A 144,179-nucleotide genomic window follows, 5' to 3' on the forward strand; every position below is an offset into this window, starting at 1 on the left:
CTCCCTTTAAGAGTGTGCTCCTAATCTCAGCTTGTTACCTGTATAAAAGACACCTGGGAGCCAGAAATCTTTCTGATTGAGAGGGGGGTCAAATACTTATTTCCCTCATTAAAATGCAAATCAATTTATAACATTTTTTACGTGTTTTTCTGGATATTTTTGTTGTTATTCTGTCTCTCACTGTTCAAATAAACCTACCGTTAAAATTATAGACGGATCCTTTTTTTGTCAGTGGGCAAACGTACAAAATCAGCAGGTGATCAAATACAATTTACAGTATATTAGTGCTAGTGTAGTAAGTGATACAATATGGAGGGAAAACGTAGTACTAAATAACTCATCACGTATGGGGAAAAAGTCTAAAAAGTGTTTATTGTAAGATGTTACATTTAGAATGTCTTTCTCTAGCAGCACTATTTAAATGACACAGCTATTCAAGGGCAGTTACAATAGATTTGACTTTGTTTCTTATGCAAGATGTTGTTTTGTAAACAAAGAAAAAGACAGAACATTACATCAATATGCTTACCACAGTTTCACAATTTCTAACAAAGATGTTCCATATTTAAAAAAATAAGTTAAACATTAATAAACACTGTCTTGAGTTATAAAATGTATGAAATATAGACCAGTTAAAATAAATAAAACAGAAAATGCAAATTGGATTACACAAACTTTACAATTTCAGCATTACCTGATATACCATATACTCTTTCAAAAATCTATTTTTCAATTCTGTTTACGGTGGGAGCACAGGTTCTCTGAAATATGACAAAATGTTGACCTTGTTGACAATAATTCAAAACATAGCCCCCTTATGTTCTTCTAATATGTATAACTAAAGTTTTATCTCAAATGACAAATGGAAATGTCAAGGTTTAGTGTGAAAATGAATTTTCACATGGCCCTACAACAGTGAAGTGAATAGGGAAGGTTTATAACAGGCTATTCTGTGTTTGTTTAAAAACATGAGTGCAAGAAACAACACCCTCCAACTCCAACAACGTTACTCCTTCCCTGCACGTCTAGAAATGGATGGAGGGCCATTTCAGCCTCCTGTAAATGTTGTGGCACATTCTAGCAGAGAAAGCAACTACAGGCAACAGGAAACGTTTGGCAACTTCACATGCACGCCACAGAATAAGATTAGATTTTCATGACCAAATGATATCAGGTCGAAATGTTAGCCTATAACAACCACATAAACACTGGGCTGCCTGATTCTATTTAAACCAATAGCCTGGAGTGATTTTGTCAAATTGTCATTAATACTGTCATGCTGAAAGAGGAAAATAGTGACTGACAAAATGCTTGAGGCCATTCATGGCTTCCTAAACACAACCCCTCTAATTCTGGTAGGCTCTGCACCTTTAGAAGATATCCGTCTCTGAAAGGGAGCAGCTACAATAGCACAGATCATGTCACACTTCGGGCTCTCTAAAGGGTGTGTACTACTTACTGGATCCAATTGGGAGTTTGAATGTTGGTCACGCTCTTTCTTCAATATATGAAGCGTCTAAATATTTACATAACACATGGCATATATTTGCTTTCATTACTAATCCATAGCGAGATCTTTCAAGAGCTCAGACAAAAAGAAAGACACACAACAGCTTGATAAGTTGTTACATGGAAATATACAGCAAATGTGACTTGTAGAAATCCTTATTGACTTGCCCTGGCAACACTCTGAAAAGAGATAGCTATAGCATTCACAATCATCAATGGTATCGCACAACAACCCCTCGATGCACTCGAGAGTTCAATTGAACGTTCCCAAACACGTGGTAAATGGCCTTTAGATAAGTCATACAACTGAATAGTGACCTACTGTTATGATATGGGGGCTCGTTAGTGACCTACTGTTATGATATGGGGGCTCGTTAGTGACCTACTGTTATGATATGGGGGCTCGCTAGTGACCTACTGTTATGATATGGGGGCTCGCTAGTGACCTACTGTTATGATATGGGGGCTCGCTAGTGACCTACTGTTATGATATGGGGGCTCGTTAGTGACCTACTGTTATGATATGGGGGCTCGTTAGTGACCTACTGTTATGATATGGGGGCTCGTTAGTGACCTACTGTTATGATATGGGGGCTCGTTAGTGACCTACTGTTATGATATGGGGGCTCGTTAGTGACCTACTGTTATGATATGGGGGCTCGTTAGTGACCTACTGTTATGATATGGGGGCTCGTTAGTGACCTACTGTTATGATATGGGGGCTCGTTAGTGACCTACTGTTATGATATGGGGGCTCGTTAGTGACCTACTGTTATGATATGGGGGCTCGTTAGTGACCTACTGTTATGATATGGGGGCTCGTTAGTGACCTACTGTTATGATATGGGGGCTCGTTAGTGACCTACTGTTATGATATGGGGGCTCGTTAGTGACCTACTGTTATGATATGGGGGCTCGTTAGTGACCTACTGTTATGATATGGGGGCTCGTTAGTGACCTACTGTTATGATATGGGGGCTCGTTAGTGACCTACTGTTATGATATGGGGGCTCGTTAGTGACCTACTGTTATGATATGGGGGCTCGTTAGTGACCTACTGTTATGATATGGGGGCTCGTTAGTGACCTACTGTTATGATATGGGGGCTCGTTAGTGACCTACTGTTATGATATGGGGGCTAGTTTATTCTTACAACACACTACCACTTCCACTCCCTATCCCCAGGTGGCAGCAGCAGCAACTGGGCCAGGTGCTGTGCCAAGCCTTGATAAGCACACAAGTGCGGGCAATCAGGGATCGACAATCAGTGAGAGAGAGAGATGGACAGGAGCTTCTTGGCCGGCCAGTCTGAACAACAATCTGCCTGGGCTGGACAACCAAGAAGTCAAGGATGGAGTTGGCCCTGGACCCCAGGTAAGGTTGATGTCATATACAACATGGTCCACATACTCTGACTAGTGTTACGAAACCAGCTACACTAGCTAAATCTTAAATGAGCACATTAAATCAGGTTACAGACCATTTAGTTAGGACTAGGACCCCTAGACTTAGAGAGTGTAGCAATCAGCAGGCTAGCTAGCTGGCTTCGTAACACTACCATAACCTCATTTCATGAATACTGTATGGAGAGGATTTAAAGTAACTGTCCAGTGTTTCCAGATTTCTATGAAATATGACCTATAATGGACTACAATATGATTTAAATAGTTTTCCTTCCAAAAAATGGTAATTAAATATATTAAAAAAAGCTTTTCTGTGTTGGAATGGTGTGGGCGTACCCCAACAGCAGCATGGTGTGGGCATATACCGGTCATTAAAAATATTCATACGAGTAGATTGCTGATTTGCCAGCTCATCCTCTATGAGGAAATAACAAGCATTTTTGAAACTGTCTGAGATACCTCAAACATGTGTCTTAAAAAATAAAATAAAAATGTTTCAATGTATGCTTTGGCCACAAATACGAGTCAACAACGTGGGTGGATGAGTCAACAACGTGGGTGGACGAGTCAACAACGTGGGTGGACGAGTCAACAACATTATTTGGGTATGAGTTAATAGAATATGAACTTTTAAAAGTTTGATTTTCCCTGGACAGTTACTTTAAGTCATTCAGGCAATAGATGAGAATACACTAAGAAAAGACAGATTTAAATTGTCAATATTAGTGAAATATACTAGAAGTAAAATAATCTCTAGCATTACTAATTGTCGGCATATTGCAGTACTTTAATATATACTCATACATTATTGTTAATGGCACATAACAATTATGGAGAATATAAAATATAACTTTTAATTCCTCGAGTGACCTTTAAAATAGTTGTTTTAACTCTGGATCATTGATGGTATCTACAAAAGCATCGTGAAAAGAAGGCTCTGGCATTCTAAATCAATAAATACCCTCCGATTGATGCACCAGTTGTGTACATTGAAAATAAATTCTACAATTATCTGTACAAAGTCATCCCTATCACCACAAAACAAGACACAATTGTCATGAATGCCTCTGAGGTACAATGTGTGTATGAGGGTCCTCCTTCCTACTCTTTAACTATCTGGAGTGAGAGACCGGTTTATATCTATGCCGTTCTATATCAATGACGGTTTCTCTGTCTGGTCACAGCCAGTTCCATAAAGTGAGGTAAGGGATGTATGGAAGATGTAGAAGAGCAAGGACAAAAGGGCAAAAAACCTTAGAAAACATTATGAAGAACATTAAATGGAGAAAACCTGCCACTTACAGTGAACCGAAATGCTGCCTCCAAATAGCCCATATCATGCAACTAATCTCATGATTATGGCTTGCTCTGAGTCAGAGTGCTTTTATACAGCCCTTGGGAACCTGTCCAAACTATTATTTTGCTTGCGGAGAATAGGTAACCAGTCCCAACACTCTGTATAAACATACAAAAATAAGTCAAAATTACTAGACCCATTTTTAACATGGCAGTGTGGGATCCATCTTACAGCAATTATCTGGCTTGTATATGTGACAGGCAACGAGCTGTTTTAATTAACTGTCCAGCATTGCAAACTTCTGTTTATAACAGGAGGAAGCAAGAAAGGTTTACTGAAAAATACTGTTGGCTGCAACTGTGTTAAAATGCTGTACAGTAAGTAATCTTTGGTATTTGCAAAATAATTTCTCAATGATATGAAAGTAAAGTTCCAAACGTTTCCAAAACCGCATCACAAGCAGGGATAATTCATGTTTAGACAGAGCGTCAGGACTGGTTACACATTCCCCGTTTAGACAGAGCGTCAGGACTGGTTACACATCCCCCGTTTAGACAGAGCGTCAGGACTGGTTACACATCTCCCGTTTAGACAGAGCGTCAGGACTGGTTACACATCCCCCGTTTAGACAGAGCGTCAGGACTGGTTACACATTCCCCGTTTAGAGAGCGTCAGGACTGGTTACACATTCCCCGTTTAGAGAGCGTCAGGACTGGTTACACATCCCCCGTTTAGACAGAGCGTCAGGACTGGTTACACATCCCCCGTTTAGACAGAGCGTCAGGACTGGTTACACATTCCCCGTTTAGACAGAGCGTCAGGACTGGTTACACATTCCCCGTTTAGACAGAGCGTCAGGACTGATTACACATTCCCCGTTTAGACAGAGCGTCAGGACTGGTTACACATCCCCCGTTTAGACAGAGCGTCAGGACTGGTTACACATCCCCCGTTTAGACAGAGCGTCAGGACTGGTTACACATTCCCCGTTTAGACAGAGCGTCAGGACTGATTACACATCCCCTGTGGGCAAAATAATAGTTTGGATGGGAGCCAAAAAGACTATGTTATAGACCTTTGTGACCGGGAACAAGATGTAGGCCTACAGGATCATGTTAAACTAATGGTGTTCAGTTAAGCAGACATTAAATCATCAAAATAGTACAATACCTAATTAACTAGTCTAGCAGTTAGTGCTCTGGTGGGTAAAAAAACCCCAAAGACTCTCAGTCGAGATCAGAGTCTGAATCACTGACGGACACCTGTGGTGGTAATATTTACCAATAATATTTTGGGTTGAAAATAGCCTTTGTTTCTTTGGCAATTCCTGAAAAGCCTCATCAATGTACTGCATCTTTGTAGATGAATGGATATTGGAAATCAATTGAAAGATGAGATGGGAGTGAGGTATGGATGACACTGAATAGAAGACAACATCTGTGTGGTCAATAGACAAACAGGTGGAATCTAATGCTGTTACCACATTATTTCAATATCATTTTGTCAACATGATTACACTGTAATGTGGGAAAGTAATCAACATATGCCTTATTGTGAGTGTTGGTCTTGAGACAATCTTACAGAATCATTTTAAATAGGTTTTTAATTGTTGTGGACAACACATTGGAGGCAGCATTTCTGAAGACATGGTAGATGACACTTCGCTTCATACTCTCTAAAACAGTCTCGATAAACTCAAAGGTGAAGTAAGTCAATTGTATGTCATTTGATGAGAAGACAGTACTGAGTTTGTATCCGTTTGGACAACTACACTGCCTGATTGTCAAATCTGGACGCATATAATATACCTGTGACTGAAAACTCTGTCATTGCCAATACCCCAAATCATTCTACAATTTATTTTGACAACAGAAGTAGTACTCTATACTACTGCACAAACCCAGCAAAGCAGGTTCAGTTATAGGATTTATTGTTATAGAATTTATTTCAATCAATGTTTGTGTGGCAGGGTGACCGTGAGCCACCACTAATGTCCGCTCGTCAACATAACAAATGGTTATGATGGAGTTTGAGGAAAGAGAATTATTAAACAGTTTTAGCTCTTAGAGGGGGGAAAAAAACGGAGCAATGAGCAAACGAATAAGACAGTGTTTATAGGCATGGCCCTCTGAAAGCAAGTACCCAGACTCTCTCAGTATCTCAATATAAAGCATACCCAGTGGACAACCTGTTTTCTGTTTATCCCTCAGTCATGGCTCAAGTCACCATTACGCTCTGCTTGGACAGTGATGTAGTACCACATTTAATCTTAAAAGGGAACACTGACATCACATTTCAGGTGTCTTGTTATTACTGAACATAATTATTGAGAATGTTCATTCAGCCAGTCAGTCATAATATCAGTTAAGCTCAAAGTATCATTATTCATGTGTTAAGGTTTTAATAATGTTGTGTGCAGTCACATAACGTTATATCTAATGTTTTACCATGACAACCTGGCTCTTGTACAGCGGGTTCATTGGGAAAGCCACCAAGAGGTAGATGTTTCTGTTCTTGTGATTTTAACATATTTATTAAAGTTTCTAAAATAGCCCTTCAACCTTTGCGAATGTGACTATGAAGAACCTTTGGAAACAACAGGCAGAAACTGCCTCTTGATTGTAGAAACGGTTGTACTGCAAACGACAATATGGGTTACGTACAGCAATGACGACTTTGAATGGCTTCCTGGATAAAGAGATGCTCAGGGGCCTGAAAGAAAACACTGAATGGATAATAAAGCCTCTATGGATGGAGTCTCTGACTAGTCGATCAGTCAACAGGTGTATCTTACAGAGTGAACTGTCATCTCATAACACAGCCACAGGTCTGACAACACACATTTATTTGTATTTATCAAGTGTTGTTTTTTTCATCACGAAGGCATATACTATTTTCTCTGTATATTACTTGTTATATATTTATATATAAACAAAAATAACGGTACATTTTTGCTGAATAAGATTGAAGAATACCAGCAAAGGGCAATGTAAACCATGTTCCATCAAACTTAGCTAAAAAGGTAACTTAACCTACCCTTTCCCACATTTCAACAGTAACATATTTGCATAGGCAAAATGAGATTAGCCCTTTAAACAGTGTATTTCCTGAATTCTTTATATATCTAAAAATCTTTTTCCAGTTGAACACAATTAAACAATCAAACAAAAAAGTAAACTAGGCTAATCATCCTAACGCTCAATACATATTTTCTGTGCACATTTTGTTTACAGTGTTAGGCTTCAAGTAGATCTAAAAACAAAGTGTACATTGACAACTAGATGTGAAATAAAGGAACCAATATGAGAGGTAGTGAAAACACTAATGACACTCAAAGGAGAAACAAAGCAAATAAGGCCAATGCTTATCTAATCACATCAAATATGACACTTGAGATCAAATTCTCTCTCTGTCAACAAACCTCTGCCACCTTTCAAAGCCATTCATTCTGAGTTGAAGTCAACATTTGAACAGATATGACACTATGCCTATGATACCGCCTCGTCATGAACAGTTAAATCCTTGTTGAAATGCCAGTCAAATGAACAACCATTTCCTTCCATGGAGTGAAAATAATTAGTTAATCAGAGTCAAGACAAGACAGTACACCCAGACAACACAATACTACTCTTCACCCATCGTAAAATGTTCATTTTCAATCATTCAGAACCATTTTCCTACCCCCAGAAATCTGCTATTGGCTTCTCTTGCAAGACAATTGCTCACCGTACGAATGTAAACTTGGTTTGATTGCACCATCATTTCAGTGTTTGGTTGGTCAAACATTGTGAAGTTACAGCTAAAATAACATCTAAACTGAGCAAGTCATTATTTTGTAAAATGTCAATGTGAGTTGTCATTAATAGAGCGACATAAAAAGGTATCCTCTAACCACTGTGGTGCATGCATACTGGATAACTTTTACTGTGTCATTCACTCAAAATATAACATCAATGTTCTCTGCACTGTATGCAAACACTGTTCAAATATTTCTATAAAGGTAGCTGAATGTGAACTAAATATAGGGAATGTTAGAATATAGTTGGATGTTCAAAATGGCTGATATCATTAGGCTATGCTATATGTTCATTTTTATGACTACAAAAATGGAAATACTCTACATCTGATCCAATTGCACTTCAATAACCTACAGTATATGGGCTTTATTAAAACTGGCCTTGGCACATGAACTTCAGGTAGTAAGACCTGATGGCAGAATGATGTTCTTACAAAACAGTGGTTTCCATGACACCTGAATATCTTTACCCACCAGTGGTGATAATACACACAACTCTCACAATATACCTTACTCGCTGACCTCTGCACATCAACAGGTGACAGAGGCCTCCAATAATTTGTCCATGTTAAAAATAAAAAATAAATCACAAAATTTGTATTGAAAATACAGTACCAGTCAAAAGTTTGGACACATATTCAAGGGTTTTTATTTTTAGAATAATAGTGAAGACATCAATACTATGAAATAACACACATGGAATCATGTAGTAAAAAAAAAAAAAGTGTTAAACAAATGAAAATATATTTAATATGAGATTCTTCAAAGTAGCCACCCTTTGCCTTGATGACAGCCAGGCCAGGTCATTGGATGAAGCACTCCATCACTCTCCTTCAAGGTCAAATAGGCCTTACACAGCCTGGAGGTGTGTTGGGTCATTGTCCTGTTGAAAAACAAATGATAGTCCCACTAAGCGCAAAACAGATGGGATGGCATAATCGCTGCAGAATGCTGTGGTAGCCATGCTGGTTAAGAGTGCCTCAAATTCTAAATAAATCACTGACAGTGTCACCAGCAAAGCACCCCCACACCATCACACCTCCTCCTCCATGCTTCACGGTGGGAACCACACATGCAGAGATCATCCGTTCACCTATTTTGTGTCTCACAAAGACACGGCAGTTGGAACCAAAAATCTCACATTTGGACTCATCAGACCAAAGGACAGATTTCCACCGGTCTAATGTCCATTTCTTGTGTTTCTTGGCCCAAGCAAGTCTCTTATTATTGGTGTCCTTTAGTAGTAGTTTCTTTGCAGCAATTCGACCATAAAGGCCTGATTCACGCAGTCTCCTCTGAACAGTTGATGTTGAGATGTGTCTGACTTGAACTCTGTGAAGCATTTATTTGAGCTGCAATCTGAGGTGCAGGTAACTCTAATGAACGTATCCTCTGCAGCAGAGATAACTCTGGGTCTTCCTTTCCTGTGGCGGTCCTCATGAGAGCCAGTTTCAGCATGACACTTGATGGTTTTTGTGACTGCACTTGAAGAAACTTTCAAAGTTCTGGAAATGTTCCAGATTGACTGACCTTCATGTCTTAAAGTAATGGACTGTTGTTTCTCTTTGCTTATTTGAGCTGTTCTTGCCGTAATATGGACTTGGTCTTTTACCAAATAGGGCTATCTTCTTTATACCACCCCTACCTTGTCACAACACAACTGATTGGCTCAAATGCATTAAAGAAATTCCACAAATTAACTTTTAACAAGGCACACCTGTTAATTGAAATGCATTCCAGGTGACTACCTCATGAAGCTAGTTGAGAGAATGCCAAGTGTGTGCAAAGCTGTCATCAAGGCAAAGGGTGGCTACTTTGAATAATCTCAAATAAAATATATTTTGATTTGTTTACTACATGATTGCATGTGTTATTTCATATTATTGATGTCTTCACTATTATTTTAAAAATAAAAACCCTTGAATGAGTAGGTATGTCCAAACCTTGGACTGGTACTGTATATATGGGACATTAAAGGTAGACTCAGCGATATGATGTAGACACAAGAAAGTAAACAACATAGTGGGTCAATTTCCGCAACAACTAAGAGCGTTGAAGCGCGAGGCTAAACTTCCCCTGTTAGGGCGTGAACTGAACCCGTGCACTGAACCCGTGCACATGCGCAGATACTGTGTGTGACTGTGTAGGAGAAAGTCTTGCATCTCGTTCATCGCAATATCTACGGTGGCAATGTCATTTCTCTGAGTCTACCTTCAACTATACCATATTTAAAATGTTTGATACGTGTGTATCTGGACGGCAGGTACACACATTAATGCATGATGCAATTTTAGGAAAAAGAACGAATCGTCTCCGGAATCTCTATAGACCTCCCTTGGCCATCCCTGGGAAGCAGAGAGACTGTTAAAGCATCTTACTGGCACCTCGCTAGCCAGGCTGAAATGGACAATCAGCAGTAGAAACAAAATAGCAAAGTGTTCTCCTCACCCGTTTTGTAAAAAGCTGAGGGATTGGGCTGGATAAATTTAACCACTCAAATTCAGAAACAAGAGCAATAGATGCAAGGACTGACCATGCATGATACCAACATGACAGTTTGAACCATGTTTTGAGGCTATATGAACCATGTTTGGAGGCTATAAAGTGTTTGTTTACAAACATTGGAGTTAAACAAGCTTCTATTTTGGGTGTTGATGGTGTACAACAGTTGAACTAAGCTTATGAGGCATTTATAAGTTATATTCTTCAAGAATCAATGATCATTAATTTATAAGTCCAAAAATGAATGTAGCAATTGCTGATTGCCCCTTTAAAGACAGACACGCATCTGGTGAACAGGACTGTAAACCTCCAAACCACCTCCATAGAAAACACGATTCGGCTGGGCTGTTCCTTAGCTGGCACTGACCCCCTTCAGTCTAGGACTAGCTACAGCTTTAAAACCAGAAGCCACATAGGCATACTTCATAATTCCATGTCTCTGCAATGCAGACCCCTCTTAGACCTCATGGCTATGCATCAGACATACCGCTATCACATACTTGACCTTCCGAACCAAGGCTTGATTACTACCATTTATATTATATGCAGTAGAAAAAATGAAAAAGTTAACGGTTCTCTTTCATTTGAGAGCTTGAAAGTGTTCATGATTTATTGTCTGAAACTAATTGAATGTTTGATTTATTTTTTTCTCCAGCAATGATTCCAACCTGTGCTTCTCTTAGGGTGAGATGGTGAGGGAAGGACAGGTAGGACTGTACTGTGTTTACTAAACTGTGGTTGTTGCCATAACAAGCAGCGCTTGTGCCGCATTTTTCACGTCAAGGCATTGTGATTTCCCGTGGGAAGTCATGTTCATTAGACATTTAGCTGCCCGACCACAACTCCAGGCCTTCTTCTCTTTTAGAGTTGTAAAGAAGGCAAGTGCTTGGAAATTAACACTGCTGTAAAACTTTCAACCTCCTCAAAATCAACAACTGCAAGCTAATTGGCAAATATTGATATTCCCTTCACATAACACATCAAGAGCTTGACAGGGAAATCCCCAGAACAGAAGAAAATACATCTCATATTCAAGAACCTTTGCTGTCCACTGCTAACATACCAAGCCAGTGTTGAGCAAATTCCATTACCGTGTCACATGCAAAGTCTGTGATTTTCCTGCTCACCACGGTCAACTCTACAGCTATCTTAAAAAGGGCATTGTTTTTGGACTGTAAAAAGTCTGAGGCATGGGACAAAATTTGAGAGAGAAAAATACAGACCAAGAAAGAGAGTGAAAGAGACCAAGCAAAAGGAGAACTCTGAAAAGTACAGTACAGGAACAATGGGTCTACCCTTCCTTTTGTTTGTCTTTGTAACAGTAGCCTGAGGAGCTCTTATCTGCAGTTAAACCAGGAACTAACCTTCAGGGCCGCCCGCGAGCAGACAATTCAAATTGCTTAAACTATTCATTATTTTCTGGTTTTCAAAAAAGGAAAATATCTAACCCAGTTCTGGCACCTGATTGTCTTTCTGTTTTGTTTGTTGGGGGGGTGGGTTACTTTAGGTGTCTAGGCAGGAGCTTCTCTTGCTGTCCAGAAGGTCTCTGTAAACAGAGGAGTTGAGGAAACGGGGGTAGGAGTCTCTGTGCATCAGAGTGTAGATCTGCAGCTGGGCCTCCTCGTACATCACGTTGCTGGGCTCCGCCAGGCTCAGGTTGATGCCTTCCCTCACCCGTGAATCCAGGCTCACCTGGGGACAGAGGAGCGGGAGAGAACAGTGACAATGCAATCACTCAAAGAGCTACACGGTCATGTTATCAATGGAGATAAGCTCACCTCCCACCTCCTCCTCACCCACTTTGAGATGGGGGTTTCAATATGTCTTGGAATCAGACCTGGGTCAAATACATGCATGTCAAATATAGTCAAAATGCTTGGGTGTACTTGCTTTCATTTTCCACAACGGAAGTCCCAAAAGTGCAACTCTAAAGTAACCCTGAAGCTAAATCAAGCAACAATGTGATACTGAGTAATACTAGGTACCAGTCAAACTCCTGCTTCCAACCTGATGCCTCCTACCTCTTTCGGCGATAGAATGGAGACGTAGTCCTCATAGATGATCCTTGCTTTCTCATCGATCGCTGTCGGGTCCGTCTCCTTCTTCAGCTCCTCACAGGCCAGCCAGAACAACAGGTTCTCTTCGCTGTACTCAGAGCGCAGAAATTCTCGGAAAATCTCCCTGCCTTCTGAGGAGCGCATCACCAGCTCGAAGCTACGGGCCCAGGCCACCACCTCGTCTAGAGTGGGTTGCCTAAACACAGGATACCAGGAACCCAGTGTCAGCAGTCTGGACTCTCACGATACACAGCAAAACAAACAGATTAGTGTGCTTGTCAGCAACAATGTCAGAACTGTTATTCCCAACACTTCTTTAATTACTTAACTTCTTCCCAATTACAGTGAATTCAACATGTCAATTCCTTTCACAAAGACGACGTCAATCTCTCCTCTACTTTAAGCCAGGAGAGACTGACAAGCATGTCATTGATGTTGTCTCTCTGTGTACATTTAAGGACCAGCCGTCCTGCCCTCTTCTGGGCCAATTGTAATTTGCATATGTCCCTCTATGGGGCACTTCATTTTACAACTGGGCAGTAGTCCAGGTGTGACAAAACTAGGGCCTGTTGGACTTGTTTTATTGATAGCAATATCAAGAAAGCAGAGCAGCGCTTTATTACGGACAGTCCCCTCCCCAGCTTAGCTCCAATAAGTTGACCATGACAGTTTACACTCCAGGGTTACATATTGTACTGTAAGATGATGACACACCTGCAAGTAGTCTCCACCTGAAGATTGATAGCCAGGTGGAGTTATTTGGAGAAATGCATTGCTATAGCGTGAACATTTTTAAATGGCTAGCACTTGGCAAACAGATCGGTCTAAGCAGACATGAAGGGACTGCAATACATACTTTGGTTAGCCACTGCAACCAACCAACTAACTATTCCATTTGGCTGACTTGTCCATGTACTAACAGAACACCTTAGTATGCTCCTAATTACTAGTGATGGGCTAAAACATTTAGTTGATAGTTACACCTCGCAATATTATTTTGGGATGATATTTGACTCTAAGTTTCCATATGTATTTTTATCCTATAGCTTGTTCTCCATCTTCATTTTAAATAGCAAGCCAACATGTTTCCAGCACTTTCATTTCCATGACTGGTCAAAACTCACAGTATTGAACTGCAATACATATCGTATCGGCACCTGAGTATGGTGATCATTTCATATCGTGAGGTCCCTGGGTATGGTGATCATTTCATATCGTGAGGTCCCTGGGTATGGTGATCATTTCATATCGTGAGGTCCCTGGGTATGGTGATCATTTCATATCGTGAGATCCCTGGGTATGGTGATCATTTCATATCGTGAGGTCCCTGGGTATGGTGATCATTTCATATCGTGAGGTCCCTGGGTATGGTGATCATTTCATATCGTGAGGTCCCTGGGTATGGTGATCATTTCATATCGTGAGGTCCCTGGGTATGGTGATCATTTCATATCGTGAGGTCCCTGGGTATGGTGATCATTTCACATCGTGAGGTCCCTGGGTATGGTGATCATTTCATATCGTGAGGTCCCTGGGTATGGTGATCATTTCATATCGTGAGGTCCCTGAGTATGGTGATCATTTCATATCGTGAGGTCCCTGAGTATGGTGATCATTTCATATCGTGAGGTCCCTGAGTATGGTGATCATTTCATATCGTGAGGTCCCTGGGTATGGTGATCATTTCATATCGTGAGGTCCCTGAGTATGGTGATCATTTCATATCGTGAGGTCCCTGGGTATGGTGATCATTTCATATCGTGAGGTCCCTGAGTATGGTGATCATTTCATATCGTGAGGTCCCTGGGTATGGTGATCATTTCATATCGTGAGGTCCCTGAGTATGGTGATCATTTCATATCCTGAGGTCCCTGGGTATGGTGATCATTTCATATCGTGAGGTCCCTGAGTATGGTGATCATTTCATATCGTGAGGTCCCTGGGTATGGTGATCATTTCATATCGTGAGGTCCCTGGCAGTTCCCAACCCTACTAATTACCAGTTTGAATGGGAGCATCTTTGTCAGGACTTGTTTGACCTGAGAGTCATGGCTACAGGGACCCATTGAAATGTTGTCATTAAAGGTTGCTACTTAGGAGCAATTGTGTCTTTCTGTTATTTTCATGTCTTAATCAACAAAACATTCTATTATTACAGTAGAACCAGGTGATCGGACCAGAACTCCATCTAGCTAGAACAACATGAAGAATGAGTGTTCCAAGGTAGAGCCTAAGGTTGAATCCCGTGCCATGGCCACAGCCGTGTGAGAACAGTATTTAGCTCACAATAGGTTGAATCCCGTGCCATGGCCACAGCCGTGTGAGAACAGTATTTAGCTCACAATAGTCTGAGCAGCCAGACAGGCTACATCGTGTAAATCCGGTTCAATGCTGAAATCCAACAATACTACATATCACACAAATAATAAGCACACAAAACACTGCAGAGCTGAACCCTATACTCTATATAATGGACCTGCTCCTTTGGGGTGGATGGAAATTATGTCCTCATGTGTCCTCAGTTAACAGCTGTTTCAGTCAAATAACTGAAATTGTGGGAGAGGTGGAGAGAAAATAAAACTCATGCTCTAATTGGCTAATACAGCAAACGAGTGAGCAACACACAGGAATAGATATTGACACAGCAGCAACGTAAGGAGAGAAAATTAATGGGCCAAAGCAGTAAATTGGGCAAAATAATTAGACTACAACATTACTGGCATGGATTCTGGCAAATGTTTTGCATGCAATAATAAAACAATTTCTGGCATCCTTTCTTGAGGTAACCTGTCCTAATGTAGAATGTCTATGTACAATGCCTGCAAAGACAAGGAAGAACGGACGTGACCAACGGCCATTAGCTTATGTGCCAACACGAAAACCAAACAAACTGTTTTCCTTCCCTGTCTGGCACTAACACCTTAACTTGTATTTTCCTGACTGTTTTGACTGTCTCACCAAGCTACCTTCAGTAGAATGACTGGAAATTGCTCTGGATAAGAGTGTCTGCTAAATGACCAAAAATGTGAAACGATATCAAAACAATTTGGTATTTTCTCAGAGACATCCTAAGGAAAAAGGCATAGCTGGCAACTTACTGCTCCTCCATGGCTTCAATACTATCCATTTTAGTGCATGTCCGTTCAGAACCCTCCATGTGGTCCTCATTCCTGGAACAGGAGAAGCAGAAAGAGATTAGTATTGCTTTCAAACATTTTCCATATTCAAACATACTTATTCATATGGCAGTCTAAATGTTGTATCTTTGTTGAAACTACAGCCTGAGAACAGGTGTGTATTCTTCTAAAAACCAGTGAAAGCTTGACTTGAAAACAACCTGTGTGGGGAGTGAGGCTCCCTGCTATTTACAGTTCACAAAACCTTCACAACATCCCTATACCGGAACTGTACACGTTAAACACCTGTTGGGTACACAATAACAGACTATTGTAACACAAATTGAATTGCAACACATTAACAACGCACTCCGCCGGTCTTTCCTTTCACAAAAATCTGAAAAGCTAGTTGAGGTGCATTTTTTTGTTCCTAAATACTTTACAAATGTATTGGAAAGAGGTAATCAAGTCATTTCACATGACATGCAAACGGAATGTACGCATAGCACATTTCAGGTAGGGATGTATTGGAGAAACAGCTTGTTTATATGCCACTGTGCAAATAGTGCTATGCAGATTTGACTGACTTGAGCTTGGATGTAGCCTAGTATAGGACTATTGCTTCAGCATGTGTCATACGATCATTACTTTAACACACCCCAAAAATGTGATACACAAATAGCGAAGACATCCATTTTTCCCCCGAAAAATACCTTCAGTATCCCTGATGAAGTCAGCAAGTTATTATAACTACAAGTATTTAACAAATGAATAACAAGTAAAGAAGTGAAACCCAAAATGGGATGTGTAGCCTATAAATCTACACATTTCCTGGTGTTTAGCCTTCACAGTATTGAGATCTGGGCGATAAGGCGAAAATATATCAATGCTAGGGAGGTTTTAAAAAAAAAGTAAATTCACTATTCAAATAGTATCATGAATTTTTGTTGGCTATCCGGATATTCGAAATACATGTATTTTTTTTTACTTTAACCTGAACACTGCTGCGTCAGGCAGTCTGGCTCTCTAATGCTGCCACTGTGGAGGGATGAGATTGGGAGCAAACAGACAGAGGGAGAGAGAGATGGCCAAGGCAACTTGGCTACAGCCAAGACTAGCTAACTTGTAGCAGCTACAATGTTATTTATCATCCCATATAACAGTGCTTGTCTTGACTGGAGAAGCTATAGCTATCTAGGCTAATTGTGACCCCATTCCAATAAAACAACTGCCTACCAGTTGTTGCTCGTTGTAGCCTACGCTCTCATTTCGCTAACTTTTCATTCCATCTTGCATTGCATTAGTGAACTCTCACTCCACTTGCTACACACAGAGCATATTTGTCGCTTTGATTGGCTGACATAAACAACGAGCTACACAGGAAGGCTACCGGTCTTTTTAATGGGGCGTACAGTGCACGTCATAAACACTACATTGAAAGGTTTGTTGTTTTATTAAATAAAAAAAATCTAAAATGGTATGGTATATCCTTGCACAGTGCATTCGGAAAGCATTCAGACCCCTTGACTTTTAACACATTTTGTTACATTACAGCCTTATTCTAAAATGGAGCAAATCGTTTCCCCCCCTCAATCTACACACAATACCCCTTAATGACAAAGCAAAAACAGGTTTTTAGAAATGAGCAAATAAAAAAATAAAAAACATATACAAAACTCATATCGCATTTACATAAGTATTCAGACCCTTTACATAGTACTTTGTTAAAGCACCTTTGGCAGCAATTACAGCCTCAAGTGTTCTTGGGTATGACACTACAAGCTTGGCAAACCTGTATTTGGAGAGTTTCTCCCATTTCTTCTCTGCAGATCCTCTCAAGCTCTGTCAGGTTGGATGGGGAGCATCGATGCACAGTTATTTTCAGGTCTCTCCAGAGATGTTCGATCAGGTTCAAGTCCGGGCTCTGGCTGGCACACTCAAGGACATTCAGAGACTTGTCCCGAAGCCACTCCTGCGTTGTCTTGGCTGTGTGCTTAGGGTTGTTGTCCTGTTGGAAGGTGAACCTTTGCCCCAGCCTGAGGTCCTGAGCGCTCTGAAGCAGGTTTTCATCAAGGACCTCTGTACTTTGCTTGGTCTGAGAGTCTAAGTGCCTTTTGACAAACTCCAAGCGGGCTGTAATGTGCCTTTTACTGAGGAGTGGCTTCCGTCTGGCCACTCTACCATAAAAGGCCTGATTGGTGGAGTGTTGCAGAGATGGTTGTCCTTCTGGAAGAGTTTCCCAACTCCACAGAGGAACTCCGGAGCCATATCAGTGACCATCGGGATCTTGGTCACCTCCCTGACCAAGGCCCTTCTCCCCCGATTGCTCAGTTTGGCCAGGCAGCCAGCTCTAGGAAGAGTCTTGGTGGTTCCAAACTTCTTCCATTTAAGAATGATGGAGGCTACTGTATTCTTGGGGCCCTTCATTACTGCAGAAATGTTTTGGTACCCTTCCCCAGATATGTGCCTCGACACAATCCTGGACCTTATATAGACAGGCGTGTGCACCTTTCCAAATCATGTCCAATCAATTGAATTTACCACAGGTGGGCTCCAATCAAGTTGTAGAAACATCTCAAGGATGATCAGTGGAAACAGGATGCACCTGAGCTCTATTTTGAGTCTCATAGCAAAGCGTCTGAATACATATGCAAATATGATATTTCAGTTCTAAATTTTTTATACATTTTCGCAAATGTCTAAAAACCTGTTCTCACTTCGTCATGATGGGTGTAGATTGGTGAGGAAAAACATGTATTTAATCAATTTTAGAACAAGGCTGTAATGTAACAAAATGTGGGTAAAGTCAAGAGGCCTGAATACTTTCCGTTTGCACTGTATGTAACAATTTCACAAGGAATTTTTTCATTTCATTTAGAAAAAGCCTTTCAGTGTTAAAATAGGCCTATATTATTTTTTTTGCTTTGGAAAAATGAATACTTGTGCACATCCCTAATCAGTATTTTTCTCAGCGATTTTTGAGGGTCTCCATTTGGAAAGCTTGCTTTCCAGAAGTTATTGTCTTGTTGTGTTAGCTAGCAGTTCTCAGCTGTTAGCAGTTTCTTACTGGCAATAACAACGGATGACTGCCATAACTGAATTATTTTATGTAACATATCAAACATTAAAATACCCTTAGAGAAGCTACAGTAAAAATCCACACCGGTGCGTGGATCAATACATGTTTCATACCAACTGAGCTTTCAGCTCTCATCCCCAAACAAAGCTGTACTGTATCTTTATTTCAAATGGGGGAAAATGTCATCAAATGAACTGACTGACTAGCTGGGGAGGCCACGGCTTAAACCAATAAAAAAAATGGCTCCTCTTATTAGCCTGGCTCTTCCAATCACAGCAAGCTGGGCCTGCAGAATACGATCTTGGATCCCCATCTAATATATGGGAATTCCAACAGACACTGGCTTATGGGAGGTGCTAAATCGCATAGCAGCAGGGAAGTACAAGGGTTGACACAGACACAGGGCACAGCCATAGTCAGATTGGATTGACTTCTCCATCTCTAACAGCAGATTCCTAGTGCCATGCTGCTAACTGCTCCTATAATCCTCGTGTGCTTCCGCTTCAGGCATAGCCTCTTGACACAGCAGCGTCTCTCCAAGAGCTTCAGATGACGAGTTCTTCTTCTTATGTGCTTCCGCTTCAGGGACAGCCTCTTGTAACAGCAGCGTTTCTCGAAGAGATGATGAGTTCCTCTTCTTTATCGCAATATAATTATAAAATAAACAAGTCATGGTCCAGTCAACCCTAATAAACTATATAATATTTGTTTACAAACTACAGCCTGTGCGCTTTGTGGACCTACACTACCGTTCAAAAGTTTGTGGTCAATTAGAAATGTCCTTGTTTTTGAAAGAAAAGCACATTTTTGGTCCATTAAAATAACATAAAATTGATCAGAAATACAGTGTAGACATGGTTAATGTTGTAAGAGACTAGTGTAGCTGGAAACGGCTGATTCTTAATGGAATACCTACATAGGTGTACAGAGGCCCATTATCAGCAACCATCACTCCTGTGTTCCAATAGTATGTTGTGTTAGCTAATCCAAGTTTATCATTTTAAAAGAGGCTAATTGATCCGATAGAAAACCCTTTTGCAATTATGTTAGCACAGCTGAAAACTGTTGTCCTGATTAAAGAAGCAATAAAACTGACCTTCTTTAGACTAGTTGAGTATCTGGAGCATCAGCATTTGTGGGTTCGAGTAAAGGCTGAAAATGGCCTGAAACTCATCAATCTATTCTTATTCTGAGAAATGAAGGCTATTCCATGCGAGAAATTGCCAAGAAACTGAAGATCTTGTACAACGCTGTGTACGACTCCCTTCACAGAACACCGCAAACTAGCTCTAACCAGAATATAATAGAGATAAGTACATTAGAGTGTCTAGTTTGAGAAACAGACACCTCACAAGTCCTCAACTGGCAGCTTCATTAAATAGTACCCGCAAAACACCAGTCTCAACGTCAACAGTGAAGCGGCGACTCCGGGATGCTGTCCTTCTAGGCAGAGTTGCAAAGAAAAAGCTATGGCTGGGGTCCAAACACTTAAAAAGACACACCCTCGTCCACTTACCCTTGCCTTATGCCCTTGGGCGAATCCCCATCGCCATCTTGGAGGGTGGTCCAAATGATTAGCCAAACAAGGGACGTTTGCAACGTAAGCAGCTCAGCACTCGTTTTTAGTCGGCTTGCGAGTATACTATTATGTTCACACCGGGACCTGAAACTCCCCATAATTCAATTCGCGAAGAATGTACATCCGCTAAGAAAAGTCCACGAAAACTTAAACAACATCAATGTAAAAGTCAACCTACAAGTGTAAGTAAAAATGAATGCAAATAAGTTAGAAATTGTGCTATTAATACACATGACAGCACAAACACGTCTCGTAAAAAGACAAGTTCCAGCTAGGCAGGCTAACGTTATTTAGCTAATTAATTTGCTAGCTATCATACAGTAGACGTATATTAATAATTATATATTTAATATAAGTAGACATGCAATCATAATTGACTGTAGCGCATCTAAAGCAACCACAAGCTACCGGTGGCTGAAAACACAATCATCACGGGATGAATGAGTGACAAATTTCAGGCCAAGGGTGGTCCATTTAAAAATCATTCCTTCCTCCCTCGCCCTGCAAGTGTATACTCATCAGACGTCATGATACATCAGAAGTGTCCACTTCATTTGAGGGCTGAGGGGATAGGGTGTCTTAAGTGTTTGGACCAAAGCCCATATCTCAGATTGCCCAATAAAAAGAAAAGATTAAGATGGGCAAAAGAACACAGACACTGGACAAAGGAACTCTGCCAAGAAGACCAGCATCCCGGAGTCGCCTCTTCACTGTTGACGTTGAGACTGGCGTTTTGCCGGTACTATTTAATGAAGCTGCCAAGGACATTTCTAAGTGACTCCAAACTTTTCAACAGTAGTGTATGTTATTCTGAAAGCATCTACCTGTGACAGGAAATTACCCCCCCCCAATCAATTGAATTGAGCCCTTCATGCAGCTAGGTTCCAGGTTGAGCACTAAGCATTCAGAAAACCCCTCCTAATCTTCATCTGTGCCCATATATGGCATGTCTCTTCCTACATTTGTTATCTCCCATTTAACTGCAAGTCGCACAGTGGTCAATATTAGCATCTTCATCAATGTATCCTTTGTGTTGATATAATTGAGCTCACCAGCCACAGGCTCTACACATGCTGAGCTGACTCTAAATATATATTTTCTTCACAGCTGTTTTGCATGTGATGTGAAGATAGGAATAGGCTGGCAGTTCCTAGACTAGATGAGGCCTCCATATTATTGGGGAGATTTGTGGGGGCTGCATGTTAGAAACAGGGCTTTTAAGCCGTAGTTCTGTAGACCTATATCGTGGGTTCACTGTCTAAGACTGACTTGGCTGCGGTGGAGTTCTCAAGCTTGCTTTGTTCAGCCTCCGTCTTCCGCTTACAGTAGGTTCAAAAGATTCAAACTAGTCACTACAAGTTTACTTCATAAGTTGGGCCCACTTCATATTAGGGCTGGGCGATATGGCCAAAATATCATATCAAGGTATTAAAAACAAAATTGGACGGCATGATGATATTTTATGTTTTTGAATAATAAAAGTTGTAAATTTGCTTTATGAGTAGTGAGTGACCCTATGGTGGAAACACATTTTAAGTGATTTCAATGGGTCTTTCTCCATTCTGATTGTTTTATACTGTTCAATTCAACCAAAAATAATTTTCTGCATTTTCATAATTTCTTTATTTCCTGCACTAATTTCAGATAATCTTGAGGTAGGGCTGCACGATATGGGCAAACAATCTAGGCCTTATTTTTAACGACTTGCGATTTAGATCAAAATACTTGGGTGAACAGTTAGAATAATTATATAGTTAGAATATAATAGTGGGCACTTTGAATAGTGTTGTTTGACATGACAACGAATGAAAATGCCAGGGAGGAGTTACTGTGACATGGTAGGAACCAAAGTGTTCATAAGTGTTTCCTTGGTGACCCTATAATCTTTGGCTAAATGTAATGTTTTCTCATGCTACTTCAAGTAATTAACATACTCATGCCTGTATTCCTCTTTGATTTAGAAGATACCGTTGCATTGAAATGCTGATTTAGGTCTATACCATCACTGGTATTATCAGGCTGTTTAGCTAATTACATTTGCTCTGACTCAGCTACTAATGCTAGCTAATGTACTAACACAATTTAGGCCCAACTTGCTAAGAAAAGACAAACTAGCTGTTTGCAGATGTAAGAAACACAGACTAATAGTGTAATTATACAGTAGAACGCTAGTGGATTTATTTTAAGAAGCGAAGTGAAAACAGCATCGTTGTCATCAACATTGTTGCATGTGCTGCACTGAACATGCAGACTGAATGCAAGTGTTTCGAGGAACAACAAATGCACTCCTTGAGTGACGGGGGCAGGGCTATGTCTGTGTGGAAAGCATCACGGAGACAGAGAGAGCAGAGAGAGGACTCAAGTAGAGAACTATAAAAATGGACGTTACACACAGCGTATCACATTTAACTAACCAAACATTCAAATACCTCTGTAGAAGGTAAAGTAAAAACCCAAACAGGTCCCTGCATCAATACTGTATATCGTAAAATACGGTATACCGCCCAGCCATATGTCATATTACGTGGTGCTAAAATCATTTACTTACATCATGGTAGTTTTAGAGACAGATACCATTATTACCCAATAGAAGTACAGTATTTACAGGATAACACATCCTTATAGGAGCCTATCTCCGCATTGAGTTTTTATTGAGCACCGCTTCCCATTGAAGCGTCTCAGAGTAGGTGTGCAAACCTAGGATCCTTTTGGATCATAATTATATGGACAGGAGGGACTTGTCCTGATGTGTAGAATGACAGTTTCAAAAAGATAGTGTTTCTCAAGTTGTTCTGCCTTTGCCTTTCTCAGGTCAGTAATGCAAATTAGGGACAATGTGCAATGCAACTGACTGGCAGAACTCTCAGAAGTTGTTGCAAACATCAGTTGCCTCCAAACACATGACATATTCCCTCTACAGCCAGGACATCAAAGAGTTTCTCAAAACCCCAGAGTCTTCACAATAGATCATGGATGTATCACTCCAGGCTAATGAGAACAGACTTATTCTGAGCCCTAAAATATGATATCAAATAATATATAACTGTAGTCTTAGAGCTTTGTTTATAACCTTTGATCAGTTTGTAAATATATTGAATTACTGTTTGCTCATTTTGTCATCGTAAACTTCATCCCCTTTATGTAAATGAAAAGGACGGCTTATGAATACAATAATGGGATGATGTGCAAACTACAACCAATGATGTCCAGTAATATTTACAATGTTCAATTCACATTAGCTCCACAGAAAGAGGAAGAGTATTAAGCATTAGTGATGGTAAAAAAAAAATAAATAAACGATAGTTACATATTTCAATATTATTTGTGGACAACATCTCTCGTCTCCCTGCAGCAGACACACAGTGAGCAATATGTTTGGAACAGAAATCACAATATCCAATCACAATATACAGTACCAGTCAAAAGTTGACAAACCTACTTATTCAAGGGTTTTTCTTTATTTTTACTATTTTCTACATTGTAGAATAATAGTGACGCCATGAAAACTATGAAATAACACATAACAAATCAAGTAGTAACCAAAAAAGGTTAAACAAATCAAAATATATATTTGAGATTCTTTAAAGTAGCCACCCTTTGCCTTGATGACAGCTTTGCACACTCTTGGCATTCTCTCAATCTGATTCATGAGGTAGTCACCTGGAATGCATTTCAATTAACAGGTGTGCCTTGTTAAAAGTTAATTTGTGGAATTTCTTTCCTTCTTTATGCGTTTGAGACAATCAGTTGTGTTGTGACAAGGTAAGGTTGGTATACAGAAGATAGCCCATACTATGGCAAGAACAGCTCAAATAAGCAAAAAGAAATGGCAGTTCATTACTTTAAGACATGAAGGTCAGTCAATCTGGAACATTTCAAGTGCAGTCGCAAAAACCATCAAGCGCTCTGATGAAACTGGCTCTCATGAGGACTGCCACAGGAAAGGAAGATCCAGAGTTACCTCTGCTGCAGAGGATAAGTTCATTAAAGTTACCAGCCTCAGAAATTGCAGACCAAATAAATGCTTCAGAGTTCAAGCAACAGACATCTCAACATCAACTGTTCAGAGGAGAATGCGTGCATCAGGCCTTCATGGTCGATTTTGCTGCAAAGAAACCACTACTAAAGGACATCAATAAGAAGAAGAGGCTTGCTTGGGCCAAGAAACACGAGCAATGGACATTAGACCGATGGAAATCTGTCGTTTGGTCTGATGAGTCCAAATGTGAGATTTTTGGTTCCAATCACCATGTCTTTGTGATACGCAGAGTAGCTGAACGGATGTTCTTCGCATCTGTGATTCCCACCATGAAATATGGAGGTGGTGGTGTGATGGTGCTTTGCTGGTGACACTTAACCAGCATGACTACCACAGCATTCTGCAGCGATACGCCATCCCATCTGGTTTGCGCTTAGTTGAACTATAATTTGTTTTTCAACAGGACAATGACCCAACACACCTCCAGGCTGTGTAAGGGCTTTTTGACCAAGGAGAGTGATGGAGTGCTGCATCAGATGACCTGGCCTCCACAATCAACCGACCTGAACCCAATTGAGATGGTTTGGGATGAGTTGGACTGCAGAATGAAGGAAAAGCAGCCAACAAGTGCTCAGCATATGTGGGAACTCCTTCAAGGTGGTTGGAAAAGCATTCCAGGTGAAGCTGGTTGAGAGAATGCCAAAAGTGTGCAAAGCTATGATCAAGGCAAAGGGTGGCACTTCGAAGAATCTAAAATATATGTTTTGATTTGTTTAACACTTTTTTGGTTACTATATGATTCCATATATGTTATTTCACTCTTCACTATTATTCTACAATGTAGAAAATAGTAAAAATAAAGAAAAACCCTTGAATGAGTAGGTGTGTCCAAACTTTTGACTGGTACTGTATTTAGAATCGTAAGAGTCGCAACATATAGAACCGTAAGAATCCCAACACATATATAATCGTAAGAATAACAATACATACAGTACCGTAAGAGTCGCAATAAGTACAGTATCGTATGGGCACCTTAGTAGAGCGATAATATCGTATTGTGAGGGCCCTGGCAATTCCTGGCCCGAGTAAGCAAACAGTAGTATATGGGATTGTCTTTTCTTAAACTCTTTCCCCATGCAGCAGATAATTGGTCTGATAAACAATGTTTATGCACCCATAGTACTGAAAACACTGAGGGGAAAAAGACCTACAGTATTTCAGCATTCATTACCTTGATCTCTACACAATGTGATTGGCCTAAATACTGGGTGGATAAAGGCAATAATGTAAGAATATTGGTCATTTTGACTTAAAGGGGGGACAATTCCCTCTAGTTTACACTACTCTTCCCCGACTCATATCAAAACGTTTTTAGAGTGAGGTTGAAAGGGATGTGTTCATGAAAGTAATGTTTCTTATTCAGTCTATAGCAGGGACTTCCGGTTATTTGGAGAACCATGGCCTATTGAAAATGGAGGAGACATGGGGACAGAAACCAGAAAGGGAGGTTTGACGTACCAGAGGCATTTACAACAACCACACCAGCACATGCAGCAGTTGTTGGGTCGTGGGTGGCCAGGCGCCTGGGGAGGTCCTTCAATGTGTGGCTGCTGCCGTTTTCTCATGTCAACTCCGCTTAAACTTCGGGGCTGTGGAGGAAACCAAAACACGTTGGTTAGGGACAATCCTATCTTCCTCATAGATGGATGAATATTACAACATTGGTTAGGGATAGTGATGCACTGATATCACATTTTTGGCCGATACCGATATCCGATATTTTCCTTGCCAAAAAACAAACAATACTGATAACCGATATTGAAAATTTTAGCGGCCTTTTAAGCATTCCAGTACAGTTAAATACACACACACACACACACACACACACACACACACACACACACACACACACACACACACACACACACACACACACACACACACACACACACACACACACACACACACACACACACACACACACACACACACGGTCTAAGGCACTGCATCTCAGTGCAAGAGGCGTCACTACAGTCCCTGGTTCGAATCCAGGCTGTTCACCTAAATTACACTAGGCAAGTAAGTATATCATTGTCACTACCTCCACATGCAAAGACATGACCATGAGCAAAGAATAATGTTCTGTACTTCCACAATGACAAGGAGGTGCTGTCTAGTTTACTAAGCCTATATGTGAGTAAAGGTTATATAGTCTACTTATTTGATTTTTTTTCACCTTTATTTAACCAGGTAGGCTAGTTGAGAACAAGTTCTCATTTACAACTGCGACCTGGCCAAGATAAAGCAAAACAGTGCGACAGAAACAACAACACAGAGTTACACATGGAATAAACAAGCATACAGTCAATAATACAATAGAAAAAAAAGAAAGTCTATATACAGTGTGTGCAAATGGCATGAGGTGGTAAGGCAATAAATAGGCCATAGTAGCAAAGTAATTACAATTTAGCAGAATTAACACTGGAGTGATAGATGAGCAGATGATGGTGAGCAGATGGTGTGTAAGTAGTGATACTGGTGTGCAAAAGAGCAGCTATGTAAATAAAAACAATATGGGGATGAGGTAGGCAGATTGGGTGGGCTATTTACAGATTGACTATGTACAGCTGCAGCGATCGGTTAGCTGCTCAGATAGCTGATGTTTAAAGTTAGTGAGGGAAATGTAAGTCTCCTGCTTCAGCGATTTTTGCAATTCGTTCCAGTCACTGGCAGCAGAGAACTGGAAGGCGGCCAAAGGAGGTGTTGGCTTTGGGGATGACCAGTGAGATATACCTGCTGGAGTGCGTGCTATGGGTGAGTGTTGTTATCGTGACCAGTGAGCTGAGATAAGGCGGAGCTTTACCTAGCATAGACTTGTAGATGACCTGGAGCCAGTGGGTCTGGCGACGAATATGTAGCGAGGGCCAGCCGACTAGAGCATACAGGTCGCAGTGGTGGGTGGTATAAGGCGCTTTGGTAACAAAACGGATGGCACTGTGATAGACTGCATCCAATTTGCTGAGTAGAGTATTGGAAGCTATTTTGTAGATGACATCGCTGAAGTCAAGGATCGGTAGGATAGTCAGTTTTACTAGAGTAAGTTTGGAGGCGTGAGTGAAGGAGGCTTTGTTGCGAAATAGAAAGCCGATTCTAGATTTGATTTTGGATTGGAGATGTTTGATATGAGTCTGGAAGGAGAGTTTACAGTGTAGCCAGACACCTAGGTATTTGTAGTTGTCCACGTATTCTAGGTCAGAACCGTCCAGAGTAGTGATGCAAGTCGGGCGGTCGGGTGCGGGCAGCGAACGGTTGAAAAGCATGCATTTGGTTTTGCTAGCGTTTAAGAGCAGTTGGAGGCCACAGAAGGAGTGTTGTATGGCATTGAAGCTTGTTTGGAGGTTAGCTAACACAGTGTCCAAAGAAGGGCCAGATGTATACAGAATGATGTCGTCTGCGTAGAGGTGGATCAGGGAATCACCCGCAGCAAGAGCGACATCGTTGATATATACAGAGAAAAGAGTCGGCCCAAGAATTGAACCCTGTGGTACCCCCATAGAGACTGCCAGAGGTCCAGACAACAGGCCCTCCGATTTTACACACTGAACTCCATCTGCGAAGTAGTTGGTGGACCAGGCGAGGCAGTCATTTGAGAAACCAAGGCTATTGAGTCTGCCGATAAGAATACGGTGATTGACAGAGTCGAAAGCCTTGGCCAGGTCGATGAAGATGGCTGCACAGTACTGTCTTTTATCGATGGCGGTTATGATATCGTTTAGTACCTTGAGCGTGGCTGAGGTGCACCCGTGACCAGCTAGGAAACCGGATTGCACAGCGCAGAAGGTACGGTGGGATTCAAAATGGTCAGTGATCTGTTCTCTTGAGGATACAATCCCGATAACGGGATTGGTTGGACAACAACCAGTGAGATAGCATGGCGCGATATTCAAAACAAAATAATCTCAAAATTAAAATTCAAGTATTATACGGCATTTTAAAGATACTCTACTCGTTAATCCAATCACATTGTCCAATTTCAAAAAGGCTTTACGGTGAAAGAAAAACAGATTATTTTAGCATAGCCATTTTCCAAGCACGATAGCCATCACAAAACCAGATATACAGCTAAAATTAAGCACTAACCTTTGGCAATCTTCATCAGATGACACTCCTAGGACATCATGTTAGACAATACATGCATTTTTTGTTCGATCAAGTTTATATTTATATCCAAAAACCCAATTTTTACATTGGCGCGTGACGTTCAGAAAATGTTTTCTCCCCATAACACCCGGTGAATAGGCACATTTAATTTACGGAAGAACTCATAAACGTTGAAAAAATATATAACAATTATTTAAAGAATTAGAGATAATCTACTCCTTTATGCAACCACATAGTCAGATTTCAAAATAACGTTACGGAAAAAGCACATTGTTCAATATTCTGAGCACAGAACTTAGCCTTCAATGCTAAGCTATACAGTTAGCCTACAACCATGGCGTCGACAAATCTCTAAAAATATGTTCGAAATATTTACTTACCTTTGCTAATCTTCGGCGGAATGCACTCGGATGGGCACCCACTTCCACAAGAAATGTTCATTTGTTCTGCAAAGTCCATCATTTATGTCCAAATACGTCCGTTTTGTTGACCCATCCAGAACACTTTACAATGCCATGTGGCGTGGATGCAAATCCATAGACGAAATGTTTAAAGTTCCATCACTGTTTGTAGAAACACGTCAAACGATGTTTACAATCAATCCTTTAGGGTATTTTTTAATGTAAAATTGCGATCATTTTACAACCGGGCAATAGCTATTCATCCCAGAAGAAAAATATAAAAACGATGACGTCACATGCACCATAAGACACCTCTCCTCAGACTGGCCAATGATTGACTGAGCCAAAATGATCTGCCCGGTAACAGCTGACGGTTGAAACCAGTTCCTAAAGATTGTTGACAGCCAATGGAAGTTAGGAGGTGTAACGTAAATCCTATGTCACTGTAGTTTTTCAAGGGATTCAAAACAAAAACTACATTTCTAATTTCTCCCAGTTCCTGATTCAATTTTCTCAGGTTTTTTGCCTGCCATATGAGTTCTGTTATACTCACAGACACCATTCAAACAGTTTTAGAAACTTCAGAGTGTTTTCTATTCAAATCTACTAATAATATGCATATTCTATTTTCTGGGCCAGAGTAGTAACCTGTTTAAATTAGGTACGTTTTTCATCCGGCCGTGAAAATACTGCCCCCTAGCCCCTAGAGGTTAATTAACTTGGCTTTCAAAGACTTTAGAAAGGCAGGACAGGATGGATATAGGTCTGTAACAGTTTGGGTCTAGAGTGTCACCCCCTTTGAAGAGGGTGATGACCGCGGCAGCTTTCCAATCTTTAGGGATCTCGGACGAAATGAAAGAGGTTAAACAGACTGGTAATAGGGGTTGCTACAATGGCGGCGGATAATTTTAGAAAGAGAGGGTCCAGATTGTCTAGCCCAGCTGATTTGTACGGGTCCAGGTTTTGCAGCTCTTCCAGAACTTCTGCGATCTGGATTTGGGTGAAGGAGAAGCTGGGGAGGCTCGGGCAAGTAGCTGCGAGGGGTGCGGAGCTGTTGGCCGGGGTTGGGGTAGCCAGGAGGAAAGCATGGCCAGCCGTAGAGAAATGCTTATTGAAATGTTCTATTATCATGGATTTATCAGTGGTGACCGTGTCGCCTAGCCTCAGTGCAGTGGGCAGCTGGGAGGTGCTCTTGTTCTCCATGGACTTTACAGTGTCCCAAACATTATTGGAGTTAGAGCTTCAGGATGCAAATTTCTGTTTGAAAAAGCTAGCCTTTGCTTTCCTGACTGACTGTGTGTATTGGTTCCTGACTTCCCTGAACAGTTGCATATCACGGGGACTATTCGATGCTTTTGCAGTCCACCACAGGATGTTTTTGTGCTGGTCAAGGGCAGTCAGGTCTGGAGTAAACCAAGGGCTATATCTGTTCTTAGTTCTACATTTTTTGAAAGGGGAATGCTTATTTAAGATGGTGAGGAAATTACTTTTAAAGAACGACCAGGCATCCTCGACTGACAGGGTGAGGTCAATATCCTTCCAGAATACCTGGGCCAGGTCGATTAGAAAGGCCTGCTCGCAGAAGTGTTTTAGGGAGCGTTTGACAGTGATGAGGGGTGGTCGTTTGACCGCGGACCCATAGCGGATGCAGGCAATGATCACTGAGATCCTGATTGAAAACAGCAGTGGTGTATTTGGAAGGCAAGTTGGTCAGGATAATATCTATGAGGGTGTCCATATTTACGGATTTAGGGTTGTACCTGGTGCGTTCCTTGATAATTTGTGTGAGATTGAGGGTATCTAGTTTAGATTGTAGGACTGCTGGAGTGTTAAGCATATCCCAGTATGGTCACCTAACAGAACGAACTCTGAAGATATATGGGGGGCAATCAATTCACATATGGTGGCCAGGGCACTGCTGGGAGCTGAGGGGGTCTATAACAGGCGGCAACAGTGAAAGACTTATTTCTGGAGCGATTCATTTTTTAAATTAGAAGCTGTTTGGGCATAGACCTGGAAAGTATGACAGAACTTTGCAGGCTATCTCTGCAGTAGATTGCAACTCCTCCCCCTTTGGCAGTTCTATCGTGACAGAAAATGTTGTAGTTGGGTATGGAAATCTCAGAATTTTTGTTGGCCTTCCTAAGCCAGGATTCAGACACAGCAAGGACATCAGGGTTGGCGGAGTGTGCTAAAGCAGTGAGTAAAACAAACTTAGGGAGGAGGCTTCTGATGTTAACATGCATGAAACCAAGGCTTTTTTGATTACAGAAGTCAACAAATGAGAGTGCCTGGGGACACGCAGGGCCTGGGTTAGCCTCCACATCACCGGAGGATCAGAGGAGGAGTAGGATGAGGGTATGGCTAAAGGTTATCAAAACTGGTCGTCTAGTGCGTTGGGGACAGAGAATGAAAGGAGCAGATTTCTGGGCGTGGTAGAATAGATTCAGGGCATAATGTGCAGACAGGGGTATGGTGGGGTGTGAGTACAGTGGAGGTAAGCCCAGGCACTGAGTGATGATAAGAGAGGTTGCATCTCTGGACACGCTGGTTATACTGGGTGAGGTCACAGCATGTGTGGGAGGTGGGACAAAGGAGGTATCTAAGGCATGTACAGTGGGACTAGGGGCTCCGCAGTAAACTAAAACAATGATAATTATCCTAAACAACAGTATACAAGGCATATTGACATTTGAGAGACATAAAGCGAGGCATAAAGCAATCACAGGTGTTGATTGGGAGAGCTAGCTAAGTCAACAAGGGGTAAGACAACAACAGCTAATCAGCTAAGACAACAACAGCAGGTAAAATGGCGATGAATGGGCAGAGAGGGCCGGTTAACTACACACAGGGCCTGAGTTCGGGGCTAGGGCCGACAGATAAACAAAAGGTAAACAAAGTGGAGTACCGTGATAAATGAACAGTCCAGCAGGCATCAGCTATGTAGCCAAGTGATCATAGGGTCCAGTGTACAGCAACAGATGAAACAGGGAAGCAGCTTGGTAGTCGTTACTACGCTAACACGCGGGAGACACGGCGTTTAAAGTTAGCAGTCTGGGGTAAGTAGAAGCGTCTGCTCCGTCGTCCGGTAAAGGCCGGTTGAAGGCACAGCTGATGGAATTACATCTGCGGACCAGTCGTGGTGGTACAGCGGGGCGCCATATCGACGAAGGGACCGGGCCAGATGGCAAAATAGGTATTGTACTTGTGGTAATTTCATTTGCTAGCCCGGAGATGCTCAGTGCTAGCTTCGGGGCTGGGTCACTCAGTGGCAGCTAGCTAGCTGTGATGATCAATGGTCCAGGGTTTACGGCAGGAATCTGGCGTTGTAGTGGAGAAAAACAGTCCGAGGCTGGCAGGTATTATCCAGGCTAAAAAAACGTATGGTGTCTGAGCAGAAGGTAAAGGCCGCTAGCAGTGGCTAACAATGACTAAATAGCTAGTAACTTAGCTAATTAACTGGCTACCTTCTGATGAAAGTTTTGGCTATAGGGTCTAAAAAAAATATAGCGGATCCGTGTCACATTGAGTGAGGCGGGTTACCGGAAGGTATATTTAATTTAAAAATGGAAAAAGAGATTGAAAAATAATTTGGAATATATACAAAAAAGACAAAAAGTAAACAAGAGGACCACGTCTGCACTGCTATGCCATCTTGGTCATGAGACCTATATACTAGGCCTATATGTGAGTAAAGGGTGTATAGCCTACAAGGCCTATATGTGAGTAAAGGGTGTATAGCCTACTAGGCCTACATGTGAGTCAAGGTTATATAGCCTGCTAGGCCTATGTGTGAGTAAAGGCTGTATAGCTTACTAGGCCTATATGTGACTAGAAGGTCTATAGCCTACTAGGTCTATATGTGAGTAAAGTGTTTTCAATACTTACCCTACGAAGTCCGGAGCCTACCTGATTATGAATTGCACCCACCTGGTGTCCCAGGTCTAAATCAGACCCTGATTAGAGGGGAACAATGAAAAAAATGCAGTGGAACTGGCTTCGAATTCCAAGGTGTAGTTTGAGTGCTCTATAGCCTACTAGGTCTATATGTGAGTAATGGGGAAGAAAACAAGCTAGCCTAAAAGGTTGCAGCGCAATAGCTGTGTGCAGTTGACTACAGCTCAGCGTTCAACACCATAGCGCCCACAAAGCTCATCACTAAGCTAAGGACCCTGGGACTAAACACCTCCCTCTGCAACTTGTTGCTGGACTTCCTGACGGGCTGCCCCCTGGTGGTAAGGGTACGCAACAACATCTGACACAATGGTCCTTAAGTTGGGGATAGGGGGCAGTATTTGCACGGCCGGATAAAAAACGTACCCGATTTAAACTGGTTACTACTCTTGCCCAGAAACGAGAATATGCATATAATTAGTAGATTTGGATAGAAAACGCTCTAAAGTTTCTAAAACTGTTTGAATGGTGTCTGTGAGTATAACAGAACTCATATGGCAGGCCAAAACCTGAGAAAATTCCATACAGGAAGTGCCCTGTCTGACAATTTGTTGTCCTTCTGTTGCATCTCTATCGAAAATACAGCATCTGTGCTGTAACGTGACATTTTCTAAGGCTTCCATTGGCTCTCTAAAGCCGCCAGAAAGTGAAATGGGGTGTCTGCTGTCTCTGGGCAAAGAACAGCAGCAGAGTTTGTGAGTGGTCAGCCTGGGGACAGTGAGACTGAGATGCGTGTTCACGAGACTACTCCATTTTTTTCTTTCAGCCTTTGAATGAATACAACATTGCCCGGTCGGAATATTATCGCTATTTTACGAGAAAAATTGCATAAAAATTGATTTTAAACAGCGTTTGACATGCTTCTAAGTATGGTAATGGAATATTTTGACATTTTTTGTCACGAAATGCGCTCGCGCGTCACCCTTCGGATAGTGACCTGAACGCACGAACAAAACGGAGCTATTTGAATATAACTATGGATTATTTGGAACCAAAACAACATTTGTTGTTGAAGTAGAAGTCCTGGGAGTGCATTCTGACGAAGAACAGCAAAGGTAATCCAATTTTTCTTATAGTAATTCTGAGTTTAGTGAGCCCCAAACTTGGTGGGTGTCAAAATAGCTAGCCTGTGATGGCCGAGCTATGTACTCAGAATATTGCAAAATGTGCTTTCGCCGAAAAGCTATTTTAAAATCTGACACCACGATTGCATGTAGGAGTTCTGTATCTATAATTCTTAAAATAATTGTTATGTATTTTGTCAACGTTTATCGTGAGTAATTTAGTAAATTCACCGGAAGTTTGCGGTGGGTATGCTAGTTCTGAACATCACATGCTAATGTAAAAAGCTGTTTTTTGATATAAATATGAACTTCATTGAACAAAACATGCATGTATTGTATAACATAATGTCCTAGGAGTGTCATCTGATGAAGATCATCAAAGGTTAGTGCTGCATTTAGCTGTGGTTTTGGTTTTTGTGACATATATGCTTGCTTTGAAAGTGGCTGTGTGATTATTTTTGGCAGGGCACTCTCCTGACATAATCTAATGTTTTGCTGTCGCTGTAAAGCCTTTTTGAAAAATCAGACAATGTGGTTAGATTAACGAGAGTCTTGTCTTTAAAATGGTGTAAAATAGTCATATGTTTGAGAAATTGAAGTTATAGCATTTTTGAGGTATTTGCATTTCGCGCCATGCGATTCCACTGGCTGTTGACTAGGGTGGCCCATAGAGGTTAACACTTGGGCTTAGTCCCCTCCTGTACTCCCTGTTCACCCACGACTGCATGGCCAAGCACGACTCCAACACCATCATTCAATTTGCTGACGACACAACGATGAGACCTGGCAGTGTGGTGCCAGGACAACAACCTCGCAAAACAAAAGAGCTGATCGTGGACTATAGGAAAAGGAGGGCCGAACAGGACCCCATTAACATTGACAGGGCTGTAGTGGAGCAGGTCAAGAGTTTCAAGTTCCTTGGAGTCCACATCACCAACAAACTAAGTTTGTCCAAACAAACCAAGACAGCTGTGAAGAGGGCACAACACCTTTTCCCCCTCAGGAGACTGAAAAGATTTGGCAGTCCCCATACCCTCAAAATGTTCTACAGCTGCACCATCGAGCATCCTGACCGGTTGCATCACCGCCTAGTATTGCAACTACTCAGCATCTGACCGTAAGGCACAACAGAGGGTAGTGTGTATGGCCCTGTACATCACTAGGGGCAAGCTTCCTGACATCCAGGAATATATACACTGCTCCAAAAAATAAAGGGAACACTTAAACAACACAATGTAACTCCAAGTCAATCACACTCCTGTGAAATCAAACTGTCCACTTAGGAAGCAACACTGATTGAAAATACATTTCACATGCTGTTGTGCAAATGGAATAGACAACAGGTGGAAATTATAGGCAATTAGCAAGACACCCCCAATAAAGGAGTGGTTCTGCAGGTGGTGACCACAGACCACTTCTCAGTTCCTATGCTTCCTGGCTGATGTTTTGGTCACTTTTGAATGCTGGCGGTGCTTTCACTCTAGTGGTAGCATGAGACGGAGTCTACAACCCACACAAGTGTCTCAGGTAGTGCAGCTCATCCAGGATGGCACATCAATGCGAGCTGTGGCAAGAAGGTTTGCTGTGTCTGTCAGCGTAGTGTCCGAAAGCTGTGGCATACCCTAAACCACGACACGTTGGCTAACTACTGGTGGACATTTATTTATTTGAGATTATTTATTCAAGTTTATTCAGTACATCAGGAGACGTGGAGGAGGCCGTAGGAGGGCAACAACCCAGCAGCAGGACCGCTACCTCCGCCTTTGTGCAAGGAGGAGCAGGAGGAGCACTGCCAGAGCCCTGCAAAATGACCTCCAGCAGGCCACAAATGTGCATGTGTCTGCTCAAACGGTCAGAAACAGACTCCATGAGGGTGATATGAGGGCCCGACGTCCACAGGTGGGGTTTGTGCTTACAGCCCAACACCGTGCAGGACGTTTGGCATTTGCCAGAGAACACCAAGATTGGCAAATTCGCCACTGGCGCCCTGTGCTCTTCACAGATGAAAGCAGGTTCACACTGAGCACGTGACAGACGTGACAGAGTCTGGAGACGCCGTGGAGAACGTTCTGCTGCCTGCAACATCCTCCAGCATGACCGGTTTGGCGGCAGGTCAGTCATGGTGTGGGGTGGCATTTCTTTGGGGGGCCGCACAGCCCTCCATGTGCTCGCCAGAGGTAGCCTGACTGCCATTAGGTACCGAGATGAGATCCTCAGACCCCTTTTGAGACCATATGCTGGTGCGGTTGGCCCTGGGTTCCTCCTAATGCAAGACAATGCTAGACCTCATGTGGCTGGAGTGTGTCAGCAGTTCCTGCAAGAGGAAGGCATTGATGCTATGGACTGGCCCGCCCGTTCCCCAGACCTGAATCCAATTGAGCACATCTGGGACATCATGTCTCGCTCCATCCACCAACGCCACGTTGCACCACAGACTGTCCAGGAGTTGGCGGATGCTTTAGTCCAGGTCTGGGAGGAGATCCCTCAGGAGACCATCCGCCACCTCATCAGGAGCATGCCCAGGCGTTATAGGGAGGTCATACAGGCACGTGGAGGCCACACACACTACTGAGCCTCATTTTGACTTGTTTTAAGGACATTACATCAAAGTTGGATCAGCCTGTAGTGTGGTTTTCCACTTTAATTTTGAGTGTGACTCCAAATCCAGATCTCCATGGGTTGATAAATTGGATTTCCATTGATTATTTTTGTGTGATTTTGTTGTCAGCACATTCAACTATGTAAAGAAAAAAGTATTTAATAAGATTATTTCATTCATTCAGATCTAGGATGTGTTATTTTAGTGTCCCTTTTATTTTTTTGAGCAAGGTACAAGGTGGTGTCAGAGGAAGCCCAAAAAGTTAATGACTCCAGTCCCCAAAGTCATAGACTGTTCTCTCTGCTACCTCATGGCAAGTGGTACGGGAGCACCAAGTTTGGAACCAAAAGGCCTCTTAACAGCTTCTACCCCCAAGCCATAAGACTGCTGAAAAATTAATCCACCCAGACTATTTACATTGACCCCCCCATTTGTTTTTACATTGCTGCGACTCACTGTTTATCATCTATGCATAGTCACTTTACAAATTACCTCCACTAACCTGTACCCCCACACATTGACTCGGTACCGGTACCCCCTGTATATAGCCTCGTTATTGTTATGTACATTTATTGTGTTACTTTTTGATTGATTACATACTTTTTTTTTTACATTATTTTATTTAGTAAATATTTTTTTATACTCTATTTCTTGAACTGCATTGTTGGTTAAGGGCTTTTAAGTAAGCATTTCACGGTAAGGTCTACTACACCTGTTGTATTCGGCGCATGTGACAATTACAATTTGATTTGAATATCTCCATTGTGAGAGCCAACAAAAGTAGGATACAAAGTCAAATGTTTTACTTCCTATCAAGCACATTCGGTCAATCAATCAATAAAATGAGGAGCCTATTGGGAACATCCCTAGTAAATAAGACGATCAAACGTAAAAAGATAAGAGCCAACAATGGATACATTCTGGTACAATCACCACAATTATTAACATCCTGGTGCTGAATGGTACAATAATGCCTGTTTCAAATCAATCCCAAAGAACAGATTAGAATTAGAATAATTCTAACAGGTTAATAATTACCATTGTGCATAATCTGGCTGTGGAGCACGAGCCGCAAGTAGTAATGTAGATGATATATTTAGGCTAACCTTTAAAAATAAATTTCCTCTCTGCCCTCATTTAATCTCTCCTGTGATTCTACTTCACTACTTTTAAACGTTTCTTTTGAATCCAAAAACAATTAAATAAAGGATTATCTTACCTGCAAAGTCATCATTCAACTTTTGCTCCTTATTTATGGACACTACCAATGATCAGTGAGGAGGTTTCCTGTCTCTCTTTGTAGCCTAAACTTTAACATCCATGATGATACATGGACCAATAGGCCAAATATGCAAATCCTGAGTTGACCACTTGAGCAGCCATCGGTTATTCACCTTCCACCGGTGGAAAACATGCACATTGATGCAAAACACAGTGACAAACACCTTTGTTCTAGCTGGGGACACGTACACGCCACTGAAAAGAAATGCAAATAAAAGAACTCTCCATGTGGAAACACAAATATAGGCTTAGCCAAAGAACCTCCTTTTCATTCTGCAACTCCATCACATTTTGGCCAGGATGAATTTCTTACTGTATTTCTACAGTCGAACTATAGTGAGGAGAATTTCTATTTCATTAGCCATTTGGGAAATGTACTGTCTTTGATCTTGCTATAGGACGATAAACAGAAAATTACCGACACTAACATTGCCTTCCTCTTATTTGTCTTGAGCCCTGCCGCTAATGTAAGGTAACGGTCCATTAAAATACAGATTTTTTAAAATCATTACATTGTTATCGAGCCAAATAGTAACCTTTATCACGTAACTTTTTGTCCATATCGACCAGCTTAAGCACCTCCCCCCCAAAAAATGGTATTGTAAATTATCGCTGAATTATAGTTATCGCAAAAAAAGGGTACATTTTTTGTCCATATCGCCCAGCTCTAAGTACAAAAATACAGCAGGAGGATAATATTGGACTTACTTTCCTCAATGGGCCTTGGTTTGTTGTTTCAGTGTGAAGATCTAGAAAGCATTTTGTGGCTGCCATTCCTTAATAGTGTGCTCTCAGTACTGGTCACTGAGCAGCCCAAATTATTTTGTTCAATGGCAAATATGATTATCTTTTTAAATCTAAAGCTAATTTACTCATTATTAACAGCTGGTGATCCTAGCCAGGCCTACATCTTACATGTGTGGTAATGAAGGATTAAATGGGGCTAGTAGGGTAATGTTGGCTTAATAGAGTTAGTAGGGTAATGTTGGCTTAATAGAGTTAGTAGGGTAATGTAGACTTAATAGGGTTAGTAGAGTAATGTAGAATTAATAGGGTTAATAGGGTACTGTAGGCTTAATAGGGTTAATAGGGTACTGTAGGCTTAATAGGGTTAATAGGGTACTGTAGGCTTAATAGGGTTAATAGGGTACTGTAGGGTTAGTAGGGTAATGTAGGCTTAATAGGGTTAGTAGGGTAATGTAGGCTTAATAGGGTTAGTAGGCTTAATAGGGTACTGTAGGGTTAATAGGGTTAGTAGGGTAATGTAGGGTTAATAGGGTACTGTAGGGTTAATAGGGTTAGTAGGGTACTGTAGGGTTAATAGGGTACTGTAGGGTTAATAGGGTACTGTAGGGTACTGTAGGCTTAATAGGGTACTGTAGGGTTAATAGGGTACTGTAGGGTTAATAGGGTACTGTAGGGTACTGTAGGCTTAATAGGGTTAGTAGGCTTAATAGGGTACTGTAGGGTTAATAGGGTTAGTAGGGTAATGTAGGGTTAATAGGGTACTGTAGGGTTAATAGGGTACTGTAGGGTTAATAGGGTACTGTAGGGTTAGTAGGGTAATGTAGGCTTAATAGGGTACTGTAGGGTTAATAGGGTACTGTAGGGTTAATAGGGTACTGTAGGGTAATGTAGACTTAATAGGGTTAGTAGGCTTAATAGGTTACTGTAGGGTTAATAGGGTTAGTAGGGTAATGTAGGGTTAATAGGGTACTGTAGGGTTAATAGGGTACTGTAGGGTTAATAGGGTACTGTAGGGTTAATAGGGTTAGTACGGTATTGTAGGGTTAATAGGGTACTGTAGGGTAATGTAGGCTTAACAGGGTACTGTAGGGTTAATAGGGTTAGTAGTGTACTGTAGGGTTAGTAGGGTACTGTAGGGTTAATAGGGTGCTGTAGGGTTAATAGGGTTAGTAGGGTAATGTAGGGTTAATAGGGTACTGTAGGGTTAATAGGGTTAGTAGGGTACTGTAGGGTTAATAGGGTACTGTAGGGTTAATAGGGTTAGTAGGGTACTGTAGGGTTAATAGGGTTAGTAGGGTACTGTAGGGTTAATAGGGTTAGTAGGGTACTGTAGGGTTAATAGGGTTAGTAGTGTACTGTAGGGTTAATAGGGTTAATAGGGTTAGTAGGGTACTGTAGGGTTAATAGGGTACTGTAGGGTTAATAGGGTAATGTAGGGTTAATAGGGTACTGTAGGGTTAGTAGGGTAATGTAGTCTTAATAGGGTACTGTAGGGTTAATAGGGTACTGTAGGGTTAATAGGGTACTGTAGGGTAATGTAGACTTAATAGGGTTAGTAGGCTTAATAGGGTACTGTAGGGTTAATAGGGTTAGTAGGGTAATGTAGGGTTAGTAGGGTACTGTAGGGTTAATAGGGTACTGTAGGGTTAATAGGGTACTGTAGGGTTAATAGGGTACTGTAGGGTTAATAGGGTACTGTAGGGTAATGTAGGGTTAACAGGGTACTGTAGGGTTAATAGGGTTAGTAGCGTACTGTAGGGTTAGTAGGGTACTGTAGGGTTAATAGGGTGCTGTAGGGTTAATAGGGTACTGTAGGGTTAATAGGGTTAGTAGGGTAATGTAGGGTTAATAGGGTGCTGTAGGGTTAATAGGGTACTGTAGGGTTAATAGGGTACTGTAGGGTAATGTAGGCTTAACAGGGTACTGTAGGGTTAATAGGGTTAGTAGGGTACTGTAGGGTTAATAGGGTGCTGTAGGGTTAATAGGGTACTGTAGGGTTAATAGGGTACTGTAGGGTAATGTAGGGTTAATAGGGTACTGTAGGGTTAATAGGGTTAGTAGGGTACTGTAGGGTTAATAGGGTACTGTAGGGTTAATAGGGTTAGTAGGGTACTGTAGGGTTAATAGGGTTAGTAGGGTTAGTAGGGTTAATAGGGTTAGTAGGGTTAATAGGGTTAGTAGGGTTAATAGGGTTAGTAGCGTTAATAGGGTAATGTGGGCTTAATTAATAGGGCCGATCTAAAGCAGCCACCAAGGGTCCCGGCCCTCCTGCCACTCTCCAGTTTCTACCCATACTGCAAACACTAATCCAGTGCAATTTATAAGAGTCTATCAGATGCATACAGCTGAATAGAATTTTGAGAATTTAAATAGGAGCATACTGAAGTTTCTTAAATGATGGACAGATATATATGTAGGATCAAACGTCATGAAACTTAGCAGTCACATTCACTACTATAAGGTCATGGAACTTTGCCCTAAATAACCTACCATGAGAATTAGTCAGTTGTTTCCACAGACAGACACGACAGGAGAATCATGGCGCTAAGGTAAGGGGTTGGTTGAACTTTGGTGGGTTCAGAAGTAAAGCACTAGGGTGTGTCTACAGAGTAGTATTGTTGTTCTCACCATCACTGATGGAGGGCCAGGAGGTGAGGAGGGATGAGGAGGACAGCAGTCTCCGCCCTGGGTCTCAGCAGAGCTCAGGGACTCAGTGGGTGGACCATTTGCAGTGTTGAGTGCAAGGGGAGCAAAAATATACCATCTGAGAAAAAGAACAGAGAAATACAGTGCATAGTAATATTGTACAGAGAGATAGTAGGTTAATATTAACCTTTGACCATTACGCCAGGGGTGTCAAACTCAATTCCTGGAGGACCATGTGTCTGCAGGTGATTGATTAATTAAGGTCACTGATTAGTTAGGAACTCCCTTCACCTAGTAGTCCAGGTCTTAAATTGGACAAAAATAAATGAAATAAAAAAGTGGAAACATGGCCCTCCAGGATTTGAGTTTGCCACCCCTGCATTAGGCCTACTTTTCACTCTTTGTTGATGAAGTCCACCACAAATCCTGGTCGGTCTCTTATTCAACACCTCCAAAAATGAAACGGTGCATAATGGAGGCAATAGTCTAACAGTTTTCAAAAGTGACTGTTATGGACATGCGAGTTGTGTTTCACAGTTTTAGGCTAGCTATAGCCTGGGCCTATACTGCAGAACTACTGCAAACACATGACTGCAGAGGTCTAGATGGTTATATCCATGACAACTACAGAGATCCTTTCTCAGCTGGTTCCTAACATGGCCTGGGGAGAGCCACTGACAGACCTCAGCAAGGCAGGGTACTATACAGAGGATCAGGAGGTTCACAATAAAAACACTTTATTCCATGTACTTACAAGTCAAATTTAACTGTCAGGAAAAAGTGTCTACTGGCCTAGGAATTACAATCTGTTCCACTGCTATTTCAGCACCCTCTCCTCCAATCTGGCCCACTGCTATTTCAGCACCCTCTCCTCCAATCTGGCCCACTGCTATTTCAGCACCCTCTCCTCCAATCTGGCCCACTGCTATTTCAGCACCCTCTCCTCCAATCTGGCCCACTGCTATTTCAGCTCCCTCTCCTCCAATCTGGCCCACTTCCATTTCAGCACTCTCCTCCACTCTGGCCCACTGCTATTTCAGCACCCTCTCCTCCAATCTGGCTCACTGCTATTTCAGCACCCTCTCCTCCAATCTGGCTCACTGCTATTTCAGCTCCCTCTCCTCCAATCTGGCCCACTGCTATTTCAGCACCCTCTCCTCTACTCTGGCCCACTGCTATTTCAGCACCCTCTCCTCCAATCTGGCTCACTGCTATTTCAGCTCCCTCTCCTCCAATCTGGCCCACTGCTATATCAGCACCCTCTCCTCTCTTTTTCCTCTCTACTTCAGGTCCTAGCCAAAAAAACAAAAAATGGACATAGGGTACCAGTCAAAATTTTGGACACACCTACTCATTCAAGGGTTTTTCTTTATTTTTACTATTTTCTACATTGTAGAATAATAATGAAGACATCAAAACTATTAAATAACAGTTACCATTTTTTTTTTAAATAAATCAAAATATATTTTATATTTGAGATTCTTCACAGTAGCCATTGTTTGCCTTGACAGCTTTGCATACCCTTGGCATTCTCTCAACCAGCTTCATGAGGTAGTCACCTGGAATGCTTTTCCAACATTCTTGAAGGAGTTCCCACATATGCTGAGCATTTGTTGGCTCCTTTTCCTTCACTCTGCGGTCCAACTGATCCCAAACCATCTCAATTGGGTTAAGGTCGGGTGATTGTGGAGGCCAGGTCATCTGATGCAGCACTCCATCATTCTCCTTCTTGGTAAAATAGCCTTTACACAGCCTGGAGGTGTGTTTTGGGTCATTGTCCAGTTGAAAAACAAATGATAGTGGGACTAAGTGCAAACCAGATGGGATGGTGTATCGCTGCAGAATGCTGTGGTAGCCATGCTGGTTAAGTGTGCGTTGAATTCTAAATAAATCACAGACAGTGTCACCAGCAAAGCACCCCCACACCTCTTCCTCCATGCTTCACGGTGGGAACCACGCATACGGAGATCATCCGTTCACCTAATCTGTGTCTCACAAAGACACGGCGGTTGGAACCAAAAATCTCAAATTTGGACTCAGACCAAAGGACACATTTCCACCGGTCTAATGTCCATTGCTCGTGTTTCTTGGCCCAAGCAAGACTCTTCTTCTTATTGGTGTCCTTTAGTAGTGGTTTCTTTGCAGCAATTCGACCAAGAAAGCCTGATGCACGCAGTCTCCTCTGAACAGTTGATGTTGAGATGTGTCTGTTAATTGACCTCTGTGAAGCATTTATTTGGACTGCAATCTGAGGTGCAGTTAACTCTAATGAACTTAAGGTCCGTAGCAGAGGTAACTCTGGGTCTTTCCTGTGGCAGTCCTCATGAGAGCCAGTTTTATCATAGCGCTTGATGGTTTTTGCGACTGCACTTGAAATTGTCCGGATTGACTGACCTTCATGTCTTAAAGTAATGATGGACTGTCATTTCGCTTTGCCTATTTGAGCTGTTCTTGCCATAATATGGACTTGGTCTTTTACCAAATAGGGCTATCTTCTGAATACCAACCTTACCTTGTCACAACACAACTGATTGTCTCAAACGCATAAAGAAGGAAAGAAATTCCATAAAGCACACCTGTTAATTGAAATGCATTCCAGGCGACTAGCTCATGAAGCTGGTTGAGAGAATGCCAAGAGTGTGCAAAGCGGTCATCAAGGCAAAGGGTGGCTACTTTGAAGAATCTTAAATATAAAATATATTTTAATTTGTTTAACACTTTTTTGGTTACTACATGATTCCATAAGTGTTATTTCATAGTTTTAATGTCTTCACTGTTATTCTACAATGTAGAAAATAGTACAAATAAAGAAAAACCCTGGAATGAGTAGGTGTGTCCAAACTCTTGACTGGTACTGTATGTGAAGAGTGGGACTACCCAAACGGTAGCCTAAGAAAATGTTCGACTAACAATAACATGCTGTTGCACATCCCCAGGACCTCTCCTCAGTCCCAACAGAGGACTCACGTCCCCAGGACCTCTCCTCAGTCCCAACAGAGGACTCACGTCCCCAGGACCTCTCCTCAGTCCCAACAGAGGACTCACGTCCCCAGGACCTCTCCTCAGTCCCAACAGAGGACTCACGTCCCCAGGACCTCTCCTCAGTCCCAACAGAGGACTCACGTCCCCAGGACCTCTCCTCAGTCCCAACAGAGGACTCACATCCCCAGGACCTCTCCTCAGTCCCAACAGAGGACTCACATCCCCAGGACTTCTCCTCAGTCCTAATAGAGGACCGCTCTGAATAAGAGTATCTGCTAAATGTAAAAGTAGATCCCCAAATGGGCACATTTATACATTTACGAGCAGTCTAGGTAGCCTAGGCCTACTTCTATGCATAAATCAGGTGTGTGTCCTTGCTCAACACTGACAAGAGCGCTTCAAACAAAAGACAATGAGTAAATGGAATGAAAAACTAAAACTTGTTCCTCACAAGTGTAGCATAGGTTGTGAGCAACATGTCCACTCTGACAATGAGAACAGCAAAATACTGGTATAATAATATACTGCTCAAAAAAATAAAGGGAACACTTAAACAACACAATGTAACTCCAAGTCAATCACACTTCTGTGAAATCAAACTGTCCACTTAGGAAGCAACACTAATTGACAATAAATTTCACATGCTGTTGTGCAAATGGAATAGACAACAGGTGGAAATTATAGGCAATAAGCAAGACACCCCCAATAAAGGAGTGGTTCTGCAGGTGGAGACCACAGACCACTTCTCAGTTCCTATGCTTCCTGGCTGATGTTTGGTCACTTTTGAATGCTGGTGATGCTTTCACTCTAGTGGTAGCATGAGACGGAATCTACAACCAACACAAGTGGCTCAGGTAGTGCAGCTCATCCAGGATGGTACATCAATGCGAGCTGTGGCAAGAAGGTTTGCTGTGTCTGTCAGCGTAGTGTCCAGAGCATGGAGGCGCTACCAGGAGACAGGCCAGTACATCAGGAGACGTGGAGGAGGCCGTAGGAGGGCAACAACCCAGCAGCAAGACCGCTACCTCCGCCTTTGTGCAAGGAGGAGCAGGAGGAGCACCGCCAGAGCCCTGCAAAATGACCTCCAGCAGGCCACAAATGTGCATGCGTCTGCTCAAACGGTCAGAAACAGACTCCATGAGGGTGGTATGAGGGCCCAACTTCCACGGGTGGGGGTTGTGCTTACAGCCCAACACCGTGCAGAACGGTTGGCATTTGCCAGAGAACACCAAGATTGGCAAATTCGCCACTGGTGCCCTGTGCTCTTCACAGATGAAAGCAGGTTCACACTGAACACGAGACAGAGTCTGGAGATGCCGTGGAGAACGTTCTGCTGCCTGCAACATCCTCCAGCATGACCGGTTTGGCGGTGGGTCAGTTATGGTGTGGGGTGGCATTTCTTTGGGGGGGCTGCACAGCCCTCCATGTGCTCGCCAGAGGTAGCCTGACTGCCATTAGGTACCGAGATGAGATCCTCAGACCCCTTGTGAGACCATATGTTGGTGCGGTTGGCCCTGGGTTCCTCCTAATGCAAGACAATGCTAGACCTCATGTGGCTGGAGTGTGTCAGCAGTTCCTGCAAGAGGAAGGCATTGATGCTGTGGACTGGCCCGCCCGTTCCCCAGACCTGAATCCAATTGAGCACATCATGTCTCGCTCCATCCACCAACGCCACGTTGCACCACAGACTGTCCAGGAGTTGACGGATGCTTTAGTCCAGGTCTGGGAGGAGATCCCTCAGGAGACCATCCGCCACCTCATCAGGAGCATGCCCAGGCATTGTAGGGAGGTCATACAGGCACGTGGAGGCCACACACACTACTGAGCCTCATTTTGACTTGTTTTAAGGACATTACATTAAAGTTGGATCAGCCTGTAGTGTGGTTTTCCACTTTAATTTTGAGTGTGACTCCAAATCCAGACCTCCATGGGTTGATAAATTGGATTTCCATTGATTTATTTTTGTGTGATTTTGTTGTCAGCACATTCAACTATGTAAAGAAAAAAGTATTTAATAAGATTATTTCATTCATTCAGATCTAGGATGTGTTATTTTAGTGTTCCCTTTATTTTTTTGAGCAGTGTAATTTCATCTTAACTGACTTGCCTAGTGTAATTTAGGTGAACAACTCTTTAACGAATTGACAATTGAATTAGATAGAGCACTAGCCTAATCTTTGTATCGGTGCCATTATGGCGACTGTGACTGCATGGGCAGCGACATTGAGGCTACCTCCATTTTTTTAAAGTAGTTTTGTGTGTTTGAAAAAAGCGTAAAGCTAACATTGGTGATTTACCTCCACCTGCAGTGCTGGAGACCTGAAACAAATGTTCTGTATCATTCATTTACTGTGGCCACCAGATGTTGGTAATATAGCTCAAAGCCATTTACTATCTAGGCAAACCAATTTAAAGAAGGCAATGCTATGTTCATTGACTGATCAAACCATAAGAATCCCAACACAGTTAACCACTTTCAAATTATGGCAATGTCCATGCTAAAATTGATTATATCCATCTAGAGTCCTATATATATCTCAATGGTATTGACACTCCTACAATATAGCGGCTCCGTTTCTGCGCCACGGAGGATAGAAGGTCAGAGGAGCCAAGGAGAGGACGGACTTATGCCCAATTGAGAAAAGGCCATAGGCTATCACACAAACAGCCATGATGTAAAATGCTATGCATTCATCCCAGTCTAGCTATTTAATTGACAGGTACTGTAGTGATGAAGGACTATACCATGTCAATTTCCTGGGAAAGTCAACCTGATCATGCAAAATAAAATGTATTTTAAAAACATTCATAATTATCCTTAATGTCTAAATGTTGGAGTACAGACTTTATTTGACCAGTTAAAGTATAAAAACTGCATGCATTTTGGACATTACGGAGTAGGAGGCCAAGTCTCAAATACATTTTTTCAGTCAGTCATATTTCATGGCTTGCCTGAAAGGGCTCACAGAGCTTGTTTTTCCACTCACAGCTATCCACCAGTGTTTGTTGTGAAGTTGAGATGTTAATGAAGTAGGGCTGACCTCATCTAGTCAATTGTTTGGTTGATAGGCTGTTGGTCAACATATTTAAATTTTTGTAGAGTAGAGACTTTTTTTTCATGGCACATTACATTTACATTTAAGTCATTTAGCAGACGCTCTTATCCAGAGCGACTTACAAATTGGTGCATTCACCTTATGATATCCAGTGGAACAACCACTTTACAATAGTGCATCGAGATCTTTTGGGGGGGGGGGGGTTAGAAGGATTACTTTATCCTATCCCAGGTATTCCTTAAAGAGGTGGGGTTTCAGGTGTCTCCGGAAGGTGGTGATTGACTCCGCTGTCCTGGCGTCGTGAGGGAAATGAGACCCCAGCCTTGGCGTGCCAGTCCATCACTCTAAGACTGGCATCTGCCAAGTAAGACAGTATTTGCCTTGGCACGCCAAGCAATTTGATAAAATAAGTGAAATTGCATTTGTTTCAAAATTGCATTTGTTTTCCATAAATAGCTACTGCTTTGGATATGACACCATTTGTGAGACTATTCCTTAGGCCTACAGTATGTGTGAAGATAATGTGTCTTTGAAATGTCAGGCCAAGTAGAAGATGCACAAGGTGTGTCTCTAATGCGCTCTCTCCCACCAATTCATGTGCACCAATTCAACTTACATTTTAGATATTTTTTTTGTCATTTTAGCAGACGCTCTTATCCAGAGCGACTTACACTAGTGAATGCATACATTTCATACATTTTTTTATAATTTTTCCCCCCCGTACTGGTCCCCCGTGGGAATCTAACCCACAACCCTGGCGTTGCAAACACCATGCTCTACCAACTGAGCGACACGGGACCATTGTGTGAATTGTATGCTCTTTGATTGTTAGTCTATCAATTCCTCATCACCAGTAGTACATTTACTGTTAATCCCCATCATTTCTAATCTACAATGTCTGTTTGGTTAGGGTCATTTCTGTTAATGCAGTCATTATACACTGCTCAAAAAAATAAAGGGAACACTTAAACAACACATCCTAGATCTGAATGAAATAAATAATCTTATTAAATACTTTTTTTCTTTACATAGTTGAATGTGCTGACAACAAAATCACACAAAAATAATCAATGGAAATCCAATTTATCAACCCATGGAGGTCTGGATTTGGAGTCACACTCAAAATTAAAGTGGAAAACCACACTACAGGCTGATCCAACTTTGATGTAATGTCCTTAAAACAAGTCAAAATGAGGCTCAGTAGTGTGTGTGTGGCCTCCACGTGCCTGTATGACCTCCCTACAACGCCTGGGCATGCTCCTGATGAGGTGGCGGATGGTCTCCTGAGGGATCTCCTCCCAGACCTGGACTAAAGCATCCGCCAACTCCTGGACAGTCTGTGGTGCAACGTGGCGTTGGTGGATGGAGCGAGACATGATGTCCCAGATGTGCTCAATTGGATTCAGGTCTGGGGAACGGGCGGGCCAGTCCATAGCATCAATGCCTTCCTCTTGCAGGAACTGCTGACACACTCCAGCCACATGAGGTCTAGCATTGTCTTACATTAGGAGGAACCCAGGGCCAACCGCACCAGCATATGGTCTCACAAGGGGTCTGTGGATCTCATCTCGGTACCTAATGGCAGTCAGGCTACCTCTGGCGAGCACATGGAGGGCTGTGCGGCCCCCCAAAGAAATGCCACCCCACACCATGACTGACCCACCGCCAAACCGGCCATGCTGGAGGATGTTGCAGTCAGCAGAACGTTCTCCACGGCGTCTCCAGACTCTGTCACGTCTGTCACATGTGCTAAGTGTGAACCTGCTTTCATCTGTGAAGAGCACAGGGCGCCAGTGGCGAATTTGCCAATCTTGGTGTTCTCTGGCAAATGCCAAACGTCCTTCACGGTGTTGGGCTGTAAGCACAACCCCAACCTGTGGACGTCGGGCCCTCATACCACCCTCATGGAGTCTGTTTCTGATCGTTTGAGCAGACACGTGCACATTTGTGGCCTGCTGGAGGTCATTTTGCAGGACTCTAGCAGTGCTCCTCCTGCTCCTCCTTACACAAAGGTGGAGGTAGCGGTCCTGCTGCTGGGTTGTTGCCCTCCTACGGCCTCCTCCACGTCTCCTGATGTACTGGCCTGTCTCCTGGTAGCGCCTCCATGCTCTGGACACTACACTGACAGACACAGCAAACCTTCTTGCCACAGCTCGCATTGATGTGCCATCCTGGATGAGCTGCACTACCTGAGCCACTTGTGTGGGTTGTAGACTCCGTCTCATGCTACTAGAGTGAAAGCACCGCCAGCATTCAAAAGTGACCGAAACATCAGCCAGGAAGCATAGGAACTGAGAAGTGGTCTGTGGTCACCACCTGCAGAACCACTCCTATATTGGGGGTGTCTTGCTAATTGCCTATAATTTCCACATGTTGTCTATTCCATTTGCACAACAGCATGTGAAATTTATTGTCAATCAGTGTTGCTTCCTAAGTGGACAGTTTGATTTCACAGAAATGTGATTGACTTGGAGTTACATTGTGTTGTTTAAGTGTTCCCTTTATTTTTTTGAGCAGTGTACTATTTACAATGACGGCCTACACCGGCCAAACCCGGACGACGCTGGGCCAATTGTGCGCCGCCCTATGGGACTCGCAATCACGGCCGTTGTGATACAGCCTGGAATCGGACAAGGGTGTCTATAGTGACGCCTCTAGCACTGAGATGCAGTGCCTTAGACTGCTGCGGCACTCGGGAGCTTTACAATCAACGTAAGATACACATATTATATCATCCCAAATGTGTTCGATGGTTTTCCAAAACGATCTCAACAAACAATTTCTGTATGGATCTCTCTTTGGCAGTAGAATGGCCTTACTGAAAAGCTCACCTTTGCAACAAGTCAGTCAAATTTCTGCCCTGCTAGAGCTGCCCCGGTCAACTGTAAGTGCTGTTATTGTGAAATGTCTAGGAGCAACAACGGCTCAGCTGCAAAGTAATTTCATTAAGCTCCCGAAGTGCAGTTCTTGTGCGGAGGTTACATCCCATTCTGTAAGCTTGTGTGGTTTCCATGGCTGAGCAGCCGCACACAAGCCTAAGATCACCATGCACAATGCCAAGCATCGGCAGGTGTGGTGTAAAGCTAGCTGTCATTGGACTGTGGAGCAGTGGAAACGCGTTCTCTGGATTGATCAATCACGCTTCACCATCTGGCAGTCCGTTTGATGAATCTCGGTTTGGTGGATGCCAGGAGAACGCTACCTGCCCCCAAACATAGTGCCAACTGTACAGTTTGGTGGAGGAGGAATAATGGTCTGGGGCTGTTTCTCATGGTTCGGGCCAGGCCCCTTAGTTCCAGTGAAGGGAAATCTTAACACTACAGCATACAATGACATTCTAGAGAATTCTGTGCTTCCAACATTGTGACAAAAGTTTGGGGAAGGCCCTTTCCTGTTTCAGCATGACAAAGCGAAGTCCATACATAAATGGTTTGTTGAGATTGGTGTGGATGACCATCAAACACATTTGGGATGAATTGGAAAGCCAGGCCTAATCGCCCAACATCAGCGCCCAACCTCACTAATGCTCTTGCGGCTGAATGGAAGCAAGTCCCTGCAGCAATGTTCCAACATCTAGTGGAACGCCTTCCCAGACGAGTGGAAGCTTTTATAGCAACAATTGGGGGACCAACTCCATATTAATGCACATGATTTTGGAATGAGATGTTCGAAGAGCAGGTGTCTACATACTTTTGGTCATGTAGTGTACTTTCGGATGATTTGGACATGATACATGAAAAAAATGCTAATATCGGTCCCATGAATTAAATTGGACTTGTGCCACACACTAAAATGTTAGCATGCGGAAACAGTGCCAGCTGTTTCCTCTGAGGAGAAAAGCATGTACACATTTAAAAAGTGTATACTACTTATGGTTTGTTTTATCTATAAAATGTCTAGCACACCTACGCATTTATTTTTACCACTTTAGACATGCATTTTGGCATTCCACCTCTGTAAACGTAATTTGCCTGATGATGTGCTGGTGGAGGAGTCATTTCTAATGACTTGTTCTAATGTTTCCAAGTTCCCTCTCTTCACAACCTCTCCTGCATTACCTTTGACCTTTTTCAAAATGAGCCGAGGAGAGGAAGGTGGCAAGGACGCGAGTAATCGAGGTCCAATTGAGATTCTCCCTTATATTCCATATGGAAAACGGCAGGCTGGAGCGGTAGCCTAGTTCAGCCATACCAAGTAAACTGACTCGCTGCCAATTGAAATGTATGACATAGTTAGCAGTGGTAAAATCGTACATTTTAAAGCTAGCTAACTAAATACACTTAAAAGCATATAACATGCTTGCCATAATTTGCTAAAACATGAACATCATAGCTGTCGTTGCCTGCAGCTCCTGGGGTGTTTTGCGTGGTTCTCTGTGATTCGAAGCATCTGCAGCTGTGATTCTGCACTAACTAGCTAGCTAAAACATTGCATGTAACGTTAGCTGCAAAGACAATCTGATTCTGCTTGGCAAGACACCGCATGATAATGCAAAACTAATAGAAAACTACGATAGTGCCTTATTGTCGCGTCAACAAAAATAAGAATAACCCCCAATTTCTGTATAGCTAGCTAACATTAGACCGTTCTCTCATTTTCTGTGCTGCGAAGAGGCGGCAGCTAGCTATGAGACTAGCATGGCTAGTGCTAGCTCGTGGGATATTTAACAGAAGAATATCCAGAAGCTTACCCTTTTAATTCTGGTTGTCAGTATTCTGTAGTGGTTCATTTATACGTGTTTTATGTTGATGCTTGTTAAATCGCACAGTAAAGATGCATCCTGCCTTATAATCTCCATCGGCGGTGTTTTTCTTCCATCCGCCCAACTTCAGCACCGACTCCGAGCCAGTGGACATACTGCGCAAGCGTGCTGCTGTCACTGTCAGCTCACGCTGGCCAGGGCTGCAGGGTGGGGAAACTGAGTTGCTACATAGATTTTTCAAAGATGGAGGTAGTAATATTGAATCATTTATTGTACGTTTCCTAGTGTCTTTGCCACATAGATTGCCACTGTCCCCGGTTACAAAATTGCGACTTTGTAAATGAGGACGAATGACACGTCATGTGTCATATCACATGTTTCTTGCAACATAAGTGGTTACTTAAATGCTTTATCGAGTACTGGAAAAAGTGGGCTTGGTATGTGTATGTAGGAACATGTTTTGATGCCATGCAAGATCATCATCACTCCTTCAGCACCTTTACTTTTACACAATATGTTGTTTTAGGTCATTTTAAATATATTTAACACACAGTATTCCATTATAAATATCCCAGAATTTAAGTATTCTTAATTGCCATAATAAATATAAAGAGTGGCTATTGCTGCCTACTTCTAAAGCTGCAGAGGCTTTAATTATGTCACACATTTTCTGTAATTTGCTGGTTGTTCTATTTTTTAGGGTTCTCCTTGGTACACCTTGATGTAGCCTGAAAGATAGAAGCTAATTCTGATCTTACAAATCACTAAGCATTGGCTAGTTGTAGTTCAGGGATCTGAAACAAAAACATGTGTTTGCGTATGGGATATATGCAATACTTTCTCTGAGCCAAGTTGGCCAATTGTTAAGCTGTAACAAAATATGAAGTATTCCCACCATTAAACAGAATTGCTTTGTATTTGATCTCTATTTGCAGGGGGTGTTTGTAATAATTTGGATATAAAATGGGAATGAGAGTTTGTCTACGCTGGAGATAAATAAGAGCCATGTGTGTTTTCAAGCACCTCCATTACACTTTACTGGTAGTCTAATATCTGGGTATGAGGTATCATTGCCAGTGGACATTGCAGTTTCACCTTGTGAGAGATGGGAAGTGCAACAAATGTTTGCTCTAATTCTCCACTGGGAGGCATCAAAACCATGTTGCCTTCTCATTCCGGGAAATACAACTGGTGAATCATGCCTGTTGTTGAATGGAGGGCAATTGAAATGATCTTCTAAAATGCATGGTGATACTGTATAATGTGACTCATTTAAAAAACAGCCTATTTATTTTGTGCAACTCAAAGAGGCAATTATAGAAGCATTATTATATTCTAGAATGAATTTATAAAGCCTAAAATAGACTAAACAATACAGTAGATAAGTAACAGTGAATGTTGTTTCATTATGCCCAGTGGCATAAGAACATCAAAGACTTAGCCAACCTCTCCCAAACTGAGGCAACCTTCCACAAAGAGGGTCTTAGACCAGACGATAGGCATGGTACATCAAATTAAATGAACAAAACACTATCAAAAGTAAAACAGTCCCTACCACCCATCAACCCAGCACTGCTGCCCTCCTTTTTACCAGCATGTCCTGCTCCAACGGTCCAACCCTGGGAAGTCTACAAAAAGCTACAGAAGGTGAAAACCTGTAAGGTTTAACAGAGTTTGCTATTAAAGGAGTTTGCAAATGAATTGAGCTTGGACCACTGGCTGACGTTCTTAACTTATCTCTACAAGAGGGCATCGTTCCTGACGAATGGAAAGAAGCTATAGAGGTCCCCTTACCTGAATCCAAGACATCTCACTAACTTTCTGAGCAAAGAGAGCTTTATCACTGAATGGGCTCTTACCTATATCCTACACCAGGTTGACAACCAGCAGTATAGATGTCTTGGATAGTTACATCTGTGCTGCTGACTTAGTCTGGCTTTAATTCTAGCATGTCTACAAATTAATCATTGATATGTTGGATTCACATCACCATCTCAACCAAAATCTAAGTTAAAGAATAGGACTAAATCAAATCAACACTTTATTGAAAGTGCATTTACATTTATTTAGTCTTATTTAACTCAGATTTTTGTTTTCCCATTGGAATTTGGTTGTGCTTTTAGATGATTGAAAGCATAGTGATAACACATTGGAAATTCAACTAACTTTTGGCTGTCTGTTTGAGTGGATGAATATAGGTTGTAATCTTATTGATCAAAGTCACAACCAAATATTACCCAATTATCAATGTTGAAATTACATAGTGTGCTCGGAGGGTAGTGTTCTTACAGACACTCCACGGTAAAGCACTCCATCCCACACCAGAACCCCTCTAATATCATAAGATGATCACTTGACCTACATGATGACTTGGGTGCAGACACAATAAGATCCAAGACCCAACATGACCCAGTAATAATGTGCATTGTTACCTTCAAATTATATTTCTTAATGATGGGGGAAAACAGCTAACTTCCTGCAATTCTACACATTGTGCCATGGGGCAAAGAGGAACATTTGCAGTTTTATAGCTAATCTTATGCTATTCTAAAGCTAATTAAAAGTAAAATATGGGTGTGTTGACTGTGATAAAGGCACTAGATGATGAGCTGTCTTGTTTGCTAAATGAACAAATGAAGTAGGCAGTGGCATGGTGCATATAGCCATAGAAGCACAGTGACATACAGTATGTCTCAATGCAGTCATATTCATGTCCCATTGGTGGTGGGGTTCCAGCCACCCATTCCATGAAAGTGAATGTCATTCCAGTGCACTGCTTGCTATGAATTCTATCTGATGGTGTTTGTATGTTTAGGTAAAAAGAAAAATAATGCCCAGTTTGGAACACTGACAACTACATTAAAAAATATATAAAAAAATAAACCTTGAATTTTGGCATCTATTTGACATCTTCAGAATGTAGAAGGTACTATGTTGGGCTCCCGAGTGGCGCAGCGGTCTAAGGCACTGCATCTTAGTGCAAGAGATGTCATTGCAGTCCCTGGTTTGAATCCAGGCTGCATCACATCTGGCTGTGATTGGGAGTCTGGCTGTGAATGTGCGCAATTGGTCCAGCATCATCTGGGTTTGGCTGGGGTAGGCTGCCATTGTAAATAAGAATTTGTTCTTAATTGATTTAACAAGGTAAATTAAAAAAACATGTTTTAGATTGATTCAACATGACAATGAAACTACAGCAACATAATGTTCAGTAGGCTTTGATATTTACTGTAAAGTTTGGGACCAACAGATATCTGTTTCTCGGCAATAACAATGCAATATGTAACGTCCATATAATAGTATAATATTCCAGTCCAAGACACCACTCCACACCAACACACCTCCCAGTGTTGGCACTACCTACATCTGATCAAGCTCAGGCAGCACCTGAACCACTGGCAGTGGGCCACCATTCTGTGGCTGTAGCCTATCAAACAACTCTGCCACCTCACCCCCAGGCTCAAATCAAATCAAATCAAATGTATTTATATAGCCCTTCTTACATCAGCTGATATCTCAAAGTGCTGTACAGAAACCCAGCCTAAAACCCCAAACAGCAAGTAATGCAGGTGTAGAAGCACGGTGGCTAGGAAAAACTCCCTAGAAAGGCCAAAACCTAGGAAGAAACCTAGAGAGGAACCAGGCTATGAGGGGTGGCCAGCCCTCTACTGGCTGTGCCGGGTGGAGATTATAACAGAACATGGCCAAGATGTTCAAATGTTCATAAATGACCAGCATGGTCAAATAATAATAATCACAGAAGTTGTCGAGGGTGCAACAAGTCAGCACCTCAAGAGTAAATGTCAGTTGGCTTTTCATAGCCGATCATTGAGAGTATCTCTACCGCTCCTGCTGTCTCTAGAGAGTTGAAAACAGCAGGTCTGGGACAGGTAGCACGCCCGGTGAACAGGTCAGGGTTCCATAGCTGCAGGCAGAACAGTTGAAACTGGAGCAGCAGAACGGCCAGGTGGACTGGGGACAACAAGGAGTCATCATGCCAGGTAGTCCTGAGGCATGGTCCTAGGGCTCAGGTCCTCCAAGAGAGAGAAAGAGAGAAAGAGAGAATTAGAGAGAGCATACTTAAATTCACACAGGACACCGGATAAGACAGGAGAAATACTCCAGATATAACAGACTGACCCTAGCCCCCCGACACATAAACTACTGCAGCATAAATACTGGAGGCTGAGACAGGAGGGGTCAGGAGACACTGTGGCCCCATCCGATGATCCCCCTGGACAGGGCCAAACAGGCAGGATATAACCCCACCCACTTTGCCAAAGCACAGCCCCCACACCACTAGAGGGAAACCTTCAACCACCAACTAACCATCCTGAGACAAGGCCGAGCATAGTCCACAAAGATCTCCGCCATGGCACAACCCAAGGGGGGGTGCCAACCCAGACATGAAGACCACGTCAGTGACTCAACCCACTCAAGTGACGCACCCCTCCTAGGGACGGCATGGAAGAACACCAGTAAGCCAGTGACTCAGCCCCTGTAATAGGGTTAGAGGCAGAGAATCCCAGTGGAGAGAGGGGAACCGGCCAGGCAGAGACAGCAAGGGCGGTTCGTTGCTCCAGAGCCTTTCCGTTCACCTTCACACTCCTGGGCCAGACTACACTCAATCATAGGACCTACTGAAGAGATGAGTCTTCAGTAAAGACTTAAAGGTTGAGACCGAGTCTGCATCTCTCCCATGGATAGGCAGACCATTCCATAAAAATGGAGCTCTATAGGAGAAAGCCCTGCCTCCAGCTGTTTGCTTAGAAATTCTAGGGACAATTAGGAGGCCTGCGTCTTGTGACCATAGCGTACGTGTAGGTATGTACGGCAGGACTAAATCGGAAAGATAGGTAGGAGAAAACCCATGTAATGCTTTGTAGGTTAGCAGTAAAACCTTGAAATCAGCCCTTGCCTTAACAGGAAGCCAGTGTAGGGAGGCTAGCACTGGAGTAATATGACCAAATTTTGGGGTTCTAGTCAGAATTCTAGCAGCCGTATTTAGCACTAACTGAAGTTTATTTAGTGCTTTATCCGGGTAGCCGGAAAGTAGAGCATTGTAGTAGTCCAACCTAGAAGTAACAAAAGCATGGATTCATTTTTCTGCATAATTTTTGGACTGAAAGTTTCTGATTTTTGCAATGTTACGTAGATGAAAAAAAGCTGTCCTTGAAACAGTCCTGATATGTTCTTCAAAAGAGAGATCAGGGTTCAGAGTAACGCCGAGGTCCTTCACAGTTTTATTTGAGACGACTGTACAACCATCAAGATTAATTGTCAGATTCAACAGAAGATCTCTTTGTTTCCTTGGACCTAGAACAAGCATCTCTGTTTTGTCCGAGTTTAAAAGTAGAAAGTTTGCAGGCATCCACTTCCTTATGTCTGAAACACTGTCTTCTAGCAAGGGCAATATTGGGGCTTCACCATGTTTCATTGAAATGTACAGCTGTGTGTCATCCGCATAGCAGTGAAATTTAACAATATGTTTTCGAATGACATCCCCAAGAGGTAAAATATATAGTGAAAACAATAGTGGTCCAAAAACGGAACCTTGAGGAACACCGAAATTAACAGTTGATTTGTCAGAGGACAAACCATTCACAGAGACAAACTGATATATTTCCGACAGATAAGATCTAAACCAGGCCAGAACTTGTCCGTGTAGACTCCTCCTCTTTCTATTCTGGTTAGAGCCAGTTTGCGTTGTTCTGTGAAGGGAGTAGTACATAGCGTTGTACGAGATCTTCAGTTTCTTGGGGATTTCTCTCATGGAATAGCCTTCATTTCTGAGAACAAGAATAGACTGATGAGTTTCAGAAGAAATGTCTTCCTTTCTGGCCATTTTGAGCCTGTAATCTGACCCACAAATGCTGATGCTCCAGATACTCAACTAGTCTAAAGAAGGCCAGTTTTATTGCTTCTTTAATCAGGACAACAGTTTTCAGCTGCTCTAACATAATTGCAAAAGGGTTTTCTAATGATCAGTTAGCCTTTTAAAATGATCAACTTGGATTAGCTAACACAACGTGCCATTGGAACACAGGAGTGATGGTTGCTGATAATGGGCCTCTGTACGCCTATGTAGATATTCCATATATAATCAGCCGTTTCCAGCTACAATAGTCATTTACAACATTAACCATGTCTAAACTGTATTTCTGATCAATTTGATGTTGTTTTAATGTTCAAAAAATGTGCTTTTCTTTCAAAAACAAGGACATTTCTAAGTGACCCCAAACTTTGAATGGTAGTGTAGGTCTCTGTCCAGTAAGCCCATAAAACAGATAAGGACTTCTCTTTAGTGTATGGGTCACTCAGGTGGGTGTCTAAGGTATAGGGTTGGGGACCGTTCCATCATGATAGGACAATAAATAAATAAATTAGATGTATAATTTATTTTAAAATTGAAAGCTCTCTCTCGCAAACCCTGCTCACAGACACACATTGGTTCTGGGATATGCAAACATATCCTTTCTCACTCACTTAATTCCACACTTTTCCAAACACAAAAACCCCCACCACACCTTCCATCACAATACATCCACACATACCCACATACTGTGCCTTCTATGTCTTCTGTCTGCTGTGTTTTTATCTCCACCATGTTGGTTGAGCACTTTTGTGTTCCAATTCGTTATATTTGAAGATGTATAATTTTGCTGGTTATCCTTTCTTCTAATGCCATCTTATCCATTTATAAAATACTATAAATGGTAAGTTAAATAATTATTTTCCAACAGTGTAGTTGTCGTTTATTTAACAATTGTTGAATTCTATCGCTGTTCTATCTATTTAAAAAAAACATATTATTACAATCCCTAACATAGCTAGTATTTGGTGTTCCATTATTCGACTCCTCTATGAGAACTTTGTAATTTTTAGAATAGCCATGGAGTAGTCTTTGTGTCTCGGAATATTTGGTTGTCAATATACAGTTTATGGACAACGAGAACTACACACTTCCCTTTTAATCTATTCTCCTTGAAGATTGTGTACAGAACTTTGCTCCCTTGTGCACACTGCACTTCTGCTGATTACCATATTACCAGATGTGCACAGTTCAGCCACATGACCAACAACCACAATTTAAACTGGATCTAAAACCACAGAAGATGTTGGCGCTCTGTCGGAAACCATCAGGCTTGCAAATGTAATTTAATCACCCCATGTCCCTCCTGCAAAGGTTGTCATCCACAGATCTTCTGCAAATCCATCGCCAAACCCAAGAACCAAGTCAAACCCATTCTAGACTAAGTCCATGACACTTTCAAGAAGGTGGCTGTTGTGAAGGGTCATGTCCACACCCCTAACCACATGTTCTCCAACAAATAAAAGGGACTCGCACACCCTCTCTCTCTCTCTCTCTCCCTCTCTCTCTCTGTCTGTCTCTCTCTCTCTCTCTGTCTCTCTGTCTCTGTCTCTTTCTCTCACTCTATTTCTTTCTCTTTTGTTCTCTCTCTCTCTCTGAAAGTGGAAAAATGAATAATACATAAGACAATGTGTTAATGAAACTCATATATTTGAAAAGTGGATTGGATTTGGCTAGTCAGAGAAAATCTGCAAGAAGAAATTGCATATCAGAAGAATGTTGTTGTTTAAAGCACAGAGAGTGTCCTCAATAATAAATGATGTTCTCATCATTAGGGGACATGCCCTATGATGAGAAGGATGTCTATTAATGAGGTGTAGGAAGATTCAAGGCATCATTATGTAAACAGGGGATTTATGCTAAACATTTGAATGTTTTTAAGGCAGAAAGAGTGCAAATGGGAGGCTGCAAAATGTGTTGTCATGTAGTTATATTGTCATGGTGTCATGTTGTCGTGTTGTCGTGTAGTTGTGTAGTCGTGTAATCATGCGGTCATGTTGTCATGCGGTCATGTAGGCATGTAGTCATGTTGTCATGTAGTCATGGTGCATGTAGTGATGTAGTCATGTTGTCATGTAGTCATGTAGTCATGTAGCCATGGTGCCATGTAGTCATGTTGTCATGTAGTCATGGCACATGTAGTCATGTAGCCATGTAGTTAGGGTGCCATGTAGTCATGTAGTCATGTAGTCATGTTGTTATGCAGTCATGTTGGCATGGTATCATGTAGTCATGTAGCCATGTAGTCATGTAGTCATGGTATCATGTAGTCATGTAGTCATGTAGTCATGTAGTCATGGTATCATGTAGTCATGTTGTCATGTAGTCATGGTGTTATGTAGTCATGTTGTCATGTAGTCATGTTGGCAAGGAGTCATGTAGTCATGGTTCCATGTTGGCATGTAGTCATGTAGTCATGTAGTCATGGTGCCATGTTGGCATGTAGTCATGTAGTCATGTAGTCATGTAGTCATGTTGTCATGTAGTCATGTTGGCATGTAGTCATGTTGTTATGTAGCCATGTAGGCATGTAGTCATGTAGTCATGTTGTCATGTAGTCATGGCGCATGTAGTCATGTAGTCATGTAGCCATGTAGTCAGGGTGCCATGTAGTCATGTAGTCATGTTGGCATGTAGTCATGTAGTCATGTAGTCATGGTATCATGTAGTCATGTAGTCATGTTGGCATGTAGTCATGTAGTCATGAAGTCATGGTATCATGTAGTCATGTTGTCATGTAGTCATGGTGTTATGTAGTCATGTTGTCATGTAGTCATGTAGTCATGGTGCCATGTTGGTATGTAGTCATGTAGTCATGTTGTCATGTAGTCATGTTGGCATGTAGTCATGTTGGCATGTAGTCATGTTGGCATGTTGTTATGTAACCATGTAGTCATGTAGTCATGTTGTCATGTAGTCATGTTGTCATGTAGTCATGTTGGCATGTTGGCATGTAGTCATGTAGTCATGTTGTCATGTAGTCATGTAGTCATGTTGGCATGTAGTCATGTTGTCATGTAGTCATGTTGGCATGTAGTCATGTTGTTATGTAGCCATGTAGTCATGTAGTCATGTTGGCATGTAGTCATGTTGTCATGTAGTCATGTTGGCATGTAGTCATGTTGGCATGTTGTTATGTAGCCATGTAGTCATGTAGTCATGTTGTCATGTAGTCATGTTGGCATGTTGTCATGTAGTCATGTTGTCATGTTGGCATGTTGGCATGTAGTCATGTAGTCATGTTGTCATGTAGTCATGTTGGCATGTTGGCATGTAGTCATGTAGTCATGTTGTCATGTAGTCATGTAGTCATGTTGGCATGTTGTTATGTAGTCATGTTGTTATGTAGTCATGCTGGCATGTAGTCGTGTTGTCATATTGGCATGTAGTCATATTGTTATGTAGCCATGTAGTCATGTTGTCATGTAGTCATGTAGTCATGTTGTCATGTTGTCATGTTGGCATGTAGTCATGTAGTCATGTTGTCATGTTGTCATGTTGTCATGTTGGCATGTTGTCATGTAGTCATGTTGTCATGTTGGCATGTTGGCATGTAGTCATGTAGTCATGTTGTCATGTAGTCATGTTGTCATGTTGGCATGTTGGCATGTAGGCATGTAGTCATGTAGCCATGTAGTCATGTTGGCATGTTGTTATGTAGTCATGTTGTTATGTAGTCATGTTGTCATGTTGTCATGTTGGCATGTTGGCATGTAGTCATGTTGTTATGTAGTCATGTTGGCATGTAGTCGTGTTGTCATATTGGCATGTAGTCATATTGTTATGTAGCCATGTAGTCATGTAGTCATGTTGGCATGTAGTCGTGTTGTCATGTTGGCATGTAGTCATATTGTTATGTAGCCATGTAGTCATGTTGTCATGTTGGCATGTAGTCATGTAGTCATGTTGTCATGTAGTCATGTTGTCATGTAGTCATGTAGTCATGCAGTCATGTTGGCATGTAGTCATGTTGTCATTTAGTCATGTAGTCATGCAGTCATGTAGTCATGTTGGCATGTAGTCATGTTGTTATGTAGCCATGTAGTCATGTAGTCATGTTGGCATGTAGGCATGTAGTCATGTTGTCATGTTGTCATGTTGGCATGTTGTTATGTAGTCATGTTGTTATGTAGCTATGTAGCCATGTTGTCATGTTGGCATGTTGTTATGTTGTCATGTTGTCATGTTGTCATGTTGTTATGTAGTCATGTTGTCATGTTGTCATGTAGCCATGTAGCCATGTTGTCATGTAGTCATGTTGTTATGTAGTCATGTTGTCATGTTGTCATGTTGTCATGTTGTTATGTAGTCATGTTGTTATGTAGTCATGTTGTTATGTAGCCATGTTGGCATGTTGGCATGTTGGCATGTTGTCATGTTGTCATGTAGCCATGTAGTCATGTAGTCATGTTGTCATGTTGTCATGTTGGCATGTTGTTATGTAGTCATGTTGTTATGTAGTCATGTTGTTATGTAGCCATGTAGCCATGTTGGCATGTAGTCATGTTGGCATGTAGTCATGTTGTTATGTAGCCATGTAGTCATGTTGGCATGTTGGCATGTTGGCATGTAGTCATGTAGTCATGTTGCCATGTTGTCATGTAGTCATGTAGTCATGTTGGCATGTTGTTATGTAGTCATGTTGTTATGTAGTCATGTTGTTATGTTATGTAGTCATGTTGTTATGTAGTCATGTTGTTATGTAGTCATGTTGTTATGTAGCAATGTAGCCATGTTGGCATGTTGGCATGTTGTCATGTTGTCATGTAGCCATGGTGCCATGTTGTCATGTAGTCATGTTTCTATGTAGTCATGTTGTTATGTAGCCATGTAATCATGGTGTCATGGTGTCATGTAGTCTATGGACTGAAACAGATTTGTGACTTTATCTTGTATATATCTTGTCAGCATTAGGATGTGTCGTGTGAATGTTGCTGTTCATATGTTTACTATATATCTTTATCTTTATCCTATCCGACTTGCCCCAACTGAAGTTCCTTCTGGAAAAATAAAAGTAATTCCTACATCATCATAATGATGCAAAATACATCACATGATCCAAAACACATCACCATGGTGATGTGGCTGGTGATACTTCGGTTCTTGAAATTCCTATATCTTGAAAACTTAACTGCTGATATGCAAAACATTTTGGGACTAATCACTGAAAACATCCCCCAAAATAGTTTTTGAGTGGATTTCCCCTTTAAAGTTAAGATATAAAGGTGTGATGAGCCGCTGGAAATCTGCTGCCTCTGTCAAATATATTATCCATCATGTGTTGTCATTTAATCTGCCTAAACAGCAAGTAAGACAATATCAACATTTTTGGGGAAAACTATTATTAATTTAATTTCTCTCTTTGAACACATTATCCTATATCCTCAAGGTGTAACCTTCTGAAAAATAATCCATGATGTCGTTTTATGTGCTGCATTGTACGTTTGTGAAGGTATTGCAAAGTGCAGGGATGTTGGTCTGTACAGCGGAGTGCAATTTTCTATTTCAAGTGAAGTTTGTTTTCAATAAAAATTCATTCAGTGCTATAATGGATTAACAATTATGCTTTCAATTTTATGCAGCTTAAAATGGTAATTAGTGGGCCTTAGGTGCCGGCGTTGTCAAGGTGACAGCTTCATCAGACTGAAATAAATGTGAGATGTTCATGAAGGAATAGCCAAAGCAAAACTTAGAAATCAGAGTTATCTTATATTTAATTAGAGTTGAAAGATATTGAAAATTCTGTTTGCTAACTGCATTGCTAAAAGCAATAAAGGCGACTTATGTTTTGTACTAAGCATCCTTAGTATTTCATTTTCATCGACATGAAACAAATCCATCCTTTATTCCTCTTTCATTGTGAGTACTTACCAGTTATGTGATACATTTGATGCATCAATTAATCCATATATTAATAAAGTCTTCCATACAGTGCATTCGGAAAATATTCAGACCCCTTGACTATTTCCACATTTTGTTACGTTACAGCCTTATTCTAAAATTGATTAAATTAATACAAATCTTCAGCAATCTACACACAATACCCAATAATGACAAAGTGAAAACAGGATTTAGATTTTTTTGCAAATGTATTACAAATAAAAAAACAGATATCTTCTTTACATAAGTATTCAGACCCTTTGCTATGAGACTCGAAATGGTGTTCAGGTGCATCCTTTTTCCATTCATCATCCTTGAGATGTTTATACAACTTAATTGGAGTCCACCTGTGGTATATTCAATTGATTGGACATGATCTCCTGAGTGGCGCAGCGGTCTAAGGCACTGCATCTCAGTGCAAGAGGCGTCACTACAGTCCTTGGTGCAATTCCAGGCTGTATAACATCCGGCCGTGATTGGGAGTCCCATAGGGCGGTGCACAATTGGCCCAGCATTGTCGTCGTCTGGGTTTGCTGTCGGTTGGGTAGGCTGTCATTGTAAATGAGAATTTGTTCTTAACTGACTTGCCTAGTTAAATAAATGTTAAATTTACAAATTTAAAAAATGGAAAGGCACACACCTATCTATACAAGATCCCATAGTTGACAGTGCATGTCAGAGCAAAAACCAAGCCATGAGGTCAAAGGAATTGTCTGTAGAGCTCAGAGACAAGATTGTGTCGAGGCACATATCTGGGGAAGGGTACCAAAACATTTCTGCAGCGTTGAAGGTCCCCAAGAAAACAGTGGCCTCCGTCATTCTTAAATGGAAGAAGTTTGGAACCACCAAGACTCTTCCTAGTGGTGGCCGACCAGCCAAACTGAGCAATCGGGGGATTAGGGCCTTGGTCAGGGAGGTGACCAAGAACCCGATGGCCACTCTGACAGAGCTCTGGAGTTCTTCTGTTCAGATGGGAGAACCTTCCAGAAGGACAACCATCCCTGCAGCACTCCACCAATCAGGCTTTTATGGTAGAGTGGCCTGACAGAAGCCATCCTCAATAAAAGGCACGACAGCCCGCTTGGAGTTTTCCAAAAGGCACCTAAAGACTCTCAGACCACGAGAAACAAGATTCTCTGGTCTGATGAAACCAAGATTGAACTCTTTGACCTAAATGGCAAGAGTCACGTCTGGAGGACACCTGGCACCATTCCTACTGAGAAGCATGGTGGTAGCATCATGCTGTGGGGATGTTTTTCAGTGGCAGGGACTGGGAGACTAGTCAGGATCGAGGCCAATATGAGCAAATCAAAGTACAGAGAGATCCTTGCTGCTCAGGACCTCAGACTGAGGCAAAGGTTCACTGTCCAACAAGACAACGACCCTAAATACAAGGTCAAGACAACGCAGGAGTGGCTTCGGGACAAGTCTCGGAATGTCCTTGAGTGGCCCAGCCAGAGCCCGGACTTGAACCCGATCAAACATCTCTGGAGAGACCTCAAAATAGCTGTGCAGCAATGCTTCCCATCCAACCTGACAGAGCTTTAGAGGATCTGCGGAGAATAATGGGAGAAACTCCCAAAATACAGGTTTGCCAAGCTTGTAGCTGTCACGTCACACCTGGACTCCATCACTTCACTGATAACCTCCCCTATATCTTCTTGGTCACCTCCCTGACCCTTCCCAAACTGCCACTATATGCTCTTCCCAAACTGCCACTGTTGGCCCTTCCCAAACTGCCACAATTGACCCTTCCCAAACTGCCACTATTGACCCTTCCTAAACTGCCACTATTGGCACTTCCCAAAACTGCCACTATTGGCCCTTCCCAAACCTCCACTATTGGCCCTTCCCAAACCTCCACTACTGGCCCTTACCAAACTGCCACTGTTGGCCCTTCCCAAACTGCCACTATTGGCCCTTCCCAAACTGCCACTGTTGGCACCTCCCAAACCTCCACGATTGGCCCTTCCCAAACTGCCTCTATTGGCCCTTCCCAAACCTCCACGATTGGCCCTTCCCAAACTGCCACTATTGGCCCTTCCCAAACTGCCGCTATTGGTCCCTCCCAAACTGCCACTATTGGCCCTTCCTAAATTGCCTCTATTGGCCCTTCCCAAAGTGCCACTATTGGCCCTTCCCAACTGCCACTATTGGCTCTTCCCAAATGTGAGCAGAGATGATAACCATGTATTTGTTTAACAACAAAACCAAAGCAATGAAATGCATTGCTTTATAATATACCATTCCTCTGTTGCAAATAAATATATCTCACTTTTAAATGTCCCTGTGTAAACAAAAGACTTGTCCTTAATCATAGATACTCATCATTTTCTTGTGGATATCATGTCTGGACAGTTATTCTCATCCCATTCAAGCATATAAATGGAAACCATACGGATGCATTCAAAAGCCATTGTTGTATTAACTTCTTAGCTATCAAGGGAAATGCAAAATAAGCTTCAAATTAGAAAGAAAATCCCTCCAACAAAAACAAAAACTCAGTTCTCAGCTCGAAGCACCCATGCGTTCACAAAAACTAGAAAACATTCCTGCATTTGGAATCCCATTTGGGAGAGAGAGAGAAAGGGCAACATTGACAAGTGCTCAACTTCCCCTATCGCCTCCATTCAAGAGTTACCTCACTCAGGGACTCTCTGTGAAAAGTGGCTCTGTAATTAAAAAGCCTAATTAAAAACACTGATTAAAACTCTGAAAATCCTCTTTCGATGGGGCTAAGCTGCCCCCACAGGGGGGAAGGGGGGTTGTTGAGCAGCCATGGGAAACCTGTTGACTCTAGCTGTCAGATGACTGACAAACGATGTGTGCTCCCTGGAGGCCAGATCCACTCTGGTGTGTCTGTCATCATAGCCACTTTCTCGCTTTATCAAATCCTAAAACACCAATTAGCAGTTGAAATGGAAAAGTAATTTCATGGAAAGAAGTTTGAAACATAATCAAAATAATCTCCATAATAATTTAAATGGTTGTAAAACATAACATTACTCAATCGCATCACAACATGGGCTATAGATATGAAAGGCTGGGATCAACATTATCACATTATGTAATTACCAACTTGATTGAATAGTTAATTGAGATGACAAATAGTGAAAGTACAACACACACTTATTAAGAGAGCTCTACATAATTATGTTACACAAAACAAACACGGATTAAAAACCATAACATCCCTCACTAGAGAAAATGGCTCCCCTCAGTAATTCACATTTACCGCTACCTGACACTGGCTGTTCATGTATGTGTCAATGTCAGTGTTCATGTGAGTGTATTAAGAGTGTACTGTATGTGCCAGTGTTAGTGTTAATGTGAGTGTATTAAATGTGTCAGTGTTAATGTGTTAAGAGTGTACTGTATGTGCCAGTGTTAGTGTTAATGTGAGTGTATTAAATGTGTCAGTGTTAATGTGTTAAGAGTGTACTGTATGTGTCAGTGGTAGTGTTAATGTAAGGGTATTAAGAGTGTACTGTATGTTTCAGTGGTAGTGTTAATGTAAGGGTATTAAGAGTGTACTGTATGTGTCAGTGTGAGTGTACTGTATGTGTCACGACTTCCACCAAAGGTGGCTCCTCTCCCTGTTCGGGCGGCGCTCGGCGGTCGTCGTCGCCGGTCTACTAGCTGCCACCGATCCCTTTTCCTTTTCGTTTGGTTTTGTCTGTCTTGTGTTATCACCTGTGTCGAGTTTAGGTTCGTTAGTGGGGTATTTAATCTCGCCCTACCTGTGTGGTTTTGTGCGGGATTGTTTGTGTGTACCTGTTGTTTGGTTTGGGTTGCGTTTTATTTTGTTTGCGTAGACAGGTGTATTTTTCCTGGACTGTGTTCCGGATCATTTAGTGGGCTGCTTATTTGGTCCTGTGCCTGTGCTATATGGACTCTTGAATAAACGCCTTCTCTACATTATTTTTCTCTCCTGCTCCTGACTTCACACCCACCTCTCCTAGAGAGATCTGACAGAATCCCGCACCGATTACATGGAGTCAGCAGGAGCGGACGCGCCCTCCCCGCCCATGGAGGAGCGTGTCCTCCAGCATACAGCCGTTCTCCACCGTCTGGGGATGGCTATGGATCAATTGTTGGCAAGAATGGAGAGATGGGAGAGGAGCGGGTGAACGTCTGTTTCATCTGAGGCAGGGGACGAGGAGTGCACAGGACTTCGCGCTGGAGTTCCGGACCCTGGCCGCCGGCGCGGGGTGAAACGACAGGGCCCTGATGGACCATTATAGGTGCAGCCTACGAGAGGACGTCCGCAGGGAGCTAGCTTGTCACCACCCTCACTCTAGACCAACTGATAGACATGTCCATAAGATTGGACAACTTGCTGGCTGCTTGTGGGCGTCCTGATCGGGTCCTGTTCGTTCCACCTCCCAGCACTCCTGCTCCGATGCCCATGGAGTTGGGGGGTGCTGCAGCTAGGTCGACTGGAGGATGAGCCTCCTCCTGCACCAGTTGTGGTCGGAAGGGGCACACTGCTGACCGGTGCTGGAGAAGCTCGTCTGGGAGTCGAGAGGGCAGGCAGAGCACTACTCGGACATCTCAGGTGAGTCCGCACCAGGCTCACCCAGAGCTCCCTGTTGGCCATATGTATGTGTTGGTGTCTTTTCCTGAGTTTTCCCCTGTCACGTGTATCCCCTGTCACAGGAGGAGACGGTGGCTATGGAGACATATGTCACCGAATCTCTGAGACAGGGATACATTCGGCCATCCACGTCACCCGCCTCCTCGAGTTTCTTTTTTTGTGAAGAAGAAGGAGGGAGGTCTGCGTCCATGCATTGACTATAGAGGTCTAAATTCCATCACAGTGGGGTTCAGTTACCTGCTACCTCTCATCGCTACGGCGGTGGAGTCATTTCACGGAGCACACTTCTTCACAAAACTGGATCTCAGGAGCACGTATAACCTGGTGCATATCCGAGGGGGAGATGAGTGGAAAACCGCGTTTAGTACCACATCTGGCCATTATGAGTACCTCGTCATGCCGTATGGGTTGAAGAATGCTCCAGCCATTTTTCAATCCTTTGTAGACGAGATTCTCAGGGACCTGCACGGGCAGGGTGTGGTGGTTTACATCGATGACATTCTGATCTATTCCGCTACACGCGCCGCACATGTGTCTCTGGTGCGCAGGGTACTTGGGCGACTGTTGGAGCATGACATATACGTCAAGGTGTTTTGGGCAGGTGGCTGCTCCCATTACCTCACTGCTGAAGAGGGGGCTGGTGCGTTTGCGGTGGTCGGCGGAGGCGGACAGAGCTTTTGGTCGTCTGAAGGCTCTGTTTACTGATGCTCCCATGTTGGCGCATCCGGACCCCTCTTTGCGATTCATAGTGGAGGTGGACGCGTCCGACGCTGGTGTTGGAGCCGTGCTATCACAGCACTCGGGCACACCCCTTAAGCTTCGCCCCTGCGCTTTCTTTTCAAGGAAGCTCAGTCCGGCGGAGCAAAACTATGATGTGAGGGACAGGGAGTTGCTGGCTGTGGTAAAAGCTCTGAAGGTGTGGACACATTGGCTTGAGGGGGCGCAACACTCTTTTCTCATCTGGACTGACCACCGTAATCTGGAGTACATCCGGGCGGCGAGGAGACTGAATCCTCGTCAGGCAAGGTGGGCGATGTTTTTCACCAGATTCCGTTTCACCATCTCATATAGACCAGGTTCCCGTAACGCTAAGGCCGACACACTGTCCCGTCTCTATGATACCGAGGAGCGGTCCATCGACCCCACCCCCATACTTCCGGCCTCTTGTCTGGTGGCACTGGTGGTATGGGAGGTGGACGCGGACATCGAGCGGGCGTCATGGTTAGAACTTACTCCGCCACAGTGTCCAGCTGGTCGGAGGTACGTTCCGCTTGGTGTTCGCAATAAATTGATCAGGTGGGCTCATACGCTACCCTCCTCTGGTCATCCGGGTATTGATAGGACGGTGCGGGGTCTTAGAGGGAAGTACTGGTGGCCCACGTTGGCAAGGGACATGAGGGTTTATGTCTCCTCCTGTTCGGTGTGCGCCCAGTGTAAGGCTCCTAGACACCTGCCTAGAGGGAAGTTACAGCCCCTCCCCGTTCCACAGGGCCCTTGGTCCCACCTGTCGGTGGACTTCCTCACCGATCTTCCTCTGTCACAGGGGAACACCACGATCCTGGTCGTGGTGATCGGTTTTCTAAGTCCTGCCGTCTCCTCCCTTTGCCCGGTCTTCCTACGGCCCTACAGACCGCGGAGGCCCTGTTTACGCACGTCTTCCGGCACTACGGGGTGCCTGAGGACATAGTTTCTGATAGGGATCCCCAGTTCACGTCCCGGGTTTGGAGGGCGTTCATGGAGCGTCTGGGGGTCTCGATCAGCCTGACCTCGGGTTTTCACCCCGAGAGTAATGGGCAGGTGGAGAGAGTGAATCCGGATGTGGGCAGGTTTCTGCGGTCATATTGCCAGGACCGGCCAGGAGAGTGGGCAAGGTTCGTCCCATGGGCCGAGATGGCTCAAAATTCACTCCGCCACTCCTCCACGAACCTGTCGCCGTTTCAGTGTGTGTTGGGTTACCAGCCGGTCCTGGTACCATAGCATCAGAGCCAGACCGAGGCTCCTGCGGTTGAAGAATGGGTGAAACTTTAGAGTGTTTTCTATCCAAATCTACTAATTATATGCATATCCTAGCTTCTGACTTTGAATAGGAGGCCGTTTAAAATGGGCACATATTTTTATAAAAATTCGCTGTAGCGCCCCCTATACTTAAGGAGCTATAAGAGGTTAACAAGCAGAATAATGCCTGCTTGGGGGGGGGGGCACATAAGCTCATATAACACAATATTGCTTGCTCTGATATTGCAAAAATGTCGAATACAATTAGTTGATCGTCTGCACTACATACACAAACAGCATTAGATTATTTTAAAGCATTTAGGAAATATAGATATAGTGGGAAAAATCAATATTTATGATGAACTTTACTTTTTGGTAACTGTTCAAAAATGCGTAGAGTAACAGGTTTTTAATGTTTTGTGTTGTTGTTGTAATCAGCTCTGAAGTAAGTGGGCTCAGACACTGAAAATTATACTTTTTTCAAGACAAAGGCTCCTCTGAAGATTTGAAACTTTTAGCCCTTATGCTTGCAATTACATTTTAGTAATTTAGCAGACACTCTTATCCAGAGCAACTTACAGTAGTGAATACATTTCATATTTTTTTCCATACTGGTCCCCTGTGGTAATCAAACCCACAACCCTGGTGTTGCAAACACCATGCTCTACCAACTGAGCCACACGGGACCACAGGGCCCCACCCTGGATTTGATTAGTTTAGCCCTCCCTTACCCTTGCAGTTACCTTAGTGGGCCCCCCAAGATTTGATTGTTTAGCCCTCCCTTAACCCTGAAGTTACCTTAGGGGACCCCGCTAGATTTCATATGTTTAGCCCTCCCTTACCCTTGCAGTAACCTTAGGGGGGCCCCCTAGATTTTATATGTTCAGCCCTTACCCTTGCGGTTACGTTAGAGGGTCACCCTAGATTTGATATGTTTAGCCCTTACCCTTGCGGTTACGTTAGGGGGCACCCCTAGATTTGATATGTTTAGCCCTTACCCTTGCAGTTACCTTAGGGGGCCCATTAGATGTCATATGCTTAGCCCTTACCCTTGCAGTTACGTTAGGGGGCACCCCTAGATTTGATATGCTTAGCCCTTACCCTTGCAGTTACATTACTATTTTGCTTTTAAAACCTGTTGGGGATAGGGGGCAGTATTTGCACGGCCGGATAAAAAACGTACCCAATTTAATCTGGTTACTACTCCTGCCCAGTAACTATAATATGCATATAATTGTTTGATTTGTATAGAAAACACCCTAAAGTTTCTAAAACTGTTTGAATGGTGTCTGTGAGTATAACAGAACTCATATGGCAGTCAAAACCCTGAGACAAATCCTGACAGGAAACTGAAATCTGATGTGTGGATATCACTTCAAACATTTGCCATTGAAACACACAGGGGCTTGTGAATCATTTAGCACTTACTATGGCTTCCACTAGATGTCCCCAGTCTTTAAAAAGTGGTTTGAGCCTCCTATGGTAGTAACTGAGCCAAAGAGAGGCTGTGGCACTTGGTCACAGGGGATGGGCCATTACCATTGTGACGTCGGCTCTCCCTTTTCGAAACGTTTTGAAAAACAATGCAACCGTCCCAATGGAATATTATTGAAGCCCTGGTTGAAAAAGCCCCTAAAGATTTATGTTATACAACGTTTCACATGTTTGAACGAACTTAAATATATATTTTTTGCTCATTCCTGACGACAAGTCAGACGCACACGGTACATTTTCACTAGCCTTCGGAGCGCGCTAACACTATTGGGACATAAATTATTAACTTTTTTGAACAAAACTACATTTGTTATGGACCTGGGATTCCTAGAAGTGCCTTCTGATAAAGATAATCAAAGGTAAGGTATTATTTACAATAGTATTTTTGATGGTTGATCGTTCCAAGTTGGCTCCAACATGTATAGCCTAGACTTTTTTTCTGGGCATACCACGTCGTTTATTGCAAAGTGTGATTTCCCAGTAAAGTTATTTTAAAATCTGGCAAAGCGATGGCATTCAAGACATGTTAATCTATAAGTCTTTGAATGACAATATTACATTTTAACAATGTTTTCGAATAGTAATTTTGTAAATTGTAGCGCTAATTCACCAGAAGCATTTGAGGGAAAAGATTTTCTGAACGTCATGCGCCGATGTAAAATGCTGTTTTTATATATAAATATAAACTTTATCGAACGAAAAATGCATGTATTGTATAACATGATGTCCTAGGAGTGTCATCTGATGAAGGTTGTCAAAGGTTAGTGCTGCATTTAGCTGTGTTTTTGGGTATTTGTGATGCATGCTAGTTGCTTTGAAAATGGCTGTGTGATTATTTCTGGCTGGGTACTCTGCTGACATAATCTAATGTTTTGCTTTCGCTGTAAAGCCTTTTTGAAATCGGACAACGTGGTTCGATTCAGGAGAGGTGTATCTATAAATCGGTGTAAAATAGTCATATGTTTGAGAAATTGAAGTTATAGCATTTATGAGGTTTTGCATTTAGCGCGACGCGATTCCACTGGCTGTTGATTAGGGTGGGACGCAAGCGTCCCACTGGCCCAGACAGGCTAACCATGGTGACTCATGCATTGGTCTGAGAAACTGCAGTAATCCCAACATCCCTATAAGGACATACAGTTTATTCGGAAAGTATTCAGACCCCTTGACTTTTCCCACTTTTTGTTACGTTAAAGCCTTATTCAAAAATGGATTCAATTAAAAATGTTCCTCGTCAATCTACACACAGTAATCCGTTTTGACAAAGCGAAAACAGGTTTTTAGAAATGTTGTCAAATGTATTAAAAATAAAAAGCAGAAATACCTTATTTACGTAATTATTCAGAACCTTTCCTATGAGACTCGAAATTGAGCTCAAGTGCATCCTGTTTCCATTGATCATCCTTGAGATGTTTCTACAACTTGATTGGATTCCACCTGTGGTAAATTAAATTGATTGGACATGATTTGGAAATGCACACACCTGTCTATATAAGAGTCCACAGTTGACAGTCCATGTCAGAGCAAAAACCAAACCATGAGGTCGAAGGAATTGTTCGTAGAGCTCCGATACAGGATTACATTTACATTTTATTCATTGAGCAGACGCTCTTATCCAGAGCGACTTACAGTAGTGAATGCATACATTTCATACATTTTTTTCTCCGTACTGGTCCCCCGTGGGAATCAAACCCACAACCCTGGCGTTGCAAACACCATGCTCTACCAACTGAACCACACGGGACCACGGATTGTGTTGAGGCACCGACCTGACGAAGGATACCAAAAAATGTCTGCAGCATTGAAGGTCCCCAAGAACACAGCGGCCTCCATCATTCATATATGGAAGAAGTTTGGAACCACCAAGACTCTTCCTAGAGCTGGTCACCCGGCCAAACTGAGCAATTGGGGGAGAAGGGCCTTTGTCAGGGAGATGACCAAGAACCTGATGGTCACTCTGACAGAGCTCCAGAGTTTCTCTGTTGAGATGGAAGAAACTTCCAGAAGGCCAAACATCTCTGTAGCACTCCACCAATCAGGCCTTTATGGTAGAGTGGCCAGATGGAAGCCACTCAGTAAAAGGCACATGACAGCCCGCTAGGAGTTTGCCAAAAGGCACCTAAAGACTCTCAGACCATGAGAAACAAGATGATCTGGTCTGATGAAACCAAGATTGAACTCTTTGGCCTGAATGCCAAGCATCACGTCTGAAGGAAACCTGGCACCATCCCTACGGTGAAGCATGGTGGTGTCAGCATCATGCTGTGGGGATGTTTTTCAGCGGCAATGACTGGGAGACTAGTCAGGATCGAGGCAAAGATGAACGGAGCAAAGTACAGAGAGATCCTTGATGAAAACCTGCTCCAGAGTGCTCAGGACCTCCGACTGGGGCAAAGGTACACCTTCCAACAGGATATCGACCCTAAGCACACAGCCAAGACAACGCAGGAGTGGCTTCGGGACAAGTCTCTGTATATCCTTGAGTGGCCCTGCCAGAGCTCGGACTTGAAACCAATCAAACATCTCTGAAGAGACCTGAAAATAGCTGTGCAGTGATGCTTCCCATCCAACCTGAGAGAGCTTGAGAAGATCTGCAGATAAGAATGGGAGAAACTCCCCAAATACAGGTGTGCCAAGCATGTAGTCTCATACCCAAGGAAACATGACGCTTTAATCGCTGCCTATGGTGCTTCAACAAAGTATTGAGTAAAGGGTCTGAATACTTATGTAAATGTGATTTTTCATTGTATTATTTCTTATTTTTTTGCAAATATTTCGAAAAACCAGTTTTTGCTTTGTCATTATGGGGTATTGTGTGTAAAATAACAAATAAAAAAAGATTGATAAGGGAAAAAACAATTTAATCACATTTAGAATTAGGCTGTAACATAACAAAATGTGGGAAAAGTCAAGGGGTCTGAATGCTGTCCGAATACACTGTAATTTCCCAAAAAATTGAGGAACGTAATTCCACTTTGACATTATGGGGTATTGTGTGTAGGCCAGTGACAAAAAATCTAAATTTAATCAATTGTAATTCAGGCTGTAATTCAACAACATGTGGAAACTGGTGTGTGTGCTCACGCACGGTAGGCTACTACGTTATGTGAGCTAACTTCAAGCTAGCTAGTCGCCCATCTCGCCCCGTTGTATTGGACCGTTTTCTGATCGAGAGAAAAGTGCAGTTAGAAATTGAAAATCCAGACCCAGACCATGTCTCCAAGGGGGCCAAATAAGAAGAGGGAGATAAGAAAGATGAGTCGGAGAGAGAAACGCATCGTCCTTCTATAAAACAACACTTGGTGAGTAACTGAAAGGCCTTTTATTTATTGACAGAGCGCGCCTGTCCGGTGGTGGGAACATGATTCAATCATGCTGATCTGGATCTGGATGGAACAAGAAGACGCATGCATATTGTCGGCCAGTCGGCCTACAAGTATCTTTGCAATAGAAATATAATCACTAAGATTGTGATGATAGCCAGCTCGTTTTACATCATGTGAACACAGTTGACAGTCATAGGGTAAACGCACTTGTCGATGTGGCTGCACTGTGGATATTATTAAGGTAATTTCTGACGTTGTGATAGCCATTTCATCCGAAACATTATTACCAATGCACAGTTGTCTGATTATGCACATGGTATAAATGCACTTCTTGTTGTAGTCGCATTTTGCATGTATTGTGTTGTTATTGTTGAAAGACTTCAGCGCATGGGCGCTGTCGGGAGCTGAAGTCTTTCACCTTTGCACATGAAAGACGGTTTTGTCATTGCCTTGTGGTCACTTGTATTAGGCTTTTAGCTATTTTGTTGAATATTCTTTGGCCAAATTCAATTCAACTACATGTATATCATTGTGCTGTGTGCCATATCTGCTTTTATTGAAAAAACTAGAACTTTCTTATAACTCTGAAGTCATGAAAATCAACTATTTTCTTAGCACCCTGTAAGGGAGTGCATAACTGGCGGCAGGGAAGTCAGGCGCTGGAGAGCAAAACTTGGTAATCAACGGAGCAGTTTTATTCATAAAACCACCGGTAAGCAGAACCACAAACAAATGGATACAAAACCCGTCGCGCACCAGAGAAAATGTGCACGTGCACTTACAATAAACAATTCCCCACAAAGACATGGGGGGAACAGAGGGTTAAATACACAACATGTAATGAGGGAAATTGAGACCAGGTGTGTGAGAAGACAAGACAAAACAAATGGAAAATGAAAAGTGGACCGATGATGGCTAGAAGACCGGCAATGCTGACCGCCGAGAGCCGCCCGAACAAGGAGAGGAACCGACTTCGGCGGAAGTCGTGACACACCCCCACGTATTGGTGAAGCCCCACCTTAGCCCCGGGATCGACGTGTACAACAGCGTGTTCCAGTTCCCGCCAATAGCCAGCAACTTCGCATAGTCATTGAAGAGGAATGGGACAACATTCCACAGTCCACAACCAACAGCCTAATCAACTCTATGTGATGGAGAGATGTGGCGGTCCATGAGGTGGTCACACCAGATACTGACTGGTTTTCTGATCCACGCCCCTACCTTTTTTTATATTATATGTGGGTGACATCAAATCAAAATCAAATTTATTTATATAGCCCTTCTTACATCAGCTGATATATCAAAGTGCTGTACAGAAACCCAGCCTAAAACCCCAAACAGCAAGCAACGCAGGTGTAGAAGCACGGTGGCTAGGAAAAACTCCCTAGAAAGGCCAAAACCTAGGAAGAAACCTAGAGAGGAACCAGGCTATGAGGGGTGGCCAGTCCTCTTCTGGCTGTGCCGGGTCTCCTCTACTTGGTTGGAAAATGTTTGTATGCTTTGTAAGCGGGGCGCTGTCCTCAGATAATCGCATGGTATGCTTTCGCCGTAAAGCCTATTTGAAATCTGACAAAGCGGCTGGATTAATAACAAGAGAGGTTAATCTTTAAACCGATGTATAACACTTGTATTTTTATGAATGCTTATTATGACTAGTTCTGTATTTTGAATTTGGCGCTCTGCAACTTCACCGGATGTTGTGGAGGTGGGTCGCTAGCGGAACGCCTGCGCCAGAAAGGTTAATGTGTGCCATAACCAGCCTCTCAAAGCACTCATTTACAGAAGTGAGTGCTACAAGGCGGTAGTCATTTTGGCATGAAGCCTCAGAGTTCTTTGGGACAGGAATCATGGTGGTCAATAAACATGTAGGGATTAAAGACAGGGACAAGGAGAGGTTGAAAATTACAATGAATACGCCTGCCAGGTGTTCTGTACTTGCTCTGAGAACGCGCCCTGGAATATCGTCGGGCCCTGCGGCCTTGCGGGTGTTGACCTGATTAAAGACCTTTCTCACGTCAGCCTCGAAGAGCGAGATCACCCAATCCTCTGGGTCGGTGATGGCCCTCACACCCGGCACGATGTCGCTATTGTCAAACGCGTTGAGTTTGTCTGGTAGAGAGGTATTGATGGGCAAATCACGGTTAGGTCTTTCTTTGTAATCCATAATGAACTGTAGCCCCTGCATTGGAGCCTGTGTAACATGATTCCACCTTACTCCTACTGTATATTGTCATTTTGATCATTTGATGATTCTGCGAAGGTCATAGCGAGATTTCTTGTACTTGTTCCTGTCCTCAGCCGTAGCATCAGGGTTGTCTGCGATAGCTGTGTGTGTGGTAGCCCTGTCCTTTAGTTTAGCGCCAACTTCTGTGTTAATCCAGGGATTTTGATTTTGGAAGCAGCGAACCCTCACCGTGAGGACACGTTGCCAATATATTTTCTAATGAAGCCGGTGACGGAGGTGGCTAGCTAGTCAATGTTATCGGTGGAGTCTCTAAACATATTCCAATCAGCACTAGTAAAACAGTCCTGTAGCATAATCTCTGATTACCATTTCTCAATGGAGACAGTCATGGGTACATCCTGTTTGAGTTTATGCTCATAAACAGGAAGCAGGAGAACGGAGTCATGATCGTGAAATGACGAATGGCGGACGAGGGAGGGCCTTGTATGCTTGCTTGTGGGTAGAATAACAAGACGCTTGTGGCGGTCGTAAAGGGGTCATAATAGTTTGTAGGCCAAACCGTTCGGACGCTACATACGATTTTGTGAGAAGAACGATTTTTGGGACGTCTCATGATCTGACAAACACCGCTCCAAATCTGTCACCTTTCACTGGAGAGGCGGAAGTGCAACATCGGCAAATGGGTGGATTGAGACTAGTTTAAATTGGCAGATTTTTAAGGGGAATTTGTATTATGCTAATTCGATTTCAATGGGGTGCGGAAAAAGACTATAGGGTGTTCATTTTATGTACAAAGCTAGGATATTCTCAGTGATGGGACAGTTTCTACATGCATCCAAGCCGGATAATGATGCTCTTCATCCTCAGAGTGATAGGTTCCCTGACAAATTGACAGTTTGACATTTTACAAGAGACAACTTCACCAGTCAGACTGCCTAATTGAGTGCCCGATCTGTTGAAGTGCCTGCAAGACACCAATTTTAAAGTTATTACGAGACCATCTGCTACCCATTACATGCATTTGTCGTCATAAGGATTCTTCCTAGAAAGCATGAAATACTTCATAATACTCTTCTTATTTACATTTTTAGCTGAAGTAGATGCATGTGAGTGCAATGAACCACAGTGTTGTTTCCATGGAGACAACCAGATAAAAATGGGGGCGGTTAAGTTGCTGAGTAATGTGTCATTGATTGGGAGGCTAATTTCCAAGGATATAATCCCATTTGCCAAAAATGGGCTGTATAGCATGGCTGATGTGATTGGATCCCTGTATCATTACATTCTACTAAGACTGAATCTAAAGCCTCGGCGGGCACGCTAGAGAGGCCCAAATATGGTGTGTAATCCTACACTCTTTCCCTTTTTTCCTTCTTGTTCAACAGACTGGCTTCCCCCAAATGTACTGTAATGACCTGGCTAGATCATAAAGGAACAATTGTCCAGACAGAGGATTGAGTTAACGAATTGACGATTTATTAACCCAACTTAACACAGGCTACTGTTTGGCCGCAGCCCACGCCAAATAAATGAAAGGTACCCTACAAACCAACCGTGACCTTCTCTTGTGAAGGCCAGACGTAAGAGAGAGAACAATGGCTAAACCTGGTCTTAACCTCCAATGCTCCATCCCCCTGCCCAACCCCCCTCCACGCCACTCCGCCAACCACCAGGATGCCCAGCATCAGAACATTCCAGGCATTCGGCAGATAGCAGGTTGATTGGCATGTCGGACCCCGCGAACACTGGGTACTGGTAAGTACAACACAACCAACTAATAGCCTAACACATAACACACAGCTGTCTGTGCGGGTTGCTACAGTATTCATATTATTCAGTACTGACAAAGAAAACCCAGTGCAGGCCTTAAAACTGAGAAGCTCTGAGAAGTAACAGACTGTGCCATTCGTTTGGTTTGTTTTTCCCATCTGAAATATTAGATGCAAATTTTGCTCGGATGCAAATGCTTAGTTAGTGAAACTGTCCTGATTTCTTAAGCTTCACACTTTAGGATCCTAACAGTCGCCCAGTCACTTTATTTTGGTAAACATTTATTCGAAGTGCAAATTTTTTAGGAAAACGTGATATTCTGTACATACAGTTGCAACAAATAGCAAAAAGTTTAACCTATCGAACGCACCCCAGGTGATCTTGATGGTGTATTTGCGTGTCTTCCCATTGACCTTGAAAAGGGCTTCTTGCTTGAGGCCTTGCTGAGTCATTGGAGAAATGGGAGCGTATCTGATTAGTGTGTCATCACTTTTTTCTGATTGCCTCTTTCATTTGCATTCCAGGATCCATGCCAAATACTCACTAAGCAGCCTTGGGTTTTTATTTAACCATTTAAAATCCAATAGTGCAACACAGAAAAATCCCAGAGGAGCCTACAAACTATTTCCTCTATGGAAAGATGAGAATCTCACGAACACGATGGTGTTTCCGTTTTGCTCTACGACCCCCACAAGCATCTTAGGACTTGTCTGAAGTCGGTACAGCCGATCTGCCAACTTCTGTCTGTAGCATCCAAACAGTTTTGGCTACACACTAATACGAGCCGTCTGGCACATTAGTTTGGGCTACACACTAATACGACCCCTCAGTGGAAAGGTGAGACACTCACAAATGCCCACAAGCCTCACAAGACTTGTCTGAAGGTACCCACTTAACAGTTAAAAATATGAATGGAAGTATGTATGGAGATAGTTTAGTACTAAAAATAAGGGGTTAAATACATGTAAAAAAAATATATTGTTTCCTGATCTTTCTTATATATCTTAGATATAGGGCAGACATTATATATTTTTTTTACTATCTGTTGTTCCATGTAGTGAATCTGTGAATCTAACCTTAAAACAATTACATATGTTAGCTTAGTAGAATGAATGGAGGTAAGGTCTTGCCAGAGCCCCATTGATGGGCATAGCAGTGTAGATCAGCTCCTGGCCCCTATTCAAAAATACTGATCAGTCACACACACACACACACACACACACACACACACACACACACACACACACACACACACGCACACACACACACACACACACACACACACACACACACACACACACACACACACAGAGCACTGATTATGGTGGCTATGGTGGTTAAGATTAGCCTAGTGGAACCAACCTTATCCTGTGTTCACCTTTCTATTTCACTTGCGATCAGGCTGTTTCCACCAGGCTAGGTGATGTCCTGGACATTATATGGGAACACAGCAATCAGGCTGCTTCCACCAGGCTAGGTGATGTCCTGGACATTATATGGGAACACAGCAATCAGGCTGTTTCCACCAGGCTAGGTGATGTCCTGGACATTATATGGGAACACAGCAATCAGGCTGCTTCCACCAGGCTAGGTGATGCCCTGGACATTATATGGGAACACAGCAATCAGGCTGTTTCCACCAGGCTAGGTGATGCCCTGGACATTATATGGGAACACAGCAATCAGGCTGTTTCCACCAGGCTAGGTGATGCCCTGGACATTATATGGGAACACAGCAATCAGGCTGTTTCCACCAGGCTAGGTGATGCCCTGGACATTATATGGGAACACAGCAATCAGGCTGTTTCCACCAGGCTAGGTGATGCCCTGGACATTATATGGGAACACAGCAATCAGGCTGTTTCCACCAGGCTAGGTGATGCCCTGGACATTATATGGGAACACAGCAATCAGGCTGTTTCCACCAGGCTAGGTGATGCCCTGGACATTATATGGGAACACAGCAATCAGGCTGCTTCCACCAGGCTAGGTGATGTCCTGGACATTATATGGGAACACAGCAATCAGGCTGCTTCCACCAGGCTAGGTGATGTCCTGGACATTATAGGGGAACACAGCAATCAGGCTGTTTCCACCAGGCTAGGTTATGCCCTGGACATTATATGCATCTAAGAAGTAGGAAATAAGAAAAAAATAATGTCAGTTTACATAAATTATGTTTCACAATTGGGTTATCAGATGTATCAAACTAATTAAGTGAGTTACCTTCTGTATTTGTACAAATGATAAGCCTGTGAAAGCTATTGCGGCTGAGAGGGGAAGGTTGCTGGCCAGATACTTGCCAACATGTGACTGACTGTCCCATTCATAGAAATGCTCACAGCGAGGACATGTCTGCATGATGCTGATGAGGGCCCCCTTGCTGGTCTTCTCTATGCTGCTGATCGGCTGCAAACTGGACACTTCTCAAACAACTGCAGCAGGCAATCTTATGTGGTGTTGACTGGGAGGGACATTGACTTAATTTTCTGTTAGTGCTGGAATCCAGTAGACGCCAATAACAAGTGTCAATGAGTGACATCGGCCATTATGTGACAAGTATTAAGCTTTGTTTCTATTTCTCTTGTCTTCTCGCATCTGCTACAAGACCATGGTGCTTGCCTACGGAGCTGTAAGGGGAACGGCACCTCCATACCTTCAGGCTCTGATCAGGCCCTACACCCAAACAAGGGCACTGCGTTCATCCACCTCTGGCCTGCTGGCCCCCCTACCTCTGCGGAAGCACAGTTCCCGCTCAGCCCAGTCAAAACTGTTCGCTGCCCTGGCACCCCAATGGTGGAACAAGCTCCCTCACGACGCCAGGACAGCGGAGTCAATCACCACCTTCCGTAGACACCTGAAACCCCACCTCTTTAAGGAATACCTGGGATAGGATATAGCAATCCTTCTAACCCCCCCCCCCCAAAAATATAGATGTACTATTGTAAAGTGGTTGTTCCACTGGATATCATAAGGTGAATGCACCAATTTGTAAGTCGCTCTGGATAAGAGCGTCTGCTAAATGACGTAAATGTAAAATGTAATGTCATTTACCTCAGGGATACTCCACGTTCTAACTATGTATGGGGTGGCAGCATAGCCTAGTGGTTAGAGCGTTGGACTAGTACCTGAAAGGTTGCAAGTTCAAATCCCCGAGCTGACAAGGTACAAGTCTGTTGTTTTGCCTACTGTTCCTAGGCTGTCATTGAAAATAAGAATTTGTTCTTAACTGACTTGCCTAGTTAAATAAAAATAAAAACATGTGGACACCTGCTAGTCAAACATCTCATTCCAAAATCATGGGCATTAATATGGAGTTGATCCCCCCTTTGCTGCTATAACAGCCTCCACTCTTCTGGGAAGGCTTTCCACTAGATATTGCAACATTGCTGCTGGGACTTGCTTCCATTCAGCCACAAGAGCATTAGTGAGGTTGGGCAATTAGGCCTGGTTCACAGTCAGCGTTCCAAAGGTGTTCGATGGCGTTGAGGTCAGGGCTCTGTGCAGGCCAGTCAAGTTCTTCCACAACAATCTCGACAAACCATTTCTGTATGGACCTCGCTTTGTGCATGGGGGAATTGTCATGCTGAAACAGGAAAGGGCCTTCCTGAAACTGTTGCCACAAAGTTGGAAGTACAGAATTGTCTAGAATGTCAATGTATGCAATAGCATTAAGATTTCCTTTCACTGGAACTAAGGGGCCTAGCCCAAACCATGAAAAACAGCCCCAGACCATTATTCCTGCTACACCAAACTTTACAGTTGGCACTATGCATTTGGGCAGGAAGCATTCTCCTGGCATCCGCCAAACCACGGGCGATATCACGGGCGATATCGCAGAAAACGCATTTTCAATGCTCCAGAGTCCAATGGTGGCGAGCTTTAGACCACTCCAGCCAACGCTTGGCATTACGCATGATGATCTTAGGCTTGTGTGTGGCTGCTCGGCCATGGAAAACAATTTCATGGATTTCCTGATGAACAGTTCTTGTGCTGATGTTGCTTCCAGAAGCAGTTTGGAACTCGGTAGTGAGTGTTACAACTGAGGACAGATGATTTTTACACGGTACGCACTTCAGCACTCGCCAGTCCCATTCTGTAAGCTGGTGTGGCCTACCACTTAGCGGTTGAGCCGTTGTTGCTCCTAGACTTTTCCACTTCACAATAACAGCACTTACGGTTGACCGGGGCAGGTCTCGCAGGGCAGACATTTTATCTCGTTTACAAAACTGAATTTTGACTACACTGTGCCTTTTAAGCCCTTTCTCTTCATAAATAATGTAAGAGTGCTAAGACACAGTTGTGAAGTGAAATGGGAAGGTATCTAATTGTGTTTATGATCATTTGTAATGCCAAGAATGTACAGTGGAAGTCAGAAGATGACATACACCTTAGCCAAATACATTTAAACTCAGTTTTTCACAATTCCTGACTTTTAATCCTAGTAAAAATTCCCTGTCTTAGGTCAGTTAGGATCACCACTTTATTTTAAGAATGTGAAATGTCAGAATAATAGTAGAGAAAATGATTTATTTCAGCTTTTATTTATTTCATCACATTCCCAGTGGGTCAGAAGTTTACATATACTCAATTAGTATTTGGTAGCATTGCCTTAATATTGTTTAACTTTGGTCAAACGTTTCGGGGTAGCCTTCCACAAGTTTCCCACAATAAGTCGGGTGAATTTTGGCCCATTCCTGACAGAGCTGGTGTAACTGAGTCAAGTTTGTAGGCCTCCTTGCTCGCACACGCTTTTTCAGTTCTGCCCACAAATTTTCTATAGGAGTGAGGTCAGGGCTTTGTGAAGGCCACTCCAATACCTTGACTTTGTTGTCCTTAAGCCATTTTGCCACAACTTTGGAAGCATGCTTGGAGTCATAGTCCATTTGGAAGACCCATTTGCGACCAAGCTTTAACTTCCTGACTGATGTCTTGAAATGTTGCTTCAATATATCCACATAATTTTCCTCCCTCATGATGCCATCTATTTTGTGAAGTGCACCATTCCCTCCTGCAGCAAAGCACCTCCACAACATGATGCTGCCACCTAGAGGTCGACCGATTATGATTTTCAATGCCGATACCGATAATTGGGGGGCCCGAAAAGCCGATACCGATTAATCGGCCGATTTTATATATATATATTTTTATATATATATATATATTTGTAATAATGACAATTACAACAATACTGAATGAAGACTTTCATTTTAACTTAATATAATCCATCAATAAAATCAATTTAGTTTCAAATAAATAATGAAACATGTTCAATTTGGTTTAAATAATGCAAAAACAAAGTGTTGGAGAAGAAAGTAAAAGTGCAATATTTGCCATGTAAAAAAGCTAACGTTTAAGTTCCTTGCTCAGAACATGAGAACATGAGAAAGATGGTGGTTCCTTTTAACATGAGTCTTCAATATTCACAGGTAAGAAGTTTTAGGTTGTAGTTGTTATAGGAATTGTAGGACTATTTCTCTCTATACCATTTGTATTTCATATACCTTTGACTATTGGATGTTCTTATAGGCACTATAGTATTGCCAGCCTAATCTCGGGAGTTGATAGGCTTGAAGTCATAAACAGCGCAATGCTTGAAGCACAGCGAAGTGCTGCTGGAAAATGCAGGAAAGTGCTGTTTGAATGAATGCTTACGAGCCTGCTGCTGCCTACCACCGCCCAGTCAGACTGCTCTATCAAATATCAAATCATAGACTTAATTATAATATAATAACACACAGAAATACGAGCCTTAGGTCATTAATACAGTCAAATCCGGAAAGTATCATTTCGAAAACAAAACGTTTATTCTTTCGGTGAAATACGGAACCGTTCAGTATTTTATCTAACGGGTGGCATCCCTAAGTCTAAATATTCCTGTTACATTGCTCAACCTTCAATGTTATATCATAATTATGTACAATTCTGGCAAATTAATTACGGTCTTTGTTAGGAAGAATTGGTCTTCACACAGTTCGCAACGAGCCAGGCGGCCCAAACTGCTGCATATACCCTGACTCGCAAGAGAAGTGACACAATTTCCCTAGTTAAAATAAATTCATGTTTGTAGGCAATATTAACTAAAATATGCAGGTTTAAAAATATATACTTGTGTATTGATTTTAAGAAAGCATTGATGTTTATGGTTAGGTACACATTGGTGCAACGACAGTGCTTTTTTCGCGAATGCGCTTGTTAAATCATCACCCGTTTGGCGAAGTAGGCTGTGATTCGATGATAAATTAACAAGCACCTAATCGATTATATGCAACGCAGGTCAAGCTAGATAAACTAGTAATATCATCAACCATGTGTAGTTAACTAGTGATTATGTTAAGATTGATTGTTTTTTATAAGATAAGTTTAATGCTAGCTAGCAACTTACCTTGGCTCCTTGCTGCACTCGCGTAACAGGTAGTCAGCCTGCCATGCAGTCTCCTCGTGGAGCGCAATATAATCGGGCATAATCGGTGTCCAAAAATGATGATTACCGATTATTATGAAAACTTGAAATCGGCCCTAATTAATTGGCCATTCCAATTAATCGGTCGACCTCTACTGCCACCACCGTGCTTCACAGTTGGGATGGTGTTCTTCGGCTTGCAAGCCTCCCCCTTTTTCCTCCAAACATAACGATAGTCATTATGGCCAAACAGTTCTATTTTTGTTTCATCAGACCAGAGGACATTTCTCCAAAAAGTACGATATTTGTCCCCATGTGCAGTTGCAAACTGTAGTCTGGCTTTTTTATTGCGGTTTTGGAGCAATGGCTTCTTCCTTGCTGAGCGGCCTTTCAGGTTATGTTGATATAGGACTCGTTTTACTGTGGATATAGATACTTTTGTACCTGTTTCCTCCAGCATCTTCACAAGGTCCTTTGCTGTTGTTCTGGGATTGATTTGCACTTTTCACACTAAAGTACGTTCATCTCTAGGAGACAGAATGCGTCTCCTTCCTGAGCGGTATGACGGCTGCGTGGTCCCATGGTGTTTCTACTTGCGTACTATTGTTTGTACAGATGAACATGGTACCTTCAGGCGTTTGGAAATTGCTCCCAAGGATGAACCAGACCTGTGGAGGTCTACAATTTTTTTCTGAGGTCTTGGCTGATTTCTTTTGATTTTCCCATGATGTCAAGCGAAGAGGCACTGAGTTTGAAGGTAGGCCTTGAAATACATCCACAGGTACACCTCGAATTAACTCAAACCATGACATCATTTTCTGGAATTTTCCAAGCTGTTTAAAGGCACAGTCAACTTAGTGTATGTAAACTTCTGACACACTGGAATTGTGATACAGTGAGTTATAAGTGAAATAATCAGACTGTAAACATTTGTTGGAAAAATGACTTGTGTCATGCACAAAGTAGATGTCCTAACCGACTTGCCAAAACTATAGTTTGTTAACAAGAAATTTGTGGAGTGGTTGAAAAATGAGTTTTCTATGACTCCAACCTAAGTGTATGTAAACTTCCGACTTCAACTGTATGTATGCTAAGTATTTAAAACACTTCCTGTAATATTCATGGGCTTTGGTACGACACAGGACACAGTTGTCCTCTAAAATAATGGGTGCATGATGCCCGTGTGTGTGTGTATCTGTGTGTGTGTGGGTGTGTGTGTTTCAAGGGGGACATTCAGTAATGACACATTGATTAGAGTAATGAAGATGGAGGGTATTTGTAACTCAAGTAGAGTAATGAACACATGGCCCACACGCACGCACACACACGCACACACACACACACACACACACACACACACACACACACACACACACACACACACACACACACACACACACACACACACTTTCCATTCATATGTATTCTTGATATATAGCTAACTTTTATCATCATCATTCATAAATTGCTTCTTAGCAGGGTGAACAATGTTTTACAACGGCCACCAGGAACAACATTATCATCCCTCACCTGGTTGTTGTGATAGGAAAAATGACTCACAGTATATGAGTTTAGTCTAAATTAGTTTGATTAGGTTAAATTGATTAGATTAGGTTGCCAGTTCCTTCTGATTTGCCTCTGTACTGTGGTTACTGTCCAGAATATTGCCTCCAAGGCTTTCATTCTGTGTTGCTGAATAACTTAACTCCCTGTATTACTGTAATCTTAAATAATGAATAATAATCCAAAGACTTAATTTTAATTAATATACTCTTGCCTGGGTTCAGGCAGTATCTCAAGAGAATAATTCCTATGACATTGAGTGAAAGATTGAATTAATCAGACTGAGACGCATTTAGCCATTGTGCAAGTCATGAATACATAATAGCAATACTGTAATAACTATCTATCATTAATAGTGCAATCTGCTGTTCAAACAACAACAAAGCGCCCATCCAGCCACTGTTTTGGTAAATACTGAGGGATGGGGTTGGAGAAATGTAACCACTCTGAAATTCATAGACAGAGCTATGGATGCAGGGACTGTCCATCCATTGGATCAAAATGATTGTTTCTCTAAGCAGTGCAGTGTGTGCAGTCTCTTGGAACACTGAAGTGCAGCGTCCTCTTTCCCCGGTCAGTCTGCATTACATGAGCACCACATGTAATGTTTTATCAACCAGGCAGCACAGTAGTGACAAATGAAAGCACTGAAGATTAATGCACACGGCAGGGAAAACATAGCAATTTCTCTACCATTGAAGCAGCGCATGATCCTTTACATACTAACCTGGCAATACTATACAGTAGCCTACATGTAAAGGAAGCATTCTGAAGTGCTGGTTGCCATTACTTTCCCATAATATAGTTGGGGAAGCATGACAGCATGACTTGCTTATATGAATCCAGCAATAAAAATAGCAATACAACTTTTGCAACACCATTTAGTTGGTTAAAATAGAGGAAGATTCGAGTTTAGAAACCAGGGGATTGAGGAGATTTGATGCAAAGTCATTGGGGGCCTGTTAGTCTGTTTTATGAAATGTTTGACTGTATTTAGAAAATGAACATGACATGATGTAGTTATCACACCAGATGTTCCACTAAATATTTACTTAAACAGAAAGACTTATGTCCAAGATGAGTAAACGCAGAACAGTCTGCAGATTGTTTGGAACAATGTGGAATGGAAGAATTTCAAGCTGTGATCTGAGCTCTGTCACCCTCATCATATTCACCGGGGAAACAAAAGAAAAGGCACCAAGATTATTTTAGCATCTAATTGGTCATCCAACTGCATTCACCTCAAAGGTTGTTAAAAACAGTCAGGTGACCAGCTTAATGTGGCAACAAGAACATCGTGCTCTGTTTTCTGTGAATCATGATCATGGAGACCTTGTTAGCACTAACTCATACTCCATATCCAGGACTGCTGCTCCTGCTGGACTTAACCTGTGAGTCAGCTTTGAGCACTTTGAAGAAATGAATGACTGTGGTAATAGTGAGAACCCAGGGCAGAGTATTACCAAGAAATGAATGACTGTGGTAATAGTGAGAACCCAGGGCAGAGTATTACCAAGAAATGAATGACTGTGGTAATAGTGAGAACCCAGGGCAGAGTATTACCAAGAAATGAATGACTGTGGTAATAGTGAGAACCCAGGGCAGAGTATTACCAAGAAATGAATGACTGTGGTAATAGTGAGAACCCAGGGCAGAGTCTTACCAAGAAATGAATGACTGTGGTAATAGTGAGAACCCAGGGCAGAGTATTACCAAGAAATGAATGACTGTGGTAATAGTGAGAACCCAGGGCAGAGTATTACCAAGAAATGAATGACTGTGGTAATAGTGAGAACCCAGGGCAGAATATTACCAAGAAATGAATGACTGTGGTAATAGTGAGAACCCAGGGCAGAATATTACCAAGAAATGAATGACTGTGGTAATAGTGAGAACCCAGGGCAGAATATTACCAAGAAATGAATGACTGTGGTAATAGTGAGAACCCAGGGCAGAATATTACCAAGAAATGAATGACTGTGGTAATAGTGAGAACCCAGGGCAGAGTATTACCAAGAAATGAATGACTGTGGTAATAGTGAGAACCAAGGGCAGAGTATTACCAAGAAATGAATGACTGTGGTAATAGTGAGAACCCAGGGCAGAGTATTACCAAGAAATGAATGACTGTGGTAATAGTGAGAACCCAGGGCAGAATATTACCAAGAAATGAATGACTGTGGTAATAGTGAGAACCCAGGGCAGAATATTACCAAGAAATGAATGACTGTGGTAATAGTGAGAACCCAGGGCAGAATATTACCAAGAAATGAATGACTGTGGTAATAGTGAGAACCCAGGGCAGAATATTACCAAGAAATGAATGACTGTGGTAATAGTGAGAACCCAGGGCAGAGTATTACCAAGAAATGAATGACTGTGGTAATAGTGAGAACCAAGGGCAGAGTATTACCAAGAAATGAATGACTGTGGTAATAGTGAGAACCCAGGGCAGAATATTACCAAGAAATGAATGACTGTGGTAATAGTGAGAACCCAGGGCAGAATATTACCAAGAAATGAATGACTGTGGTAATAGTGAGAACCCAGGGCAGAATATTACCAAGAAATGAATGACTGTGGTAATAGTGAGAACCCAGGGCAGAGTATTACCAAGAAATGAATGACTGTGGTAATAGTGAGAACCCAGGTCAGAATATTACCAAGAAATGAATGACTGTGGTAATAGTGAGAACCCAGGGCAGAGTATTACCAAGAAATGAATGACTGTGGTAATAGTGAGAACCCAGGGCAGAATATTACCAAGAAATGAATGACTGTGGTAATAGTGAGAACCCAGGGCAGAGTATTACCAAGAAATGAATGACTGTGGTAATAGTGAGAACCCAGGGCAGAGTATTACCAAGAAATGAATGACTGTGGTAATAGTGAGAACCCAGGGCAGAGTATTACCAAGAAATGAATGACTGTGGTAATAGTGAGAACCCAGGGCAGAATATTACCAAGAAATGAATGACTGTGGTAATAGTGAGAACCCAGGGCAGAGTATTACCAAGAAATGAATGACTGTGGTAATAGTGAGAACCCAGGGCAGAGTATTACCAAGAAATGAATGACTGTGGTAATAGTGAGAACCCAGGGCAGAGTATTACCAAGAAATGAATGACTGTGGTAATAGTGAGAACCCAGGGCAGAATATTACCAAGAAATGAATGACTGTGGTAATAGTGAGAACCCAGGGCAGAGTATTACCAAGAAATGAATGACTGTGGTAATAGTGAGAACCCAGGGCAGAATATTACCAAGAAATGAATGACTGTGGTAATAGTGAGAACCCAGGGCAGAGTATTACCAAGAAATGAATGACTGTGGTAATAGTGAGAACCCAGGGCAGAATATTACCAAGAAATGAATGACTGTGGTAATAGTGAGAACCCAGGGCAGAATATTACCAAGAAATGAATGACTGTGGTAATAGTGAGAACCCAGGGCAGAATATTACCAAAGGGGTTGTGTGACACATGGTAAAGCTATAACACAGCAGACCGACAAATTGGAGCTGTCAACCCTTGTCATTTAAAACTATAGTGTGAAGAAGAAAGAAGTAGTCACAGATAGATTGCAAATCTTGTCTACATGCTTGCTGACCAACTTTTTAAGATTGCTTTTCTCTAACTTGGGAAAAGTGATAATTGAATTTGTGGACCTTGAAAGTAGATCTGATTTATTTAAAATGGTCAGACAAAACACCTCAGTATATGTAATGAGAATAACATAAGAGAGTATCATGTGCAAAATATCTAGTAATAAAATGCTTTTTTTTATTATGGAGAGACCATGAAGATGTTGTTAGTAAAATGAATATTGTATTTCAGTCGCAGCCTAAATGGAATAAGACAATGCCGGGAACTCCATTCATGAGGATGTTCTATTGCAAAAATGAAGACATTTTGAATTTGCTGTAATGAGGTTCATTGAGTCTCCTAAATTGCTTTTCCACACAGGTTCCTTGAACTCAATTTGAACTGAGGACAACATTTGCAGCGTCTTTAAGTTCGATCTGCTGGAACAGGGGAAACTGTTGAAAGTAGTTGCCCTTCCTCTAAAACATTCCTTAAATAATTGAGCATGAGTCAGTGCTGTGCACAGAGCTTTGGTGGGGCAGGTGCTCAAAGTGAAAAAAGGACAAAACCCCCACCTCTAAAAAATGACCATAATTCCATTCATAGATTTCAACTTGTTCTGTTACAAGAGAAAAAATAGACTAAAATAGAAAGGTCATTATTGTTTTAACGCCACCAACATTTTTCATAGGAGGGCAAAAAGGCAGGTTCTCCAGCACCCCTGGGGTTAGGGTTACAAACATGCAGTGCTGTGTTCTCTAGAAGACCACCCAAAGCAACACCAAGTCAAGACCAAGACCGGAGCAAATCGAGACCAATTCAAGACCAAGACAGGAGCAAATCGAGACTGGAGGCGGGAGACAGACTCAAGACCAGAACAATGCAAGTCCAATCAAAGATCATGATGTAATTTTGTCAGATTGCTACTATAATAAGAGTGGTATTTCTGTTGTCATATTTCAGATCATATGGATTCTGTGTTCATATTTCAGATCATATGGATTCTGTGTTCATATTTCAAAACATATGGATTCTGTGTTCATATTTCAGATCATATGGATTCTGTGTTCATATTTCAGGTCATATGGATTCTGTGTTCATATTTCAGATCATATGGATTCTGTGTTCATATTTCAGATAATATGGATTCTGTGTTCATATTTCAGATCATATGGATTCTGTGTTCATATTTCAGATCATATGGATTCTGTGTTCATATTTCAAAACATATGGATTCTGTGTTCATATTTCAGATCATATGGATTCTGTGTTCATATTTCAGATCATATGGATTCTGTGTTCATATTTCAGATCATATGGATTCTGTGTTCATATTTCAGAACATATGGAGTCTGTGTTCATATTTCAGATCATGTGGATTCTGTGTTCATAATTCAGAACATATGGAGTCTGTGTTCATATTTCAGATCATGTGGATTCTGTGTTCATAATTCAGAACATATGGATTCTGTGTTTATATTTCAAAACATTTGGATTCTGTGTTCATATTTCAGAACATATGGATTCTGTGTTCATATTTCAGAACATATGGATTCTGTGTTCATAATTCAGATCATATGGATTCTGTGTTCATAATTCAGATTATATGGATTCTGTGTTCATATTTCAGATCATATGGATTCTGTGTTCAAATTTCAGAACATATGGATTCTGTGTTTATGTTTCAGAACATATGGATTCTGTGTTAATATTTCAGAACATATGGATGCTGTGTTCATATTTCAGAACATATGGATTCTGTGTTCATATTTCAGAACATATGGTTTCTGTGATCATTTTTCTGATCATATGGCTTCTGTGTGCATATTTCAGATCATATGGATTCTGTGTTCATATTTCAGAACATATGGATTTTGTGTTCATATTTCAGATAATATGGATTATGTGTTCATATTTCAGAACATATGGATTCTGTGTTCATATTTCAGATAATATGGATTCTGTGTTCATATTTCAGAACATATGGATTCTGTGTTCATTTTCAGAACATATGGATTCTGTGCTTATGTTTCAGAACATATGGATTCTGTGTTCATATTTCAGATAATATGGATTCTGTGTTCATATTCCAGAACATGTGGATTCTGTGTTCATATTTCAGAACATATGGATTCTGTGTTCATATTTCAGATAATATGGATTCTGTGTTTATGTTTCAGAACATATGGATTCTGTGTTCATATTTCAGAACATATGGATTCTGTGTTCATATTTCAGATCATATGGATTCTGTGTTCATATTTCAGATCATATGGATTCTGTGTTCATATTTCAGATCATATGGATTCTGTGTTCATATTTCAGAACATATGGAGTCTGTGTTCATATTTCAGATCATGTGGATTCTGTGTTCATAATTCAGAACATATGGATTCTGTGTTTATATTTCAAAACATATGGATTCTGTGTTCATATTTCAGAACATATGGATTCTGTGTTCATATTTCAAAACATATGGATTCTGTGTTCATATTTCAGATCATATGAATTCTGTGTTCATAATTCAGATCATATGGATTCTGTGTTCATAATTCAGATGATATGGATTCTGTGTTCATATTTCAGAACATATGGAGTCTGTGTTCATATTTCAGATCATGTGGATTCTGTGTTCATAATTCAGAACATATGGAGTCTGTGTTCATATTTCAGATCATGTGGATTCTGTGTTCATAATTCAGAACATATGGATTCTGTGTTTATATTTCAAAACATTTGGATTCTGTGTTCATATTTCAGAACATATGGATTCTGTGTTCATATTTCAGATCATATGGATTCTGTGTTCATAATTCAGATCATATGGATTCTGTGTTCATAATTCAGATTATATGGATTCTGTGTTCATATTTCAGATCATATGGATTCTGTGTTCAAATTTCAGAACATATGGATTCTGTGTTTATGTTTCAGAACATATGGATTCTGTGTTAATATTTCAGAACATATGGATTCTGTGTTCATATTTCAGAACATATGGATTCTGTGTTCATATTTCAGAACATATGGATTCTGTGTTCATATTTCAGAACATATGGTTTCTGTGATCATTTTTCTGATCATATGGCTTCTGTGTGCATATTTCAGATCATATGGATTCTGTGTTCATATTTCAGAACATATGGATTTTGTGTTCATATTTCAGATAATATGGATTATGTGTTCATATTTCAGAACATATGGATTCTGTGTTCATATTTCAGATAATATGGATTCTGTGTTCATTTTTCAGAACATATGGATTCTGTGTTCATTTTCAGAACATATGGATTCTGTGCTTATGTTTCAGAACATATGGATTCTGTGTTCATATTTCAGATAATATGGATTCTGTGTTCATATTCCAGAACATGTGGATTCTGTGTTCATATTTCAGAACATATGGATTCTGTGTTCATATTTCAGATAATATGGATTCTGTGTTTATGTTTCAGAACATATGGATTCTGTGTTCATATTTCAGAACATATGGATTCTGTGTTCATATTTCAGATCATATGGATTCTGTGTTCATATTTCAGATCATATGGATTCTGTGTTCATATTTCAGATCATATGGATTCTGTGTTCATATTTCAGAACATATGGAGTCTGTGTTCATATTTCAGATCATGTGGATTCTGTGTTCATAATTCAGAACATATGGATTCTGTGTTTATATTTCAAAACATATGGATTCTGTGTTCATATTTCAGAACATATGGATTCTGTGTTCATATTTCAAAACATATGGATTCTGTGTTCATATTTCAGATCATATGGATTCTGTGTTCATAATTCAGATCATATGGATTCTGTGTTCATAATTCAGATTATATGGATTCTGTGTTCATATTTCAGATCATATGGATTCTGTGTTCAAATTTCAGAACATATGGATTCTGTGTTTACGTTTCAGAACATATGGATTCTGTGTTAATATTTCAGAACATATGGATTCTGTGTTCATATTTCAGAACATATGGATTCTGTGTTCATATTTCAGAACATATGGTTTCTGTGATCATTTTTCTGATCATATGGCTTCTATGTGCATATTTCAGATCATATGGATTCTGTGTTCATATTTCAGAAAATATGGATTTTGTGTTCATATTTCAGATAATATGGATTATGTGTTCATATTTCAGAACATATGGATTCTGTGTTCATATTTCAGAACATATGGATTCTGTGTTCATATTTCAGAACATATGGATTCTGTGTTCATTTTCAGAACATATGGATTCTGTGTTTATGTTTCAGAACATATGGATTCTGTGTTCATATTTCAGATAATATGGATTCTGTGTTCATATTTCAGAACATGTGGATTCTGTGTTCATATTTCAGAACATATGGATTCTGTGTTCATATTTCAGAACATATGGATTCTGTGTTCATATTTCAGATAATATGGATTCTGTGTTTATGTTTCAGAACATATGGATTCTGTGTTCATATTTCAGAACATATGGATTCTGTGTTCATATTTCAGATCATATGGATTCTGTGTTCATATTTCAGATCATATGGATTCTGTGTTCATATTTCAGATCATATGGATTCTGTGTTTATGTTTCAGAACATATGGATTCTGTGTTCATATTTCAGATAATATGGATTCTGTGTTCATATTTCAGATAATATGGATTCTGTGTTCATATTTCAGAACATACGGATTCTGTGTTTATGTTTCAGATCATATGGATTCTTTAGTCATTCAGAATGATGAAAAAATGCATGACCAAAGCTGGTCTCTGAATAACAGATTTAAAAAATCTAAATATTTTACCGCCAGTCCCCCCCTTACTAATAGCGAGCGTGCGACTAATACAATTTCCCCTAGTGTCCCCTATTAGCGGTGCAAGGAAATTAAGAGGATCAAATCAAATGTAATTATAAACCCCTTTTTACATCAGCAGATGTCCCAAAGTGCTTATACAGAAACCCAGCCTAAAATCCCAAACAGCAAGCAATGCAGATGTAGATGTAGAAGAGGAGCGCACACAAGGTTTGAGGATAATCTATATGTCTCTGTAAGTGCTTCTTTAGTACACAGAGGTGAAAAACCCAGAGAGAGAGAGAGAATAGAGAGAGAGAGTTTGTTTGTGTGTGTTCATACGTGCATGTGTGCCCTTACAAATTCCACATGTGAAAGTGCATATTTGATTCTCAAATGTGAAAAGTGAAACCACAAATTTCAGATGTGAAACTGCAATTCACATGTGAGGTGAAAACCTGGTTTTCTCCTCGCATGAAAAAGTTGGTGTTAAAATGTGAACTCTAAATGTAACATGTGACATTTAGGCTCAACATGTGAAAACAGCTATTTCACATTTGAAACTGCAAATTTGACATGTTTTTTTTTCATAAGGGTGTGTGTGTGTCAAATCAAATCAAAGTCTATTGGTCGTGTACACAAAAAACTAGAAAAAGTGTGTGTGAGTGTATATATGAGAAAAGGAGTCTGTGTGTGTATGTGTGTGTGTGAACGGTGTGTGGGTGTATTAGGTGTGTGTGTGTGTATATATATATATGAGGTGTGTGTGTATGAGGTGTGTGTGTGTGTGTGTGTGTGTGTGTGTGTGTGTGTGTGTGTGTGTGTGTGTGTGTGTGTGTGTGTGTGTGTGTGTGTGTGTGTGTGTGTGTGCGTCAGAGAGAGACAGTAGAGGATCAAGAGGAAAATACACTATATTCCATGAGTACACATTCTATTATTCATGGATGACTGGAACCAGTTAGACTTTCAATCACCCCCTCATACAGGCAGTACATAGAATGAACTACATATAACTGCATCTAGAGATTGAATGCATTAAAATGTCTAATTATATTGGACTTTTTTAGCACATTCTGACTAACAGTATAAGAGCGAAAACAAAAGCAAACAGCAGAGTTGTGTTTGAAGAACTGCAGATCAAGATGTGAGAAACAGATCACTGATTTGTAATGGATCATGTTGCATTGTGTGTGAGGAGATCTGTAAGACTTTGATTTAGTGTGGATGACTAGCTACTTCTGCAAGCCTCTCTATGCCAACAACTGGTATGCAGAGTGAGCTGATAAGAGGTAGAGTTATAGTCAACAACCCACAGAATGGCAAACAAAAGGTAACAGTGTGTGGAGCTCCAAAAAATGTGGTTAACCTGTCCATTATCCTCATTCTTGCATTGAACGATCCATGATTGTGCAGGTGTAGGATCTTAATTTCATCTCCCTGTTGCAGGAGAACTGTCCTGCAGAACTGTCCTGCAATGCAGGACATTTTAAAATTGTAGTGTATTTGAGGTTTAAAAAGGCTTCTGGATTTTCCCTTATCCCTTACCGTATCAACCCCTACAAACATTTTCATGAACTATAATCAAAATAATAATTCACATTTCCTGTTGCTGCAGGACCATTTTCCTGCTGTAGCAAACTGGCTCAAATTCAGATCCTACATCTGTACTGCCACACAAAACGGGTATCTGCTCTGTTCTGTCATTACACAGAAGGAGAAAAACACTACCATTTAAAATAATTAAATGGTTTAAATGTAGGTATATACAGTGCATTCGGAAAGTATTCAGACCCCTTGACTTTTTCCACATTTTGTTACGTTACAGCCTTATTCTATAATGGAGTAAATAAAAAAAAACCTGAGCTATCACACATAATACCCACATAATGACAAAGTGAAAACAGGTTTTTAGACATTTTTGCTAATTTATATAAAATAAAAACAGAAAAACCTTATTTACATAAGTATTCAGACCCTTTGCTATGAGACACTAAATTGAGCTCAGGTGCATCCTGTTTCCATTGATCATCCTTGAGATGTTTCTACAACTTGACTGGAGTCCACCTGTAGTAAATTAAATTGATTGGATATGATTTGGAAAGGCACACACCTGTCTATATAAGATCCCATAGTTGGCAGTGCATGTCAGAGCAAAAACCAAGCCATGAGGTCGAAGGAATTGTCCGTGGAACTCTGAGACAGGATTGTGTCGAGGCACAGATCAGGGGAAGGGTACCAAAAATGTCTGCAGCATTGACGGTCCCCAAGAACACAGTGGCCTCTCTGCACCACTCCACCAATCAGGCCTTTATGGAAGAGTGGCCAGATGGAAGCCCCTCTCTGTTAAAGGCACATGACAGCCCGCTTGGAGTTTGCCAAAAGGCACCTAAAGACTTTCAGACCATGAGAAACAAGATTCTCTGGTCTGATGAAACCAAGATTGAACTCTTTGGCCTGAATACCAAGCGTCACGTCTGTAGGAAACCTGGCACCATCCCTACAGTGAAGCACGGTGGTGGCATCATGTTTTTCAGCGGCAGGGACTGGGAGACTAGTCAGGATCGAGGCAAAGATAATAGAGCAACGTACAGAGAGATACTTGGTGAAAACCTGATCCATACCACTCAGGACCTCAGACTGGGGGCGAAGGTTCTCCTTCCAACAGGACAATGACCTAATGTGGCTTTGGGACAAGACTCTGAATGTCCCAGAGCCCGGACTTGAACCAGATCAAACATCTCTGGAGAGACCTGAAAATAGCTGTGCAGCAATGCTTCCCATCTAACCTGACAGAGCTTGAGAGGATCTGTAAAGAATGGGAAAAACTCCCCAAATACAGGTGTGCCAAGCTTGCAGCATCATACCCAAGAAGACTCAAGGCTGTATTCACTGCCAAATGTGCTTCAACAAAGTACTGAGTAAATGATCTGAAAACGTATGTAAATGTGATATTTCCGTTTTTTTTTAATATAAATTAGCAAACGTTTCTAAAAAACGGTTTTTGCTTTATCATTATTGTGTGTAGATGTGTGTAGCTTGATGAGGGAAAAAGACAATTGAATAAATTTCAGAATAAGGCTGTCTGAATACTTTCCAAAGGTACTGTATTTAGCCTAGAGGTTAGAGATCCCAAATCTGGTGTGAAAAGTTTGCTAGCAATTGTATCCTACATGCCACCTACCTTAAGAAAGGCACTTATTTACAGTTTCATGACATTCTCATGTTTCCATTTATCAATTGTATGTGTTTTTGTAAAAGTTTCTAATCGATTGGGATTGGTCCACTGAGCTGTAAAAAAGTATAATAAAACCTGGATTCCAACTGCTCAGGTTGTGTGTGTGTGTGTGTGTGTGTGTGTGTGTGTGTGTGTGTGTGTGTGTGTGTGTGTGTGTGTGTTTCTCAGGGAGTTGGATTAAAAGGCCAATTGATATGTGGCTGTCTCACCTACCTTCGATGAATGCACTGACTGTAAGTCGCTCTGGATAAGAGTGTCTGGTAAATGACCAAAAGGTCAAATGGACAATACAATCTCATTTTTTATGTCTTAGCCATATTGAAAACCTAATCAAACAGCAAACCTCTTAACTGAATAAGAATACATTACTTGAAGATAATTAAATGTCAAGAGAACAATATGGTCTATATTGTTAAGGAAGACCAGGGTTCCAATCTGATGCTTGAGACATGCTTTTGAAGCTCCTAAAAGTGAATCTACATAGGAGATACTGTAATTACAATCTCAATGGATCTTCACTAATAGGGCTCTATTGGGGGCTCTACCTGGGTTCAAATAGAATATGTTCTATTTCAAATAGTTTAATTAACACTAGCCATACTGAATAAAGAGAAAACGTTATTCTCTTTAAACAGTATGCCTAACCAAACAAATACATTTCCAGGCCTGCATTGACAATAAGAATGTGTTCTTACTGTAACAGGAATAAGTGAATAGTCGAGAACCAAAATATCTGTTAACTATAAGATGCCAGCTACTTGCCTGAATTCCACACAATGTATAACCTTAATCAGATAGCAATGTAATATGGGCCAACGATCAGCCCTTTACGGTACAGTACATAACCTGTAAATAATAATACAAATGATGTTGTATTGTCATATACACTGGATAGGTGCAGTGAAATGTGTTGTTTTACACGGCCAGCCATAACAGTACAGCACCTCTGGAGCAAATTAGGACTTAGTGCCTTCCTAAGTTTGGGTTACTTACAAACCGCTTTAACTGCTAGGCTACTGTACCTGCCGCACTCTCTGAGCGACACTACTACAAAGACATGGACATATCTTGTGATGTAACTAAAAACGGTGCTTGTGATCTACAGCAGTGATATATTTTAATAATAACATCACAGAAGCAGTTTGTAAATGATTCAAAACAGAGGACTCACTGTGGCATTTGTCCTAACTTTATAAAAATGTTTTGGAGTGTCGCAACTGCAGCTGCCTTGTTCTGCAAAACATTGTTCGGCCTTCAATACATTTAACAAATGAATGTCATCCACTTAACATTTCCCAGAAACAGCAATGTAACACAGAGTTACATTATCATGATTAAAATCAATGCCTATTGGATTATAGAAGTGGGTACCAGACCTCTTTCACTTATGATGCAACACAAAACATTAAATATAAGAATACCTCAATTCATTCTACACGTGTCAAAAGGCGATTACGTGTGTAAAAGTGTTACGTGTGATCAACTGTGTAGATACAGTACGTGATCAAGCATTACACTGCACTGGGAGATAGTGAAACCTTGTCTAATGCCTTGAATGTTGGTGCATGAAGTGCACCTGTTGCTTAACATTTCTACATTTTAGTCATTTAGCAGACGCTCTTATCCAGAGCGACTTACAGTAGTGAATACATTTCTTTTTTTCTTTTTTTTTCCGTACTGGTCCCCCGTGGGAATCGAACCCACAACCCTGGCGTTGCAAACACCATGCTCTACCAACTGAGCCACATGGGACCGCCTCCTCCACCGCCCATCACCAACAACACCACCACATTTTTGTACAATTGTAGCCTATATCTTTCTGATATTGGTAGCTTGCTACTAGCCTACACTTTGAACTAGACTTTCAATTGTAGCCTATATGCCAGGGTCTACAGCTGCGCTTCAGTTTGACCTGCGGCTGGGTTTGGAGTTTGAAAAATGTATGCAGTCTACTGTAGCGCACTTAAATGAAATCATGAAAAATAATTCTATACAGACAATTACCACTTTCTAACGCCCGTGCATCAGGTCAGGTGGTTCATGGACTGACGTCATATTTTGGATAAATTGAGAAAAAGCATTAAGGGAAATTGGTAATATTAATTCATGTTCATCTTTCTTCCGTCACTCGTGTTTACGGGTACTTAACTTGGTGTGACACAAACGCGCCTTCAAACTCACACCGTGCAGCCTGGAAGGTGAGAGAATCGTTCGGAGATTTCTGGTGCTGAGCGCCTCAGCACGGACAGCTTCCGTGGATCTGCAACAAAAAGCCACACAGCAAGCCGCGCCAGTGATACACTTCAAATCAACGCATTATTATTCCGTGGACGATGGAAAGCGGTGGCAACACTTCGGACATTCCGTACCACTTCTCACATTTGGCCATGATGAACAATAGTGTTTTTTGTCGGAACTTCAGCGATAACGTGAGTATAGATGCCAAATGTGAGAGAACAGACAACCTAGCCAAAGACTCGACACCAGTGATCGTCGCGATTATAATCACGACTCTTTACTCTATCGTGTGTGTGCTTGGTCTGGTGGGGAACGTGCTCGTCATGTATGTCATTATCAGGTAAGATATCACGAACTAATCCCAGGTTTTATAGCCTACACTGCCCTGACAATTGTCCAGATGTTTGGTAAATCCTAGCCTAGTCTAGGTTAGTCTTTGTACATTTCAAAGTAATAGGAAAATCAATGGGCAGTAACCCGCCATAAAAGGGGACACCATGAGTAACTTGTTGCCTTTTATATAATGTAGAATATTATGTGGTAAATTGAAAGAAACAGGTTGTTTATAGATGAATATGGCACCCTGCTCAATAATGAATCTGAACAGAGCATGTGAAGGAATGGCACCGGGAGTGAGGCGCATGTAAATCATAATATTGACCAGCAAATTGCTACATTATTTAGCCTGTGTAATTCATTAGGGAATTCATTACAACATGTGCTGAAGGCCTTCATAAAAATAAAACATATTGCATTTTTTTTTGTCAATAGGCAGAGCATTGCACCATGTGTATTTTCATGTAGCCTAGTCAGAAAAAAATGCTGCAAGAAAATGCATTGCAATCACAAGTTAATCAGACAATTACAAGTTACAACTCCAGTTATTAAGGAATTTTGATTCGGCTAAAATGCAACGATTTCCAGACCCTCATAGTCACCATCATAACATTAGCTGCCATAGAAACCATTGATGTGGCACAGTAGAAACAATTGGCTACATAGGAGTTTAACATTATTTGTAATTATTGGTATTTAACTGTCATAAACACTTTACTTTGAGAACATATAAAGATATTTTAAGGAGCATATGCCCCACCCTCCCAAAATGCATGTCAAATTGGCCAGAAAAATGACAAGGCCTGTTATTTTTCAATAATATTAAAGCGCAAAACAGTAATTACAGGCTTAACAGGTACAATATAACAATGTGTAATTGCACTATTATTACACTGAACCTGGCTATATGTCAATATTAGTATGGCCTATACCCTTTCAATGAAAAATGATTCACTAGGGTAAAGGCTCATTAGAAATGTATTGTATGTGTAGCCCTTGATATGCCCTTGTGAGACTGAGCAGCAGTCTGGCCTGCATGGAGACATTGAGAGGATGGATTGGCTACAAGACTGCTGATAGCTTTCTGATTGACATGTGTACATGTTACTTTGTTACCGGTCCCAGCATGCCTCACACCATTTTCTATACAGACATAATATCTTTTAGTCACAGGTGTGTTGATTGAAGGGAGCTCGTGCATCTTTTAGCATGCTGTTGCCAGAGATGTGTTTTTAATTAAACAGCTTCACTAATGTCCTTCATATTATACCAAAGAGCCTAAAGCTTTGAATCAGTTGAGTATCTCCAGTCACCAGCCACAATCCCACACTGTGATTGAAAGATGCTCACGGCCAGCAGTAAATCAATGCTGTTTCTCAGAAATGTCTTCCTCCGCCGGGGTGGCCTTAGTAGGACATCAGCATTCGCCTGCTTCATTTAGTCTTTGATCAAAAGAGGAGATGACAACCAACTGATCTCTGCTGATGACATACAGTAGTCTAAGACTCCTGAGTACAGTTCAGTCTTATCCAGACATACTACTACCTGAGCTTGTCCAATAAGAACACAGATATTCATTAATCACAGCACAAGTTTCATTACGGTGTTCCCTACTGAACATGTGCCACATTGCCACACTTCACTATGACCCAGAGGCATGTAAGCTACTTTAAGCACAACCTCAAGAGAGTCAACTCCCTTGGGGAATTCAGAATGCACTCACAAAGTCCTCCATTTACCCCAATGAACACCGGGGCGGTGAACTGATTGGCATTATGATTACACTCTTTTTTTAAAGACAAGTAGCCTGAGATTGCTGTGCATAACTCGTGAAAATCTTGCATTGACGTCAATGCATGATGTACACAAAATCAAGTTAGTCATTCCTATCTCAAATTTGGATTATTTCTTAAGTGTGTACCAACGTAATAGCTCTAGTAACTGCAAAGGCCTTTTGAACCTTTATGTGTTAAAAGCAGCTACACTGTGGACAATGGTCATGCCATTAACAACAACACCTACCCCACCCTCAATCTTCCACCAGATCAGCGCTTTCATCCAGAAACTCTCACAAGCACAAACAAATGACAATCAGTGTCACCCACAGAATGATATCTGCACGCTCATGTGGAAAATCCATTCTAGTTGGCAGAAGAACTGCAGGAAACCGCAGGGAAAATAGTGCAGAGTGCTTTTTGTTGTCATGGAGACACCAAGGCTTTCTCTCCGACCATCCCTTCCCCCAGTCAGGCTTCCAGCCCATCCCTTCCCCCAGTCAGGCTTCCAGACCATCCCTTCCCCCAGTCAGCCTACCAGACCATCCCTTCCCCCAGTCAGGCTTCCAGACCATCCCTTCCCCCAGTCAGGCTACCAGACCATCCCTTCCCCCAGTCAGGCTACCAGCCCATCCCTCCCCCCAGTCAGGCTTCCAGACCATCCCTTCCCCCAGTCAGGCTACCAGCCCATCCCTCCCCCCAGTCAGGCTTCCAGACCATCCCTTCCCCCAGTCAGGCTACCAGCCCATCCCCTCCCCACAGTCAGGCTACCAGACCATCCCTCCCCACAGTCAGGCTACCAGCCCATCCCTCCCCACAGTCAGGCTACCAGACCATCCCTTCCCACAGTCAGCCTACCAGACCATCCCTTCCCCCAGTCAGGCTACCAGACCATCCCTTCCCCCAGTCAGCCTACCAGACCATCCCTTCCCCCAGTCAGCCTACTAGACCATCCCTCCCCACAGTCAGGCTACCAGACCATCCCTTCCCCCAGTCAGGCTACCAGCCCATCCCTTCCCCTAGTCAGGCTACCAGACCATCCCTTCCCCCAGTCAGGCTACCAGCCCATCCCTTCCCCCAGTCAGGCTACCAGCCCATCCCTTCCCCCAGTCAGCCTACCAGACCATCCCTTCCCCCAGTCAGGCTACCAGCCCATCCCTTCCCCCAGTCAGGCTACCAGACCATCCCTTCCCCCAGTCAGGCTACCAGACCATCCCTTCCCCCAGTCAGGCTACCAGCCCATCCCTTCCCCCAGTCAGGCTACCAGACCATCCCTCCCCACAGTCAGCCTACCAGACCATCCCTTCCCCTAGTCAGGCTACCAGCCCATCCCTTCCCCCAGTCAGGCTACCAGACCATCCCTTCCCCCAGTCAGGCTACCAGCCCATCCCTTCCCCCAGTCAGGCTACCAGACCATCCCTTCCCCCAGTCAGCCTACCAGCCCATCCCTTCCCCCAGTCAGGCTACCAGACCATCCCTTCCCCCAGTCAGCCTACCAGACCATCCCTTCCCCCAGTCAGGCTACCAGACCATCCCTTCCCCCAGTCAGGCTACCAGCCCATCCCTTCCCCCTGTCAGGCTACCAGACCATCCCTCCCCACAGTCAGGCTACCAGCCCATCCCTTCCCCCAGTCAGCCTACCAGACCATCCCTTCCCCCAGTCAGGCTTCCAGACCATCCCTTCCCCCAGTCAGGCTACCAGCCCATCCCTTCCCCCAGTCAGGCTACCAGACCATCCCTTCCCCCAGTCAGCCTACCAGCCCATCCCTTCCCCCAGTCAGGCTACCAGACCATCCCTTCCCCCAGTCAGCCTACCAGACCATCCCTTCCCCCAGTCAGGCTACCAGACCATCCCTTCCCCCAGTCAGGCTACCAGCCCATCCCTTCCCCCTGTCAGGCTACCAGACCATCCCTCCCCACAGTCAGGCTACCAGCCCATCCCTTCCCCCAGTCAGCCTACCAGACCATCCCTTCCCCCAGTCAGGCTTCCAGACCATCCCTTCCCCCAGTCAGCCTACCAGCCCATCCCTTCCCCTAGTCAGCCTCTTGCAGTACAATAAAACACCAGGTGTGATCCATTCCCTGAATTGCTGTTAACACTTACATTTTTGGGTCACAAACAATGCATTCAAAAGGGTCCTGTACGATTCATGGCCATATGTTCCTTCATGAACAAAAATGGTGGTTTATTGTTGTCAGGCTAGTGCTTGTTTTTTATCATCATTTTGAAGGGTGCAAAACATGACGAGGTAGGGAAATCAATTCAGGCTAAAATGTCCCTCTATGCACAAACAAAATGATTTTGATTAGTAAAGATTTACCATTTAAATTGTCCTCTTATCAACAGGTTGCTACAATGTATGCCAAATACGTCAGGTCCAACTCCTTTAAAGATCACACCCTTTTTTTCAATTTTCGCCTAAAATGATATACCCAAATCTAACTGCTTGTTGCTCAGGCCCTGAAGCAAGGATATCCATTTTCTTGGTGCCGTTTGAAAGGAAACACTTTGAAGTTTGTGGAAATGTGAAAGGAATGTATGAGAATATAATACATTAGATCTGGTAAAAGATAATACAAAGAAAAAAACAACTGTTTTTTTGTATTTTTTTGTACCATCATCTTTGAAATGCAAGAGAAAGGCCATAATGTATTATTCCAGCCCAGGTGCAATTTAGATTTGGGCCACTAGATGGCAGCAGTGTGTGTGCAACGTTTTAGACTGATCCAATGAACCGTTGCATTTTTGTTCCAAATTTTGTATCAAGACTGCTCAAAGGTGCCTAATTTGTTTATTAATAACTTTCCATGTTAAAAAATGTGCACTCTCCTCAAACAATAGCATGGTATTCATTCACTGTAATAGCTACTGTAAATTGTACAGTGCAGATTAACAAGAATTTAAGCTTTCCGCCAATATCAGATATGTCTATGTCCTGGGAAATCTTATTTTTACTTACAACCTCATGCTAATCGCATTAGCCTACGTTAGCTCAACCATCCCGCAGGGAACCCACCGATCCTGAAGAAGTTTTAACCTCTCTAGTGTCGGCGGGACGAAATCGTCCCACCTACGTAACAGCCAGTGGAATCCTGTGGCGCGTTATTCAAATACCTTAGGAATGCTATTACTTCAATTTCTCAAACATATGACTATTTTACAGCATTTTAAAGACAAGACTCGTTAATCTAACCACACTGTCCGATTTCAAAAAGGCTTTACAACGACAAGCCAGAAATAATCAGACACCCATTTTTCAAGCTAGCATATAATGTCACAAAAACCCAGAAGACAGCTAAATGCAGCACTAACCTTTGATGATCTTCATCAGATGACACACCTAGGACATTATGTTATACAATACATGCATGTTTTGTTCAATCAAGTTCATATTTATATCAAAAACCAGCTTTTTACATTAGCATGTGACGTTCAGAACTAGCATACCCCCCGCAAACTTCCGGTGAATTTACTAGAAATGTACTAAATTACTCACGATAAACGAAGACTACCCCATGGCAAGGCACTACAAGTCCTTACACCATGGCAACCCTGCCTCCCTACAAGCTATGGGTATTGATCATATCCCGGCCTCTATTAGAAAAGGGGACCGCCTTAAACAGTTAAACCAAATGGAAAGTTTTTGGATTTACAAACTACAGGCCACTAAATACCCGGGTTTGAATGAAGATATGGATTTCTCACCCTTCCTGTAGGGTTGTGATGGGTACATTTGCTGTCATCTAGTGGATATCTTTGCTCAATTGCCCTCAGCTATGTTTAGACTCTTGTTGTTCATGTTTTGCTGTGTTCTAGTGTACTATGGAATGTATTGCTTTCTTATTCTTGACACTTCGCCCAGACATATTTAAGGTTAGAACTACCTTTCTAAGTGTTCTGATACTTCTAGTTTGGAGTTACATTTTTATGATAACATAGCTACAGCATTTCACTTTAAAGTGTGTATACTATTGCTTACTAGGTGTGTCCAATCAATTTTAACCACTCCCCCTTCTAATTAGGGTTAATTGGAAAAGCTGTTAAACAGAGAACATTGTATTATTTCTTTGTACACCCTGATGAAGGCCATGCAGCCGAAACGCGTCGGTTTTTTAAAAACATTGTTTCTATTGAACATGCCATACTAATAAAGGCATTTTAATCAATTATATGAAGAGTGCCTTGGTCCTCCTTTCTTTTTGAAGACCAACTCAACCCTTTTACCAAAGAGCACCTTCTGTCTACCAACATTTACTATTGTGTACCTTAGTAGCGCTTCCCTTCCTCCTCTTTCTACTAGTTTAGCTTAGCACTTGGGTGGTGCTTAGAGGAAGCAGCTCCACAGTAATTTTTCTGTGTTATTGGGGACATTTTTCAACTCAAACTATGGATTTTACCCAAGAGGCTACAAGATTTTCCTATTCCCATGAAGAGGGCCAAAGCATTATTACCACTACCTCATTGCTAGATGAGATGACAGCCACAGAGAATACTGGAATGGACTTAAACAAGGCTTACAGAGACTTGCAACACCTTATGGAGAAAGAAACAAAACTTGACCTCAATTCTATTACCTTGTCTGACTATTGGAGGAAAGGCCTAATCCCCAGAGGACTCCGTATTATGAAGTTTCCAGCTACTGGAGTACAAGGTAAAATTGAATTTAGAGATAAATGGGAGGCTATTCTCAACAAGTGTTCTTTTGACCTAATGCTACTTCTAATAGAAGAATCTAAAAAGGACAGACAAGTAGTCCAAACAGAAATTGAAGAAGTTAAAAAGAAAATCACAGAACACAGTGACAATTCCAACAAAGCACAATGTGATGAGATCTTGAAAGAGAAAGTAGACACATTCACTCTGACATTGAAGCAAGATAAGTTAAGAAAATTTAGAAGAGATGAAGTAGACTATAGAGATGGCAAGGTCTTTGCCTGGAGAAAACCAACGCGCAAGAATTCAGAATTACATCTGCAGAGGAGGAAGCCTAGATCTGTCTCTTTCAACCTTACAAGCAGTGATGAGGATGATCACCCCAGACATTCAGAGGCCAGCTCCTCCCAAGATTTTTTAGATCAGGAAGAGGAGTCACGCAGGTACCTCAACAAGAGAGGGAGAGGACGCGGAAGAGACCAACACGGAGGGGGAGGAAGAAATCAAGACTACCCAACCACACGGAGCAGGACCAGCACAAGGCTGTGATCAACATTTCTGGAGAACCCCTTTCTGATGATTGCCTAAGGGTATTGTCTAAAGGACTGTCCTTTGCCCCCACATACTCAACTAATGAATTTAATACAAAGATTGACCTATTTCGTTTCTACAAGAATCTACATCTGAAGGCCTGGTATAAGCAAAACATCTCTCCAACTACAGACGCCAGTGTCTCAGGTCAGGCAGTTTCTGTTCCCTCAAAAACACCTTTTAAGCCCAAGTCCACCTTTTGTCCCATTGTCCAGAATGCCACACTAAATACATTTGCCAAGAAGGTGAATTTTGATGTGGAAAATCTGTTTAAGGGTAAAATTGACTCCAACCAATCACGACGTAACCTTTCTAAGATAGAGAGGGATGCAGTTGAATCATTGTCCAAAAATGAACGGGTTGTGGTTAAAAAAGCAGACAAAGGTGGCGCTACAGTAGTGTGGAGTAAAGACAAATATGTGACAGAAGCCTACCGTCAATTAGACAATGATGAATTCTACCAATCTCTTAGCTTCAACCCTACAGAGAACCTAAAAATTGAGTTGAAAGGGATCCTCACAGAAGCTAAGGAGAATGGCTACATTTCAGACAATGAGTTCAAATTTCTTTTCAATGGCAGTCCACGTATGGCTTCTTTTTACCTTCTTCCAAAAGTCCACAAAAATCTTGAAAATCCCCCAGGCAGGCCAGTCATTAGTGGTAATGAAAGTCTGACAGAACCCATCTCTAAGTACATTGACTACTTTATTAAGCCTTTTCTGACGTCACTCCCAGCCTATCTTCAAGATACCACAGATGTGTTGAACAAAATTAAGGAATTGAATAATATAGGTACAGCTTCCTTTTTAGTCACCATGGATGTGGAGTCTCTTTACACCACCATTGAACATGAACAAGGTTTGGCAGCTATGCACCATTTCTTGAGTACCCGACCTGAAACTGAGATGCCTCCTACAGAATTCATTGTCTCACTGACTGAATGGACTCTTAATCATAACATCTTTATCTTTCAGGACCGCATTTTTAAACAGGTCAAAGGATGTGCCATGGGAGCTTGCTATAGCCCTTCCTATGCTGGTTTGTACTTAGGTAAATGGGAAAATGACTTCATTTTGGATCCTTCTAATAACCATTTCTTTGACCGGATTATATGGTGGGGACGCTATATTGATGATGTTTGCCTTTTTTGGTCCAGCTCAGAAGATGAACTTATTTCCTTCCACCAATACCTTAACAGCATTAACCCTAACATCAAACTAACTATGGAGTATAGCAAGGATAACATTCATTTTTTGGACCTCGACATCAGTAAAAATGACAAAGGTTGTTTGCACACATCAATCTTTAGGAAGCCTACAGATGGGAATACCATTCTGAGAGCAGACAGCTTTCACCCCAAAAGGCTAAAAGAGAATATTCCATATGGCCAATTCCAAAGAGTCCGCAGAATTTGCGATCAGGAAACAGACTATGTTGTTAAATCTGCTGAATTGGAGAATCGTTTCTTGAATCGGGGCTACAGCGTCCAGGTCCTGAAAGATGCAGGTATAAGGGCTGGATTACTTGACAGAGAGAACTTGTTGCGAAGGGGAGTGCCTCGTGATGCATCAGAGAGAGTGTATTTTGTTACAAAATACAGCACTGAAGCAGAGAACATTAAAAGAATCATTAAAAATAATTGGGGAATCATCCAAAGTGATACGCTACTACGCCAAGTCTTTCCTGAGCCACCAGTCATAAGCTTTAAGAGATGTCCTACCCTAAAGGACAAATTAGTCCACAGTTATCTTCCGGGTGACTCTCAAAAAACTTGGCTTGGCCACAAACCCAAGGGCTCTTTTAAATGTAACCAGTGCAACCATTGCAGAAATATTGCACAGAAAAAGTATTTCGTTGATACAGCTTCCAAAATGGAGTATTACCTCAAGCATTTCATTAACTGCAAAACCACTCATGTCATCTATAGATTGGAATGTCCACAGTGCAAGGTGTTCTATATTGGACGGACAAAGAGACGCCTTCAAGATCGCCTAGCGGAACACAAGTACGCCATACGGGTAGGCAATGAAGACTACCCCATGGCAAGGCACTACAAGTCCTTACACCATGGCGACCCTGCCTCCCTACAAGCTATGGGTATTGATCATATCCCGGCCTCTATTAGAAAAGGGGACCGCCTTAAACAGTTAAACCAAATGGAAAGTTTTTGGATTTACAAACTACAGGCCACTAAATACCCGGGTTTGAATGAAGATATGGATTTCTCACCCTTCCTGTAGGGTTGTGATGGGTACATTTGCTGTCATCTAGTGGATATCTTTGCTCAATTGCCCTCAGCTATGTTTAGACTCTTGTTGTTCATGTTTTGCTGTGTTCTAGTGTACTATGGAATGTATTGCTTTCTTATTCTTGACACTTCGCCCAGACATATTTAAGGTTAGAACTACCTTTCTAAGTGTTCTGATACTTCTAGTTTGGAGTTACATTTTTATGATAACATAGCTACAGCATTTCACTTTAAAGTGTGTATACTATTGCTTACTAGGTGTGTCCAATCAATTTTAACCACTCCCCCTTCTAATTAGGGTTAATTGGAAAAGCTGTTAAACAGAGAACACTGTATTATTTCTTTGTACACCCTGATGAAGGCCATGCAGCCGAAACGCGTCGGTTTTTTAAAAACATTGTTTCTATTGAACATGCCATACTAATAAAGGCATTTTAATCAATTATATGAAGAGTGCCTTGGTCCTCCTTTCTTTTTGAAGACCAACTCAACCCTTTTACCAAAGAGCACCTTCTGTCTACCAACATTTACTATTGTGTACCTTAGTAGCGCTTCCCTTCCTCCTCTTTCTACTACTCACGATAAACGTTCACAAAAAGCATAACAATTATTTTAAGAATTATAGATACAGAACTCCTCTATGCACTCGATATGTCCGATTTTAAAATAGCTTTTCGGTGAAAGCACATTTTGCAATATTCTAAGTAGATAGCCCGGCATCACAGGGCTAGCTATTTAGACACCCAGCAAGTTTAGCACTCACCAAAGTCAGATTTACTATAAGAAAAATGTTATTACCTTTGGTGTTCTTCGTCAGAATGCACTCCCAGGACTTCTACTTCAATAACAAATGTTGGTTTGGTCCCAAATAATCCATAGTTATATCCAAACAGCGGCGTTTTGTTCGTGCGTTCAAGACACTATCCGAAAGGGTAAAGAAGGGTGACGAGCACGACGCGTGACAAAACATTTCTAAATATTCCATTACCGTACTTCGAAGCATGTCAACCGCTGTTTAAAATCAATTTTTATGCAATTTTTCTCGTAAAAAAGCGATAATATTCCGACCGGGAATCTGCGTTTAGGTAAAAAGACGAAAGAAAATAAAGCATGGGGTGGACTCGTGCACGCGCCTAAGCCCATTGTCCTCTGATCGGCCACTTGCCAAAATCGCAAATGTGTTTCAGCCTGGGGCTGGAATGACATCATTCAGCTTTTTCCCGCCTTCTGAGAGCCTATGGGAGCCGTAGGAAGTGTCACGTTACAGCAAAGATCCTCAGTCTTCAATAAACAGAGGCAAGAAGCTCAAGGAATGGTCAGACAGGCCACTTCCTGTAAGGAATCTTCTCAGGTTTTTGCCTGCCATATGAGTTCTGTTATACTCACAGACACCATTCAAACAGTTTTAGAAATTTTACGGTGTTTTCTATCCAAAGCCAATAATTATATGCATATTCTAGTTTCTGGGCAGTAGTAATAACCAGATTAAATCGGGTACGTTTTTTATCCGGCCGTGTAAATACTGCCCCCTACCCCCAACAGGTTAAAGGAGGGTTCTGAGCAAATCGCCAAATAATATTTTTCTGTAAGTGTTACCTGATCGATCATTCAACAACCCTTCAGTAATAACACATCTCCTCCTCATTTCATGATGTTAGTTGGTTTCATAAAGCCACTTCAAAGACGTCCATGTGCTGGATGTCGTATGGGGATAGAAATTTGTTTGAATAGGTTCCACACAGTACTCTATGTCAAACAGCATCAGGTAAATGGGCAGAAAATACAGGTTAATACTAGTAGTTCCATCCTCTCAAACCCAAGTAAATAACATGTAAAGAATTGACGTCCATGCTAACTCAGCGACCTATGGATTGCCAACAGGCAGCTTATGTCACACTGTGTTGGGCTCAATATGTTGGGCTCAATATGTTGGCTCTCCTTATGTCACACTGTGTTGGGCTCAATATGTTGGCTCTCCTTATGTCACACTGTGTTGGGCTCAATATGTTGGTTCTCCTTATGTCACACTGTGTTGGGCTCAATATGTTGGCTCTCCTTATGTCACACTGTTTTTGGGTCAATATGTTGGTTCTCCTTATGTCACACTGTGTTGGGCTCAATATGTTGGCTCTCCTTATGTCACACTGTTTTTGGGTCAATATGTTGGTTCTCCTTATGTCACACTGTGTTGGGCTCAATATGTTGGTTCTCCTTATGTCACACTGTGTTGGGCTCAATATGTTGGCTCTCCTTATGTCACACTGTGTTGGGCTCAATATGTTGGCTCCTTATGTCACACTGTTTTTGGGTCAATATGTTGGCTCTCCTTATGTCACACTGTGTTGGGCTCAATATGTTGGCTCTCCTTATGTCACACTGTGTTGGGCTCAATATGTTGGCTCTCCTTATGATTAACTCCTGATGTCTGTTGGCAGGATGAAGCATGCAGGGCAATCTCCCTCTTCTTATGCTCAATTACCTTCTATCTTTATTAACGGAGATTAACAATATTGGTCTTGAAAGGTCAGCAGTGGGGAACAATTGTATTTCCACCATTGCCTCCCTCCCATAGGGATTGTCTTTCCTCAAGGTAAGATGAGGACAAGAACAGGACTGCTCCTGAACAGTAAATGTGTCTTCACAATATGATTGATAGTAGTAGCTTTGTCAATGAATACATGACTCACATTGATTCAGTCTCCACTCATTATATAGTACAGATGTGGGATCTTAATTTGACCAGTTTCTCACAGCAACAGGAAATGTGAATTGTTGTGTAATTGGCATTTTTGTAAGGGTTAGTGCAAATCCAGTCTGACATTTTGGAAGTTACACATTTTAGAAGCCTTTATAAACCTCAAACACAATACAAGTTTGCGTTCCCTGCTGTGCAGGGTGATACAATTAAGATGGTTCTTATCTTGGTTCTCTCCGCCGTTGAAAGGATTCTAATTCAGGAGATGCCATAAAAAATGTTCCTTAGCAACCAGCCTTGATTGCATAGGCTACCCTGCTGCGCTGTTTCTGTGGTTATACTAGGTTACCATTCGTTTCCTAAAATCAAACTGCATTTTAAGAGATAATCCAAACTAACCAATGTTTTGTAAACAGGCTCAACATACCATGGTGTGTTACTGCTCTATATCCACACAATCGAAATGTTTTCAAATCAAATCACATTTTATTGGTCACATACACATATTTAGCAGATGTTATTGTGGGTGTAGCGGAATGCTTGTGTTCCTAGTTCCAACAGTGCAGTAGTATCCAGCAATTCACAACAATACACACAAATCTAAAAGTAAAATAATCAAATTAAGACATATATAAATATTAGACTGAGCAATGTCAGAGTGGCATTGACTAAAATACAGTAGATTAGAATACAGTATATACATATGAGATGAGTAAAGCAGTATATAAACATTATTTAAACATTATTCAAGTGACTAGTGTTCCATTATTAAAGTAACCAGTGATTCCATGTCTATGTATATAGAGCAGCAGTCTCTAAGGTGCAGGGTTGAGTAACCGGGTGATAGCCAGTTAGGGGACAACATAAATTGCACTAGTGTGGCTCTGATGAGTTCGGAGCTATTGTGAAAAGGCTTGTTTACGTCTGCTCTATGTCAACTGTCACTATGCATGTGCATTAGGCCTTACAACATGCCGTGCTCAAAGGTCATGTGCAGGGCCGGCCCTAGCCCCCACCCCACAGTCAAAACATTTTGGTGGCCCACCTCTCGACGGCGGAGATAAAATGTAATTTTTAAAGTTAATTTCCTGCAATTGGACACATTTTGCCATGGGGAGTAGAGAAAATGTAGCAGTTTTAAAGCAAGCTTTCTGCAATTATACACATTTTGCCACAACTTATGCCATGTTAATTATATCTGAGTGAGAGTAACTATCAAAATCAATAGGGGCCCCCGGGAGGTCAGGGCACCTGCCCTGCGTGCCCAGTTGGTATTCGGCCATGATTACTACACATTTAGACTCACGGCTAGACTCATTTACCAATCTAAAAATTGTTAGTTGACATAACAAGAGAAAAACTGCTAATGCACAAACAAATGTTGAAATTGCACATGGTGCATTCTACTATTATAACAGTAAGTTGGGACCCCGACATAAGCTTATGTCGCTTATGCCTGGAGCCATGTGTCAGCGGTGAATATCCAAAAGTATTTGCAAATCCGTTCCACTAGACATCACCTGCTGAATAATGAGAAAAGACAGCTGGCTGCGCAGGGATATCTGCTCTATTTGATTCGAGGTAACAGCCACCGGTGTGATCATGTCTGCCAGTCGAACAGACCATCACACTCAGTAATTGCAGAGGCAGTTACTATGAGGCAGCTGAAGTGTTTTAGTGTTAAGCTGCTGTCTGTCTTAATCAGATGCTGTGATGGCTGTGCTCCCTCTTTCATAGCGAACTAGTTTCCACTGACTAGAGGCAGACAGCACTGTTGCAGGAGGCGTCCTGTGCCATTGCTCCCTGCTACACACTTTTCTGCTGGGCAGCAGGTAGCCCAGCGGTTAAGAGCGTTGGGCCAGTAACTAAAAGGTTGCTGGTTTGAATCCCTGAGTCAACTTTGTAAAAAATATGTTGTGCCCTTGAGCAAAGCACTTAACCCAGGTTGCTCTGGATAAGTGTCTGCTAAATGACAAAAAATGAAAGATGTTGGGCGGAAGACTTCTCCTCCAATACACTACGGCCAAAGTCTGTGGGAACAGGTTGTTGTGGTGGCATCAAATGGATTTGTCCCCCAGCAGATGTTAGAGAGGTTTGATGCTATTGAATTCTAAGGGCCTGACTCACCCATAATCACTAACCTCAAATCACAGCAGAGAGAGCCATTTCCAGAGGTGGAAAGAACCTGTTTTTGATGGCGTGCAACTGCCATCCTCTCTCCATGCTGCATCAGAGGGTTCATCATGCCTTTGATTCATAACAATAACACTCCACCTCAAAGAATCTGGAGCCAGACTAAAGAATATCGGGAGATGATTCATCTGGGGCATCCCTGATTATGGGGACAATTTCCTTAATGAGGAAGGACCAGTTAAATTCATCCAACTTAAGAGAAGAAAAAGGCTTTTGATGCACATTCGCTCTACTTGTAATTGGCTTGTCATCTAAAACCAGGAACAAATCTCTTATTGAAAAAAGGCACTAAAAGCTCATTTAACAGGATTGTGCACAGGGACTATTTCCATTCTGCTGTGTTATAACTGTCAATCATTTTCTCTTTTCCTGTGAAATTTCTTGTGTGAGAGACAGGATGAGCGTAGTAGAGCATTTAATATGAAGAAGTGAACTCCAACCATAGCTGTCACTGTCGCCCACTACTGATTACTGATCATACTTCTGAACTTCCCTTCTGTTAGCATCCAAGGTCACATATGAGAATAATGAAAACCGTAGAGCATGTTGGCATGGCTTGTTGTATACTCTGGGAGATTCATACATAGGTCCAGATAGGGCTGTGGCAGTCACTAAATTTTGTCAGCTGGTGATTGTCCAAAAAATAACTGTCGGTCTCACGGTAATTGACCGTTAATCAACATAAACACGTTTAGCATCTCCTGGCTTCCACACTGTTGTAGACCTTTGGAACATCTACATTTTAAAAAGTAGAATAAATCCATGTAAGATAGCCTACACCTTCACATTTAATTCATCATTTATTTTAGACAGGTCTAAAGAAGCATGATATGAAGAAATCATAGTCTATTTCAGAAGAACAGAATAGCATACTCTGAGTTGTCCTTATGTTAGGTCCTGATCTGTCTATGCCAAATGGCTGTGGGCTACACGAGTTCATTTAGCAGAAAGATTTCCTTAGAATTACGTGGCATTATTTTATAGTATGAAGAATACAATTGAACATAGCTGAATAAAATATAAATATTTTCTCCAAACAATTTGAGAGAGTGCGCACATGCGGCTGTTCTGTGTTGAACGGTTAACAAAGAAATAGGTATTCCTATATGCTTAATTTACACTTATTAATGTAACTTTAGTTGTTCTGCAGATGTTGGGCTATATGTTTTGATTTTTAATACATTGTCAGGCTGCATGATGCGACTCTAATGATGATTTGAAAAAAGTTGCTTGAAAGGCATGAGGTCTGCTTTGTTTTTTGCACAGGCTGTACACACTTTATCAGTCTCTCATTCATAATTTGACAAGCACTTGATAATGCCTCGAATTTCACGGCGGCATCCCCTTTGCGGCCATAATGCACCCCAAACAAATCCATGCCTTTTGCAGCCAGTGGCCGTTGTGCCCTTGGCCCGGATTGCTGCATTGTGCCCTTCTCCCTGAGTGCTGCGCGCCCCTAAGCACCTCTCACTCACATGGCTCTCCATCACGTGATTGGGTCTTTCTCACAGGCTACAAGTGAAGACAGACACATCTGGGACACAACTGCGCGCGTCCTTATCCAATTCCAAGGTGCATATTGAAGTTATTGGAAGAACTGTCCACATGTACTTTTTGTCAGCCAACAAGATGCAGTGGCCTAACGAACAGCAAAAGCACTAGCCTATGTCAATCTACTATCCCCCATAGTACAAGTACAGTCGTGGCCAAAAGTTTTGAGAATGACACAAATATTAATTTCCAAAAAGTTTGCTGCTTCAGTGTCTTTAGATATTTTTGTCAGATGTTACTATGGAATACTGAAGTATAATTACAAGCATTTCATAAGAGTCAAAGGCTTTAATGACAATTACATGAAGTTGATGCAAAGAGTCAATATTTGCAGTGTTGACCCTTGTTTTTCAAGACCTCTGCAATCCGCCCTGGCATGCTGTAAATTAACTTCTGGGCCACATCCTGACTGATGGCAGCCCATTCTTGCATAATCAATGCTTGGAGTTTGTCAGAATTTGTGCGTTTTTGTTTGTCCACCCGCCTTTTGAGGATTGACCACACGTTCCTAATGGGATTATGGACCCAAAATATAGATGTTTTGTTCGCCGAGCCACTTATGGCAAGGTACTCCGTCATGCTGGAAAAGGCATTGTTCGTCACCAAACTGTTCCTGGATGGTTGGGAGAAGTTGCTCTCGGAGGATGTGTTGGTACCATTCTTTATTCATGGCTGTGTTCTTAGGCAAAATTGTGAGTGAGCCCACTCCCTTGGCTGAGAAGCAACCCCACACATGAATGGTCTCAGGATGCTTTACTGTTGGCATGACACAGGACTGATGGTAGCGCTCACCTTGTCTTCTCCGGACAAGCTTTTTTCCGGAATGCCCCTAACAATCGGAAAGGGGATTCATCAGAGAAAATGACTTTACCCCAGTCCTCAGCAGTCCAATCCCTGTACCTTTTGCAGAATATCAGTCTGTCCCTGATGTTTTTCCTGGAGAGAAGTGGCTTCTTTGCTGCCCTTCTTGACACCAGGCCATCCTCCAAAAGTCTTCGCCTCACTGTTTGTGCAGATGCACTCACACCTGCCTGCTGCCATTCCTGAGAAAGCTCTGTACTGGCGGTGCCCCGATCCTGCAGCTGAATCAACTTTAGGAGACAGTCCTGGCGCTTGCTGGACTTTCTTGGGTGTCCTGAAGCCTTTTTCACAACAATTGAACCGCCCTCCTTGAAGTTCTTGATGATCCGACAAATGGTTGATTTAGGTGCAATCTTACTGGCAGCAATATCCTTGCCTGTGAAGCCCTTTTTGTGCAGGTAACATGGTTTAAAGAGGAAGAACAATGATTCCAAGCACCACCCTCCTTTTGAAGCTTCCAGTCTGTTATTCAAACTCAATCAGCATGACAGAGTGATCTCCAGCATTGTCCTCGTCAACACTCACACCTGTGTTAACGAGAGAATCACTGGCATGATGTCAGCTGGTCCTTTTGTGGCAGGGCTGAAATGCAGTGGACATGTTTTTGGGGGATTCAGTTCATTTGCATGGCAAAGAGGGACTTTGCAATTCATTTCAATTCATCTGATCACTCTTCATAACATTCTGGAGTATATGCAAATTGCCATCATACAACTCAGGCAGCAGACTTTGTGAAAATTCATATTTGTGTCATTCTAAAAACTTTTGGCCACGACTGTACAAAAGTTTACCTATTCTGTGTGAGAAATAAATATTCAAAACATAGTCTGAGACAGTTGTGGGATGCAATAGATCCCAAATTAATACAACCACTAGCATTAAACTTGTTTACGCAATGTGGCTGACGCAACAGATCAGAACATTTAGCTTAAAATGTTGATAAACTATTAGGCTATTTCTTTTTATTTTATTTAACCAGGTAGGCCAGTTGAGAGCAAGTTCTCATTTACAACAGTGACCTGGCCAAGATAAAGCAAAGCAGTGTGACAAAAACAACAACACAGAGTTACACATAAACAAATGTACAGTCAATAACACAATAGAAAAATCTATGTACAGTGTGTGCAAATGTAGAAGAGTAGGGAGGTAAGGCAATTAATAGGCCATGGAGGCAAAATAATTACAATTTAGCATTAACACTGGAGTGATAGATGTGCAGATGATGATGTGCAAGTAGAGATACTGGGGTGCAAAAGAGCAAGAGGGTAAGTAACAATATGTGGATGAGGTAGTCGGGTGTGCTATTTACAGATTGGCTGTGTACAGGTACAGTGATCGGTAAACTGCTCTGACAGCTGATGCTTAAAATTAGAGAGGGAGATATAAGACTCCAGCTTCAGATATTTTTGCAATTCGTTCCGGTCATTGGCAGCAAAGAACTGGAAGGAAAGGCGGCCAAAGAAAGTGTTGGCTTTGGGGGTGACCAGTGAAATATACCTGCTGGAGCGCGTGCTACGGGTGGGTGTTGCTATGGTGATCAGTAAGCTGAGATAAGGCGGGGCTTTACCTAGCATAGTGTCGTGTCTTTGGCTATGCCGGATTAAGTGATATGACATGCTATTCTATAAAATCCTTTCTCTGTAATTAATATTACCTGATTGAGCTAATCATGTAAATGTAATTAACTAGAAAGTCGGGGCACCACGAAAGAGTGTTTATAGAGCTGTTATCTTCCGAATAAACTCTGAAAGACCTAGTAATATTTTACATCAATAGCAGTCAATATTAATCGTCACCATATTTCAGTCTCATCTGAAAGTTGTAGATTCTTGGTTATCTTCACGAACCCTGGCTAACAAGTTGAATCAGCAATGCAAAAATGGGTTTAATTATTTATTTCCTAAATACCTAACTAATCACACAGAATTACATATACACAGAATGCAAATGATGTCCTACAGAAAACGTCCCTGGTGGATGGAACCTGTATGATGGCTTGTTACACAAAGAGAGGGGGTTGGGCTTTAATGAAAGAGTGGGAAGACTGAGGAACAAAGGGAGAAGCTAAGCTTTCGTAAATACAGTATCTTATGCATCCTAAATTACCGCCCATTTGGAAAAGGAAAATGCAATAAATATTTACCCTGAGCTGCGCTTCCGTAGGTTGGTCGTAGATGCTGGCCGTGTTGGCCAACAGAGATCTTCCTGTCCTCGGAAGAATGTCTCTGGTGGTAAATTGGATACGTTGTAGTATCTTCGTTGTATGTTAGACTGGATACGTCGTCCATCCTTTCCTAGCCCACGTTTACAGCTGCTGTTGCTAACTCAACGGCTAGGATGTCTCACTTCTTTAGTGAATAAGAGTTCAAAGTTCATACCATTCACAACCAAAGCTCACGCTGAGGTTGGCTTAGTTCTGTAGTTGACATGTTAGTCCTTTTTAACGTATGGACCGTCGTCCTATCGTCCTCGGAACAGCAGGTTATATTTTCATCAAGGGCTTATATAGTGGAGGGAGAGAAGGGTGTGTTTCATAGTTTATAACCCATGTCTCTTCACAGGGGCGGGCCACTGATTGAGCAGGGCTCTAACCTTATGATAACCCAATTCTCTCATTTGGAAGCTAAAATTACATTTAATCTTATCACAAATAGTTTCATATTCAAACATTTAATTTGCACAACAATTCCATGTGAATCTGATAACTAGAATGTGTAGACTTTCCCAGATACAGTTTATGTTGTCCTGTCATCAGTCATAATGTCTCAGATGACCACCGAACAGACATCATATACATTAAGTACCAACGCATATTTTCAACTGGTTCTATTACTGAAATATGGTTCCTTTCCCCCCACTTGTTTGATGTTCCCAGACTCTCTATGTTTAACAAAGGCTATTCAAGAGTCCTTCAGTAGAGTCAGAGAGAGAGGGAAGGAAGGGAGAAAGGTATTTATGTGGGGGTCATAAACCTTACCCACAGGCCAACGTCATGACAAATAGACTTATAGATGACCTGGAGTCAGTGGGTTTGGTGACGAATATGTAGTGAGTGCCAGCCAACGAGAGCATACAAGTGCAGTGGTGGGTAGTATATGGGGCTTTGGTGACAGAACGGATGGCACTGTGATAGACTACTTCCAGTTTGCTGAGTAGAGTGTTGGGGGCTATTTTCTAAATGACATCGCTGAAGTCAAGGATCGGTAGGATAGTCAGTTTTACGAGAGTATGTTTGGCGGCATGAGTGAAGGAGGCTTTGTTGCGAAATAGGAACCTGTTTCTAGATTTCATTTTGGATTGGAGATGCTTAATATGAGTCTGGAAGGAGAGTTTACAGTCTAACCAGACACCTAGGTATTTGTAGTTGTCCACATATTCATATTCTGTTTCTCCACATTATAAGCGCAGCAATGCACACATGGCAGTATGCTATAAGCACGAATGTTCCATTAGTGGAAAAACACCATTATCAAAAGTGACAGCAAATGCGATAATGCATGTAATGCTTTTATTATAAAGGTGCATTTTTATGGTGAAAATTATCTTCCCCACACTTGAATCTCGCGCTGCTTATGTATGACAGTTAGGCTCTAAACCCTTTGTCAAGCGGATTAATGTGCTTAATTTTAAAAGGTTATTTGGGCACTTTATTAGTTATGCAAACGTTATTAAAACATATAGGCCTATGGGCTAGGCTACATGAGGTGTGCAACTATGAATAGAAAAAGTTGCAAAAAAGTCAGTTTCTTATGCTGGGCATCATTCACAAGTGACAATATATAATTCACAAGTGATAGGCTAATATTGTCACCCATCAGACTATTCTTGATTTAATCTTGTCTTTACATATACTAAATAATATAGGTGTGAAATTTGTTTTGATTTAGAATAGACCGTTATTATGCACCTGTCTCGAAACAGGGGAAGCAGGGAAAAAATACATGTAATCTATGCACTTAAATAGCAAATGGAGGACGCTTTTGTGGTGGTTTATTTTCATGCTAGCCAGGTAGACTATACTCCTGTTTTAAAGAGAAGCATTGTGGTTAATATTAGGAAAGTTGATAAATAAATATACTAGGTCTAGCCTATAGAAAGCTGATGGGATCCTCCTCTTTTTAACAGAGGCCATCACTTTGTTTTCTCATGCAATTGCATAGAAATGTTGCCCAACATGAGCTCATGGGCTCTCATGAAGTGTTTGATTAGATTTTCGAACACATTTGCGTTGATGTCAGAGTGATTATAGAGTGCCAGTCAGTTAGCAAGTTTGGTAGACTACTAATGACCATCAGCAGCATCAGAGCTTGGAGAAGCCTAATTACCGTGACTAAACGGTCCCATGGAATTTGACTGCCTTCATGACTCGTTACCGCCGGTGTGGCGGTAATACAGTCACCGCAACAGTCCTAGGTCCAGATCCAGATATCCCTTCTTCCCAGATCCAGATATCCCCTCTGTCCAGATCCAGATATCCCTTCTGCCCAGATCCAGATATCCCCTCTGTCCAGATCCAGGTATCCCTTCTGTCCAGATCCAGATATCCCTTCTGTCCAGATCCAGATATCCCTTCTGTCCAGATCCAGATATCCCTTCTGTCCAGATCCAGATATCCCTTCTGTCCAGATCCAGATATCCCTTCTGTCCAGATCCAGATATCCCTTCTGTCCAGTATTAGTCTTCCTTACAAACAGAGTACATTGGAAACCACATTTTCACTTTCTCTCCCTGGAACTGGTAGGCAATCATAATGTTTTGTCTGCGAGACTCAAGCTTCACCTAATCAACAATTCTCCCCTGCTGTGTTTTATGGTGTTGTTATAGACAGACATGTTGTGTTCCAGAATGTGCAATACAAAACACCCTGCACTTGGCTCCTTCCTGGGCTTTTTCACTGATGACATCAGACTCATCCATCAGACACGGAAAATGTTACGCTTAAAGCTCAAGACACCCGGTTCCTTGTGTACATCCATGGCTTACGTATAATGTACGACTCCATGCGCAAACATAGCAGACAAAAAATGAATTATCTTTTCAAATAAAATAGTTCAATTTATTTTGGCATGCATTCCCCAGCCATCTCAATCTTCTGCCAGGATTCAATCCGAGTGCAATGCACTATCGACAAGGCAACTTCCCTGATGTTCTCAGAGATTGCATTCAGAGTAAATGCTGCGGATGTCAGCTCAAGAGTAAATTACATTTAAAAGTAAAATGCAGTGCATTTGTTTACAATGTGCCTTTGGTTGAATTCTTCGTCTTTTCATTGTTTGGGTTACTGTGCTGCTGTTTTTTTATTTTGGAGTAGTTCTTCATTTGAGATCAAATTAACTTTTATTTGTCAATTGTACACGAGGTCCATCTGAAATTTCACTTTCTCTTTATCCCAACCCCTCCAAATGACACACATACATATATAAGTCAGAGAGGTTGGGGCAGGGGGCTGTCACCCTGGCGCCCGTGGAGCAGTTGTTGGAGGGGGGGGGGTTAAGTGCCTTGCTCAAGGGCACAACAGCAGGCAATGGCATCCAGGATTCCCTTCCTGGCAGATTCTTCCCATCAGACCCACAATTTCAAAATGGCAACCCTCCGGTTGCTGTCTAGCCTCTCTAACCACTAGGCTACCTGCAGCCAATTTGAGATTATATTTATCCAGAAAATGCCTTGTATCTTAAAGGGATACTTCGGGGTTTTGTCAATGAAGCCCTTTATCAAATTCCCCAGAGTCAGATGAACTCGTGGATACCATTTTTATGTCTCTGCGTGCAGTTTGAAGGAAGTTGCTAACTAGCATTAGAGCAGTGACTGGACGTCTAAGGGAACTATAGCATGCTAGTTGTTCCTGTAGACTTCCATTCAGTGCGCTGTTCTTTCAGACTCCCAGTCATTGCGCTAACGCTAGTTAGCATTGGCTCGTGAAACGGTCTCTAACTTCTTTCCTCTAACTTCCTTTTGGTGTGGCAGGTAGCCTGGTGGTTAGAGCATTGGGCCAGTAACCGAAAGGTTGTTGGATTGAATCCCCGTGCTGACAAGGTAAAAATCTGTCATTCTGCCCCTGAACAAGGCAGTGAACCCCCAGGCGCCGAAGACGTGGATGTCGATTAAGGCAGCCCCCCGCACCGCTCTGATTCAGAGGGGTTGGGTTAAATGCAGAAGACACATTTCAGTTGAAGGTATTCAGTTGTACAACTGACTAGATTTCCCCCTTTTTAATCAGGGGCACGATACGGTTTAGTGATCTATCTAAACAGTGATCAGTGAGATTTTTCCTAAATAAAAAAGATGATTTGCTGTTATCTGTTCTGAATATCTCATTGACATTAGAAGATAATAAAGAGTTTTGGAAACGAGAAGAAATGAGACAATCCCAGACTGCTATTGTTGCATTGGAAATTAATTAAACATTTTCTCATGAAAAACCAATCTGAATGATGTGGATGAGCATAATGGGATTGTATTTGTTATTCTCAAACGTCATAGAATATTGTTTATATTTATATAGCCAATTACACAAGCCTTTCTATCTGTTTAAGATATGCCACTCTTTCTTTTTGGGCATTATGGGAAGTTCAATAGCAATACTTTATTTACTATCCTTAAACCTGTTGAGGCCAGGGGGCAGGATCTAATCCCGGTATTGGGATTCATTGTCATGTGACCATGGCGGGGAATTCAAAACTGCAAGAGTAATCATTTCAAATAATCAAATAATCAACTATTTTCCTCCATTTGAAAGATATATCTCCTAAATCTAACCACGCTGTCCGATTTTCAGAGGCATTACGGAGAATGCATAAAGTTAGGTTATGTGAGGAGAGTACATTGACAATAGCTGCGTGTAATGTTTAGCCAATTCAAAGAAGGGCATCAACAGACAGAAAACTAGCTAGAATTATGCACTTACCTTTGACAATCTGCATCAGATGACACTCATAGGACATTATGTTATACAATACATGCATTTTTAGTTCCATCAAGTTCATATTTATATCCAAAAACAGCATTTACAGTCGCGGTGAAATTCAGAATTTTTTTTGGCTCGAATGCTCCCAGTGAATCCAGCATTACAAATCACGGAATTACTATTCGAAAACATTGGTAAATTATAATATTGTCATTCAAAGAATAATATATTATCATCTCGTAATTGCTACCGAATGGCCAGATCTCAAAATAACTTTACTGGGAAATCACATTTTGCATAAACTGGGTACTATGCTAACAACAATAAGCTATATGCTAAGCTAAGCTAAGCTATACCGTTAGCATTAGCATCATCTAATATCGATAATAACATTCTAAATATCCCCTTACCTTTGATTATCTCCATCAGAAGGCGCTGCCAGAGATCCCAGGTCCAGAACAAATGTGGTTTCTTTTGACAAAGTTCATAATTTATGTCCAAATAGTTAGCGTTCAGTAGGCTCCCACAAAATGAGGTGGGCAGTGTAAAGTCACGTCGAAAAGCTAAAGAAAACCTAGTAAATAATCTATTTACGTTTGTTTAAACATGTCAAACGTTGTTTAGCATTAATCTTTTGGTCCATTTTTAACGTGAAACATCAGTAAACATCAGTAATATTTTCACACAACCTATCAAGTGTCTAGAATAAACAATAATGACAAAGACACTCTTCTCAGATTCATGCGCAGGCGCAAAAAATGAAGTGATGACGTGTCAACTTGTAAGCTTTCTAATTCGGTCTGTATTCATGACAGATGCTTCCAACAACTTTCTAAAGATCGTTGACATCTAGTGGAAGCAGTAGGAGTTGCGAACTGAATCCTTTCTCACTGTGGTATCTTTAAAACAATGACACTAAATAGTACAGTCACAAAATTCTCATTTTTTTAAATCTATTTTTCACAGGTTTTTGCCTGCAATATGAGTTTTGTTATACTTACAGACACCATTCAAACTGTTTTAGAAAATTCAGAGTGTTTTCTATCCAAACCTTAACAATAATATGCATATTCTAGCTTCTGAGTTGGTGTAGGAGGCAGTTAAAAATGCGCACATATTTTTTTCCAAAATTCTCAATACTGCCCCCTGGCCTCAACAGGTTTTAAATTGCGGAGACGCAGGAACGACAGTTCAAGCTCCGACATGCTTGAGTTTCCCCCCCACGCATCCAAATCTCAATTTATAACTTTTATATAATATGTAATTAATGGTAATCCGCAGCACACGCAAACGTAAAATGTTGGCAGGTCGGTCCACAAGATTGCCCGGGAGATTTGGATTAGAAAGGCATCCGGCACAGGGTCAGACTGCTCCGAAAGTCTAATTCACATATAAGCGACGGTTCCTTGTAGTCATTCCGCATCTCCACAATGTAAACCCACCTTTACTCTCTGTACTACTACAAAGAAATTATTGCAGAATAGTTATACAAATGAAAATGGTTTCCTTTTAGTTTTATTTGTGTACAGGAATATGCTGAACCTAGAAAGTAACAAAATTAAACCTACAAATGATGCCTCATAATGAGAAATAATGAAAATTAAGAAACAACAAAAGTGAACAGTACTTAATTTTGCAACAATACGTTCTTTGTTGTAACGGAGCACAATAAGCTCCAAATGAACACTATGATTTTGATTGAAATTATTAAGATCGGGGATAAATACGGACAGATACGGATAAAAAATCGAGTCTGCTCTGTTGAATTAAACACAATGGACAACACTACTTATGGTATCCCTGGATAATTGGTATAATAAGCCCAACTGGATCATAAGTGCTCTGATATGATACGTAAGAGATCAATGTAGTATCTAATGGGTGGAAATGACATTCATGATCCACTCAACACTGTCTTTATGCTGTTGGAGCTAATCATTTTGATGAACTATTGTCAGTGCCTGTCATGAGAGGATTTAGGCTGGTCAAATATTTGTTCAAGTAAAAATTCAATTTCCATTACAATGACTGTCTGTTTGTTTAACAATAACGTACTTTAACTTTAGCGCCTATTGACGATAGTATCTTCTGGCCGGGGGAGTTTTTTTAGGATCGTTCTGACTGTTAAAACGTATCGCTTGCGGTACAGTTTTGGAAACATAAGGAACGTATCATTCATATCAGCGCAAAATAATAATAATACATTTTCTAAAATTACTACACACCTTAACTGGGTTAGTGTTCCTACACGGCCATATCTCCATGTTACATCGCTTGTTTCGGAAGACAGGTGCAAGACATAGGCAGCCACCTGTGCTAATTAGCTATCTAGCGTAGTGTGTTCTGAACACCTGTGTGTAAACTTAACTGGAGAGGAAGTGTAGTTTGTCAACTGGAGGCACACACTGCTTGTGGATCTGTGCAAAACTGCTACAGTAAGTGTATATTTTTTATTTGAACGATTATTTCCCGCTGATACAGTGCATTTGGAAAGTATTCAGACCCCTTGACTTTTTCCACATTTTGTTACATTACAGCCTTATTCTAAAATCTACACAAAAAAGACAAAGCAAAAACAGGTTTTTAGAAAAAACGGAAATATCACATTTACTTAAGTATTCAGACCCTTTACTCAGTAATTTGTTGAAGCACCGTTGGCAGCGATTACAGCCTCACGTCTTCTTGGGTATGACTTTACAAGCTTGGAACACCTGTATTTGGGGAGTTTCTCCCATTCTTCTCTGCAGATCCTGTCAAGCTCTGCCAAGTTGGATGGGGAGCATTGCTGCACAGCTATTTTCAGGTCTCTCCAGAGATGTTTGATCTGGTTCAAATCAGGGCTCTGGCTGGGCCACTCAAGGATATTCAGAGACTTGTCACGAAGCCACTCTTTAGTTGTCTTGGCTGTGTGCTTAGGGTTGTTGTCCTGTTGGAAGGTGACCTTCTCCCCAGTCTGAGGTCCTGAGCGCTCTGGAGCAGGTTTTCATCAAGGATCTCTCTGTACTTTGTTCCGTTCATCTTTCACTGACTAGTCTCTCACTTCCTGCCGCTGAAGAACATCCCCGCAGCATGATGCTACCACCACCATGCTTCACCGTAGGGATGGTGCCAGGTTTCTTCCAGATATGACTCTTGGCATTCAGGCCAAAGAGGTCAATCTTGGTTTCATCAGACAAAGAATCTTGTTTCTCATGGCCTAAGAGGCTTTAGGTGTGTTTTGGCGCACTCCAAGCGGGCTGTCGTGTGCCTTTTACTGAGGAGTGGCTTCCGTCTGGCCACACTACCATGAAGGCCTGATTGGTGGAGTGCTGCAGAGATGGTTGTCCTTCTGGAAGGTGTCCCATCTCCACAGAAGAACCCTGGAGCTCTGTCAGAGTGACCATTGGGTTCTTGGTCACCTCCCTGAACAAGGCCCTCCCCCAATTGATCAGTTTGGCCAGGCGGCCAGCTCTAGGATGAGTTTTGGTGGTTCCAAACTTCTTACAAACTTGTTCTTGGTGACCTTCAATGCTGCAGAAATGTTTTGCTACCCTTCCCCAGATCTTTGCCTCAATACAATCCCGTCTCTGAGCTGTACGGACAATTCCTTCAACCTCATGGCTTGGTTTTTGCCACAGGTGGACTCCAATCAAGTTGTAGAAACATCTCAAGGAAGATCAATGGAAACAGGATGCACCTGAGCTCAATTTCGAGTCTCATAGCAAAGGGTCTGAATATTTATGTAAATAAGGTATTGATTTTTCTTTTTTATAAATTTGCTAAAGTTTCAAAAAACCTGTTTTCACTTTGTCATTATAGGGTATTGTGTGTAGATTGATGAGGGAAAAAACGTATTTGATCTATTTTTAAGGCTGTCACGTAACAAAATGTGAAAAGGGAAGGGGTACTTTCCAAAGACACTGTATGAAAGATAAAAGGTATATCAGCATATTTCGAAAACCGTTTCGCAAGCAATGATTATTGACATTTCTAAACGTTAAAACACACTGTCGGAGGAATTGTAGTTGACATGCAGTCAATCGTGTGCGAAGCTAACTGCTGAAAACCCACTGATAATTAGAAGGGTTATCGAGAGCTACCCAGTCGGTAACTCTGTAAGAAAGAGAAATTGGATTAGAATTAATTAACAGTAGTGTATGTAGGCCTATGTCAATACACCATCTGTCTGTGTGTTTGTTTGTAATATAAATTCCTTATAAATCCAATATTTTGTAAACCTGTTCTTGGTGGCATGATTTGTCTGAGAAACTGAGACACAGCGATAAAACGTTGCCATGAATGGCAAGGTGAACCGAAGATATTGCTGAGCCTATGATTTTGAGATAGACAAGCTGCTGTCCAGATTATTTGTCTTCTGATTTTTCTTTCTGTATGTTATCTTTCCAGATACACTAAAATGAAAACCGCCACAAATATCTACATCTTCAACCTGGCCTTGGCTGATGCACTAGCCACCAGTACACTGCCCTTCCAGAGTGTCAACTTCCTGATGGGGACTTGGCCATTTGGAGACGTGCTGTGCAAGATAGTGATATCCATCGACTACTACAACATGTTCACCAGTATCTTCACATTGACCACCATGAGTATTGACCGTTACATTGCAGTGTGCCACCCCGTCAAGGCCTTAGACTTCCGCACGCCCCGTAACGCAAAGATTGTCAACGTGTGCAACTGGATCCTGTCCTCTGCCATCGGTCTGCCTGTCATGTTCACCGCCTTAACTACTGTAACCGATAATGGCAAGTATGACAGTACGTTTCCCCATGCTGTTTTTCTTTCATCCTCAATTGTAGGCAGCCTATCTATAATGTCAGTGAGTACACCACAGTAGCGAGAGAGTAACAATTATGTTTTACATTTCATTTCATTTCTGTGAAGCGAATGGAATTCGCCAAATGAACATTTTGCTGTTCTACACATGGTCTGGGTCTGAGTCATAGAGAGAAATAGAGTGCCATGTTAGCTATGAAGCCTTTTTTATTACCATACAATAAGAACACTTTCAGCTCCTTTATTTAGGTTTACATGTGACATTAACTTTTACATAATGGTGGATTTAGAACTGCAAATCAGAGGCTATATTAAATAATGTTTTGTAAGTGTTCATCCCTAATTGGCCTTAATGTAGGTTTCCAACTCTATTCATCAATATAATGCTATAAAGCTGCAATATGTAACTTTTGGGGCGACCCAACCAACTTCACATAGAAATGTGAGTTATGTGTGTTATTATGATACCAGGGGTCCGAAACATGTAAAAAAAAATATATATGTTTTTTCTTTGGAACCTGCGGTCCGTATTGACCCCGTTCTGGTTCCGGTTCTGGTCCGCCAGTTGAGTATGGAGGCTCTACACTATACTTGCTTGTTTTGTCACAAACTGAAATTAGCAACCAGAAAATTGCAGAGCAATTTCTACATAGTGCATCTTTAAAGATGACTAATATAACCATAGACTAGCAGCTTCTACCATGTAGTCTTTATAGATGACTAATATAACCATAGACTAGCAGCTTCCACCATGTAGACTTTATAGATGACTAATATAACCATAGACTAGCAGCTTCCACCATGTAGACTTTATAGATGACTAATATAACCATAGACTAGCAGCTTCTACCATGTAGTCTTTATAGATGACTAATATAACCATAGACTAGCAGCTTCTACCATGTAGTCTTTATAGATGACTAATATAACCATAGACTAGCAGCTTCTACCATGTAGTCTTTATAGATGACTAATATAATCATAGACTAGCAGCTTCTACCATGTAGTCTTTATAGATTACTAATATAACCATAGACTAGCAGCTTCTACCATGTAGTCTTTATAGATGACTAATATAACCATAGACTAGCAGCTTCTACCATGTAGTCTTTATAGATGACTAATATAACCATAGACTAGCAGCTTCCACCATGTAGTCTTTATAGATGACTAATATAATCATAGACTAGCAGCTTCTACCATGTAGACTTTATAGATGACTAATATAACCATAGACTAGCAGCTTCTACCATGTAGTCTTTATAGATGACTAATATAACCATAGACTAGCAGCTTCCACCATGTAGTCTTTATAGATGACTAATATAATCATAGACTAGCAGCTTCTACCATGTAGTCTTTATAGATGACTAATATAACCATAGACTAGCAGCTTCTACCATGTAGTCTTTATAGATGACTAATATAACCATAGACTAGCAGCTTCTACCATGTAGTCTTTATAGATGACTAATATAATCATAGACTAGCAGCTTCTACCATGTAGTCTTTATAGATGACTAATATAACCATAGACTAGCAGCTTCTACCATGTAGTCTTTATAGATGACTAATATAACCATAGACTAGCAGCTTCCACCATGTAGTCTTTATAGATGACTAATATAATCATAGACTAGCAGCTTCTACCATGTAGTCTTTATAGATGACTAATATAACCATAGACTAGCAGCTTCTACCATGTAGTCTTTATAGATGACTAATATAACCATAGACTAGCAGCTTCTACCATGTAGTCTTTATAGATGACTAATATAACCATAGACTAGCAGCTTCTACCATGTAGTCTTTATAGATGACTAATATAACCATAGACTAGCAGCTTCTACCATGTAGTCTTTATAGATGACTAATATAACCATAGACTAGCAGCTTCCACCATGTAGACTTTATAGATGACTAATATAACCATAGACTAGCAGCTTCCACCATGTAGTCTTTATAGATGACTAATATAACCATAGACTAGCAGCTTCCACCATGTATAAGAGTCTTAAAGTCCATGCATCGGTTCAGTATAATAGTGGGATGGAAACTTGTTACAAAAATTTGTGATGCGTCTCCTGAATTAGGTTTTCAAAATGCCTGTAAAAACCATCATAGCTCATTTTATTGGTTAGAGGAGAATGGGTGTTATTTGCAGTCTCTTGAAGGAACTCTATCTGATGTCAGCTTGGGGAATAGAAGCAGGCAGCACAAGGTTGTTTAACAAATAGCTGACTATTATGGCTAACATTATGAGCAATGCTTCGGGGCCTATGTAGCTTTATCTACAGTTGAAGTCGGAAGTTTACATACACTTAGGTTAGAGACATTAAAACTCGTTTTTCAACCACTCCACACATTTCTTGTTAACAAACTATAGTTTTGGCAAGTCGGTTAGGACATCTACTTTGTCCATGACACAAGTAATTTTTCCAACAATTGTTTACAGACAGAGTATTTCACTTATAATTCACTGTATCACAATTCCAGTGTCAGAAGTTTACATACACTAAGTTGACTGTGCCTTTAAACAGCTTGGAAAATTCCAGAAAATGATGTCATGGCTTTAGAAGCTTCTGATAGGCTAATTGAAATCATTTGAGTCAATTGGAGGTGTACCTGTGGATGTATTTCAAGGCTTACCTTCCACCTCAGTGCCTCTTAGCTTGACATCATGGGAAAAGCAAAAGAAATCAGCCAAGACCCCAGAAAAAATTGTAGACCTCCTGAAGGTACCACTTTCATCTGTAGAAACAGTAGTGCGCAAGTATAAACACCATGGGACCACACAGCCGTCATACCGCTCAGGAAGGCGACGCGTTCTGTCTCCTAGAGATGAACATACTTTGGTGCGTAAAGTGCAAATCAATCCCAGAACAGCAAAGGACCTTGTGAAGATGCTGGAGGAAACAGGTACAAAGGTATCTATGTCCACAGTAAAACGAGTCCTATATCGACATAACCTGAAAGGCCGCTCAGCAAGGAAGAAGCCACTGCTCCAAAACCGCCATAAAAAAGCCAGACTACGGTTTGCAACCGCACATGGGGACAAAGATTGTACTTTTTGGAGAAATGTTCACTGTTCTGATGAAACACAAATATAACTGTTTGGCCATAATGAACATTGTTATGTTTGGAGGAAAAAGGGGGAGGCTTGCAAGCCGAAGAACACCATCCCAACGGTAAAGCACGGGGGTGGCAGCATCATGTTGTGGGGGTGCTTTGCTGCAGGAGGGACTGGTGCACTTCACAAAATAGATGGCATTGTGAGGAAGGAGAATTATGTGGCTATATTGAAGCAACATCTCAAGACATCAGTCAGGAAGTTAAAGCTTGGCCGCAAATGGGTCTTCCAAATGGACAATGACCCCAAGCATGCTTCCGAAGTTGTGGCAAAATGGCTTAAGGACAACAAAGTCAAGGTATTGGAGTGGCCATCACAAAGCCCTGACCTCAATCCAATAAAAAATTTGTGGGCAGAACTGAAAAAGCATGTGCGAGCAAGGAGGCCTACAAACTTGACTCAGTTACACCAGCTCTGTCAGGAGGAATGGGCCAAAATTCACCGAACTTATTGTGGGAAGCTTGTGGAAGGCTACCCGAAACGTTTGACCCAAGTTAAACAATTTAAAGGCGATGCTACCAAATACTAATTGAGTGTATGTAAACTTCTGATCCACTGGGAATGTGATGAAAGAAATAAAAACTGAAATAAATCATTCTCTCTACTATTATTCTGACATTTCACATTCTTAAAATAAAGTGGTGATCCTAACTGACCTAAGACAGGGAATTTTTACTAGGATTAAATGTCAGGAATTGTGAAAAACTGAGTTTAAATGTATTTGCCTAAGGTGTATGTAAACTTCTGACTTCAACTGTACCTGTGAAAAAGACTGCTGTGAAGCTATTGGTTTCCTCATGTACTACGTTCCTTCAACTGTGTCTTGTACTCAATCTTCACATGTTCAGGAATCATCGACTGCACTTTGATCTTCCCACACCCGTCCTGGTACTGGGAGAATCTCCTGAAAATCTGCGTCTTCATCTTTGCCTTCATCATCCCGGTCCTCATCATTACCGTATGCTACGGGCTAATGATCTTGCGCCTGAAGAGCGTGCGCATGTTGTCCGGCTCCAAGGAGAAGGACCGCAACCTGCGGCGCATCACCCGCATGGTCCTGGTGGTGGTGGCCGTCTTCATCATCTGCTGGACGCCCATCCACATCTACGTCATCATCAAAGCCCTGATCAACATCCCCAACTCCCTGCTGCAGTCCGTCACCTGGCACTTCTGCATCGCTCTGGGCTACACCAACAGCTGCCTAAATCCCGTCCTCTACGCCTTCCTGGATGAGAACTTCAAGCGCTGCTTCCGCGAGTTCTGCATCCCCTTGAGTCCCTCTGTGCTGGAGCTGCAGAATTCTTCTCGTACCCGCCCCCACCAGCAGCACCAGTGCGAGCAGCACTCCAGCGCCAACAGGGTGGAGAGGTCCAATCAACCGGTATGACTAGGTATGGAGATGTTGTCTTTGGACTCACGCTACCAGCCAAACGATGACATGAGCTCGGAAGTCACCCAGGTAACCACAGTGCTCTGACACAAAGCTCTGACACATGATGCGCCAAGATACTGAAGTGCAACGTAGCACAAGCATCGATCGTACTGTCGCCTCTTTCTGGAGAGGCTGACGAGTATTTGAATGCAGAATGACACTCCGCATAAGGCTTTCTGTCAGGTAGCATTATTAAAATGTTGAACTTTAGGCAGAACACTGAAATGAAGAAACATCAACTATTATGTACACAGTATCTTTGTAGACTGGTATATTGAACATACTGTAATAGGATAATGTTCTATGGTCAACAACATTCACAATTAGAAACTCTTCATTGAGAGCACTTAATTCAAGATGCTAATAGAAGAAGATTATTATTTAAGGGTCAAGCGGCGATTCAAAAAAACAAAGCGGCCACCCCACCACTTGTTTTGGTAAACAGCTGAGAGATGGGGCTGGAGGAATGTAACCACTGTCAAATTGATAGACAGAGCTATGGATGCAAGAACTGACCATTCATGAGATCAAAATGATCAGTTTGTTTGTTTACAATTACATTATTGTTTGCTTCCAGAGTCAATGGCTTTATATTATTAATGTTAAAGTCAGAAAATGGATGTAGCCTACCAATCTGCTTTACATCTACTGTATGTATAGCAGCTTTTATATACTGTATGTTCTGTACTAAATTGTTATTTATTATATGTGTATATGATGTGCACGTGGTTTGGGAACTATCAAATGAATGAATTATATTGTATTTCCGTGTCAAATCGCCAGTTACTGACGCATAAACAAACATTACAATGATTCACAGTGATTATTCAGTGATAATTCTTCCAGTGTTCTGTGCAGTGTGCATCGCATAAAGAATGAACAAGAAATCAATACATAGTAGTAGATAAGGTTATTCAAGCAATAATAATAACAACCCTAGAGCTGTAAAAAAGAATACAAATTCATTACAGATGGCGTTTAAACCCTGTCTGGCACAAATCAAATCACATTTTATTTGTCACATGCACCGAATACAACAGGTGTAGGTAGACCTTACTGTGAAATGCTTACTTACAAGCATAGTGTGAGTGATCTACACAGTCTATATAGATATGTGCACTTTGAATTTCATTCTGTCACACTTTTTCTTTTATTCCAGGCTTTATAAAAAAATTCTGCAAACAGAAATACACAATGGACAAAAAACTTTTTCGCTCAGCCACATAATGCCAGGGTAGATCTGGTGGAATTTCTGAAAGCGTATATCGTAGTAGAAAGGGCAATAGAGGATAAAATTAATTGAGTTCTCTCTTCGAGGTCACAATAGTTACATAGTCTTTCCTCTTCCATTTCACCACAAACTGACCTGTTTCAATACACAGAGACAATATCCCTTATATTACCTGTTTCAATACGCAGAAACAATATCCCTGATCTTACCTGTTTCAATACACAGAGACAATATCCCTGATCTTACCTGTTTCAATACACAGAGGTAATATCTCTGATCTTACTTGTTTCAATACACAGAGGCAATTTCCCTGATCTTACCTGTTTCAATACACAGAGGCAATTTCCCTGATCTTACCTGTTTCAATACAAAGAGGCAATATCTCTGATCTTACCTGTTTCAATACACAGTGGCAATATCTCTGATCTTACCTGTTTCAATACACAGAGGCAATTTCCCTGATCTTACCTGTTTCAATACACAGAGGCAATATCTCTGATCTTACTTGTTTCAATACACAGAGGACATTTCCCTGATCTTACCTGTTTCAATACACAGAGGCAATTTCCCTGATCTTACCTGTTTCAATACACAAAGGCAATTTCCCTGATCTTACCTGTTTCAATACAAAGAGGCAATATCTCTGATCTTACCTGCTTCAATACACAGTGGCAATATCTCTGATCTTACCTGTTTCAATACACAGAGGCAATTTCCCTGATCTTAATTGCATTGCCAGTTGTTTTTTAATAGCGTCCATGTCTCCTTTAATTTGGTTTTCGTTCAAATGTTCACAGACAGGACACAATGGTGTCAAGTTACCAATTGTTTTTCCACCATTCATTTTTCCCATAGTGGATTTTAGAAACACTTCAAATTAGAGCTGTGTTTCATATAGGCTTACCCTGGCATGACGTTTTGATAACCATGTAAATCTCTAGGACAAGGTTACTTTTATCAATATATTTTCCTGTATTTATCCCCCAAAAGTGAAACGCTAATTAGCTGCTAATGTGGCTATCATAAAAAAACGACAAATGCCATGATGATCTGGACGAGCCTGCCGAATTGAGGCAAAGGTAACAATCTCTAGATTAACTATCTAATGTTAGCTACATTTTGTAATGAATAAATTGGCTAAATTTCTGTAAATTGAGAAATCTGTGAACTGTCTTGTGCAAGTTTTAAATTGACGCAATACCTGTTAGCAAAGATGTCAGCTAGAGTTGACTTGCAGGAGCTTGCTGGGATTTGTAGTTTTACTGAGAGTAAATAGAGGCAAATATATTGATAAAAGTCACCTTGTCCTAGAGAGATTTGCATGGTTATCAAAACATTACGTCAGGGTAAGCCTACATGAAACACAGCCCTTATTTTATGTGTTTCTAAAATCCCCTATGGGAAAAATGAATGGTGGAAAAACGATTGAAACCATTTCCCTGTTTGACCGCTAGGTTTTATGGGTATTATGACACCTCCACCGGAGCTCTATTACTAAAGGTGTCCTGCAGGGGTCCATTTTGGGACTTATCCTCTTTACTATTTATCTAAATAATATTGGTTTATCTGCAAAAACCTGTAACATTCATCTGTATGCAGATGACACTGTTATTTACATTGACATTTTAGTCGTTTAGCAGACACTCTTATCCAGAGCCACTTACAGTCAGTGTATTCATCTTAAGATAGCTAGGTGGGACAACCACATACTGTATCCCAGTCATAGTAAGTAAACTTTTCCTCATCAAAGTAGACATAAACAAAGTCAGAGCTAGTAAGGGGGGAATAAATGTATAGTGCGAGTGTTAGTTCACGAAATGCATATTTTGTTTTGTACACTACTGCCCCTAATGCTGACCAGACTACAGTATGTTAGAGCTGCAATTTGATTTTGTTGCCTTGCAGAAAGTGGGAAAAACTAAATGTATGTCATTTTCTAATTCTCATATAAACATTTCAGATGGTTTACACATTTATGCATTGGATGGTTCTCTCATCGAGCAGGTTCCCACCTATAATATCTGGGCTTTTGGATTGACAAAAATGTTATGTTTAAAAAAACATATGGAAGAGCTAGTTAAGAAGCTGAGATTTAAAGTCCAGTCAACCTTCCTGCCAGTTCTTGATTATGGTGACACCATTTATCAGAAGGCAGCAGCCGCTACTCTAAAACCCTTGTATGCAGTGTACCATAGCGCGCTTCGCTTTTTCACAGGTGACAGGTTTAATACTCATCACTGCATGCTTTATCAGAAGGTCGGCTGGACCTCTCTAATTTCCTGTAGATCACTTCATTTCTCCCTTTTTGATTACAAGGCTCTGCTGCACAAACTTCCAACATATCTCACTTCTCTGTTTTGTATTTTTTATTTAACTAGGCAAGTCAGATAAGAAAACATTCTTATTTCCAATGACAGCCTACACTGGCCAAACCCTGACCAGGACGACACTGTGCTCCGCCCTATGTTAAAGTAGAAAAACACGAGGCGCCAAAACCACTCACAGGGTTGGTTAACTCTTGAGGTCCCTTGTGTCTCTACCAACCTAGGTCAATTAGCCCTTAGTTTTAACGCCCCTCATGTTTGGAATCATTTACAATCTTCATTACATCTTGAATCCCTGGTGCCAGCAGGGCAGTTTAGAACGCTGATGTGGAATACATTCTCTGAGGTTTGCGAGTGTTTTGGTTGATTGTAATGATTTATTTGTGTTGTTGAAATGTATCTGTTGTGTCTTGTATTTTCATTTTTTTCTGTTTTATTGAATTATGTTGATTTGTGAATTGTTTGTTCTCAGGGCACTATTGTGAATGAGACCCTGGCCTCCATTGGGATCCCCTGAATAAGTAAAAGTTAAATAAAAATAAATAATACATATTGCCTTTACTGTAGCAGTGCAGAATATCAAAACTGAAAAGGGATTTAAAAACATGATTATATTTAGTTATATCCAGATATTGTATTCAATACTTTTTGTCATTTTTAACTTGGCAGATGACTTGTCCACATCCAAAATGTGCCATCAACATGATAATGCTGCTGATATATTATAGTGCTTGCAGGTTTACAGAGACAAAGTCCTAACCATTGGATTGTGGCCGGCCTGGGTTCAAATGCATGCTTAATTAAGTATTTATATTTTAAAAACTTATTTTCTGTGTATTTGAGTATTTTCAAATAATGTGACCGAATCAACTACTTCTATTTGAAGTAGTAGAAAATACTTGTATTTCCAAAGAAAAAATATCAAAATACTTACTTTGAAATGGATGTGAAAGTAATTGAAATACCTTAAATAGTATTGAACCCAGGTCTGTTCATTCCAAACTCGATGTACTTGCTTGATATATTTCTATATTATATACATTTTTTAGGTCAATCCATTCAATGATTTTAAAAAGCATGTGTAGATAGGGATTCCACCAGGCTTTGTCAGATGTATATTATGGTCTTATTATGCCTGTGTCGCTTTTCAGGGACATGACAATATACAATAGTCTATCATGTAACTTTTTATTGTAAAAGTGTCATTTTTCTGTATTAACAATTTAGCAATTCCAGGTTCTTTGGTAAAATCCCTGAATTGTCTTAAAATGTAATGTTATCATGGTGAACGTACTTGCGTGTACTTTCTAAATTATTGTTGTAAATTTGAAGCTGAGTATGTAATTTTGACTCAAAATATTTCAAATTACTCATATTTTCATGCCAAATGTATACATTTGCATGTTAATGAGCAAATGTTGTTTTTCTAAATATACTTAAATTCTGAATTTTGACATATGAATGTTTTTATAAGCACTCAAATAAACCATTATCTATCAAAAACTGTAAAAAGTATTAGTCCAACATGGTCATGTTCAATAAACCTGCACACCTTCCCTCTCTATAATGCAGCAAAAAAAGGTTTTGGTTGAGATGCACTGCATTAAACACTTTAGATCTCATATGAATGACAAATCACTTTTCCCCATCCAATCTACTTATCATGTCAAAGCTGTCAAAGCATTTGACATTGTGGCTTGGTATCACATTCAGTATCAACAGGGGTGTTACAGCCCACAAGCCAATGTGCCATGCGTATTTTATGCGTAAAGGACACCATTTGAAAAAAAAATGTGTTAGGTAACGATGAATGATGCAGAGTATATATTTTTTGTTTGTTAATTTAACCTTTAATTAACTAGGCAAGTCAGTTAAGAACAAATTCTTATTTACAATGACTGCCTACCCTGGCGACGCTGGGTCAATTGTGCGCCGCCCTATGAGACTCCCAATCACGGCCGGATGTGATACAGCCTGGAATTGAACCAAGGACTGTAGTGATGACCCTTGCACTGAGATGCAGTGCCTTAGACCGCTGCGCCACTCGGGAGCATAGCGCTGTGTCTGATGTCAGTCTCTTCTCTTCAAATACAGAATAGCTACCCTCTGTGGAAAGGGTTTTAAATGGAACCTAAAAGGTTCTACCTGAAACCAAAAACAGTTCTTCAAAGGGTTCTCAAATGGGGACAGCTGAAGAACCCTTTTAGGTTCTAGATAGCACCTTGTAGCCTGGAAACAAAACAAAGCCCAGAAAGCAGCAGCTGTGTTCAGTTATTGCCAGGCTGTTAATTACTTGACAAGGGACCCCCACCGGCTGGAGAGGGTCTATAATATGATTCTGCAATACTTTGATATCAAATATTTTATGCGCGTTGTACACGGTTCACGGTCTCTCTCTCTCTCTCTCTCTCTCTCTCTCTCTCTTTCTCTCTCTCTCTCTCTCTCTCTCTCTCTCTCTCTTTCTCTTTCTCTTTCTCTTTCTCTCTCTCTCTCTCTCTCTCTCTCTCTCTCTCTCTCTCTCTCTCTCTCTCTCTCTCTCTCTCTCATATATAACTTACACACGGGGTACCAGTAATGAGTCAATGTGTAGGGGTACGAGGTCATTAAGGTAGATACAGTGCATTCGGAAAGTATTCAGACCCCTTGACTTTTTCCACATTTTGGTATCTTACAGCCTTATTCTAAAATGGATGAAATAATTTTTACGCTCATCAATCTACACACAATACCACATAATGACAAAGCAAAGACAGGTTTTTCGATTTTTTTGCAAATGTATTACAACAAAAAAATGGAAATATCACATTTACATAAGTATTCAGACCCTTTACTCAGTACTTTGTTGAAGCGATTACAGCCTTGAGTCTTTTGGGGTATGACGCTACAACCTTGGCATTTAAGTATTTGGGGAGTTTCTTCCATTCTTCTCTACAGATCTTCTCAAGCTCTGTCAGTTTGGATGGGGAGCATCGCTGCACAGTTATTTCCAGGTCTCTCCAGAGATGTTCAAGTCTGGGCTTTGGCTGGGCCACTCAAGGACATTTAGAGACTTGTCCCGAAGCCACTCCTTCATTGTCTTGTCTGTGTGCTTAGGGTCGTTGTCCTGTTGGAAGGTGAACTTACAACAGCCCTTTCTTGTGGGAAGCTGCCACAGACCACCAAGTGCCAACAGTCAGTATCTGGATAATATGTGTGAAATGCTTGATAATGTATGTGATATCAACAGAGAAGTATATTTTCTTGGTGATTTAAATATTGACTGGCTATTATCAAGCTCAGGAAAAAACTTCAAACTGTCACCAGTGCTGCAACCTGGATCAGGTTGTCAGTCAACCTACCAGGGTAGTTACAAACAGCACAGGAATGAAATCAGCAACAGGTATTGATGACATCTTTACTAACGCTGCAGATATTTGCTTTAAAGCAGTATCCAAATCCATAGGATGTAGTGATCACAATATAATAGCCATATCTAGTGTTGTGTCTTTGGCATCATTAAAACTGAAGACATATTTATCAAATAACTCTCTAATTATTATTACGCGATTAAACTGATTAATCGTGTAACTGTAATAAACTAGGAAGTCGGGGCACCTAGGAAAATATTCAGATTACAAAGTTATAATTTTCCTAATATAACTTTCAGATATTTTAATATTTTAATATAATTCCCAGCCTACACAGGTTTAATTTATCATAAATAGATTCATCAGTAAAATCTGCTTTAGCAAAGCACATTCAGTAAAACCCCTTACTGACGGGAGTGAATCCCATGTGACTTCGGCCTTAGGTGGAAGTGTACCATAGTGGTGAATGTACCCTAACATTTAAACTACTGGTTACTTTTATGATAATCCAGACGTTCTCAATTTAATTATTTAAATTGTCGAACATACTTTTCCAGGTTCTTCCAATTAAATGAGACATCTTAAACTTTGCAATAGTAACCTAGATGAACCAACTTCCCAGGTTAACTTAAAGTTTAATTCCCACATAGCCTATACAGGTTTGATTATTTATTACATTTGATCAATCAGTAAAATCTGCTTTTGCAAAGCACAATCAATCAGTCCCGCCTCCAGCGGGAATCCCATATGGCTGTGGCCTGAGGGGAAAGTGTACCATAGTGGTGAATGTACCTAACATTACTTTTGTGATAATCCAGCAATCTCAATTGCTTGGGTATCATCGTCTCATTCAATTTATTTATTTAAATTGTCGAACATACCTTTCTAGGTTCTTCCAATTAAATGAGACGTCTTAAACTTTGCAATAGTAACCTAGATGAACCAACTTCCCAGGTTAAGGAAAGTTTAATTCCCAGATAGCCTATCCAGGTATGATTAATCATTACCGTTGATTAATTAAATTTGCTTTTGAAAATTCATTCACGTCCAACTCCCACAGTACTGTACAGTACTGATGGTTCATTAACGTCTATAAATAGATTAAAATCATCTTTGCAGCTCCCAACATATTCCAAAATCAAACTTTGGAAAATTAGGAAAAACATTTTTCCTTTCAAATGTTCTAATAATGTGCAAGCTATCAGAGGGGGTAGTCCCCACTCGCCCGCTAATTAGTGAACCTTCACCCGTAAATGGATTGATCTCTTACCTCAACAGTGATACCAACCCTAATTATGCCATTAGTGGAAAAGCAGACAACAACGCTTTCCAAAATCAACCATCAGGCGCAGGCCTCGTAAAGGTTCTCTCCAGTCTAGCCCTGATGTCTTGCCATCCGAGATTGGCATCTGTCCAATACCGCAGTGCACAGCTGAAGCACGAGCAGGTAATGGTAGACATAAAGGGACAGGTGGAGAGAACCGGGAAACCAATGACAAATGCAGAAAAGGGAAAAATTCTGCTAGCTATGGAACTGCGCTTGAAAACTGAACATTTAAATGTAATTGCAAAAACGTATGACGATGAACAAGCTCTTCAACAAAATCGTCTTCTACAGGAACAAAATCATATGCTACAGGAACAACTCGATTTAGCCAAAACTAAATACGATGATGTCCATGCCAAACTAGATAAATCTGAAGAGTTATCTACAAACAGGAGCGCTCAGCTTGATAACATGCATGCAGTTTTGTTGAACGTTACTCAAAGTCGCACAGTTCTACTCAAAACGCTGCAGACCAAAGACGATCAGTTAATGAACACAATGACAAAGTCGGAGGACAAATCAGCAGAACTTATTGAAGTCGCTGACCAAATGAATGATGAGAGAACTCAGGTGATGAGGATGGAAATATATAGGACGCGTTGGATGGCTACCCGAACGCTATGGGTTCTGACAGGGTTTACCTGTTGAAGCGAACGTCGAATAGACACGTGGCAAGGTTCATTCGTATACAACAGCAACACGTGCTAAATGACTACGCTAAACTTGCCACAGCTTTGAAATTAGAATTCAGTGGTTCTGCGACTCACAAACACGATAGCTCACTGGCTAACACCATCAAACAAGCTCGGAATGAACACCCACAAGCTTACTATCATAGGCTTCGTTCAGCTTACTTTGGCCTACTCACTGAAACAGGAATGGAAGAGCTGTTACCATACAAACAAATGTTTCTGTCGAACATGTATCCCACCTTCATTACCTACTTGGGCCCTGCCGCCCACGTTGGCTTGCCTATCTTACAACTCAGAGAGCTTGCAAGCACAGCTTTTGAGGCATCAAAAGTTCACAACACTAACAGCCCTGACCACTCGGTTTTGAAGTTTGACCAGCAGCACTCACTCCAGTTAGAGGGTGCATTATCAGGTATTGGAGCGTTGAGAGATGACGCACAACAACAGTTTCTACCACAAAACCATGATTCCAATAACCTCCGCGGTCAAAATAACTGTAAAGTACGTCGCCATCAACATGATTACCGCTACAATCGACCCGTTCGCTACGTTCCTGCACCCAACCCACAAAAAGTGTCAGAGCGCAAGGGTAACAAAGGGTTGAAGGACGATCAAAACGTAGACCAATGTTCTCCAGAAGTTCCACTACGGGAAGAACTAAAGCAAGAACAATTTGAGAAAAGGGTAAAAGATAAGTCACAAGGACTAGACGGGGAATTACCGGACACCAGGTCCGCAGGCATTAACACCCATAGCAAGGACGTTAAAGTTCAAATTTCTCCCGCTCTCATTCAAGACCCTATCCAGGGCCTGCTTGATCAAGAAACAAGCCCCCGGGCTTTGTCTATAGACTATGATACAAAGGTTGCGAAGAAAAAGGTAAAACACTTCGTTAAAGCCAAGCCCACTCAAAATCTGAAAAGTCAATCTGCTTCCACCTTGAACAGGAATGGCACATCACGTCGTTCCGAATGACCACTCCACTTTGTGGGGAATATGTCCACTAAACAAGAATCTAAACGGCCATACCTGGAAACAGTCCTGGAGGACTGCTTGACTTGTCATACGCTAATTGACTCAGGTGCGACAATATCACTCATCTCTCAAACATTGTTCAATGATCTCAAAAGGGCTTTGAAGCCAACTAAACATTGGTTAAAGGTGGAACAATGCGACACTACACTTCGAGGGTCACCCAGAATACCTCGCCTCTCACATTGAGAGTCATGCTGAAACTACACTTCAAGGACGTATCGCTTGTTCACCCTGTGTATGTT

At 41.6% G+C, this 144,179-nt stretch overlaps 2 protein-coding genes and 1 long non-coding RNA gene across 7 annotated transcripts; 1 reads left to right on the top strand and 2 right to left on the bottom strand.

Annotated features, from left to right (window-relative positions):
• Positions 1-347: 347 nt before the first annotated feature.
• LOC115152844 (uncharacterized) lies at positions 348-8,643 on the bottom strand. Its single transcript, XR_003867589.1, has 2 exons — positions 1,860-8,643; positions 348-1,827 (listed from the first exon to the last, which is right to left on the bottom strand). It is a non-coding gene; the product is annotated as an uncharacterized LOC115152844 (long non-coding RNA).
• Positions 8,644-11,085: 2,442 nt separating this feature from the next.
• On the bottom strand, positions 11,086-52,088 carry LOC115152845 (regulator of G-protein signaling 17). Of its 2 annotated transcripts, XM_029697719.1 has the most exons (6): positions 51,899-52,088; positions 41,153-41,288; positions 25,836-25,966; positions 15,663-15,734; positions 12,529-12,760; positions 11,086-12,199 (listed from the first exon to the last, which is right to left on the bottom strand). In XM_029697719.1, the coding sequence occupies exons 2-6, from the start codon at positions 41,153-41,155 to the stop codon at positions 12,011-12,013; spliced, it is 627 nt and encodes a 208-aa protein (XP_029553579.1). In that variant the 5' UTR covers positions 41,156-41,288; positions 51,899-52,088; the 3' UTR covers positions 11,086-12,010. The 2 variants fall into 2 exon arrangements, with proteins under 2 accessions (XP_029553579.1, XP_029553578.1); XM_029697718.1 differs by lacking the exons at positions 41,153-41,288; positions 51,899-52,088 and adding an exon at positions 37,716-37,772.
• Positions 52,089-100,496: 48,408 nt separating this feature from the next.
• Positions 100,497-135,369, top strand: LOC115152847 (mu-type opioid receptor-like). Of its 4 annotated transcripts, none has more exons than XM_029697720.1 (3): positions 100,497-101,175; positions 129,033-129,400; positions 133,398-135,369. In XM_029697720.1, exons 1-3 carry the CDS (start codon positions 100,931-100,933, stop codon positions 133,934-133,936), a joined length of 1,152 nt encoding a protein of 383 aa, XP_029553580.1. In that variant the 5' UTR covers positions 100,497-100,930; the 3' UTR covers positions 133,937-135,369. The 4 variants fall into 4 exon arrangements, with proteins under 4 accessions (XP_029553580.1, XP_029553581.1, XP_029553583.1 ...); XM_029697721.1 differs by having other exon boundaries at positions 129,033-129,388; XM_029697723.1 differs by having other exon boundaries at positions 129,033-129,354; positions 133,367-135,369.
• The last annotated feature ends 8,810 nt before the right edge of the window (positions 135,370-144,179 follow it).

The sequence above is a fragment of the Salmo trutta genome, chromosome 18 (assembly GCF_901001165.1).
Source record: "Salmo trutta chromosome 18, fSalTru1.1, whole genome shotgun sequence".
NCBI classification, from domain to species: Eukaryota; Metazoa; Chordata; class Actinopteri; order Salmoniformes; family Salmonidae; genus Salmo; species Salmo trutta.

Coding starts and splice junctions, on each gene's coding strand:
- LOC115152845 (XM_029697718.1), bottom strand. Junction 12,761..15,662: donor ATTGAAGCCATGGAGGAGCA/GTAAGTTGCCAG, acceptor TCCTGTGTTTAG/GCAACCCACTCTAGACGAGG. Junction 12,200..12,528: donor CCATTCTATCGCCGAAAGAG/GTAGGAGGCATC, acceptor CTCTGTCCCCAG/GTGAGCCTGGATTCACGGGT.
- LOC115152847 (XM_029697720.1), top strand. CDS start 100,931: ATGGAAAGCGGTGGCAACACTTCGGACATTCCGTACCACTTCTCACAT. Junction 101,176..129,032: donor GTCATGTATGTCATTATCAG/GTAAGATATCAC, acceptor TTATCTTTCCAG/ATACACTAAAATGAAAACCG. Junction 129,401..133,397: donor CGATAATGGCAAGTATGACA/GTACGTTTCCCC, acceptor TCACATGTTCAG/GAATCATCGACTGCACTTTG.